The sequence below is a fragment of the Dipodomys spectabilis genome, unplaced genomic scaffold (assembly GCF_019054845.1).
Source record: "Dipodomys spectabilis isolate Male_0828 unplaced genomic scaffold, ASM1905484v1 ptg000173l, whole genome shotgun sequence".
Taxonomy (NCBI): domain Eukaryota; kingdom Metazoa; phylum Chordata; class Mammalia; order Rodentia; family Heteromyidae; genus Dipodomys; species Dipodomys spectabilis.
In genome coordinates, this window is record NW_024870850.1 from 1,694,156 (window position 1) to 1,838,334 (window position 144,179).

A 144,179-nucleotide genomic window follows, 5' to 3' on the forward strand; every position below is an offset into this window, starting at 1 on the left:
AAGACCCAAAAAGAAAGCAAACACACACTTCCGTATCCCCAAAATAAAAATTATAAGAGGAAAAGAAAGTTTCTGGAAAACAATGTTTTTATCAAAAAAGGCAAAGATTAAAGATTGAAAAAAGTTTTAGAAAAGAAAAAAAAAATTTTTTTATATAAGGTACCAAAAATAAAAACTAAAAAAAAAAGAAGACGAAGAAGAAGAGAAAAAAGAAAAAACAAGACAAAACAAAACAAAAAAAAACACTTCTTTGATTTTTTTTTTTGGGAGGAGTGGGAAAAATCCTTTATCTCCCTTGTGTCTTTAACGAGCCTCTTGTTGGAGTCTCTTGTCTGCTTGTGGTCCTGTGGCTTGGTTGGTTTCTTAAGTCAGTTTGTTCGAACAGGCAGTAAAATGCTCTGCTTTCCCCAGGATTTGGTGATCCTCCTCCCAGGCTAGTTCATTGGGAGACAGATCTGCTTTGAGTATCACAAAAGAGAGGGATGCAGTGATGAGGCTAGGTTCTGGTAGCTTTTCTGGGGCTGGTTTGTGAAAACCTCACAGAGCCCAGCCTGGAGCCATTCTCAGGGTTTCTGTTTACTGATTTTCAATTGCTTGTCGAGGCTGCTAGAGAGAGGGGCAGCCTCTGGCTCTGATTACCCAGTGAAGAAACCCACTCCTCGGGCTGGCGCCCTAGCTGGGTGACTTTTCCCTGGGTGAAGCTGAGTCTGGGAGGTCACGCCGCCGTTAAGTTCTTGTGACCTGCTAAATGACTCATTTTATTCCAAGGCCTGAGCTGGAGCTAGCAGATCCTCCGAGCTTTGTCGGTATCCAAGATGGAGATCACCGGTGCTAGGGGGCGGGGGGGGGGGGGGGGGGGGGGGGGGGGAGAGGTGGCCTTCCCTCCTCTGTTCCCTGTGAAGGAGTGAGGACATCAGGCTTCTACTCAAGCCAAGTCTTAGTTCCTGGGTCGTCTCTGATCTGCGAACTGCAGGATGAAGTTGTCCGCTCCTTGTCGGTTCTTGCTGGTGTTGAGTAGAATCCGCTAGCCTGCTGCATCTGGCTCCTTCATCCTGGACTCTCTGTTGCTTAGGTATGGCGCCTGCGCTTGCCCGCCACCACCACAGCTGCCACCGCCATGGCGGCTGCTGGCAAGGGCTCAGAAGTGTCTCCTTGCCTGGGTTTCCTTCTCTGGAGTAACTCTCTGTCCTGTGATGGCACACTTGGTGTAATTCTCTGACTTAGGACTGTTCACTGGCACTCTAAAACTGCTTTCTATGCGAGAGCTTACTTAGACTCCAGCTTCTCCTCTGCCATCTTCCTCTCACTCCCCTATATTTGCTTTTTTTCTTTCACCATCCTCAGGGATAATTGTCATCATTCCAAAACAACCTGTTGTATTCTATTTTATGTTGCACAGAATGTATAACACACAAATGAGAAGTCATAACACAAAAATCAAAACTATACTATTGAACTAACCAAATAAACACTGAAGTCTCTAAAAGGAGAGAACTTATGGCAGAAGCTTCAGTAAACCTGGAGAAAAAGTTACATAATGGCAGTACTAAGAAGGGATCTGCTCATGATGACTGGGAATGAAAATGAAGGAAATTTTACCAATAAGAGTTATAATGGCTGAATGAATGAAACCTGCAGTTCAAATTAAACATGGATTTCAAGAAATTCAATTCACTCTAGAGTTCCAGGAAGATGGCAGAGGAGAAGCTGGAGGCTAAACAAGCTCTGGCATAGAAAGCAGTTTTAGTGTTCCAGTGAACAGTCCTAAGCCAGAGAATCACACCAAGTGTGCCATCACAGTACAGAGAGTTAGGCCAGAGAGGGAAAATCCAGGCAAAGAGACCGCTCTGAGCACTTGCCAGCAGCTGCAGCTGCAGCGGCAGTGGAGCCAAAAAATTATATTAAGTGAAATAAGCCAGGCTCAAAGAGCCATACGTCCCATGGTTTCCCTTATTTGCGATAACTAGTATATGTTGGAGACAAGCAGAAATGGTCAGATAAGTTGGTGTTAGGTGAAATGAACCCAAAGATAAGGATTCAAATGTTTTTTTCTTTCTTGCAGTTGTTTCTAACATTTTTATAAGATGACTTTTTTCTTCTTATGTGTTCTACTTTCAATAACTAATGGTTTTTTTTTTTTGGTAGTTCTCTTTCACTTCCTTGGTTACATTTTTCCTAGGTACTTAAGGTTTTAGGTGCTATTCAGCATTTGATGGTTTCCCTGGCTTCTTCCTCAGTCTGCGGACTTTTCAGCTGAATGGGTTTAATTTGTATTTATGTGTTTTTTTTAAAATCACAGTTCTCAGGCTATTTCTTGGTAGTGACAGTTTTAATCTAGTCACTCTAGAATTGAGTCTATTAACACCCATTTTCCAGCATGGGAGCACAATGCAATCTTCAGTGAAAGATTTAGAGGTCTAAGCCCTTAGCCCCCTACCCTCACACAGTTCTTACCAAGCTTGTATCTTTTACTTCACTCAAGTCAACCATCAATTCACAGTTTATTCTGCTCTTGACCATTGTTTCCTTCCTTGGAAGCTGCTGAGCTGTGATTCCACCCACAGCTAAAAGGAAAGCTTAGAGATATAGCTGGCCCCAATGTCCTGCCCACCTGAGACCTCTCACCTTTGTTTCACTGAACACAATAATGTGTTCATTATTTCTCTGCTGAGATAAAATCTTTTTGTGGAGAAGTGCTGCAGCTTTTTCATCTCTGGGAGTTCAGGAATTCAAGAACTGCCATGGTTGTGTATTTACTCTACCTGAAATCCACTCTGGGGCTATTGATTGATTCCAAACTACTTTGCTTCCAGCCCTCATTTTCATAGCACTTACGCTGTAAATCAAGTGCAAGACTGGCTATTTTACTAGAGGATTCCCACAATGAAGAATAAAGGTATGTCTCTTCCATTCTGTGTTTCAATGTTCTTGTTTTGTTTTATTTTGGGCACTCAAGACCTGTGCACTGTTCTTGAGGTTTTGTACTCAATGCTAGTGATCTACCACTTTGAGCTGTAGTGCTATTTCTAGCTTTTTGGTAGTTAATTGGAGATAAGGGGCTCAAAGGTCTTTCCTGTCCAAACTGGCTTTGGAGCAAAATGCTCAGCTCTCATCTTGCTATACCTAGAATTACAGGCATGAGTCACCAACACCCACTTCACTCTGTATTTTTGTTTTAGGTTCTCACTTGCTATCTGGGCAAACCAATAGACTTGGATCCTTTTTTACATTCCCATAACAACTGTGATTATAGGCTGCTCTGTTGCAACTAACATCTGCATAGGATTGCAGTGGAACTTTCATTTCCTCAATCTTGTCCTCTTACACAGCTGGAATGACAGAAATCTTCCACCTAGTCCAGGTAAGAGATCCCATAACCTTTTTTTTTCCAAGCCTGGATTCAGAGAACAATCTTGTTATTCTCAACTATGATTCTCGGAGTTTGCTATTGATTTTTGGCTTTGTATTAATTTTTCTATTCTTGCAAAAATGCATTGTAACTTCAAGTGGAATAAAAGTAAGGCTATAGTGTGCTTTCAGGGATAGAGCCAAATTCACAATTTCAAATCTGTCAATCTTTGAACACAGGGTGTCTTTCCATTTTCAGGTTCATATCTATTTTTGTTTACTTTATAGTTTTAGTTTTCATCATAGAGGTCTTTTACAGATCTTTTCCTAGGATTTGAGTCTTAGCTATTTGTTTTTGTAAAGCCAACATCTGAAGGTATTTATAAAATCAACTTTGGATTCATCTTAACTTTCTTTTATTTTAATGGATTAACAATTAATTTGGTCCAAATAGACAAAGAGATGTTATTTTAATCAATGAACATGAAATCCCTAATGGTTGGTAGAATATATAAACCATTTTAAAGCAACAAAAAATTAGATAAAACATATGCCATATTATCCCCAATACAACACACACACACACACACACACACACACACACACAAGGAAGATTGGGAAACCATGATTCAAGGTCCAATTCCAGCCTGCTTGTTATGAGTAAAATTTTATTGTAATACAAGGGAAACGTCTTTTATACAGCTACATTTTCCTTCTTCCCTCTGTCCTTCTATCTAACCATCCATGAACTTTCTTTTCTGTGCCATTAACCCTCTCTGTGCCCTCCATCCTTCCACTCTTGCTTTAACACATCAATACACCCATGGTTACATTCTTTTAATTTTTTTCATTTTAAGAGAAAAAACTATTATGTAAGTTTACAGAACTCCTAAGAAGAAATTATCTAAGAATACAAAATATTATGCAAAAGCACTAAAATCATATTATCCCAACAACTTTATATCACAAAATTAGGATTGAGTATTTCACTCAGTATTATAAATTCAAACCTATTAATGAAAGCTCTGAAATAAATCAGGAAGATAGACAAAAACTCAATAGAAACTGGTGAGTCTGATTTTTTTGTTAGTCATGGAGGATGAATTCTGGGCCTGGGTGCTGTCTCTCAGCTCTTCAGCTCAAGGTTAACACCCTACCACTTGAGCCACTGTGCCACTTCTGTTTTTTTTTTCATTTGTTAAACAGCATACCCTCAACAAAGAACATACACACAATATTTTTTGCAATCGATTGCTATATTTTCAACTACAATTTAATTAGTAGAAAATTATAGTCAGTTACATAGTAATTTATTTATTAGAAATGTAAATGTGAGAAAAGTTTTGAATTCAGCCTGGATAGGAAAGTTCATGAGATTCTTATTTCTAATAAAAGACCAAGCAGCAATAAATGGAGGAGCTGTAGTTCAAGTGGTAAAGCAGGCTTGAATGAAAAAAGTAAGGGACAGTCTAGGCCCTGAGTTGAAACATGAACAAATGAATTTAATGAATTTCAGAAGAAACATGTAATGAATGGTAGAAGAGAAAGAATATGAATACAATTGTGTCCATATGCTTTAAATATGTGATTATGTAAAAATAGTATAGAACCCACTAAGTTAACCTATTTTAAATCTATTTGGAGTTTCAAAATGTGACGGATAAACATGTTGATATTTCAATACATTGTTAGAAGAGATAACGTTACAAGAAATAATCTTATATGTATATATTTACTGTTCAAAGTTGTATGTATCAAATTAATAAAGAGCGTTTAAACAACAATAAATTGGGAAGAATATCCAGGCATGGATGAGCAAACTATCATGCATTATAGACTCTAATCTTCAGAAAAAAGGTCACCTACATTTTAATATTAAAGTGAAGAATATTTTTTAGCTTATTCAAGTCATAGTTATATGATGGAAACAGAGCAAGAAGGAAGAGGAAAAGAGAGTGAATGAAATGGAGAGACACAAAGAGAAGAACAGACAGAGACATAGAGAAATACCACACAAAAGAGACTCAGGATTGTTGGAAAGGATGATTGTGTGAGTAGAAATATACAAGTATTGAACAAACAATTTCTGAGATATTAAAAGATGAACATTTGTGAAGAGGAAAATATTAATGAAATATATTATATGATTCTGCAAAATGGTGGTATACAGACCAGAAATTAATATACTTAAAGATTTAGAAAAGTGATTAAGAAAGACAACAGTGAAAAGAAACTGAGAAGAAAGGATACTAAGATTAAATGCAAATTATATAGGATGAACCAAAGTTATAAAAGAAAAATTCAGATTTAAATGGTTATCACCACTACTTGTAATTATCAAAGCTAGAAAAATGATGAATATACCTTTACTCATTACAGTAAATATTCCACAATACAAACTAATATAACAATGGAAAATTACTATAGATTTAGATCAGACCTATATACTAATCAAATATATGAGTTTAATTATAAGAAAGCTAATGTCTCCTACTATGTCTTTTATCCCTAATGCCATGCAAAGGATTACTATTAGGCATTAACAAGATGATGTAACACTTTGGGGCAAAAATACAGCCTAGGAGCCCTGCCCCAGAGGCCAAGATGGAGAAGACCTCCACTGCCACCATGACCTTCCCTTTGGCACTGTGGTAGACAGGCAGGAAGGTGAGCCATACACTGCAGAACACCAGCATGCTGAAGGTCAGGAACTTGGCTTCATTGAAGGTGTCAGGAAGATTCCTGGCAAGAAAAGCTACAGTGAAGCTGGCCATGGCCAGGGAGCCCAGGTATCCCAGGACACAGTAGAAGGCAGTGAGGGAGCCCTTGTTGCACAGGATGATGATGTGGCCATGTTCAGAGTGTGCATCTGTGTCAATGAATGGAGGAGAGGTTCCCAACCAGAGTCCACAGAGGGTCACCTGGATCAAGGTGCAGATGGGTATAATGAATTTAGGAGCTCCAGATACCAGCAGCCACCTCAGCTTTCTCCCTGGAGAAGTGGCCTTGAAGGCCAAAACAACAGTCACTGTTTTGGCCAACACTGTGGAAACAGCCACAGTGAACACAACCCCAAATGTGACCTGCTGTAGGATGCAGGTGACTGTGTTGGTACGTCCAAGAAAGAGCAAGGAACAGAGGAAACAGAAGATGAGGGAGATGAGCAAGATGTAGCTGAGAGTCTGGTTATTGGCCTTGACAATGGCAGTGTCTTGGTGTTTGACAAACATTCCAAGTACAGCCGCTGATAGCAGAGAGAAGCAGAGAGCCATGCAAGCTAGAGCCATTCCCAAGGGATCTCCAAAAGCCAGGAAACTTGCAGCTCTCACGAGGCACTGGTTTCTCTGTGTGTTGGCATACTGATGAACTGCACATTTCACACATTGCTCCATATCTGGTGAGAAGAGTAGGATCCTATTAGTTCTTGTAATGAACTCTTTTTCTTTTAAGAATTTAGAAAATTATTCACTTAGTTATAATCCTAAAATGTCAGGATTTACAATCATAAAAATATTTTTGTTTCTTTTCTCAACCACAATGACCTCCTATTACTATCCTCTTCTTTATTCAAGGTTTTTTTTAAAAAATTCAACTGTTTTCCTTCAGTAAATATCACATGTATTGATAATGTGACAGTTGTGGTATTCTGCTATTCTATCAACAATTTTCTATACTTTTTTTCATTCTTGCCAACAGTTCTGTAATCCTATTGAAAATTGTAATTGCGAGGCTTATATTTTCCTACATGTCTCCATAAAACAATTTTATCACTGTGGATATTATCCTTGCATTCATGTCATTATGTTTGTCTCTCCTTCTCACCTGTGAAACTTCAGGAACAGAGTGTCCACTCTTAGACACTCTATGGTCATGCTCATTCTTAAACTGAATCCACCTTTATGAGCACTTGCTTTGTGCCAAGACCAGTTCTGGGTACTGAGAACTAAAGATGTGCCAGATCCTTAATTTCTGAGTAGGTAAAATGTAACCTTTAAAATGAACACTGTCCTTAATAAGACTTATGCTTAATTTCATGTTAGAGTTTACACTTTCCTAAATTTAACTGATAAGAAGGATTCCTGGAGATAACTTTGCCTGCAATAGACTACAGAACATAACTGAATATGTAATTGAAAGGCATGATCTATCATATTGCAATTAGAAAAACCACCACTTTTCAAAATTAAATTATTAACAGAGAGAAAGAAAACGGGCTATGTAATCCTATTATACAACTTTGGCATTGACTTCTTTGGATTGAGGAAAACTAGGGAGAAGTGGAGAGTTTCTTCATAATTCATGGACTCACCTGTCCTATTAGCAATCTCATTCTCTGGGCAAGGGGTACAATCAAAGCAACAGGCAGCCTTTCCCTCCTGAGGAGATTTCCTGAACCCAAGACCACAACTCTCACTGCACACAGAGTGAGGAGTCTGAGGAATATCAGGGATGTGTCAGTAACTGTTTACTTGTCAAAAAGTCCATTAAAAATTAGATTATTAAACATAATCTAGGTAAGTAAACATAATGTAGGTAAGTGCAGTTGATTAATTGAATTCTGTTATAGATTCCATATTCCACGATTCCCAATGACCTACGTGGTACAACCTTGATTTCTAGGCTGTTCAATTATTGTATGAGATCTTTAAAAGGTGGAAACTAATGTTGAGAACATAATGCCTAGTGTATAGCCCTATGGAATTTCCTTGAATTATATTTTGTCTCCTACTCATCTGTTACATGGAGAAAAGCAAGGAGGAAGACCTCCCCTTTATAGCATTATGTGAACCCCAGGCCTATCATATCTTTCTCTTTGTTTTCCAGCGTCCATGATGTGAAAATCTTCTCACAGGGACCTTCAATGATTCCTTTCACGGTAGATGGTTAAGTAGTAGGTCAATTAATCATTGAATGAATGAATACAGAAGGGAGAAAAAGAAAACTTTGAACCACATAAAGTAACTTATCAAGTACTTTATCATGGTGTTAGAAACCCACTGAGAAAAATATAATTTATATCTCACAACAATATTCTAAATTGAAACTTAGAAACACATTTACTTATTTTGGTTCTTATCTTTGGGTTATAACTCATGGTATGGACACTGGACTTGATTTTTTTGCTCAGGTTATCACTCTACTACTTGAGTCAGACCTCTACGTCCAGATTTTTGGTGGTTAGTTGGAGATAAGTGTCTCATAGGTTTTCCTATGTGAGCTGATTCTAAACTATAATATTCAGATCTCAGCTATTTTAGTAGTGAGGGATTATGGGAGAAAGTTGCTGACACTCAGCCAGGTCTACATTTAAAGGTTGACTTTTGCTGATTTGTGTGTCCTTACAATTATTAGGATTAGATCCAACTCACCTCTGTAGTTCTTATGGCCCACTCTATCAAATCTTCAGATAAAGACAATTGATTGCTATGTGGAGCATATGGAGAAAACTTCCCTATTTTCACTGCAAGTTCAAGGTCTTCTGGAAAATTCCAAATGTTCAGAATGTCATACTCTGGCTTCAATTTCCTTTTCTTGTCCCAAATCACTTGATCTCCAGTAGGACTATACCAGTGGCTGTTCTTCAGAAAAGGGTGCATCTAAAGGGAGACACTTTCTTATGGTGAAGTACATCCCAGATTTAAGACAGAAAACATGAAGTAATAAAAGCTTCTGATTGCCTTCAATATCTGATTCTGAATTCAAGAATAGCACAGACACCTAATGAATTACCCACCTGATCAGTCAGGGAAGGAGTAGAAAGCCCCTTTTCAAAGCAAATCATTTTGCGGCAGCTTGCCCATTAAGAGTATTTTAAATGAATTTCTATAGTTTGAGCTTGCTAAATTTTTAATAGCATAATTTGAATGAAACTAGGTCACCTAATGAAAATTACCTGTTCAGCAGCAGTTCATCATTTTCTATGACTGAAGAAACTTGTAGGAAAAAAGTTGATTTTACAATGCTCAAAACAGTAGTTTTGAACATGCTGAGGTTAATGGTAACTGAAGTAATTTATATACAGGGTGCTGACAGCTCCCATATGCAATCCTAGCTACTCAGGAGGCTCAGATCAGAGGATCATGCTTCAAAGCCAGCCTGAGCAGACCAGTCCATGAGAACCTTTCTCCAATAAACTATTCAGAAAAAGCTGGAAGTAGTGCTCAAGTGGTTAAGCACTAGCTTTGAGCACAAAGAGACTCAGGGACATAGCCCAGGCACTGGTTCAAGCCCATGGACCAGCCAAAATTAACCAATAGAAACATGGAATATATTTTGTCTTTGCTATTTCTCTCCTGTATTCTTGCGAGCATATGCATGCATGATTAGTGTATCACACAGACATTTAAGCATAAAGGATTATCTAGGGTTTGGGGAAAAGACTTGAATATCATTATTGTGATGTTAATCTGCATTTGTTCAATTTTGCATTTACAGTAGTTTCTGTTAATATAAAGTAAAAAGCTTAACATTTGAGCAAATTACTTCAGAAACTGAAATATATATTAATTAATTAATAGCAACCAAGATATGTATGATCTATGAATGCAAACATATATATATATATAAGTATGTATATATGTACACACATGCATACATACAGAAATATTTAATTTCATACCATAAGAAGCCCCTGTAGCATTGTATTTTATCATGATGTGTGTCATCTAACAAAGAAGAAATTACCTGTGCAGGGGAAGGCACTGTCTCTTTTCTATTTCCCATTGTTTGAATTTCCATTTGATGAAGAAGCATCCCATGGAGAGCCTGAGCCACAGCATACACAGCATTGTATATATTGTAACTGTCTCCAGACATAGTCATGTCAAAAGTATGGCCCAGCAAAACCAATCCAAAGAGGCATCATGAAGATAATTGTCCCATGTTACACAGTCAGACTCAGCATCTGAGCAATTAAAAGAGAGAAACCACAGCCTAGCAAGAAATATGTCTTCCAGGTATTTGGAAGGGTTGACTGCCTTGATAAAATCTGTGAATCCAGAAAGATCTACATGATGGTGTGTAAAAATAAGAGGTACATGCAATGAACCTAGCAAGAAATAGCTCCTGTTCAGGGTGAAATCCCAGTGTGAGTTAATGATACAAACCTTACCTTGTGTGAAAATTTGCTCAATACAAACCGTTAAAGCTATCAGTGAATCATTATCAGCATATATGATGAGGACACTTGCTGCATATTTATTTATGTCATGATAAACTGCCATGGTTTTCTGTATATGTGACATGCCTTGGGTTGAAATAACAATCTCATAGTCTACACAAACTCTATTCTTGGCCATCTCTTCTTTCAATTCAGCCAGAAACCAGGAATCATTCTCATCTTGTGAGGTGAACAGTCCCACCCAGTTCCAGCTGAAGTGAAGCAGTAAGGAGACCATGGCAGTGGCTATTGATGTGTCCTTTGGGTCCATCTGATAGAGAGCAGGAAACTTGTTATGATCACTCAGGGCATGATCAAAAGGACCAAAGGTAAACTAAAGAGAAAGAAAATTGGACACTCAATGAATGAGAAGATTGCCGTGCATCACCATCTCATTCTTGAAGTCTGTTAAGAAACAGTTGAGACGTATTCCCTTATAATGTTCTGAATCTTGGTTGTTTCTGTGATCATGTTTCCATTCTCATCTCTGAGTTTATTTATTTGGGTGTGTTCTCTTCTTTTTCTGATAAGATTTACTAAGGGTCTGTCATTATATTAAGTGAAGTAAGCCAGGCCCAAAGAGACATAGGATCCATGGTTTCCCTTATTTGCAATAACTAATATATGTCTGAGAGAAGCAGAAATGGTCAGATAAGTTGACGTTAAGCAAAATGAACCCCAAGATAAGGACTCAAATATTTTTTTCTTTCTTGCGATTGTTTCTAACATATTTATAAGATTTTTTTTTGTTGCTTTGTATGTATCTCCCCCATGGTATAACCCTTGTTTTCACTGTATTTGATGTTGGTATAATTTAAGGAAGAGAAGGGAAAAAACAAATTGTTTAAATAGGAATACAGGTGGACCCATTGCAACAATGAGATGTACAAGAAGTTATGTAGAAAAATGATCTTTACAACTTTGGTGGGGTGGGAGGGATGCGAAGGGGTGGTAAGGGGAGGAGGAGACAGCAATGCTTGATAAGAAATGCACTCTGTATCTTGTCCATGTAATTGTAACCCCTCTGTATGGTATTTTCACAATAAAAATAAACAGTTGAATAAGTGGAAGGTAGGTTTTGTTTTACTTTTTGAAAAAAGTATTGTTTTTGAATAGTTGTACAATGTCAGAGTCATTGACCCGGGTAACCCCATCTGAACTCCTGTGTGCTCCGAAGGTGCATGCTGGCTTGAATTCCTCTGGGGGAAGGGAGGAAGACGTCCCTTCCTCCCTGCAGGGCAAAGGTTTTGTGCCCAGTGCCAGACTCAGGTTATGGTTTGCAGGAAGTGCCATTCATGCTCCTCCTATTTAACCATGTAGAACAATGCCTTGAGACTCCCTTTGTGTACTCACTTATGCTTTACCTACTTTTACAACCACCTTGATTACTGGAACTGCTCCACATTTGTTGACAAGGATTAGCTTTTCCTGCTTACTAACTTAAAGTTAAACTCTCATTGTCTGTGTTCCCGTAAAACTGTTTAAGATTAACTCTCTGCCTCTGACTGAAGATTTACTTTTCCTGTCTGTGTGCTTATATAAGCATGTGATGTTTCAATAAACTTTGTCTATACCCACATGGTATGGTCCCTTTCTGCCTACCAGACAGCACTTTCCTGGATCCTACTCTGTAAACAGTAACAGTACAACATATCAATGTATTTAAAAATGTCTATTCATCCTTGTCACTATTTCCATCAACTTTTTCCATCAATATCAACCTTACCCACCCCCTGATTTTCCTAATTCCATTTTCACACATTTATATTGAATATTATATTTTTCTTCACCCATCCATTCCTTATTACTATACCTATTTCCCTTATCACCTACTTCACTCAGACAATATATGCTGCAGCTTTCTGGTGTTCATATTTTATATTGTCAGTATATCAGAGAAGTTACACCATGGAATTCTACCCATCTATATGCTGTAATTTAGTGAGACTGATCATGTATATATGTACAGGGCTATGTGTATGCCCATATTTAGTTTATATTGTGTTCATATTTTAGATATAACTTTCACATATGAGAGGACACATTTACCCTTTCTCCCTCTGAGCCTGATTTACTTCATTCAAAATAATATCTTGTGTGTGTGTGTGTGTGAGAGAGAGAGAGACAGAGAGAGAGACAGAGAGAGAGAGAGACAGAGAGAGAGAGACAGAGAGAGAGAGAGACAGACAGACAGAGAGAGAGAGACAGAGAGAGAGTGTGTGTGCATGACACTACAGGGACACAAACTCCTGACCTCTTTCAGTTCCTTGGCTTTTCCCATCAAGGGTGGTGCTCTACCACTTTAGCTACACATTCACTTTGTGGTCTTTCCCGGTTAGTTGGAGGTACAAGTCTCCTAATTAGCTTGGATTACAGGTCTGAGCCATCAGAGACCTGTTCAACATATCTTCATACTGCAGTCATTCTCTATTTCCTGACTCATTAAAGAAACTTATTGATAAGGTTTCAAACAATAATTTATCCATTTGTCTAAAAAAAAGTGTTAAAAAAAAGAATTTGCCACAGGTCACTCAGGTGGGCAAGAAGCCAAGGGCGATTCAAGCCCACTAATTCTTAGGCACTTGTTCTTTACCCCCCCCCCCCCCGCCAAAAAAACCTGATTCTATTGATTCAAATCCTTTGTCCAAGCCTTGTTCACTTAAGTATGCTATAAATATTCATTTTCTCCAACTAGTCCCTAGAGAATCTTCTGGTCCAGTATGCCTTCTACAGGACTTTTGCCATGGAGTTATAATATGTCTTGTTTTACTTATCTACAGTGTGAAATTGTATGTTCTCTGACTCCTTCTGGGTAAAAGTAAATAAGAACTAAGTGCTGAATTTAAGATAACTTAAAAATTAGACTCATGATATTACCTCCCCTACTTCCACTTACCATTTTAATGAAAATCCCTTGCTAGAAGAAATAAAAAGAAACTTCGGTATAAACAAGACACCAGCCTAAGATGTAAAATTTATGAAGGCATTAAGGTAAAACAAACAAACAAACAAAAAACAGCAATCGCGATGATTAGTATTTCAAGACATTATTTTGAAAAGGAAAATGCAAAAAGCATTTCACATTTTGGAAGCTAAGGATCTGTGAAAGCTGATCCTTGCCTTTACTTAAAATTTTCATTCAGGGCTGGGAAGGTGGCTCAGTGGGAGAGCCCTTGCCTTGCATGCCTGAGGCCCTGGGTTCGATTCCTCAGCACCACAAAAGCAAATAGAAAAAAGACGGAAGTGGTGCTGTGGTTCAAGTGGTAGAGTGCTAGCCTTGAGCTGAAGAGCTGAGGGACAGTGCCCAGGCCCAGAGTTCAGGCCCCATGACCGGACCCAAAAAAAAAAATTTTTTTTCATTCAACATTTTTGCATTCACGTTGACTTTTCTGAAATACTGCATTAAAATATTATTTACCTTAAAAATTTGTCTGGTCTAACTCTTCCAGGTCCTTTTCCAAATATTGTATATGTATATATATATATATATATATATATATATATACATATATATATAACTATCTTTGATTACTTATGTTTGATATCACAAAGCTTGATAAGTACATAAATCTAGTCTCCTATCATTTTCTGGAAACACCTGAAGTGAAACCAAATCAGATATTTTTAAACAAATTCTATTGTCAAGGTAATGTACACAGGTGATGTACAGTTACATAAGTAAGGTCATGATTACATTTATTGTATAACTTGTTACCCCTTAACTCATTTTTCTCCCTCTAAATCAGACATTTTTATTTCCTTCCACACCTCCCACCCACACCTGTGGAAATCTGTGGAGTCCTAGCAATGTCCCAATCTGGTCAGATGTTATTGCTGATGGTCCTGTAAGCACTGCTATAGACCTGCTGTCTCTCATACAGGAGTAGTTTGGAATCTCATACTTCCCATATAGCCAAATGAAGGGATTCTTAAACATTGTCCAAGTTCTTAATTCAACATTATAGATATCAAATCCCAGAGTCATGTTATGTAAAAGTTCAGGGTTTTTGTTGATCTCCTCAGTAGCAAAGGCCATGGCCAAAACAAGCTGATAGTTCTTGAAGATAAACCTGCAAAATGAGCATAGATATTGAGGAGAAATATTTCAAAACTCATGGCTTTGATGATTTGAATGCTTATTTGTCAATGAATATGTTAAAATATGACCCCAATTTGAATGAAATATGAATGTAGTGTCTTATGATTGTATATAGAATTAATTAAGGACATGGATGGAATTTGTCATGAGTGAGAGGCAGAAAAGTATTCAAGTAGAAAAAGAGGTTGGTTGGTCCCAATTATCATATGCACCACAGCCAAAATTTGTTGCATGTTGACAGCAAATACTTTGTTGCCTTTATTGTAGGACAGCTAGCTCTACCTGTGTGAAAAATAAATCTTGTGTTTTAAGTCACCTGGTTTATGTGATGTGTTTATATGGCAGGGCAGGCTAACTAATGAATGTTCAATTTGAGTTTAACTTTTAGAAGCAAAGTGTTATTTATGGAAGACTCTATAGCAAGCTGTGCTCACAGACACAATATATTGAACAAAAGAGAAGGGATGCATCCAATTCCATGAAACTCATTATTGAAAGAGAAACCACCACCATGTGGGTTGAGAAATTGTAAGCAAGCTTTACATTGAAATCTGAGTTCCAAGGCCACCATGGTAAAATGCAGTGACCACTGTTCTCTTCCCAATATACTTAGATTGAGATACTAAAAAAGAACAAATAAAGAGAAATGAAGAAGACAAAGGACTTTTATTTATTTCTCTGTGTCCTCTCTGTGTGTGCCAGTCTGTTTGTGTGTGAATACATGCACAAATGCATGCATACTATAAAGAAGTTAATAGAATGAAATCAACCTGCATTGTTTAAAAGGAAAAAATGAAGCCACATTGGAAATACTAATGAAAAGATTAACTTATTCAATATATGCTGTAGGTATATGTGAAATAATCTCAATGAAAGTCACCATGTTTGTAAGTTGTCTAAACTGAAGAAAATAGAAAAATTGAATTGAACATACACATATGAAGGATTAAAGTGTAAGTAAGAATGAAGATGTGTGAAAAAGGTTTCTCAAACATTTATAACAATATTTTCAAAAAAGAAAATATAGAGAAGCATACAAAGTAATAGACATAAAGATTAAAGGATAATCAAATATTTGACAATGACATCTATAGCATGCTCTCTTATGATAAAGCACTTACAGTGAAATACATATACAGGAATGATTCTCTAAACTATAATAAAAATGGGATCCATATCCCATGTCCCCATTTCCCTAATAGATTAGTCCTCAGTAGAAAACATAAGTCAGGAGAACATGGCAAGAGATCTTTAGGTACTGAAGATAAAAATTATAAATTATCCACCAATAGTATTGTATCTAGCAAAGATATACTTTAGAAATGATGGAAGGATAAAGATGTTCTGAAAGAAGCACAGTTAAGAGAATGTATCTTCACTAACTGTTTTCTACAAAAAATAATAAAATGAATTTTTCAGTCCAAAAGACAGAAACATTAATGAACAAGAAAACTATATAAGAATATATATCCTGTATCTTGTCAATGCAATAAAAGTTGAGTGCAACAGCAAAACAAATCACAGAAAATGCTCAAAGTCCATTCATCTACTGAGGGGCATCTGGGTTGGTTCCATATCTTAGCTATAGTAAATAATGCTGCAATAAACATAGTCATGCTGCTAGCTTTAGTGTAGTCTTGTTTGTGAACATTTGGGTAAGTGCCCAAAAGTGGGATTGCTGGGTCATAGGGGAGCTCTATGTGGAGTCTTTTGAGGAACCTCCATACTGCTTTCCAAAGTGGTTGAACAACTTTACACTCCCACCAACAATGCAGTAAGGTTATACACAATGGAATTCTATGCCTCCATCAGAAAGAATGACATTGCCCCATTTGTTAGGAAATGGAAAGTCTTGGAAAAAATTATATTAAGTGAAGTAAGCCAGGCCCAAAGAAACATAGGTCCCATGGTTTCCCTTATTTGCAATATCTAGTATATGTCTAACTCAAGCAGAATAGTTCAGATAAGGTGATGTTAGGGAAATGAACCTTAAGATATGTATTCAAACGCTTTTTTTCTTTCATGCAATTGTTTCTAACACATTTATAAGATTATTTTTTTGTTGCTTTGTATGTCCCTTCCCCACAGTATAACCCCTGCTTTCACTGTATTTGATGTTGTTATAATTTGTGGAGGGGAAGGGAAAAAACAAATCATTTAAATAAGGATACAGATGGACCCATTGCAACAACGAGACATACAAGTCGTTATGTCGAAAACGAACTTTACAACTTTGGTGTGAGGTGTTGGGGGGGGGAGGATTGGGTGGAGGGACCAGGGGAGGATGGGAAGGGATGGGAAGGGGAAACAAAGGAGGAGGCTACAATGCTTGATAAGAAATGTACTCATTATTTTTCCCATGTAATTGTAACCCCTCTGTACAGTATTTTCACAATAAAAAAATAAATAAAAATTTAAAAAAATAAAAAATTGCCTAAAAAAAGAAAGAAAATGCTCAAAGTCATGGAAACTAACCATTGCAGAGTTATCAGTAGGTCTCAGAAGAGATAAAGGAAATTTAATCGTATCTGGCATTCCACGTAAATGAACACAGAAAATATCAACTCCTTTGGCACATGAGAAAGGCAGTTCTCAGAGGACAGTTCATGTCTATAAGTGCTTGCATGAACCAGTTAGAAAAATCTCAAGTCAATACTCTAATGATACACATCAAAGACAGAACTGACACTTCCAGGAAGAAAGTGGCATCATTACAAGTAAATTCCCTTGGTGTATGATAAAAGAGAATTTAAGTTTCCAGCCCACACTTCACCACAAGAAAGCCACACCAATCAAACTTTAAACAGATAGACTCATTCTAATACAGAAGAAATCTCACAACAGAAACACAGAGCAGAAACCATCAGGACAGCAGACCCCTGATGAGCAGCTGCACCTTTGGCCCCTGGCCTCCGCAGGCAGTCTATGGATGCCTAGAGGGACATGCCTGAAGTGCAATCAACTTTAACCAGAAGACAAATATCATGCTGAAGAGATCACATGGCATGGCAGTAACCTTTTGAACACAAGGAGAGTAATCAGAGAAGATCTCTAAATTAGCTTGCAGACCCTGACTGAGAGTCTGCAGCCACTGGCACACAAAACAAAGGAGGAGAGAGACACCATGTGAGGGAGAGCAGGAAGAAGAGATTGAGACTGCCACATCCAGATACAGAGGTCTCTCACCAACACTCAGATGGCCAGGCCAGCACAGGCTCCGGAATTTGTGAGTACCTCATTGAGGACCCATCCCTTGGAGGAGCAGCTCCTAGTGGTGACTCCAAGTGTCCTGACCAAGTCCCCGGCCTATGAAGGAGGGGACATATTTGAAGAGGGCAAAGATCCAAACCCTTTTCCCCCACCTTTTGCCACTATCCGGAGAGTCCCCTGGGACACATCTTTGCACCTCTGCCAGTAAAGTAAAACTTCGTACCCGCAGATATCAATGCAGCACAAAGCCAGGAAAGCATTTGGGAAAACAACACTAGGACCTGCACCTGTGCCAGCATACTGCAACTCCAAACTCTCATGAAAGCTCCGGCCAGCAAACAGCAACACTCCTAGAAACCAATGGAGCTCGAACATACCTGGGAAAAGGAGACCAGTACTTGCCACTGCATAGGAAAGAAGGCTGAAAACTATTACACCTCCCATTACATTCCCCACCCAGCATCACTGATAGGAACAGCTGCATATAGTACCAATAGTAACTAGCGTTTAGTTACAACTCAGACCTAAGTATCTTCCTCTAAAGGTGTACTAAGTCGGGCCATTCCCATAGAAACTTCAGTGAGAAACAGCCCTGATTTCTGACGCACTAAAACAAATGTTTATTTAAATATTTTGTTTTTCCCTTCATTTTCTTTTCTTCTCTCTTCTCCTCCTCCTCCTTCTCCCTCATTTATATCCTCCTGCACACTCATTCACTGTTTCTGCCTTCTTTTCTCCTCTAACTCCCCTAAAACATGTAGCCCTCTCAATTAAATACACCCTTAAAACTGCCCCTATCCATTCTAACCTTACACCACAACCTCAATATTGTCTTCTCACAGCACTATTTCATAGCACAACAGAATCATCACAACAGATCACAACAGATCACAACTTAGTGATCCCTATAACCCCTAAACCCACACAAATAAAACCCAACAAAGAGACAGAACACTAGCTGCCTAGTTTATCTAGAAAACAAAAAAGAACTTATTTAAAAGATCACAGATTCCCCAAAGATAAAACCAATAGTGTCTTCAAATGGGCAGAATACACCACAGAAATACCAGAAATATACAAATCCAAGGAAATATAACTGTCACAGAAAATAACCGGTCAACAAAGCAGAGCAACAGTAATCTAGAAGACACTTAAAAAGTTATACTAAAAGCATGGTTGATGAATTTAATGAATGAAAGTTTGAAATTATACACAAGAAAAATTGTGAGCATGATGAGGCTAACCAAAGAATAACGGAAGAATTAATGTAGGCTAAAAAGAAGGTGTTAAATGAACTCCAAGAGATCACAAATGAGTTCAATGAAAAAGCAGCAATCCAGTTAAAGGAGATCAAGCAAAATACAAAGAAATAAAATGAATGATGCGAAGAGGTCTTTAGACATCCTAAAACAAGACTTCAAATAAGAGGTAAAAACCTTAGAAATGAGAAAAACAAAAACAAAAAAAACCAAAGAATTAAATAATCAAGTGGAAAGCCTCTGTGCCCAAATAGATAAAGTAGAAGACAGAGTTTCAGATCAGGGACACAGAACAGATCAAATTAAATGACAGGAGGTTATTATACATATCAAATCCAAGAAGCAATAAAGAAGGAATTAGAAGACCCAATATGTAGATTCAATTTAAGGTTGATAGATACACAGTAAGTGGTAGAGCAGATAGTCAAGGGGATAGAGACCAGAGATCTCAGGATCCTAGCAGAGAGAATTCCAAATACTCCAAAAGAAAGGCCTTTTCACATAAGAAGCATTTACAACACCCAAAAGCCCGGACTGGAACAGAACATCATATTGGCACATTGTAATTCACACACAACCAGAGGTAATCCAGGAAAGGAGCCTGAAATGTGTCAAAGAGAAAAAGTTGATTGCTTATAAAGGGAAACCTATCTAAAAAGAACAGACTTCTGTGCTGAGAACATGAAAACAAGAAGAGCCTGGCATGATGTGTTCCAAACCCTACAATCAAGAAATTATCAACCAAGAATACTTAAACTTAGCAAAGCTCTCTTCCATAACTGAAGAACAAATTGATATATTCAATAATAAAGAAAAAGGGAAAAAATTGTATCCACCAAAGTAACACTCCAAAATAGTTAAAGCTGTCCTTTGTACATAAAATCAACAAGAACAAGATATAGACAAAGAAACTGCACCTTTTCAGAGTACAGAGGAGTCACAGCCCCTAAAGATGGAATTGGTGAACAGGCATTAACAGACACCTCTCAGTCGAAAACTTCAACATCAGTTGGGTTAACTCTCTAATTTAAAGACATAGAGTGGCTACTTGGATCCAAAGGCAAGAACTGTACTTCTGTTGCCTACAAGAGACATATTTGGCTGACAAAAGCAGACACATTCCCAAAGTGAGAGGCTGGAATTAAATTTTTCAAGCAAATGGTCCCAATAAACAGGCCAGTGTAGCAATATTAATATCCTAAAGTAGATTTCAAATTAAAATCAGGAAGACAAACAAGGTCATTACATATTAATAAAGGCAACTATACTCCAGCAAGATATGACAATTCTTAATAACTTCCCACCAAAGGCTTCCCATTCAACTTCACCAAACACATACTACTTGACTTAAAACACACACACATATAAAAGCACAGTTTTAATTGGGGACTTCAACACATCATTGTCAGCTCTGGATAGATCAGCTAGGCAAAAATTCACCAAAGAAACACCTCATATCTGAAAACTACATCAACTACAAAGGAAGAGGCAACAATGCTGGATAAGAAATGTACTAATTACCTTGCTCATGTAACTGTAACCCCTCTGTACAGTACTATCACAATAAAAAATCTTATTTAAAAAACTACATCAACCAATTAGATTTAACAGACATCTAAGACTCTTGTTCTACAGCATCAGAATATACATTCTTCTCAGCAGGCCATGGCAGATTCTCCAAAATAGGTCATATGTGAGGTTGCGAAGCAAACCTGTGCAAATTTTGAAAAAATTGAAATGATTCCTTGCATTCTATCAGACTACAATAGAATAAAATTAGAGCTCAAACCAAATGGCATCACAGTAGACTCTCTAACTAATGTAGACAGAACAACACATCATTTAATAATCCATTTTTGAGATTAGGAGTGAAATTCAAACATTTATGGAGTTTAATAACAGTGAGCACAGAAAATATCATTTCCTCTGGGATACAGCAAAGACAGTATTCAGAGGAACTTTTATAATTCTGAACGCTTACAAAAAGAACTTGGAGAAAACTCAAATCAACACTTTAATGTTGCACTCTACAATCCAGGAAAAGAAGGAACAAGTCATACCCCAAATTAATAGAAACAGATACTAAAAAATAAATCAGAAATCAACAAATTTGACAATAAGAAACTATAGAAAGGATGAACACAGCAAAATGCTGGTCCTTTGAAAACATTAACAAAATTTACAGACCCTTAACAAGTTTGACAAAAAGAGAAGGGAACACACATACAAATTAATAAAATTAGAGATGAAAATGGGAACATCACTACAGAAATATTCAACATTCACAATATTACTAGGGAATACTTCACAAACCTTTATGCCAGTAAATGTGAGAATCTGGGAGAAATGGAAGCATTTCTAAAGAATATTGATATCCCAAAACTGAACCAAGAAGATTTACCTCAAATAAATAGAACCATAACAAATAATGCAGTTGAAATGGCAATAAAGGATTTCCCATCCAAGGCTGGTCTTTGACCAGCAGAAATTTTAAGGTCTGCAAAGGGGAACTCACACTCATACTCCTCATACTCTTCAAAGAAATAGAAAGGGAAAGATCACTATCTAACTCATTCTATGAAGCAAACATAGTGCTCATCCCCAAACCAGATAAGATCTAATTATAAAAGAGATCTATAGATCTGTTTCTTTGATGGACATTGATTCAAAACTTCCCAACAAATTTCTGGCAAACCGAATTCAATAAATAATGAAAAAAAGCATACATTATGATCTAATGGGATTCATTCCAGGACTGCAAACCGGGTACAGTATAAGCAAGTCAATTAATGTAATAAACTACCTCTACAGAAGCAAAGATAAGAACCTCATGATCATTTCAATAGATGTAGAAAAAGATTTGACAAGCCATAGTAATTAAAACAGCTTGGTACTGGCACAAGAACAGACTTCAAGACCAATGGAATAGAATTGAAAACCCAGACATGAACCTACAGACCTATAGCCAACTAATCTTTGATAAGGGAGCTAAAATAATAGAATGGAAGAAAGACAGCCTCTATAGTAAACGATACTGGCAAAATTGGTTAACTACTTGTAGAAAACTAAAGCTAGATCCTTATATATTACCCTGCACCAGAATCAACTCCAAATGATCAAAGACCTTGGAGTCAAAGCAGACACTCTGAAAACGTTACAGGATGGAATAGGAGAAAACCTAGGTCTCCTTGGCTCAGGCAGAAATTTTCTTAATAGAGACCCGGAAACACAACAAATCAGAGAAAGGTTGGACAAATTGGATTGCATGAAGTTGCAGAGCTTCTGCATGGCAAAGGACATAGCTAGCAAGATCAATAGAAAGCCCACGGATTGGGAGAAGATCTTCACTAGCCATACCACGGACAAGGGTCTCATATCTAAATATACTTGGAACTCAAAAAATTAAATCCTCCAACAACAAATCCTCAAAGAAACAACTGCCCAATAAATAAGTGGGCTAAAGACTTGAAGAGAAACCTCTCGGGAGAAGAAAGAAGGATGGCCAATGGACACATGAAGAAATTCTCAACCTCCCTAGGCATAAAACAAATGCAAATCAAAACAACATTGAGATACCACCTCACCCCAGTTAGAATGGCTATAATCAAGAACTCTAACAACAGATGCTGGAGGGGATGTGGACAGAAGGGAACCTTACTTCATTATTGGTGGGAGTATAAACTTGTTCAACCACTTTGGAAAGCAGTATGGAGGTTCCTGAAAAGATTTCACATAGAGCTCCCCTATGACCCAGCAATCCCACTTTTGGGCATTTACCCAAATGTTTACAAACAAGGCCACACTAAAGCTACCAGCACAATAATGTGTATTGCAGCATTATTTACCATAGCTAAGATATGGAACCAACCCAGATGTCCCTCAGTAGATGAATGGGTCAAGAAAATGTGGTATATATACACAATGGAATTCTATGCCTCCATCAGAAAGAATGACATTGCCCCATTTGTTAGGAAATGGAAAAGCTTGGAAAAAATTATATTAAGTGAAGTTAGCCAAGCCCAAAGAAACATAGGTCCCATGGTTTCCCTTATTTGCAATATCTAGTATATGTATGAGTCAAGCAGAAAAGGTCAGATAATGTGATGTTAGGAAAATGAACCCTTAGATATGTATTTAAAAGTTTTTTTCTTTCATGCATTTGTCTCTAACGCATTTATAAGGTTATTTCTTTGTTGCTTTGTATGTCCCTCCCCCATAGTATAACCCCTGCTTTCACTGTATTTGATGTCGGTATAATTTGTGGAGGAGATGGGGAAAAGCAAGTCGTTTAAGGATACAGGTGGACCTGTTGCAACTATGAGAAGTACAAGTTGTCATGTCAAAAACGAACTTTACAACTTTGTTGGGGGGGGGGGGAGGTTGGGAGGGGAACAGGGGGAGGCTGGGAAGGGATGTGAAGGGTAAACAAAGGAGGAGGCTGCAATGCTTGATAAGAAATGTACTCTTTATCTTGCCCATGTAATTGTAACCCCTCTGTACAGTATGTTCACAAAAAATTAAAATTAAATTAAAAAAAAAACAAATTGAAAGCTCCTTGTACAGTTATTTAATGTAACAAAAAATAAGTGTAATAAACTCTTTGCACCACTTGAAGTTTCATTAATTCTGGTGGAAAGAGAGAGTGACCTATTTTCCATCTTCTGCATGTGTAGATCCAGTTTTTAGACTTTTATCCAGTGATTCATCCCCTGCATGTATTTGTGCGTGTGTGTGTGTGTGTGTGTGTGTGTGTGTGTGTATGTGTATGTGTGTGTGTGTGTGTGTGTGTGTGTGTGTGTGTGTGTGTGGTGGGTTCCTTTGTCAAATTCATACTGAGGTCATCTGATTTGTTTTGTTACTCTTCATGTCTGAGATTGGCAAGCACAATACTGAATTTGAGACTAAGGATCTGTAGTACAAATTGAAGTCTTTTGTTGGAATACCTCCTGCATAATTCTTTTTTGCTTAAGATGGCTTTGGTATTAATTTGTTCCTTGATATGTCCCTCCCCCGCGGTATAACCCCTGCTTTCATTGTATTTGGTGTTGCTATAATTTGTGGAGGGGAAGGGAAAAAACAAATAGTTTAAATAGGGATACAGGTGGACCCATTGCAACAATGAGATGTACAAGTCGTTATGTCAAAATTAACTTTACAACTTTGGTGGGAGAGGGAGAGGGAGTAGGATTGGATGAGTGGGCCGGGAAAGGAAGGGAAGGGATGGGAACGGGAAACAAAGGAGGAGGGTACAATGCTTGATAAGAAATGTACTCATTATCTTCCCCATGTAATTGTAACCTCTCTGAACAGTATTTTCACAATAAAAAAGATGGCTTTGGCTTTGGGGATATTTTGTGCTTCTTTATGAGCTTTAGGATGGAATTTTCTGTTTCAATGATGAATGATTTTGAGATGTTTATAAGGATTGCTTTGAAAATATTGATCATTTTGAATGATACAGGTATATTCACAATATTCTTTTTCTCAATCTACGACCAATGAAGTTTATTTTTCTTATGTCTGCTACTTTCTTCAATCACTAATGGTTTTAGGTAGATCTCTTTCTCTTCTTGGTTACATTTATTCCTAGGTATTTAAGATACTTTATGTTAAGTACTATTTGGACTTTGATGGTTTCCCTGGCTTCTTCCTCAGTTTAGTGGTTGCTGTGTTTAGACTACTTTGCTAAATGGATTTAACTTATTTATTTGATTTTAAAGATATCACAATATCTGTCCATTTCTTGGGAGTGACATTTTAATCTAGTATGTGGCATTTGATAAGATGTCACTCTAGCATTCAATCTCTTAGACTCCATTTTCCAGCACAGGTGATCAATGCAATCTTCAATGAAAGTTTTAGAAGTCTGAGCCCTTGACCCCTTGCCTCATACAGTTCTACCAAGCTTGTGGTTTTTCCTTCATCCAAGTCAACCACCAATTCAGTTTATTTTGCATTTAGCCAATATTTTCCGCTGCTGAGCTCTGGTTCCACCCACAGCTAAAAGGAAAGTTTAGAGATGTAGATGGCCCCAATGTCCTGCCCACACGAAACCTTTCACATTTGTTTCACTGACAGATTTTATGTAGGTATGTTCATTGTTTCTCTGCTAAGGTAATGCATTTCCATGGATGTGCGCTCCCTAAATTAAGAAATCCCATCATCTTTTGATTTCCAGCCTGGATTAAAAGAAGACTATTCTGATTCTCAACAAGGGTTATCAGAGTTCACCATTGGTTTTTGGCTTGGTCTTAATTTTTGTATTTCTGCAAACAAGTGTACTGTATTTTTTAGTGGAATTAAATTGAATCTATAGTGTGCTTTTGGGAATATAGTCCCTTCACAGTTTTAGTTCTGCCAAACTGAACACAGGTTAACTTTTCATTTTCTGGTTCCAGCCCAATTTGTTATTTTGTAGCTTTACTTTTACTGTAGATATATTTACAGATCTTTTTTTTTTAATTTAATTTATTTGTGAAAATACTGTACAGCGGAGTTACAGTTACATGGGCAGGATAATGCGTACATTTCTTACCAAGCATTGCAGCCTCCTCCTTTGTTTACCCTTCACATCCCTTCCGAGCCTCCCCCCTCCCCCCCTAATCCCAATCCTTCTCCTTCCCCCCCCCCCCCGCCCCCCCCCCCCCCCGCACCAACGTTGTAAAGCTCGTTTTGGACATGACAACTTGTACATCTCATTGTTGCAACAGGTCCACCTGTATCCTTAAACAACTGGTTTTTCCCCATCTCCTCCACAAGTTATACTGACATCAAATATAGTGAAAGCAGGGGTTATACTGTGGGGGAGGGACATACAAAGCAACAAAGAGATAATCTTATAAATGTGTTAGAAACACACGCATGAAAGAAAAAAACATTAAAATACACATCTAAGGGTTCATTTTCCTGACATCACATTTATTTACAGATCTTTTGATATGTTTTGGGTCCTAGGTATTTGTTTTTGTAAAGCCAACATTTGAAGGTATATATGAAATCAACTTTGGTTTCATTTTTCATTTCTTTTATTTAGTGAATTTAAAATTAATTTGTTCCAAATAGACAAGAGAGATGCCAATTTTCCCATCCTAAATAGATTGATTTTCACATTTTTCTATTATTTTAAATTTGTACTTGTATACATATATTTTTCTTTTTATATACATTTTATTATACAGATTATGTACACATGGGTTACAGTTTAACATGAGTTTCATTATGTTGGTTTTAAATAGGCACATAAACTCTTTTGTCCAAATGATCTTGTGTCCATTATAATTTATTTCCTCTATATATTTAAATTATATCCATTATAATTTATTTCCTCTATGTATTTAAATTATATAACTGACCTCAGATATTTTATTTTCATCCATACATATGAAATCCTTGATAGTTGGTAGAATATATCCAAACCTTTGCAAAGGTACAAAAATAAGATTAAAAAAAAGGCATTTGATTCCCAATACCATACCCAAACATACACGTCCCTCGCCATCACACAGACAAGGAAGATTAGTAAACCATGACCCAAGTGCCAAATCCAGGCTGCTTCTCATGAATAAAGGTTTATTGTAACACAAAAATTCATATGGCTACATGGCCCTTGTTCCCTTCTTACTTACTTCTGACCTTCTATTTATCCATGAATTCCTCCTTTATATGGAATTTACTTTCTTCTTGTACCTTATCCATCCAATCTTGCTTCAACACATCAATCTAACCATGGGTATATTCTTTTTTTTTTTCATTTAAGAGAAAATGTGTTGTGCAAGTTTTTGAAATCCTAAGAAAATTAGCAAGGAGTACAAAATATTGTGCAAAATCACTGAAATTACATGTTCTAGCAACAATTTATTTCAGTTCACACAATGAGGATTCAGTATTTCATTCAATAATATGAACTCAACCTTATTACTGAAATTTCTTCAATAAGTAAGGATGGTAGACAACTCAATAGAAACTGATGAGTATTTTGATTATATTTTCATTATCATACTGAGGAAGTTGGAAATCATTTACATTTTCATTTGTTAAATAGCATGCCTACAACAAAAGTACATGCACATAATATTTTTGGCCTACATATTATTATAATTTCAACTAAAATTTAATTTATGGGAAGCTAGAGAAAGTTACATAGCCATTTATTTATTAGAAATACAAACGTAAGAAAAAGTTCTAAGTCAGCCTGGGCAGGATCACTTACTTCCAATAAGTGAACAAATGGAGACCAATGGAACTATGGTTCAAGAGGTAAAGAAGGCATGAGTGAAAAATTAGCAGGCACTATAGGCCTTGAGTTGAAGCATGCATAAAGGAATTTAATAAATATCAGAAGAAACATGAATGAAAATTCCATAATATAAACTATTACAAGAAGAGATAATTACCATAGATTTAGATCAGATCTTCTGTATACTAATCAAACCTCTGAGTTTAATCATAACAATGCATATTTCTCCTAATATGTCTTTTATCCCTAAAACAATATGGAGAATTTTTAATTGGAATTAGCAAGATGTTGTAGCACTTTGGAACAAATATGCAGCCTAGAAGCCCTACACTAGAGGCCAAGATGGAGAAGACCTCCACTGCCACCATGACTTTCCCCTTGGCACTGTGGTAGACAGGCAGGAAGGTGAGCCACACACTGCAGAACACCAGCATGCTGAAGGTCAGGAACTTGGCTTCATTGAAGGTGTCAGGCAGGTTCTTCGCCAGAAAAGCCACAGTGAAGCTGGCAATGGCCAGGGAACCCAAGTATCCCAGGACACAGTAGAAGGCAGTGATGGAGCCCTTGTTGCACAGAATGATGACATGGCCATGTTCAGAGTATGGATCTGTGTCAATGAAGGGAGGTGAGGTTCCCAGCCAGAGTCCACAGAGGGTCACCTGGATCAAAGTGCAGATGGGGATGATGAAGTTAGGAGCCCCAGATATCAGCAACCACCTCATCCTTCTCCCTGGAGAAGTGGCCTTGAAGGCCAGAACCACAGTCACCGTTTTAGCCAACACTGTGGAAACAGCCACAGTGAACACAACCGCAAATGTGATCTGCTGTAGGATGCAGGTGACTGTGTTGGGATGGCCAAGAAAGAGCAAGGAACAGAGGAAACAGAAAATGAGGGAGATGAGCAAGATGTAGCTGAGAGTCTGGTTATTGGCCTTGACAATGGCACTGTCTTTGTGTTTCACAAACACTCCAAGAACAACAATAGTTAGCATAGAGAAGCAAAGAGCCATGCATGCCAGAGCCATGCCCAAGGGATCTCCAAAAGCCAGGAAACTTGCAGCTTTCAGGACGCACTGGTTTCTCTGTGTGTTGGCATACTGATGATCTGGACACTTCACACAATGCTCCATATCTGGTGAGAAGTGTAAACTACCATTAGTTCTTGTTGTGAGCTTCTTTTTCTTCAAAGAATTTAAGAAATTGTTCATTTCTGTGGTATTCTTAATATAACACCATTTACTCTCATAATAGTATTTTTGTTTCTTTTGAAATCACAACTACTTAGTATTTCCATCTATTTTTATTTAGTTGTTTTTATTCAAGGTTTTTTTCCTTCAAGACTCTCACAAGTATTGAAAAGGTATGCATTGGAGTGTTATAATATTTGAACCAAAATTTTCTGTGTAGTCGAAATATACAACATTTGCATTGATTTGTTTGGGTTGAGGATAACTAGGGTAGGGGGAACAATTTCTTAATAAGTCATAGAATTACCTGTGACATTAGCAATCTCATTCTCTGGGCAAGGAGTACAGTCAAAGCAACAAGATGCCTTTTCCTCGTGACGAGATGTTCTGAATCCAGGACCACAACTCTCACTGCAGATAGAGTGAGGAGTCTGAGGAAAATCATAGACATGTGAGTAACTGTTCAGATTTCTATATAACACTTCACAGAGTTCATTGTTTTAACTAATTAATTACTAAACAAAATGTTTCTATGAATATGAAAGCAGTCAACTAATTGAATTCTGTTATAAAGTCCATATTCCATAATTCACAAATGCTTATGTGCTTCAACCTTGATTTCTAGACTGTGGAATCATTGTGAAGTATGGGATCTTTAAAAGGAGGAAAGTAGTGCTGAGAATGTAATTCCTAATGTACAGCCCTATGGGATTTTTTTGAATTCATGTTATACCTTACCTCCTATTCATCTGTGATATGGAGAATAGAAGAAGGAAGACCTCCTTTATGTAGTGTTATGTGAACCTCAGGCCCATGATATCTTCTTCATTTTCTAGTGTCCATGGCAGGGTAATATTCTCAGAGGTGCCTTTGAAGATTCCTTTTACCAATGATGGTCAATTAGCATGCCAATTAACCATTAAACCAATCTCCACAGAAGGACACAAAAGAAAACTTTCAATCCTGCAAAGCAACTCAGCAGGTACTTGATCACTGTGTTATAAATCAAGATCTTGGTACCAGATTGGAGATTTTTTGCTTAAAGTTACCACTCTGGTACTGGAAACATAGCTAACTTCCAGATTGTTAGTGGTTAAATGCACTTAACAGTCTCACTGATTTTCCTGTTTGGGCTGATATTTAACCATGATATTCAGATCTCCACTATCTGAGTAGCTAGATATGGGGGTAAGTTGCTAAAACTCAGCCAGGTATACACTAAAAGAGAGACTTCTGCTGATTTGTGTGTGCTTAAAAATTATTAGGATTAGATCCAACCCACCTCTGTAGTTCCTATGGCCCACTCTAACAAATCTTCAGATAAAGACAGTTGATTGCCATGTAGAGCATATGGAGAAAACTTTCCTACTTTCACTGCAAGTTCAAGGCCTTCTGGAAAGTTCCAAATATTCAGAACGTCATACTCTGGCTCCAATTTGCTTTTCTCATCCCAAATCACTTGATCTCCAGCCGGATTGTAATATTGGATATTTCTCAGGAAAAAGTGCAGCTAAAATAGAAACACTATATGGTAAATTACATCCCAGAGTTAAGACAGAAAACGTGACGTAAGAAAGCTCCTGAATCAATGTGGTAGCTATTAATATACCAACCATATTCTTCAATGAAATAGGAGAAGCCATTCCAAACTTCACATGGAAGAATAAAGACCTCAAATAGCAAAACAATCCTTAACAGAAAGAACAGTGATGGAGAAATAACAATATCAAATTTCAAACTCTACTACAAAGCCATAGTAATCAAAACAGCTTGGTACTGGTACAAGAACAGACCTGATGACCAATGGCATAGAACTGAACACATAGAAATGAACCCACAGGCCTATAGCCAACTCATTTTCAATGGGGGAGCTAAAAAACTAGAATGAAAGAAAGACGGCCGTCAGTAAATGGTGCTAACAAAATTGGTTAAACATCTGTAGAAAACTAAAGCTAGAACTTTATATATCACTCTGCACTGAGTCATCTCCAAATGGATCAAAGACCTCAAAGCAGACACCCTGAAAACTGTACAGGAGGGAATAGGAGAAACTCTAGGCTTCCTTGGCACATGTCGAAATATTCTTAATGAGAACACAGAAACACAAGAAATCAAACAATGATTGCACAAATGGGATTACCTTAAATTGCAGAGTTTCTGCATGACAAGGGACATAGCTAACAAGATCCATAGGAAGCCCAGAAGAAACTCATATCTAAAGAGTACTTAGAACACAAAATATTAAAACCCCAACAACAAATGGTCAATAGACAAATGAAGAAATCATTAAACTCTCTGTCCATAAAAAAAAAAAAAAAAAAAAAAAAAAAATGCAAATCAAAACAGCATTAAGATTCCACCTCACATTAGTTATAATAGCTATAATCAAGAAATCTAATAACACCAGATGATGGAAGGAATGTGGATAAAAGGGAGTCCTAGTGCATTGTTGGTGGGAGTGTGAACTTGTTCAACCACTTTGGAAGCACTATGGAGTTTCCTTAAATGATTCCACATAGAGCTCCCCTATGACCAAGTAATCCCACTTTTAGGAATTTATGCAAACAATCATAAACAAGACCAAGCTAAAATTATGAGCACAACTATTGCAGCATAATTCACCATAGCTAAGATATGGAACAAACCCAAACAGCCCTCAAGAATGTTATATATATATATAATATAAATATTTTATATTTATTTATATATATTCATTTATATATATACACATCTACATGATGGTGTGTAAAAATAAGAGATACATGCAATGAGCCTAGCATGAAATATCTCGTTTTCATGGTGAAATCCCACTGTAGATTCATGACACAAACTTTGCCTTGCATTAAAATTTGCTCAAGACTTATTATTATAGATATTAGGGAATCTTTATCACCATATATGATGAGGACACTTGCTGAAGAATTATTGATCTTGTTATAAACTGCCATCACTCTGAATAAATGTGACAGGTCTTGGGTTGAGACAACTAGCTCATATATATTTATATAATAAAAAATATATATATGTATATATATATATATGAATTCAATTCTATGCGTCCATCTGAAAGAATTATTAACTGAAGTAAGCCAGGCACAAAGCTACACAGGTCCATGGACTCTTCTATTTGCAATAACTAGTACACACGTAGGATAATCTTAGCAGACCAGCAGAAATGTCAAAAGATATGTACAGATGACCACACAATATAATGCTAAGTGAAATGGTCCCCATGGTAGAGACACAAGAGGTTTTATCCTGGTTGCTGTTGTTTTTAATGTACTAAAAATGTACTATAAGAATTTTTTGTTTATTTTCTAAGTTCTTCCCACATGGTATAACCCCTGTTTTCATTTTAATTGATTCCAGTTACCTGAATCTTATATATACATTTCTCTAATATGGGGAGAGGAAGGAAAGTAATAAAATAATGAAATGAGGATATAGGTTGACTCATTGTAACAATGAGATGTACAAGACACTATGCTGAAAATGAATTTAACATGGGGGTGGAGGAATTGAGAGAAGAGAAGGTGGTGAGGGAAGGGATGGTAGGGCAGAAACAAAGAAGATAATGCTCAATAGGAAATGTAAGCACTCTGGACAGTATTTTTTCAATAAAATCATATATTAACAAAGAAGTCAAAATATGCCTGATGGTTAAAAAACTTTATATAAACATGCGTATATATACATATATAAATACATGGATATATGCAGAAATTTAGAAATTCAAACAGTGAGAATTCTCTCAACAAGAGTTTTTACTAATGTTGTGTGCCATCTAAAGGAGAAATAAGTACCTGTGCAGGGGAAGGCACTGTTCCTTTCCTATTTCCCACTGTGTGAAATTCCGTTTGAAGAAGAAGCATCTCATCGAGAGCCTGGGCTACAGCATACACAGTTTTGTATATATTATAACTGTATCCAGACATAGTCATGTCAAAAATATGCCCATGCAACCAATCCAAAGAGGCGTCATGAGGGCAGTTGTCCCATGTTACACAGTCAGACTCAGCATCTGAGCAATTAAATGACAGAAACCACAGCCTCGCAAGAAAAATGTCTTCTGGGTATTTGGAAGGATTAACTGCCTTGACAAAATCTGTGAATCCAGAAACATCTGCATGATGGTGTGTAAAAATAAGAGGTACATGCAATGAGCCTAGCATGAAATATCTCGTTTTCATGGTGAAATCCCACTGTAGATTCATGACACAAACTTTGCCTTGCATTAAAATTTGCTCAAGACTTATTATTATAGATATTAGGGAATCTTTATCACCATATATGATGAGGACACTTGCTGAAGAATTATTGATCTTGTTATAAACTGCCATCACTCTGAATAAATGTGACAGGTCTTGGGTTGAGACAACTAGCTCATAGGCTACACAAACTCTGTTTTTGGCCATTTCTTCTTTTAATTCAGCCAGAAACCAGGAACCATTCTCATCCTGTGAGGTCAACAGCCCCACCCAGTTCCAGTTGAAGTGCAGCAGTAAAGAGACAATGGCTATGACCATTGATGTGTCTTTTGGGGCCATCTGATAGAGAGCAGGAAACTTGTTATGGTCACTCAGGGTATGATCAAAAGACCCAAAGGTAAACTAAAGGGAAAGAAAATTCATGAATGAGGAGCTTGCCATGCAACACAATCTCAGTCTTGAAGTAGGCTAAAAACAAGTTGAAGTAGGTAGAAGATAGTTTTGTTGTTTTTTAAAGTACAATTTAATGATTTGTAAATGTCTGTTGATCTTTATCAATAACTCTATCAACACATTACGTCTATATCAACCACAACCACTCCCTGACTTTCCAAATTCCATTTCCAAATAGGTACATTGAATATTAAGTTGTTTTTCCCTCCTGTCCATTTTTTATTCATCTGTCTTTTTCCCTTAACATCTATTCCAGTCAGACAAGGTGTAATTCATCTCTCTGGTGTTCTTTTTATACTGTTAGTAGATCAGAAAAGTTAAACCATGGTGTTCCATTCCTATATATACCATGTGTATATGTAAATGGCTATGTGCATGTTCCATATTTCTTTCAAATTACATAATCATATTTTAGATATGACTTTCATCTACAAGAGAACACATTTACCATTTCTTGTTCTGATGCTGACTTTCTTCTTTCAACCTATATATTCCAATGTGTGTATGTGTGTGTATATTTATGCGCATGCCAATACAGGGATACAAACACATGGCCTCTTCCACTTCCTTGGGTTTTTTCCCTCTAGACTGGTGCTCTACCATTTGAGTTACACATCACATTGTGCTCCTTGTTGGTTATTTGAAGATACAAGTTTTCTGAGTAGCCTGGAATATAGGTGTGAACCATGAATACCCTGCTCAACATATCTGCGAACTGCAAAGTCATTTTCCATTTCCTAACTTATTAAAGAACATTATTCATATAGCTTGAAGGAATAAATAAGCATTTGTCTGCTTGAACTCTTTCCAATCTTCTTTTCCAAACAGTGGACTATATGTATCCCACTATCTTTGAGTAGTTATTCTTTCATATCACAAAATGTAATAGTTTTAAAAATTGAGTGTCTTCCTTTCATCCTCTTTTAACACCTGACATCGTACCACGTTAGACATTTTTATAAACTTCCCACCCTCACCTGTGGAAATCTGTAGAGTCCCAACAATGTCCCAATCTGGTTAGATGTTATTCCTGATGGTCCTGTTAGTACTGCTGTAGACCTCCTGTCTCTCATACAAGAGTAGTTTGGAATCTTGTATTTTCCAAAGAGCCAAATGAAGGGATTCTTAAACATTGTCCAAGCTCTGAATTCAACATCATAGATATCAAGTCCCAGAGTCATGTTATGTAAAAGAACAGGATTTTTGTTGATTTCCTCAACAGCAAAAACCAAAGCCAAAACAAACTGATAGTTCTTGAAGATCCTACATGAGCATAGAAATTGAGGAGGAATATTTCAAAACTTGTGATTTTTCTGCGTTGAATGCTTGCTTCTTTGCTACTGAACAAATTATAATATTACCCTTAATTAGGAAGGAATGTAAATGTAGATTCTTATCCTTATATATTGAACTAGGTAAGGACATGAGGGGAATTTGTCATGAATGCGATTCAGAAACTTATTTAAGACGAGAGAGAGAGAGATAGAATGAGAGAAACAGAACTTTCTCCCACTACTACCTCATGGTAGTTGTCTTCATATTAGGTTTTATTGAGATAGCAAATATTCTCTTGCCTTTACCTTAGAACAACTCAGTACATCTTTGTGAAAAATAAGTTTATGTTTTGTGTTGATGTGGCAGGCCAGTCTAACGATCCAATGTTCAATTTAAGGGCAACTTTTATAAACAAAGTTATGAAAGATTGTATAGCAATGTCTTCTCACAGACCCAACATATTGAACAGCTCTTCCTACAATATCAACCCAAACAAGAGCTCAAAAACAGGTGAGGGAAGTTCATTTTTATTTATGTACCAAAACAAAAGGGATGCATCCAACTCCAATGAAATCATTATGGTGAGGGGAACTTCAAATACAGTGGATGAGGAGAGAATTGTAAGGAAGCTTTATATTGAAATCTCACTTCCAAGCCCACCATGGTAAAATGCAGTGATGGCTACTCTCTTGCCAATATATTTATACTGAGATACTTAAAAACAAACAAACCTGTAGAACGAAAGAAAGAAAAACAAAATATTGTAGTTTCTTTCTCTGTGTCCTGTCTGTGTGTGTAAGGCTGTGTTGTGTGTGTGTATATTCTATAGAAATTAATATAATGAAATCAACTGGCATTGTTTTAAAAGGAAACAATGGATTGCATAATGGAAACACAAATGAAAGTATTAACTTGTTCAACATGTTGTATAAATATATGTGAAACTATCGTAATGAAAGTCTTTCGTGTGAGCATAATGTTCTAAACAGAAGAAAATAGTAAGGTTTAAGGAATGTTGATTGTACATACACATATGGAGGAAAAAACTATAAGTAAGAATTGAGATGTGTGAAAATGGTTCAGAAAAGTTGACAAAGCATTTTCCAAAAAGCAAATAATACTGTTTTTCACAATCAGCAAATGGTTGGGAACGCCCAAAAATTTAAATGCCTGTTCAAATAAGCAGTGCCAGAATTTCAAATTCCTAGCATAGACAAGGATAAAATGTAAGTTACATAAATATGAAAGTATCATCAAATCTCTGATCTAAAATCTACATCAAGCTGCCTTATGATCAAGTTCTCACAAATGATATATAAATACAGGGTAGATAGTCTAGAATAGAACAGAATTTGGAGACAACACATAGCTCTGCCCCTGATTCCCAAACTGCTGACTCCTCAGTACAATCTGTAAGAGTCAGTAGAATACAATAGTATTACATGTTTTACAGTATTGACAGTATTTACAGTTTTGATGATAAAAATACTGAATTTATCCACCAGGAACATTTTATGGAAAATAGATCTCCTTTGGTAATGAAGGAAGGATTAAGATGTTCCCAGACAAGCACAGTTAAAGAATGTAACTCCTGAAGACATGTCCTACAAGAACTATTAAAGTAAAATTTTCAGACCATTAAAGAACCATTAAAGAGCAGGAAAATAATCCTGCCAATACAATAAAAGTAGAGTTCAACAGGAAAACCCAACCCAGGAAAGACTCAAACTCGTAGAAAATGATTGATTCAATACTGAGTAATCCATAGCTCTTCAAACATTTAAGAAAAGAAAACTTCAATTTTCTCCAACTTCTTGATGTTCAGAGCTATAAATTTTCCTCTGAGAACTGCCTTTTTTATGTCCCATACTAAACCCAAATATCATTGAATGATGCAACACAGGCTCTGAGAAAAGCAGGACATAGCCAAATCCTAAATTGTCAGAAAGACACAATGAAATAGACAGAATAAAACAAATAAAAAATAAAATAAATAAACAACAAAATAGACAGAAATAGATAATAAAAATAAATCAGAAATCAACTAATTAGGGTAAAAAAGCCACAAAAAGGATGAACACAGCAAAAAGCGGGTCCTTTAAAAAAGTTAACAAAATTGACAGACCCTTAGCAAATTTGACTAAGAAAAGAAGAGAAGACACACAAATTAATAAAATTACAGATTAAAATGGGAATATGACTACAGAGATATGAAAGATTCACATTATTATTAGGTAATATTCCACAAACCTTCATATTAGTAAATTCAAGAATATGGTAAAAAATAGGAAGCATCTTTAGTGTACACTGATAGCCCAAAACTTAGCCAAGGAGATTTACCTTAACTACATTGACCCATAAAAAATAATGCAATTGAAATAGCAATAAAGAATCTCCCATCCAAGGAAAGCTTAGTAACAGATAGATTTAGAGCAGTATGCTATAAGGTCTGCAAAGGGGAACTCACTCTCTTACTCCACAAATGCATCAATGAAATAGAAATGGAAAGATCACTACCAAGCTCATTCTATGAAGCAAACATAATACTCATCAAAAAACCAGATAATATAATATAAAAGAGAACTATACATCCATTAATTTGATAGACGTTGATGCAAAACTTCTCAACAAATTTCTAGCACAGGAAGTTCAGTAACTAACCAAAAACATCATACTTTTTATCAAATGGAATTCATTCCAGGATTGCAAACCTGGTTCAATTTATGCAGGTCAATTAATGTAATTCATCATAGCACCAGAAGAAAGGATAAGAACTACTTGACCATCTCAATAGATGCACAGAAGTAATTTGACAAGGGTCAGTACCACTTTTTAATAAAATCCCTGGGTAAGCTAAGAATCCATAGGAGGTTCCTCAATATAATAAATGATCTATATGGCAACTTAGTGCCTGCATTATATGTAATGGGAAAACCTTTAAACCATTCCCTCTAGAATCAGGAACAAGACAAGGATGCCCACTCTTTCCATTTCTCTTCAGCATAGTTCTGGAATTCTTCCAAGAGAAAAAACAGAAGAGGAACAAATAAAGTGGATCCAAACAGAAGAAAAAGTAAAGCTATACACATTTGCTGATTATATGGTCCTCTATTTAAAGCATCCTATGGATTCCTAAACCAAGTTCTTGAGTTGATTTAAAACTTTGGCAAAGTGGTGGGTTATAAAATCAACCTACAAAAATCAGTCGCCTTCCTGTGTGCCAACAATGTTGAAATCAGAAAGAAACATCATTTGTAATAGCTTCACAAAAAATAGTATATTTGGAATTTACTTCATAAAAGATGAGAAGGATCTGTATTGTGAAAACTTCAAGATTCTGAGTTAGAAATTGAAGCATACTTAACAAAATGGGAAAATATCCTGTGCTCCTGATTTGGAAGATTAATATTTTGAAAATCACAATTGTGCACAGAGGAATCTACAAATTAAATGGAATCCCCATTAAAATTCCAGAAATATTTTTCAAAGAAATAGAGATATCAATCCAAACATTCATATGGAATACGGAAAGACCTAGTACAACAAAATCAATCCATAGTAGGAAGAACCTGGAAGAATATCAGTATCAGTCTTCAAGCTTTAGTTCAAAACCATAGTAAGGAAATAGTTTAGTACTGTCACAAGAATAGGCCTGAGGACAAAAACAATGGAATACAAAACACAGAAACTATCCCACAAACATATAGCCACCTAATATTTGATAAGGGATCCAAAAACATAGCTTGGAAGAAACATACCCTCTTACAGAAATGGTGCTAGACAAATTGAGTATCTATATGCAGAAAACTTAATCTAGCTACATATATATCACCTTGCACCAGAATCAACACTTAAGGGCATGAAAGACCTCAACTTAAATGTGGTTAGGTCGCAAATATTACAGAAAGGGTAGGGGAAATCCTAAGCCCTCCAGAAATGGGGCAAAACTTCCTAAACAAAGATCTCCAAGCACAACAAGTAAAAGGAAGACTGCATAAGTGGGACTGTATCAAGGGAGGAGTTTCTGATTAACAAGGTTCATAGCTAACAAGATAAATAGCCCACAGATTGTGATAAAATCTTCGTTTGCTACATATCAGATAAAAGCCTCGTATCTAAATTTTACATAGAGCTAAAAAATTATCCCCCGCCAAAGAAACCTCCAAACCTCAACTACCTAATCAATAATTGGGCTAAAGATTTAAAGAGAGACCTCTCAAAGGAAGAAAAAAGAATGGCTAACAGACACATGAACAAGTGTTCAACATCTCTGGCCATAAGTGAAGGGCAAATCAAAATAATACTGAGATTCTACCTCACTCCAAATAGAATACCATTTACCAGGACAAATAACAACAAATGTTGACAAATGTGTCCAAAATGGCATCCAATGAAACTGTTGGTGGGAATGTAAACTTATTTAACCACTCTGGAAAGCACTATAGAAGGTCCTTCAAAGATTGCAAATAGAGCTTCCCTATGACCCAATAATTCCACTCTTGGACATTGAGCCAATGGATCACAAACCAGGTCAAACTATAGCCAAAATCACAACCATGTTTATTGCAGCATTGATTACCACAGCCAGGATATGGAAACTATGTAGATGACCCTCAGCGAAAAAATAGAACAAGAAAATGTGGTATATATACACAATGGAATACTACTCATCCAACAAAAAACAAAAATATCATACCATTCATCAGGAAAGGGAAAGACGTCAAAAAATTATATTAAGCCACATAAGCCACAACGAGAGACATACAGACTCCATGTTTCATCTCATTTTCTATAATTAGGATATGTATATAAACCTACAGTTAAACACACTAAATTCAACATATACGTGTATATATATATGTGTGTGTATGTATACACACATACTGGGAGATGATAAATATTATAGCACCGTAGACATTAACATACAGAGGCCAAGGGACTATATGCACTGGAGTGGTACACGAGGACTAAATAGATGTGGACAGATGACCATGTAAAATAATATATTATTAAGTGAACTCTAAGAAAAAGAAACGAAAGACATTTTTATTTGTCATTGTTATAGTTTGTTAATCTCTTTACCTTTTATTTTGTTTGTTTTGGGAGGATAAGAGAAGGTACATAAACAGTGGAACAAGGATGAACAAGTACAACAGTGATACTCTCTAGACACTATGTGGAAAATGAACTGGCCATCGTGTGGGTGAAGACAGGAGGAAAAGAGTAGGAGAGACATGGTATAAAAGAATTGTCCTCCTTACAGATTGCTTAACTCATGTAACTAACCTTCTATATGCTATCTTTACAGTGAGAATAAAAATAAAACCAAATAAATGAAATGAATAAACCGACCCATCACAAACAATGAGATCGAATTGGCAATAACAAACCTCCCTTCCAGGCAAAACTCAGGACATGATGGCTTTACAACTGAATTCTAAAAAAAACTTATAAAGGAGAATTATTAATTATTCTCAAACTCTTCAATAAAATAGAAAGTAAGAAACACTATTCATTCTATGGAAACCAGAGAAGTGCAGGTTGAGAAAAGGAATTTCAGATCCATCTCCCATATGAACATTGAAGTTCTCAAAAAATACTGGCAAATAGAAGTCAATTATTGATGAGAAAATTTAAACACTATGATGAAACTCGATTTGTCCCAGGAATACTAATCTGGTTTAACATATGTCAGTCAGTTAACATATTACAACACATTAACAGAAGCAAGGGAAAGAAACAAATGATCATATTGATAGATGATGAAAAAGCCTTTGATAAGTTCCAAATTTCCTTTGTGATAAAAACTTGGAAGGAGGTAGGAATACTTGGAACATTCCTCAGTATAAAAAAGCTGTATATGACAAACCTACAGCCAGCATTATGCTCAATGTTCAGCAATTAAAGCAATTTTCCCTAAAATCAGTAACATGATAAGGATATCCATTCTCTCTGTTCCTCTTCAACAGAGTATTGGAATTCCCAGCAAGAGTGGTAAGCAAGATAAAAGCACTTAGGGGAACCAAATGCGGAAGCAAGAAGTAAAACTGACCCTTTGGACAGATGACATTATACTGTATTGAAGGGACTCCAAAAAATTCTCCCCCAAGCTATTAGAATTGACCTGGAACATTGGCAACATACCTAGGTATGAAATCAACCCCCAAAATGAATTGCCTTTGTTTATACTGTTGATCAAGGCTGAAATTTGAAAAGGGACCTCATCTGCAATTGCCTCAAAATTATAAATTACCTGGAAATTAAGCAATAGGTGAAGGATATCTGTAGTGAAAACTTTAAATATTTGAAGAAGGAAATTGAAGAAATCTTAAGCAGCTGGAAAGATAGTTTATGGTCCTGGATTAGAAAAATTAGCCTTGTGGAAAATCACAATACTACCTAAAGCAATTTACAAATTCAATGCAATATCAATAAAAATCCCAACAAAGTTCTTCAAATAGAGAGAGAAAACAATCCAAAAATCCATGGATAATAAAAGGACAATGAACACCAAAGCCATACTTAGTCGTCAGTACAGTGGTGGACGAATTGCTTTAACAAACTTCAAACTCTATTACAGAGCCATAGTAATGATGACAGGTTGGTATTGAAGAAATGGTAGACCAGAGAATCAATAGAAGAGAATAGAAGTCCCAGAAAGGAACACAAAGACTTATAGCTCCCTGATATTCAGTAAAAGAGCCAAAATTTTAGGCTGAAAAACTGATGCTGAAAAAACTGTACATCGATGTATAGAAAACTGAAATTACATGTCCATACATCATCTAGTACACACATCAATTCAAAATGGATCAACAATTTCAATGTAAAGCCAGAAATCATGAAACTTATAGGAAAGAGTAGAGGAAGTGTTGGGCTCATAAGAACAACTCAGATTTTCTACAGAAACTACCAGGATCAGAACAAATGAACAACAGAATTGATAAATGAGTGTACATGGCACATAAAAGTTTCTGTCCTGCAAAGGGCATAGGTAACAAGCTTAATAGAAAGAGCACAGAATGGGAGATTTTTGTTCTACCAGCTATCCATCAAGGAAGATCGTCATATCCAAAATACCCCTCAAGCCCTTAAAGAAACAACAATCTGAGAAATTAATGAGCAAATGACTTAAAGAGAGATTTCTCAGAAGAAGAAATAAGAATGGCTGTAGACACATGAAAATTGTGCATCATCCCTGGTCACAAAGGAAATGAAAATCGAGACACCACTTTCATTTCACTTCACCCTAGTTAGATTAACCATTATCAATAAAACTATAAGAAATGCTGGCAAGGATGTGGTTAAAAGTAACTCCACTTATCTGCAAGAAAAATTTAATGGATAAATTTGTTATTTGTAGTCAATAGCATAGATACAATATTACTAAACCAGACCAGACTTTGTTTTGTATCTGTGTGTAGCTAAGAAATGCCCATTTGCTTTAACTATACTACCCAATGTGTCTATATTAGCACCTTAAGACAAATACTCAAACATATTTTGGGAAATTAAGAGAATGAAAATCATGTGTTCCCCAGTGGGAACACAAAGAATAAGGTAAGTCAGGTACTAGTGATTCATTCCTGTAGTCTTAATTTCTGAATAGGCTGAGATCTGAGGATTGTGGTTTGAAGCCAGGTTAGACAGGGATGTTTATGAGACTCTTATCTCCATTTAACTACCAAAAATGCCAGGAGTTGGGCTGTGGCTCAAGTGCTAGAACACTAGCCTTAAGTAGAAATGTTTAGTGACAGACAGCGCCCAAGACCTGACTTCCCAGGATCAGCACAAAAGAAAGAAAGAAAAGCATACCAGTAACATGTAAGATAAAGACATATATCTTATATAGCATGGAAGAGAGTAATTGCTATCCTGGGATCACTGCTTTCAATTGTGGGCAGCTACCCAGTGTATACTTGTCAAACCAACACTTGAAAAACAAGTGCAAATGATAGACACAGTGGCATTTTCAGATAGTTTGCTAGAATTTCTTCACTCTGCACGGTCATTTTCATTTCTTATCTTTTTTAGTATAGCCACTAATTAATTAGACTATGTGTTAAGGACAAAAAGGCAAGAACTTGCATGAGCACAAAGAAAGTAGAATTCATCCTGGGGAGATTAAGTTCTCTTATAAGTAATTTTTAAAATGCTATACTGTCTGTAAAAGCCTGTGTTCTGCAATATATCTGACATAAAACAGAACTAAGGTTTAGTTTGAAACAGTAACTACTTGCCTATGATAAGAAATTGTGTGTGTGTGTATGTGTGTGTGTGTGTGTGAGAGAGAGAGAGAGACAGAGACAGAGAGAGGCAGAGAGACAGAGAGGCAGAGAGAGACAGAGAGAGCCAGAGAGAGAGAGAGAGAGAGAGTCCCTCAGCATGAAACAAGCTCCTGAACAGTATCTTTGAGCTTTTTTGCTCCAGACTAACACTCTGTAACTCATCCACAGCTTCACTTTCAGCTTTTGTGTGGATGATTGCAGATAAAAGTCTCACAGATTTTATAGCCTGGCCTGGCTTCAATCCTCATATATCATGACTATGAGTAGTTAGAATTATCAGCATGAGTCATCAGCCAACCATAAGAAATTTTATCAATGTACTCAAAATACAGGTGTTATTAAAGACAATTTCTCACTAATGGCCTAGGAAGGAAGAAAATGTGGTTTAAGCCTTTTAGTACAGAACTCATGACAGTGACTCAGATTTATTGTAAAAACATCACTTCATTTTCTGCAATGATAGCTGAAAAGGAGGAAATACAGGCATGCTGGAGTAAAATGAAGAATTTACTGACTTGTAAAGGAGAAGCTACATAGAAGGAAAAAGACTTGTTTCCTACTATGGGAAGAAAATCACTCAACAGTTGATGTAAAACAAAATAATGAAACTGAGCTGCTCCAGGTGCAATAGAGTTGGAGGTCAGTCGAAAGGGACAGAGATCAATGATGTGTCCACCCACAGTTCCCTCATCCATTGCCCATCCTCAGAACAAAAGAGAAAATGGGAATAAAATAATGCATTACGTACGGTGTGTGTTCCTCTTGCCTGGAATCTTCACTCTTACTATGATCTTTTCCCAAAGTTTTGAGAGGGAAAAATCCCGCAATTATCACATCTCCATCCATGTGTGCTCGGTGCTTCATAGTAGAGAAGCAGCTAGTGCCAGCCAAAGACCTGACCAGGACGGGAAGCTGGAGAAGAATGAGGGTGAAAATCAAATAGAACATCCTTGAAGCCTCTCCCATTATTCCAAAAAGTGAAGCCCATATGTTAGGCATATATACTCATTTATATTTGAATATATGCATGTGTGCCTTTTTATTGATAGAGATTTACACTGTCGCTCCATTTTAATCAAAACCTCTTGTGAGTTGCCTGAATTAATGTGTAAAACTCTTCCCTGAGGCTCTACATCTGTGGCCTTCATGCAGGAGAAAAACATGAGTTGGAATACATGCATGGATTTGCCTTCTTCACTCCAGGTGCTATGATTCTATTCAAGACCACAGAGAGTGAGGCCCCAGAGATGGAGTTAGCTTGGAAAATTGTTGGTACAACGTCTGGCATGAAGCTATTTCCATGAGAGCCATTTGGGATGATGCAACTTCTTGCTTCAGAGGATGCCATGTCCTGTGCATGCTGAATTATCTACACAAAGTCTTTGCCTGTGAGATGTCTGTGAGATGTTCTGAGAGCATCATACCCAGACAGTTGATTCCCGCACAAAATGTCAATTACAGCCACAGAATGTTGGTGGTAGGATTCCATGTGCAAAGGCCTCCAGAAATACAACGATTTACTATTGCCTGGGGAAGCCATGATATTGCTGAAACAAACAATTGCATGTCAATTAACCCATGGTCAATGCTGAAATTGAGTTCCACTTTTGCATTCTGACATTTTACCTTCAAACATGATGCACTGGGTTGAGAACACTTTGTGGTAGAGGAAATTCTTCTGTATCACAAACATAAATCAATATCAAAAGAACTTCTATGTTTTCTATTTGTCAACATATGTTAGACCCAAATTCCGTGCAGAGAATTTAGTGGCTCTGGAGAATAGTGATCCTTCAGGGAAGTGAACATACTCTACATTGTGCTGCAATATTGGATGTGTATTTTGGTACACTTGTTCACAATCATGCATTAGGTAACAGAAAACATACATCATTTCTTCTTTAACAATGTAGGAGGAGGACTGGAAAGGTGACTCAGGGGTAGAGTGCTTGCCTTGCATGCATGATGTCCTAGGTGCATTTCCTCAGCACCACATAAGCAGAAAAAGGCATAAGTGGCACTGTGGCTCAAGTGGTAGAGCACTAGCCTGAGGTGAAGAGCTCAGGGAAAGCACGCAGATCGAGATTTTAGTCCCCACGACTGACAAAAAATGTAGGAGGAAAGAAAAATCTTTCTATGAGATTGCTACTGATCTTTTACAATATATACCACTTATTTTGTAAATTCTTACTACCATGTTTTAGCTGGACAGAGGATTTTTATATATTTTTATTTTTTTGGTTTGTTTCAAATTTTTATGGTCAAGATTATGTGAAAAGGGGTGACAGTTTCATAAATAAGATAGTGAGTACATTTCTTTTTTAAATTTTATTTTATTGAACATGCTGTACAGAGGGCTTAGTTACATGAGTAAGGCAATGAGTACATTGCTTGTTGATAATTATTGCCCCAGTCTTGTTGTTCTCCCACTATCTCTTCCCTCCCCCTCCCACATTGCTCCCCACCCCACTGTATTCCCCAGCCCAAAGTTGTAAAGTTTGTTTCCAGTATATTGTCCTGTGGGTATGGATGTTGAAATGGGTCATCCTATGTCATGTTTCAGCCTTTTGTTATTCCCCTTCCCCAACCCAGATTAGACAAACGTAAATACAAGATGCAGGGTACCAAAATCAAATACAGTCACATCAGGGGATATATCATAACAGGAAGAACATACAAAAGAAACAAACAAATATCATAGTATATTTGGAACAATAGCAAGGAAATGAGACCTCTTGTATTAATAAATTGGGTTACTTTTACTTAGGATCATTTTATATGGACATATATACATAGCTTTTGAGCTTTTCAGCTCATCTGATAAGATTACCCTATATACATGTATATATGTGTGTGTGTGTGTGTGTGTGTGTGTGCATGTGTGTATATATACTAATGCATTTCTTTACAAATGAGGAGGAATCACTTTTTTCTGATAGAAGTATAGTATTCCAATATATATTTAAATGTATATACATATTATATACATATATATATATATATATATATATATATATATAACATTTCCTTGATCCATTCATCAATTGAGGGGAATCTGGGTTGGTTCCAAACCTTACATATGGTAAATAATACTGTGATTAATATAGTTGTGCTGGTACCTTTAGTATGGCCTTGTTTGTGGTCATTTGGGTAAATGCCCATTATTGGGAATGCTATGTCATAGGGGAGCTCCGTTTAGTATTTTGAGGTACCTCCATACTGCTTTCAATGCAATGCCCATCAATATTCCAACCTCATTCTTTAGTGAAATAGAAGAAGCTATCCATAACTCAAATGCAATAAAAAGACTGAATAGGAAAAAACCCCTAGCAGAAAGAACAGTGCTGAAAGAAAATCAATACAAGCTTTAAACTCTATTACAAAGCCATAGTAATCAGAACAGCTTGTTACTGGCACAGGAACAGACCAAGGACCAGTAGAATAGAAGTGAATACCTAGAAATGAACCAGCAGACCTATAATCACCCAATTTTGATAAGGGAGCCAGTAAAATAGAATAAAAGAAAGACAGCTTCTTCAGTACATGATACCAACAAAATTGATCCTTTTATACACCCTGCACCAGAATCAACTCCAAATGTATCAACAAACTCAAAGTAAAAGCAGACACACTGAAATTATTAAAAGAAGGAATAGAAGAAACAATAGGGTTCCTTAGCACATGTCAGAATCAAAAAAATAAATCCCGCAAAAACAAATCCTCATAGAAACAACTGCCCCATTAATAAGTGGGCTAAAGACATAAAGGGGACTTCTCTTCAGAGGAAACAAGAATGGCCAATAGACATAGGAAGAATAGCTCAACTTCTCTGGCCATAAAAAGGGCAAATGAAAATAACATTGGGATTCCATCTCACCCCAGTTAGAATGGCTATAATCAAGAAATGTAATAACAACAGATATTGGATAAGATGTGGCCAAAAGGGCAACTACTATTTATGAATAAGGTTTTATTGTTACATGAAAGAAAAATAATTTCATATGGGTACATTTTCCTTTCTTCTTACTTCTGTCCTTCTATTTATCTAAGAACTTTTCTTATATGTGCCAATACCTTTCTTCATGCCTGACATCCATACTCTAGCTTCAACACATCAATTCATCCAAACATCGTCTTCAATCCTTTACTGAGGAAAAAAGAGGGTTGTGTAAGTTAACTGAAATTCCAACCAAGAAGAAAATAGCAAAGAATGCACAATATTTTGCACAAGCTCTAAAATCAAATATTCTCCCAATAAATTCCCAACAAAAAATGAGGATTCAGTGTTTTACACAATTTTATAAACTTAGGTCTATTAATTGCATTTAAAAATAAATAAAAAAGATAAATAATGTAAATAGAACCTGGTACGTATTTTGAGGATATCTTAATTACCATACTGAGGGAGTTGTACTATCATCATTTGTTAAACAGCATGCCCTCCAAGGAAGATCATCCACAAAATATTTTTGCCAATACATTGTGACATTGCAACTTAAATATTTATTAATATTAATCAATGATCAGTTCCACTGTCGTTTATTTACTAGAAATGTAAATGTGAGAAGAGTTTTGAAGTTTCCTGAGCAAGAAAATCCATGAGACTCTTATTTCCAGTTAAAGACACAAAAGCTAGAAATTGAGGTGCAGTTGAAGTGGAAAAAGAGCCTTGAGTGAAAATCCTAGGCAGAGTCTAGGCCCTGCGTTCAAGCATGCCTAAATACATTTAATTGATTTCAGAAGACACATGTAATGAACACTGGAGCAGATAATAATGAGGGAAATTGTGCCTATATGTCTATAAAAATAATATAGAACACACTGTCACCTGATTTGAAAAAATAAGTAATGATTTCCTTATCATATTAAGTATTTTGACATGTGACAGATTAAAATGTTCATGTTTCAACAGATTGTAAGAAGTGGTAACATTCAAAGAAATAAACTTTTTTTTTAATTGTGAAAACATTGTATAGAGGGGTTACAATTACACGGACAATATAATGAGTAGATTTCTTTTTTTATTGTGAAAATACTGTACAGAAGGGTTACAATTACATGGGCAGGATAATGAGTACATTTCTTATCAAGTATTGTTGCCTCCTCCTTCATTTCCCCTTCCCATCCATTCCCATCTCCTCTCCTCTCCGCCTCCCCACCCCCACAAAAGTTGTAAAGTTCATTTTTCGACATAATGACTTGTACATCTCATTGTTGAAATGGGTCCACCTGTATGCCTACTTAAATGATTTGTTAAGAAATAATCTTTTATATACTTAGTGCACTAATTTCTATGTACCAAGTAAACAAAATGTGATTAACAAACATAAATCAAAAGTTTATGACTAGCCATGGGGAAGTGAGCTATGATGCATTACAGACTTTCATCTTAAGGGAAGAGTCAAAAAGTCCTCAACATTGTAATCTTAAATTGAAGAACATTTATGCAGTATTTACAAGACATTTCTAACACCATATCAGGGAAGCAGGGTGAAAGGGAAAAGGAACTGAGAGAAGTAGTGGAGAGTTGCAAAGAGAGAGACAGAGACAGACACAGGGAGAAAGGCCCCACAAAAGAGACTCAAGATTATTGCAAAAGGCAAAGGTGTGAGTAGAAATATACAAGCATTGAACTAAACAGTCTCTAAGATCATGTTCAAAGGTGAAACTTTGTGAAGAGGAAAACATAAATGAGATGGATTTGAGGACTAAGGAACATGATAGTGTGCAGATAGGAAGTTAGTATACTTGAAAATTTAGAAAAATGAGTAAAAAAAAAAAGCAGTGAAAAGAAACTGAGAAGAAAGGGAATATGATGAATTGTAGATTATATAGGGGGAAGGAAAATTATACAAAAAAATGGAGACTCAAATACTTATCACCACTAAATGTAATTACCACTACTAGAAAAATGAGCAATACATTCTCATTCATTAAAGTAAAAATTCCACAGTACATACTAATATAACTGGAGCATTAATATACGTGTAGATAGGATCTAAATACTAAGCACCCATATGAAAAATTCATAAGAAATCTAATTTCTCCTACTGTGTCATTTATGCCTGATGCCATGCAGAGAATTTCTTTTGGGCATTAACAATATAATGTAACACATTGGAGCAAATATAAAGCCAGGGAGCACTGCACCAGTGACCAAGATGAGAAGACTTCCACTGCCACAATAACTTTCCCCTTAGCAGTTGGTAGACAGGCAGGAAAGTGAGCCACACACTGCAGAACAGCAACATGCTGAAGGTCAGGAACTTGGCTTCAATGAAGGTGTTAGGCAGGTTCTTGGCCAGAAAAGGCACAGTGAAGCTGGCCATGGCCAGGAAGTCCAGGTATCCCAACACACATTAGAAGGCAATGTAGAAGCCCTTGTTGCACAGGATGATGATGTGGCCATGTTCAGAGTGTGCATCTGCGTCAATGTAGGGAGGAGAGTTTGCCAACCAGAGTCTACAAGAGAGTCAGCTGGATGAGAGTGCAGATAGGGATGATGAAGTTAGGAACCCTGGATTCCAGGAGCCATCTCATCCTTTTCTCTGAAGAAGTGGCCTTTAAGGCCAGAACCACAGTCACCATTTTGGTTAACACTGTGGAAACAGCCACAGGGAACACAACCCCAAATGTGATCTGCTGTAGAATGCAGGTGACTGTGTTAAGACAGCCAATAAAGAGCAAGGAACAGAGGAAACAGAGGATGAGGGAGATGAACAAGAGGTAGCTGAGAGTCTGGTTACGGGCTTTGACAATAGCAGTGTCTTGGTGTTTCACAAACATCCCAAGTAGAGCAGCAGTTAGTATAGAGAAACAGAGGCATGCAGGCCAGAACCATGTCCAGGAGATCTCTAAAGACCAGGAAACTTGCGTCTCTCAGGAGGCACTGATTTTTCTATATGTTAGCATAGTAATGTTCTGGACATTTCACACACTGATCTAAGTCTGGTGAAAAGAGTATACTCCTATTAGTTCTTGTTATGAATTCTGTTTCTTCAAAGAATTTAGGAAATTGAGGAAATTTACTATCATAAAAGTATTTTTGTTTCTTTTCTCAGCTACAAAGGCCTCCCATTTCCATCTTTTTCTTTATACAGGGCATTTTTTTTAAAACTTTTTCCTTCAGTGGCTATCACATGTATTGATAATGTGACAGTTGGGCTACCGTAATATACCAACAAAAATTATATATACTTTTTCTCATTCTGATGGACAGTTCTGGGATCCTATTGAAAATTGTAATTATACAGCTTGTACTTTCCTACATGTCTCCATAAAACATATTTTCATCACTGTGGGATATTATCCTTTCATTCATGTCATTATGTTTATCTCGCCTGATCACCTGTGAAACTGCAGGAACAGTGTCCACTCTTGGACACTCTGTGGTCATCCTCACTCTTAAACTGAATCCACCTTTATGAGCACTTGCTTTGTGTAAAGACCCGTTCTGGGCTCTGAGAAATAAAGATTATGTCATATCCTTGACTTCTGTGTGGGTAAAATGTAACCTTTAAAATGAACACTGTCCTTTAAATTCATGCTAGAGTTTACAATTTGTCCTAATGGTTAGTGATAAGAAGGGTACCTGGAGATAATTTTTCCTGCAATAGACTAGAAAACATAACTGAATATCCAATTCAAAATCATGCTCTATCATATTGCAAATAGAAAACCCCTACTTCTCCAAAGTATATTATGAAAAAAGGATAGGAAAACGGGCTCTTTAATCCAAATACACAACCTTTGCATTAACTTCTTTGGAAAGAGGAAAACTAGTGAAAAATGGAGAATTTCTTCATAATTCATGGACTTACCTGTCCTACTAGCAATCTCATTCTGTGCACAAGGCTAACAATGAAAGCAAAAGACAGGCTTTCACTCCTGAGTAGATTTCCTGAATCTAGGAACACAACTGTCACTGCAAACAGAATGAGGAGTCTGAGGAGATTCAAGGATGTGTCAGTAACTGTTGGCTTATGAAAAAGTCCATTGTTTAAAGACTCAGATTATTAAACATACCGATTCTATGTAGGTAAGTGCAGTTTATTAATTGAATAATTTTATAATTTCTTATTCCAAAAGGCTTACATGCTACAACCTTGATTTTAGCCTGTTGAATTGTTGCAAAGTATGGGATCCTTAAAAGGCAGAAGCTAGTGGTCAGAAAGTAATTCCTAGCGTAAAGCCCTATGGGATTTCCTTGAATTCATGTCATTATATGTTGTATTTTACTCATCTGTTTCATGGGGAAGAACAAGGAGGAAGACCTCCCTTTAACAGGGTTATGTAAACCCCAGAGCTACCGTAATTATGTCTTTGCTCCAAGTGTCCATAACATGAGCATGTTCTCACAGGTGCCTTGAACGATTCATTTCACCAAAAATGGTTAAATAGCCAGTCAATGAAGCACTGAGTGAATCTTCATTTAAGGAGAAAAAGAAACCTTGCAACCACATAAAACAACTCGTCATATACTTTATCACAGTGTTAGAAACACTGATAAAATTATAATTTATTGCTCCTCAATGAAAAGAACACTGCTGGAGGAATATCAATACCAAATTTCAGACTCTACTAAAAAACAATAGTAATCAAAACAGCTTGGTACTGGCAAAATAACAGACCTCAGGACCAATGGAATAGAATTGAAAACCCAAATATGAACTTACCGACCGATAGCCATCTAATCTTCCATAAGGGAGCTAAAAAAATAGAATGGAAGAAACAGAGCCTCTTCAGTAAATGATGCTGGCAAAATTGGTTAACAATGTCTAGAAAACTAAAGCTAGATCCTTACATATCATGCTGCACCAGAATCAACTCCAAATGGATCAAAGACCTCAGAGTCAAAGCAGACACACTGAAAACATTACAGGATGGAATATGAGAAACACTAGGTCTCCTTGGCGCAGGCCGAAATTTTCTTAATAGAGACCCGGAAACACAACAAATCAAAGAAAGGTTGGGCAAATGGGATTGCATGAAGTTGCAGAGCTTCTGCATGGCAAAGGACATACCTAGCAAGATCAATAGAAAGCAAACTGATTTGGAGAAGATCTTCACGAGCCATACAACGGAGAAGGGTCTCATATCTAAAATATACATGGAACTCAAAAAATTAAATCCCCCAACAACAAATCCTCAAAGAAACAATTGCCCAATAAATAAGTGGGCTAAAACTTAAAGAGAAACTTCTCTGAAGAAGAAAGAAGGATGGCCAATAGACACATGAAGAAATGCTCAACCTCCCTAGCCATAAAGGAAATGCAAATCAAAACAACATTGAGATACCACCTCACCGCAGTTAGAATGGGAAAAATCAAGAACTCTAACAACAACAGATGCTGGAGGGGATGTGGACAGAAGGGAACCTTACTTCATTGTTGGTGGGAGTGTAAACTTGTTCAACCATTTTGGAAAGCAGTATGGAGGTTCCTCAAAAGACTTCAAATAGAGCTCTCCTATGACCCAGCAATCCCACTTTTGGGCATTTACCCAAATGTTTACAAACAAGACCACACTAAAGCTACCAGCACAATGACGTTTACTGCAGCAATATTTACCATAGCTAAGATATGGAACCAACCCAGATGTCCCTCAGTAGATGAATGGATCAAGAAAATGTGGTGTACATACACAGTGGAATTCTATGCCTCCCTCAGAAAGAATAACATTGCCCCATTTGTTAGGAAATGGAAAGGCTTGGAAAAAATTATATTAAGTGAAGTAAGCCAAGCCCAAAGAAAGATATGTCCCATGGTTTGCCTTATTTGCAATATCTAGTATATGAATGAGTCAAGCAGAAAAGGTCTGATAAGGTGTTGTTAGGAAAATGAACCCTTAGATATGTATTTTAATGTTTTTTTCTTTCATTCATTTGTTTCTAATGCATTTATAAGATTATTTCTTTGTTGCTTTGTATGTCCCTCCCCCACAGTATAACCCCTGCTTTCACTATATTTGATGTCGGTATAAATTATGGAGGAGATGGGGAAAAACAGTTCGTGTAAGGATACAGGGGGACCCCTTGCAACAATGAGAAGTACAAGTTGTCATGAGAAAAATGAATTTTACAACTTTGTGTGGGGGGTGTGAGGGAAGAATTGGGGGGTAGGAGGGAGGATGGGAAGGAATGTGAAGAGTAAACAAAAGAGGAGGCTGCAATGCTTGATAAGAAATGTACTCATTATGTTGCCCATGTAATTGTAACCCCTCTGTACAGTATGTTCACAAAAAATAAAAAAAAAAAAAGATACCACCTCACCCCAGTTAGAATGACAAAAATCAAGAACTCTAATAACAACAGATGCTGGAGGGGATGTGGACAGAAGGGAATCTTACTGCATTGTTGGTGGGAGTGTAAACTTGTTCAACCATTTTGGTAAGTAGTATGGAGGTTCCTGAAAAGACTCCACATACAGCTCCCCTATGACCCAACAATCCCACTTTTGGGCATTTACCCAAATGGTTACAAACAAGACCACACTAAAGCTACCAGCACAACTATGTTTATTGCAGCATCATTTACTATAGCTAAGATATGCAACCAACCCAGATGCCCCTCAGTAGAAGAATGGATCAAGAAAATGTGGCATATATACAAAATGGAATTCTATGCCTCCATCAGAAAGAATGACATTGCCCCATTTGTTAGGAAATGGAAAGCCTTGGAAAAAATTTATCCAAGAAACACTACTTTCCCAAATATCCCACACAGATCTAAAGACATTAATTGTTGGGGATTTTAACAAACCATTCTCCCCAGTAGATAGATCAACTCGGCAAAAACTCAACAGAGAACCCGAAGATCTAAACGGGTGCATAGATCAACTACATTTCACAGACATATACCAAAGATTTCACCCAGCAGAATCAGAATACACGTTTTTCTCAGCAGCACATGGAACATTTTCTAAAATAGACCACATTTTAGGCCACAAAGCAAACTTGTCCAAATTCAGAAACATTGAAGTTATACCTTACATTCTCTCTGACAACAAAGAAATAAAATTAGAACTTAACACCAAAAGCCACCAAAGAGAATCCGGTAACACATGGAGGCTGAAAAACACACTGCTGAAGCACGAGTGACTCATGGAAGACATTAGATCAAATGTTCATGCTATTCAACAAAAATGAGCACACAAATTACCAGCTCCTCTGGGACACAGCAAAGGCAGTATTCAGAGGCAAGTTTATAGCTCTGAGTTCCTACATCAACAAATTGGAGAGATCTGAAACCAACAATTTAATTAGACATCTGAACCTCCTTGAAAAAGAGCAGCAAATATACCCCAATCCAGTAGATGGAAAGAAATAATTAAAATTAAATCAGAATTAAATTAATTAGAATCAAAAAAAACTATAGAAATAATCAACAAAACAAAGAATTGATTCTTTGAAAAAATTAACAAAATTGACAGACCATCAGCAAATCTTATCAGAAAAAGAAGAGAACACACCCAAATAAATAAACTCACAAATGAGAATGGAAACATCACCACAGAAACAACCAAGATTCTGAACATTATAAGGGAATACTTCTCAAAACGTTATGCTAATACGTTTGAGAACTTGGCAGAAATGAACCTTTTCCTAGCAAATATTGACATGCCACAACTAAACCAAGATGAGTTAAACCATCTTAACAGGCCCATATCAAGCACTGAAATAGAAACAGCAATAAGAGACCTCCAAGCTAAGAAAAGTCCATGACCTTATGGTTTTACAGATTAATTCTACAAGGCCTTCAAAGCAGAGCTCACACCAATACTCCTTCAACTCTTCAATGAAACTGAAAGAGAAAGTTCACTACTGAACACATTCTATGAAGCCATCATAACCCTCATCCAAAAACCAGGCAGGGACTCATCAAAGAAAGACAACTATAGATCCATTTCTTTGATGAACATTGATGCAATACTTCTCAACAAAATTTTGGCCAATAGACTTCAACAATTCATCCAAAAAAATCATACACCCTAATCAAACAGGGTTCTTTTCAGGAATGCAAAGCTGGTTCAATATACGCAAATGAATTAATATTATTCATCACATCAAGAGGAGCAAGGATAAGAACCATATAGTTATCTCAACAGATGCAGAACAAGCATTTGACAAGATCCAACACCCCTTTATGATGAAGGTTTTGGAAAAATTAGGAATGGCCAATAGACACATGAAGAAATGCTCAACATCCCTAGCCATAATAGAATGTAAATCAAAACAACATTGAGATACCACCTCACCGCAGTTAGAATGGGAAAAATCAAGAACTCTAACAAGAACAGATGCTGGAGGGGATGTGGACAGAAGGGAACCTTACTTCATTGTTGGTGGGAGTGTAAAATTGTTCAACCACTTTGAAAAGCAATGTGGAGGTTCCTCAAAAGACTCCACATAGAGCTCCCATATGACCCAGCAATCCCACTTTTGGGCATTTACCCAAATGTTTACAAACAAGACCACACTAAAGCTACCAGCACAACTGTTTATTGAAGCATTATTTACCATAATTAAGATATGGAACCAACCCAGATGCCCCTCAGTAGACGAATGGATCAAGAAAATGTGGTATGTATACACAATGGAATTCTATGCCTCCATCAGAAAGAATGACATTGCCCCATTTGTTAGGAAATGGAAAGGCTTGGAAAAAATTATATTAGGTGAAGTAAGCAAAGCCCAAAGAAATATATGTCCCATGGTTTCCCTTATTTGCAATATCTAGTATTTGAATGAGTCAGGCTGAAAAGGTCAGATAATGTGCTGTTAGGAAAATGAACCCTTAGATATGTATTTATATTTTTTTTTCCTTCATGCATTTGTTTCTAACACATTTATAAGATTATTTCTTTGTTGCTTTGTATGTCCCTCCCCCACAATATAACCCCTGCTTTCCCTATATTTGATGTCAGTATAATTGTGGAGGGGAAGGGTAAAAACAAGTCGTTTAAATAAGAATACATGTGGACCCCTTGCAACAATGAGAAGTACAAGTTGTCATGTCGAAAACGAACTTTACAATTTGGAGGGGGGCATTGGGTGGGGGGGGGCACGGGGAGGCTAGGAAGAGATGTGAAGGGTAAACAAAGGAGGAGGCTGCAATGCTTGATAAGAAATGTACTCATTATCTTGCCCATGTATTTGTAACCCCTCTGTATAGTATATTCACAATAAAAAATAAAAAAAGAATTTTATCCATTACTTTCAAGCATTTTACTAGCATATATTAGTTTTAGTAGAAGCTATTGTTTGGATTTACATATGTGTGTTAATTTGTCGCTATCAGATTCCCACTCTCCATAATGCTCATCCATTTACCTCCTTCCCAAAACAATTTCTAGAGGTTTCTTGGCTCTATTTCCCCTATGTGTAGAAAGCATTTTGTCCTTGGTCAGTCACCTTCCACATCTACATTCATCGTCCTACCTCCATCAATTACTTCCAAGTGACAGCTACTCAGTTACACCCATATCAGTCTTTTGAAATGTACAATAGCTCTACATAGAGGTCTACCTGTGATAATGTCATTCCTGCATATGTTATACTTTTACTAGACTCATATGTTAGTCTCTTTCCTCATCTCTCCTACCCTCCTGCTCTCACAGAATTATCCCATATCCACGCACATATATGATGTAGATGGATATTATTTTTCTCTGTCTTTCCCATATCTCCTTCAAATTGTCCAACGATTACAAGCAAGTTCTGTGTATGCACAGTATGTACTTATGTTTATGTTTAGGTCTAGCTATACAATATTACCAAAACCTTGTGTCCTTTGTCCTCCTGAGCTTGCACCTCACTGGAAATGAGGCTTTGTGGGTCTATTCATTGTCCTTCAAATGACACAATTTCATTCTAACTGCCAGCTAACTGTAAGGGGTTGACCTGATCAGGTTATACATAAATAGACAAATCAAATTGAAAGCTCCTTGTACAGTTATTTAATGTAACAAAAATAGGTGTAATAAACTTTGCTACACTTGAAGTTTCATTAATTCAGGTGGGAAGAGAGAGTGAGCTATTTTCTATCTTTGGCATGTATAGATCCAGTTCTTAGACTATTATCCAGTGATTAATCCTGTGTGTGTGTGTGTGTGTGTGTGTGCGTGTGTGTGTGTGTGTGTGTGTGTGTGTGTGTGTGGTGGGCTTCTTTGTCAAATTCATTCTGAGGTCATCTGATTTATTTTGTGGCTCTTCATGTCTGAGATTGGCAAGCACAATACTGGCTTTGTGACTAGGGCTCTGAAGTCTGGTATTGTAATAACTCCTGTATTATTCTTTTTGCTTAAGATGGTTTTGAATTTGGGCTTCTCTATGAGCTTTAGGATGGAATTTTCGATTTCAATGATGAATGACTTCGAGATGTTTATAAGGATTGCATTGAATATATTGATCATTTTGAATGATATGGGTATATTCACAATATTCTTTTTCTCAATCTATGACCAATAGAGATTTTTTTTCTTCTTATGTCTGCTATTTTCTTCAGTCACTAATGGTTTTAGGTAGATCTTTTTCTCTTCTTGGTTACATTTATTCCTAGGTATTTAAGATACTTTCTGTTAGGTACTATTTGGACCTCGATAGTTTCCCTGGATTCTTCCTCAGTTTAGTGGTTGCTGGTTTTAGATTACTTTGCTGAATGTACTTAACTTATTTATTTGATTTTAAAATATCACAGTTCTGTCCATTTCTTGGGAGTGACATTTTAATCTAGTATGTGGCATTTGATAAGATGTCACTCTAGCATTCAATCTCTTAGACCCCATTTTCCAGCACAGGTGATCAATGCAATCTTCAATGAAAGTTTTAGAAGTCTGAGCCCTTGACCCCTTGCCTCATACAGTTCTACCAAACTTCTGGTTTTTCCTTCATCCAAGCCAACCACCAATTCAGTTTATTTTGCTTTTAGCCAATATTTTCCTACTTTGAAGCTGCTGAGCTCTGGTTCCACCCACAGCTAAAGGGAAGGTTTAGAGATGTAGCTGGCCCACATGAAACCTTTCACATTTGTTTCACTGACAGATTTTATGTAGGTGTGTTCATTGTTTCTCTGCTAAGGTAATGCATTTCCATGGGTTTGTGCTCCAGCTCGGTTAAGAAATCCCATCTTTTGATTTCCAGCCTGGATTAAAAGAAGACTATTCTAATTCTCATCAAGGGTTATCAGAGTACACCACTGGTTTTTGGCTTGCTCTTAATTTTTTATATCTGAAAACAAGTGTACTGTATTTTTCAGTGGAATAACATTGAATCTATAGTGTGCTTTTGGGAATATAGCCCCTTCACAGTTTTAATTCTGTCAAACTGAACATAGGTTAACTTTCATTTTCTGGTTCTAGCCCAATTTGTTATTTTGTAGCTTTACTTTCACTGTATATGTCCTTACAGATCTTTAGATATGTTTTGAGTCCTAGGTATTTGTTTTGTAAAACCAGCGTTTGAAGGTATAGATGAAATCAATTTTGGGTCATGTTTCATTTCTTTTATTCAGTGAATTTAAAATTAATTTGTTCCAAATAGACAAGAGAGATGCTAATTTTCCCATCCTAAATAGATTGATTTTCACATTTTTCTCTTATTTTAAATTTGTACTAGTATACATATATTTCCTTTTTTATATACATTTTATTATATAGATTATCTACACAGGGGTTACAGTATAACATGGGTTTCATTATGTTAGTTTTAAGTGGGCACATAAATTCATTTGTCCAAATGCTCTTGTGCCCATTATAATGTATTTCCTCTATATATTTAAATTATATTAATGACCTCAGATATTTTATTTTCATCCATACATATGAAATCCTTAATAGTTGGTAGAATATATCCATACCTTTACAAAGGTACAAAAATAAGATAAAAACATAAGGCATTTGATTCCCAATACCATACCCAAACATACACCACCCCCGCCCTCACACAGACAAGGAAGATTAGTAAACCATGACGAAGTGACAAATCCAGGCTGCTTCTCATGAATAAAGGTTTGTTGTAACACACAAATTCATATGGCTACATGGTCCTTGTTCCCTTATTACTTACTTCTGACCTTCTATTTATCCATGAACTCCTCCTTTATATGGCATTTACTTTCTTCTTGTACCTTATCCACCCAATTTTGCTTCAACACATCAATCTAACCATGGATATATTCTTTTCATTTTTTTCATTTAAGAGAAAATGTGTTGTGCAAGTTTTCTGAAATTCTAAGAAAAATTAGCAAGGAGTACAAAATATTGTGCAAAATCACTGAGATTACATATACGACCAACAATTTCACTTTACATATTGAGGATTCAGTATTTCATTCAATAATATAAACGCTACCATATTACTGAAATTTCTTCAATAAATAAGGATGGTAGACAACTCAATAGAAACTGATGAGTATTTTGATTATATTTTCATTATCATACTGAGGAAGTTGGAAATTATTTACATTTTCATTTGTTAAATAGCATGCCTACATCAAAAGTACATGCACACAATATTTTTGGTCTACCCATTGTTATATTTTCAACTAAATTTAATTTATAGAAAGTTACGTAGCCATTTATTTATTAGAAATACAAACATGAGAAAAAGTTCTAAGTCGGCGTGGGCAGGATCACTTACTTCCAATAAGTGAACAAATGGAGACCAATGGAACTATGGTTCAAGAGGTAAAAAGGCAAGAGTGAAAAATTAGCGGGCATTATAGGCCTTGAGTTGAATCATGCATAAAGAATTTAATTAATATCAGAAGAAACATGTAACCAACACTAGAATAGAAAAGAAATGAGTGCAATTGTGTCCACATGTTTTAAATATGTGATTCTGTAAAAGTAGTTTAGAACCCATTAAGTCAATATATTAAAAACTGTAAGTAATGCGTCCTCATCAAATTAAGTCTTGAAATGTGACAGATGAAATTGTTCAATTTAAGAGATTTTCAGAAGTGATAAAATTACAATAAATAACTTCATATATATTGAATATTCCAAAATCTGTGTGAAATTAATAAAGCGTGATCAATCAATGATAAAATAAAAAGAATATCCATGCCCTAAGGGAATAACTTTTATGCATTACAGACTTTAATCTCAGAGAAAATAAAAAATCTTGTACATTCTAATCATAAATCAAAGTGTGTTTCCTGTAACATACACAAGTCATTGCTAAGTTATATGAGGGAAGTAGTGTGAGACAGAAGAGAAAGACACAGAAGGAGATGGAGAGAGAAAAGAAAAAGAAAGACCAGAACAGAGGGAAAGGTCCCACAAAAGAGACTCAGGATAATTTCAAAAGGAGAATGTGTGAGTAGATATAAGCAAGAATTGAACAAAACAATCTCTAAGAATAATATTAAAATATGCAAATTTGTGAGGAGAAATACATTAATGCAATGGGTTGGAGTACTCTGAAACATGGTGATGGGCAGCCTGGAAGGTAATATGCATAAAAATGAGAAAAGGTATTGAAAAGGACAGTAGTGAAAAGACATTAATGAGATGATAGGATTAATCGCAGATTAAATAGGAGGAACTAAAAATATCGAAGCTAATTTTTCTTTTAAATGGTGATCACCATCACCTGTGTCTACCAGTACAAGGAAAATGCACAAAAGATCCTTATTCTTTGAAATAAAATTTCCATAATATAAACTATTACAAGAAGAGATAATTACTGTAGAATTAGATCAGATCTTCTGTACACTAATCAAATCTCTGAGTTTAATCATAAGTTTACATATTTCTACTATGTCTTTTATCCGTAAAACCATATGGAGAAATTTTATTTGGCATTAACAAGATGTTGTAGCACTTTGGAACAAATATACAGCCTAGAAGTCCTGCACTAGAGGCCAAGATGGAGAAGACCTCCACTGCCACCATGACTTTCCCCTTGGCACTGTGGTAAACAGGCAGGAAGGTGAGCCACACACTGCAGAACACCAGCATGCTGAAGGTCAGGAACTTGGCTTCATTGAAGGTGTTAGGGAGATGCCTGGCCAGAAAAGCCACAGTGAAGCTGGCCATGGCCAGGGAACCCAAGTATCCCAGGACACAGTAGAAGGCAGTGAGGGAGCCCTTGTTGCACAGAATGATGATATGGCCATGTTCAGATTGTGCATCTGTGTCCACAAAGGGAGGAGAGGTTCCCAGCCAGAGTCCACAGAGGGTCACCTGGATCAAAGTGCAGATAGGGATGATGAAGTTAGGAGTCCCAGATACCAGCAGCCACCTTATCCTTCTCCCTGGAGAAGTGGCCTTGAAGGCCAGAACCACAGTCACCGTTTTAGCCAACACTGTGGAAACAGCCACAGTGAACACAACCGCAAATGTGATCTGCTGTAGGATGCAGGTGACTGTGTTGGGATGGCCAAGAAAGAGCAAGGAACCGAGGAAACAGAAAATGAGGGAGATGAGCAAGATGTAGCTGAGAGTCCGGTTATTGGCCTTGACAATGGCACTGTCTTTGTGTTTCACAAACACTCCAAGAACAACAACAGTTAGAATAGAGAAGCAAAGAGCCATGCATGCCAGAGCCATGCCCAAGGGATCTCCAAAAGCCAGGAAACTTGCAGCTTTCAGGAGGCACTGGTTTCTCTGTGTGTTGGCATACTGAAGATCTGGACACTTCATGCAATGCTCCATATCTGGTGAGAAGTGTAAACTACCATTAGGTCTTGTTGTGAACTTCTTCTTCAAAGAATTTAAGAAATTGTTCACATCTGTGTTGTTCTTAATATAACACCGTTTACTCTCATAACAGCATTTTTGTTTCTTTTGAAATCACAACCACATAGTATTTCCATCTATTTTTATTTAGCTATTTTTATTCAAATTTTTTTTTCCTTCAATGATTCTCACACGTATTGAAAAGGTATGCATTGGAGTGTTATAATATTTGAACCAAAATTTTCTGTGTATACCAAGTATACAATATTTGCCATGATTTGTTTAGGTTGAGGACAACTAGGGTAAGAGGAACAATTTCTTATAAGTCATAGAATTACCTGTGACATTAGCAATCTCATTCTCTGGGCAAGGAGTACAATCAAAGCAACAGGTTGCTTTTTCCTCGTGACGAGATGTTCTGAATCCAGGACCACAACTCTCACTGCAGATAGAGTGAGGAGTCTGAGGAAAATCATGGATGTGTCAGTAACTGTTCAGCTTTCTCTCTAACACTTCACAGAGTGAATTGTTTAATTAATTGATTACTAAACAAAATGTTTCTATGAATATAAAAGCAGTCAACTAATTGAATTCTGTTATAAAGTCCATATTCCATAATTCACAAAGGCTTATGTGCTTCAACCTTGATATCTAGACTGTGGAATCATTGTGAAGTATGGGATCTTTAAAAGGTGCAAAGTAGTGCTGAGAAAGTAATTCCTAATGTACAGTCCTATGGGCTTTCTTTGAATTCATGCCATACCTTTCCTCCTATTCATCTAACATATGGAGAATAGAAGAAGGAAGACCTCTTTATGTAGTGTTATGTGAACCTCAGGCCCATGGTATCTTCTTCATTTTCTAGTGTCCATGGCTGGGTAAAATTCTCAGAGGTGCCTTTGAGGACTCCTTTCACCAATGTTGGTTAAGTAGCATGCCAATTAACCATTAAATCCATCTCCACAGAAGGGAACAAAAGAAAAAAGCACCTCCACAGGTACTTGATCACTGTGTTATAAATCAAGATCTTGGTACCAGATTTGAGCCTTTATGCTCAAAGTTACCACTCTGGTACTGGAAACATAGCTAACTTCCAGATTGTTAGTGGTTAAATGGACTTAACAGTCTCACTGATTTTCGTGTTTGGGTTGATATTTAACCATGATATTCAGATCTCCACTATCTGAGTAGCTAGAGTTATGTGGGTAAGTTGCTAAAACTCAGCCAGGTATACACTAAAAGAGAGACTAATGCTGATTTGTGTGTGCTTAAAAATTATTAGGATTAGATCCAACCCACCTCTGTAGTTCCTATGGCCCACTCTAACAAATCTTCAGATAAAGACAGTTGATTACCATGTAGAGCATATGGAGAAAACTTTCCTACTTTCACTGCAAGTTCAAGGCCTTCTGGAAAGTTCCAAATATTCAGAATGTCATACTCTGGCTCCAATTTGCTTTTCTCATCCCAAATCACTTGATCTCCAGCAGGATTGTAATACTGGATGTTTTTCAGGAAAAGGTGCAGCTAAAATAGCAACACTATACGGTGAATGACATCCCAGAGTTAAGACAGAAAACATGCAGTAAAAAAGCTCCTGATTCAATGTGGTAGCTATTAATATCACAATCTCATTTTTCTATGAAATAGACGAATAAATCCAAAAATTCACATCAAGCAATAAAGACAACAAATAGCAAAACAATCCTTAACAGAAAGAACAGTGATGGAGAAATATCAATATCAAATTTCAAACTCTACTACAAAGTAATAGCCATCAAAAGAGCTTGGTACTGGCACAAGAACAGATTTGATGACCAATGGCATAGAACTGAACACATAGAAATGAACCCACAGACCTAAAGCCACCTCATTTTCAATGAGGGAGCTAAAAAAACTAGAATGGAAGAAATATGACCCTTCAGTAAATGGTGCTGACAAAATTGGTTAAACATCTGTAGAAAACTAAAGCTAGATCTTTGTATATCACCCTGCACTGAGTCATCTCCAAATGGAACAAATACCTCAAAGTAAAGCAGACACCCTGAAAACTTTACAGGAGGGAATAGGAGAAACTCTAGGCTTCCATGGCACATGCCAAAATTTTCTTAATGAGGACACAGAAACACAAGAAATCAAACAATGATTGGACAAATGGGATTACCTTAAATTGCAGAGTTTCTGCATGACATGGGACATAGCTAACAAGATCAATAGGATGCCCACAAGAAATTCATATGTAAAGAATACTTAGAACACAAAATATTAAATCCCCCAACAACAAATGGTCAATAGACAAATGAAGAAATCATTAAACTCTCTGGCCATAAAAAATGCAACTCAAAACAGCATTGAGATGCCACCTCACCCTAGTTATAATAACTATAATCAAGAAATCTAATAACACCAGATGATGAAAGGGATGTGGATAAAAGGGAGTCCTAGTGCATTGTTGGTGGGATTGTGAACTTGTTCAACCACTTTGGAAGCACTATGGAGTTTACTCAAATGATTACACATAGAGCACCCCTATGACCCAGTAATCCCACTTTTAGACATTTATGCAAACAATCATAAACAAGGCCAAACTAAAATTGTGAGCATAACTATCGCAGCATAATTCACCATAGCTAAGATATGGAACAAACCCAAACAGCCCTCAAGAAAGTTACATATATATATATATATAATATATATTATATATATATATATATATATGAATTCAATTCTATGCATCCATCTGAAAGAATTATTAACTGAAGTAAGCCAGGAACAAAGACACATAAGTCCATGGACTCTTTTATTCGAAGTAACTAGTATACACGTAGGATAATCTTAGCAGACAAGCAGAAATGTCAAAAGATATGTACAGATGACCTTACAATATAATGCTAAGCGAAATGGACCCCACGGTAGAGACACAGAGGTTTTATCTTTGTTGCTGTTGTTTTTAATGTACTAATAATGTACTATGTGAATTTTTGTTTATTTTCTAAGTTCTTCACCCATGGTATAACCCCTGTTTTCATTTTAATTGATTCCAGTGACCTGAATCCTCTATATACATTTCTCTAATATGGGGAGAGGAAGGAAAATAATAAAATAATGAAATGAGCATACAGGTTGACTCATTGTAACAATGAGATGTACAAGACACTATGCTGAAAATGAACTTAACATGGAGGTGGAGGAATTGAGAGAAGGGAAGGTGGGGAGGGAAGGGATGGTAGGGCAGAAACAAAGAAGATAACAATGCTCAATAGAAAATGTAAGCACTCTGTACAGTATGTTTTCCATAAAATCACATATTAACAAAGAAACCAAAATATGTATGCCTGATTATTAAAAACCTTGATTTAAACGTGTGTATATATACATATATAAATACATGGATATATGCAGAACTTTAGAAATTCATACAGTAAGAATTCTCTCAACAAGAGTCTTTGCTAATGGTGTGTGCCCTCCAAAGAAGAAATAAGTACCTGTGCAGGGGAAGGCACTGTTCCTTTCCTATTTCCCACTGTGTGAAATTCCGTTTGAAGAAGAAGCATCTCATGGAGAGCCTGGGCCACACTATATACAGTTTTGTATATATTATAACTGTATCCAGACATAGTCATGTCAAAAATATGTCTAGGCAACCAATCCAAAGAGGTGTCAGGAGGACAGTTGTCCCATATTACACAGTCAGACTCAGCATCTGAGCAATTAAATGACAGAAACCACAGTCTAGCAAGGAAAATGTCTTCTGGGTATTTGGAAGGATTAACTGCCTTGACAAAATCTGTGAATCCAGAAACATCTACATGATGCTGTGTAAAAACAAGAGGTACATGCAATGAGCCTAGCATGAAATATCTCGTTTTCATGGTGAAATCCCACTGTAGATTCATGACACAGACTTTGCCTTGTATTAAAATTTGCTCAAGACTCATTATTATAGATATTAGGGAATCTTTATCACCATATATGATGAGGACACTTGCTGAAGAATTATTGATCTTGTTATAAACTGCCATCACTCTGAATAAATGTGATAGGTCTTGGGTTGAGACAAGTAGCTCATAGGCTACACAAACTCTGTTCTTGGCCATCTCTTCTTTCAATTCAGCCAGAAACCATGAACCATTCTCATCCTGTGAGGTCAACAGCCCCACCCAGTTCCAGTTGAAGTGAAGCAGTAAGGAGACAATGGCTATGGACATTGATGTGTCCTTTGTGGCCATCTGATAGAGAGCAGGAAACTTGTTATGATCACTCAGGGCATGATCAAAAGGTCCAAAGCTAAACTAAAGGGAAAGAAAATTCATGAATGAGGAGATTTCCATGCAACACAATCGTAGTCTTGAAGTAGGCTAAGAACAAGTTGAAGTAGGCAGACGATGGTTTTGTTGTTTTTTAAAGTACAATTTAATGATTTGTAAATGTCTGTTGATCTTTATCAATAACTCTATCAACACATTACGTCTATATCAACCCCAACCACTCCCTGACTTTCCAAATTCCATTTCCAAATAGGTACATTGACTATTAAGTTGTTTTTCCCACCTGTCCATTTTTTATTCATCTGTCTTTTTCCCTTAATATCTATTCCAGTCAGACAAGGGGTAAAGGTGTAATTCATCTCTCTGGTGTTCTTTTTTATATTGTTAGTAGATCAGAAAAGTTAAACCATGGTGTTCCATTCCTATATATACCATGTGTGTATGTAAATGGCTATGTGTATGTTCCATATTTCTTTCCCATTACACATTCATACTTTAGATATAACTTTCATCTACAAGAGAACACATTTACCATTTCTTGTTCTGATGCTGACTTTCTTCTTTCAACCTATATATTCCAATGTGTGTATGTGTGTGTTTATATTTATGTGCAAGCCAATACAGGGATACAAACACATGGCCTCTTCCACTTCCTTGGCTTTTTTTCCCTCTAGACTGGTACTCTTCCATTTGAGTTACACATCACATCGTGCTCCCTGTTGGTTATTTGAAGATACAAGTTCCCTGAGTAGCCTGGAATATAGGTGTGAACCATGAATACGCTGCTCAACATATCTGCAAACTGCAAAGTCATTTTCCATTTCCTAACTTATTAAAGAACATTATTCATATAGCTTGAAGGAATAAATAAGCATTTGTCTGCTTGAACTCTTTCCAATCTTCTTTTCCAAACAGTGGACTATATGTATCCCACTATCTTTGAGTAGTTATTCTTTCATATCACAAAATGTAATAGTTTTAAAAATTGAGTGTCTTCCTTTCATCCTCTTTTAACACCTGACATCGTACCACGTTAGACATTTTTATAAACTTCCCACCCTCACCTGTGGAAATCTGTAGAGTCCCAACAATGTCCCAATCTGGTTAGATGTTATTCCTGATGGTCCTGTTAGTACTGCTGTAGACCTCCTGTCTCTCATACAAGAGTAGTTTGGAATCTTGTATTTTCCAAAGAGCCAAATGAAGGGATTCTTAAACATTGTCCAAGCTCTGAATTCAACATCATAGATATCAAGTCCCAGAGTCATGTTATGTAAAAGAACAGGATTTTTGTTGATTTCCTCAACAGCAAAAACCAAAGCCAAAACAAACTGATAGTTCTTGAAGATCCTACATGAGCATAGAAATTGAGGAGGAATATTTCAAAACTTGTGATTTTTCTGCGTTGAATGCTTGCTTCTTTGCTACTGAACAAATCATAATATTAACCTTAATTAGGAAGGAATGTAAATGTAGATTCTTATGCTTATATATTGAACTAGGTAAGGACATGAGGGGAATTTGTCATGAATGCTATTCAGAAACTTATTTAAGAAGAGAGAGAGAGATGGAATGAGAGAAACAGCACTTTCTCCCCCTACTACCTCATTGTCGTTGACTTCATATTAGGTTTCCTTGAGACAGCAATATTCTCTTGCCTTTATCTTAGAACAACTCAGTACATCTTTGTGAAAAATAAGTTTATGTTTTGTGTTGATGTGGCAGGCCAGTCTAACGATCCAATGTTCAATTTAAGGGCAACTTTTATAAACAAAGTTATGAAAGATTCTATAGCACTGTCTTCTCACAGACCCAACATATTGAACAGCTCTTCCTACAATATCAACCCAAACAAGAGCTCAAATACAGGTAAGGGAGTTTATTATTATTTATGTACCAAAACAAAAGGGATGCATCCAACTCCAATGAAATCATTATTGTGAGGGAACCTCAAATACAGTAGATGAGGAGAGAATTGTAAGGAAGCTTTATATTCAAATCACACTTCCAAGCCCACCATGGTAAAATGCAGTGATGGCTACCCTCTTGCCAATATATTTATACTGAGATACTTAAAAACAAACAAACCTGTAGAACGAAAGAAAGAAAAACAAAATATTGTAGTTTCTTTCTCTGGGAGATGATATATTTTATAGCACCCTAGACATTAACATACAGAGGCCAAGGGAGGATATGCACTGCAGTGGTAGATGAGGACTCAATAGATGTGGACAGATGACCATGTAAAATAATATATTATGAAGTGAACTCCAAGAAAAAGAAACGAAAGACATTTTTATTTGTCATTGTTATGGTTTGTTAATCTCTTTACCTTTTATTTTGTTTGTTTTGGGAGGATAGGAAAGGGTACATAAATGGTGGTTCAAGGACGAACAAGTACAACAGTGATACTCTCTAGACACTATGTGGAAAATGAACTGGCCATCGTGTGGGTGAAGACAGGAGGAAAAGAGTAGGAGAGACATGGTATAAAAGAATTGTCCTCCTTACAGATTACTTAACTCATGTAACTAACCTTCTATATGCTATCTTTACAGTGAGAATAAAAATAAAACCAAATAAATAAAATGAAATGAATAAACCGACCCATCACAAACAATGAGATCGAATTGGCAATAACAAACCTCCCTTCCAGGCAAAACTCAGGACATGATGGCTTTACAACTGAATTCTAAAAAAAACTTATAAAGGAGAATTATTAATTATTCTCAAACTCTTCAATAAAATAGAAAGTAAGAAACACTATTCATTCTATGGAAACCAGAGAAGTGCAGGTTGAGAAAAGGAATTTCAGATCCATCTCCCATATGAACATTGAAGTTCTCAAAAAATACTGGCAAATAGAAGTCAATCATTGATGAGAAAATTTAAACACTATGATGAAACTCGATTTGTCCCAGGAATACTAATCTGGTTTAACATATGTCAGTCAGTTAACATATTACAACACATTAACAGAAGCAAGGGAAAGAAACAAATGATCATATTGATAGATGATGAAAAAGCCTTTGATAAGTTCCAAATTTCCTTTGTGATAAAAACTTGGAAGGAGGTAGGAATACTTGGAACATTCCTCAGTATAAAAAAGCTGTATATGACAAACCTACAGCCAGCATTATGCTCAATGTTCAGCAATTAAAGCAATTTTCCCTAAAATCAGTAACATGATAAGGATATCCATTCTCTCTGTTCCTCTTCAACAGAGTATTGGAATTCCCAGCAAGAGTGGTAAGCAAGATAAAAGCACTTAGGGGAACCAAATGCGGAAGCAAGAAGTAAAACTGACCCTTTGGACAGATGACATTATACTGTATTGAAGGGACTCCAAAAAATTCTCCCCCAAGCTATTAGAATTGACCTGGAACATTGGCAACATACCTAGGTATGAAATCAACCCCCAAAATGAATTGCCTTTGTTTATACTGTTGATCAAGGCTGAAATTTGAAAAGGGACCTCATCTGCAATTGCCTCAAAATTATAAATTACCTGGAAATTAAGCAATAGGTGAAGGATATCTGTAGTGAAAACTTTAAATATTTGAAGAAGGAAATTGAAGAAATCTTAAGCAGCTGGAAAGATAGTTTATGGTCCTGGATTAGAAAAATTAGCCTTGTGGAAAATCACAATACTACCTAAAGCAATTTACAAATTCAATGCAATATCAATAAAAATCCCAACAAAGTTCTTCAAATAGAGAGAGAAAACAATCCAAAAATCCATGGATAATAAAAGGACAATGAACACCAAAGCCATACTTAGTCGTCAGTACAGTGGTGGACGAATTGCTTTAACAAACTTCAAACTCTATTACAGAGCCATAGTAATGATGACAGGTTGGTATTGAAGAAATGGTAGACCAGAGAATCAATAGAAGAGAATAGAAGTCCCAGAAAGGAACACAAAGACTTATAGCTCCCTGATATTCAGTAAAAGAGCCAAAATTTTAGGCTGAAAAACTGATGCTGAAAAAACTGTACATCGATGTATAGAAAACTGAAATTACATGTCCATACATCATCTAGTACACACATCAATTCAAAATGGATCAACAATTTCAATGTAAAGCCAGAAATCATGAAACTTATAGGAAAGAGTAGAGGAAGTGTTGGGCTCATAAGAACAACTCAGATTTTCTACAGAAACTACCAGGATCAGAACAAATGAACAACAGAATTGATAAATGAGTGTACATGGCACATAAAAGTTTCTGTCCTGCAAAGGGCATAGGTAACAAGCTTAATAGAAAGAGCACAGAATGGGAGATTTTTGTTCTACCAGCTATCCATCAAGGAAGATCGTCATATCCAAAATACCCCTCAAGCCCTTAAAGAAACAACAATCTGAGAAATTAATGAGCAAATGACTTAAAGAGAGATTTCTCAGAAGAAGAAATAAGAATGGCTGTAGACACATGAAAATTGTGCATCATCCCTGGTCACAAAGGAAATGAAAATCGAGACACCACTTTCATTTCACTTCACCCTAGTTAGATTAACCATTATCAATAAAACTATAAGAAATGCTGGGAAGGATGTGGTTAAAAGTAACTCCACTTATCTGCAAGAAAAATTTAATGGATAAATTTGTTATTTGTAGTCAATAGCATAGATACAATATTACTAAACCAGACCAGACTATGTTTTGTATCTGTGTGTAGCTAAGAAATGCCCATTTGCTTTAACTATACTACCTAATGTGTCTATATTAGCACCTTAAGACAAATACTCAAACATATTTTGGGAAATTAAGAGAATGAAAATCATCTGTGTTCCCCAGTGGAAACACAAAGAATAAAGTAAGCCAGGTACTAGTGATTCATTCCTGTAGTCTTAATTTCTGAATAGGCTGAGATCTGAGGATTGTGGTTTGAAGCCAGGTTAGACAGGGATGTTTATGAGACTCTTATCTCCATTTAACTACCAAAAATGCCAGGAGTTGGGCTGTGGCTCAAGTGCTAGAACACTAGCCTTAAGTAGAAATGTTTAGTGACAGACAGCGCCCAAGACCTGACTTCCCAGGATCAGCACAAAAAAAAAGAAAGAAAAACATACCAATGACATATAAGATAAAGACATATATCTTATATAGCATGGAAGAGAGTAATTGCTATCCTGGGATCACTGCTCTCAATTGTGGGCAGCTACCCCAGTGTATACTTGTCACACCAACACTTGAAAAACAAGTGCAAATGATAGACACAGTGGCATTTTCAGATAGTTTGCTAGAATTTCTTCACTCTGCATGGTCATTTTCTTTTCTTATCTTTTTTAGTATAGTTATTTATTAATTAAATTATGTGTTATGGACAAAAAGGCAAGAACTTGCATGAGCACAAAGAAAGTAGAATTCATCCTGGGGAGATTAAATTCTCTTATAAGTGATCTTTAAAATGCTATCCTATCTGTTACAGCATGTGTTCTGCAATATATCTGACATAAAACAGAAACAATGTTTAGTTTGAAACAGTAACTACTTGCCTATAATAAGAACTTGTGTCTGTGTATGTGTGTGTGTATATGTGTGTGTGAGAGAGAAAGGGAGTGAGAGAGACAGAGAGACAGAGAGGCAGAGAGAGACAGAGCAAGCAAGAGAGAGAGAGAGAGAGAGAGAGAGAGAGAGAGAGAGAGAGAGAGAGAGAGAGAGTCCCACAGCATGAAATGAGCTTCTGAACAGTATCTTTGAGCTTTTTTGCTCCAGGCTAACACTGTAACTCAGCCACAGCTTCACTTTCAGCTTTTGTGCGGTTGATTGCAGATAAAAGTCTCACAGATTTTCCAACCTGGCCTGGCTTCAAACCTAAATCTGCAGATATCATGACTATGAGTAGTTAGAATTATCAGCATGAGTCATCAGCAGGCCATAAGAAATTTTATCAATGTACTCAAAATACAGGTGTTATTAAAGACAATTTCTCACTAATGGCCTAGGAAGGAAGAAAATGTGGTTTAAGCCTTTTAGTACAGAACTCATGACAGTGACTCAGGTTTATTGTAAAAACACCACTTCATTTTCTGCAATGACAGCTGAAAAGCAGGAAATTCAGGCATGCTGGAGTAAAATGAAGAATTTACTGACTTTTAAAGAGAATCTACATAGAAGGAAAAAGACTTGTTTCCTACTACGAGAAGAAAATCAACCAACAGTTGATGTAAAAAAAATAATGAGACTGAGCTCCTCCAGGTGCAATAGAGTTGGAGGTCAGTCGAAAGGGACAGAGATCAATGACGTGTCCACCCACAGTTCCCTCATCCATTGCCCATCCTCAGAACAAAAGAGAAAATGGGAATAAAATGATGCGTTACTTACGGTGTATGCTCCTCTTGCCTGGAATCTTCACTCTTACTATGATCTTTTCCCAAAGTGTTGAGAGGGAAAAATCCCGCAATTATCACATCTCCATCCATGTGTGCTCGGTGCTTCATAGTAGAGAAGCAGCTAGTGCCAGCCAAAGACATGACCAGGACGGGAAGCTGGAGAAGAATGAGGGTGAAAATCAAATAGAGCGTCCTTGAAGCTTCTCCCATTATTCCAAAAAGTGAAGCCCATATGTTAGGCATGTATACTCATTTGTATTTTAATGTATACATGTGAGCCTTTAAAGAAAGAGATTTACACTGTTGCTCCATTATAATCAAAACCTCTTGTGAGTTCCCTGACTTAATGTGTAAAACTCTTCCCTGAGGCTCTACATCTGTTGCCTTCATGCAGGAGAAAAACATGGGTTGGAATACATGCGTGGATTTGCCTTCTTCACTCCAGGTGCTATGATTCTATCCAAGACCACAGAGAATGAGGCCCCAGAGATGGAGTTAGCCTAGAAAATTTTGGGTACAACGTCTGCAATGAAAGTATTTCCATGGAAGCCATTTGGGATGATGCAACTGATTGCCTCAGAGGATGCCATGTCCTGTGCATGCTGAATTATCTACACAAAGTCTTTGCCTGTGAGATGTCTGTGAGATGTTCTGAGAGCATCATACCCAGACGGTTGTTTCCCACACACAATGTCAATTACAGCCACAGAATGTTGGTGGTAGAATTCCATGTGCAAAGGCCTTCAGAAATACAACCATTTACTATTGCCTGGGGAAGCCATGATATTGCTGAAACAAACAATTGCATGTCAATAACCCATGGTCAATGCTGAAATTGAGTTCCACTTTTGCATTCTGACATTTTACCTTCAAACATGATGCATTGGGTTGAGAACATTTGGTAGTAGAGGAAATTTTTCTGTACCACAAACATAAATCAATATCAAAAGAAACTCTATGTTTTCTACTTGTCAACATATGTTAGACCCAAATTCTGTGCAGAGACTTTAGTGGCTCTGGAGAATAGTGATCGTTCAGGGAAGTGAACATATTCTACATGGTGCTGCAGTGTTGGATATGTATTTTGGTACACTTGTTCACAATCATGCACTAGGTATCAGAAAACATACATCATTTCTTCTTTAACAATGTAGGAGGAGGACTGGAAAGGTGACTCAGGGGTAGAGTGCATGCGTGATGCCCTGGGTGCACTTCCTCAGCACCACATACGCAGAAAAAGGCATAAGTGGCACTGTGGCTCAAGTTGTAGAGCACTAACCTGAGCTGAAGAGCTCAGGGAGAGCAACCAGACTGAGATTTCAGTCCCCACGACTGACAAAAAATGTAGGAGGAAAGAAAAATCTTTCTATAAGATTGCCACTGATCTTTTACAGTTGTACATTCATTACAATATATATCACTTATTTTGTAAATTCTTACTACCATGTTTTAGCTGGACAGAGGATTTTTATATATTTTTATTTTTTTGGTTTGTTTCAAATTTTTATGGTCAAGATTATGTGAAAAGGGGTGACAGTTTCATAAATAAGATAGTGAGTACATTTCTTTTTTAAATTTTATTTTATTGAACATGCTGTACAGAATGCTTAGTTACATGAGTAAGGCAATGAGTACATTGCTTGTTGATAATTATTGCCCCTACTCTTGTTGTTCTCCCACTATCCCTTCCCTCCCCCTCCCACATTGCTCCCCACCCCACTGTATTCCCCAGCCCAAAGTTGTAAAGTTTGTTTCCAGTATATTGTCCTGTGGGTATGGATGTTGCAATGGGTCATCCTATGTCATGTTTCAGCCTTTTGTTATTCCCCTCCCCAACCCAGATTAGACAAATGTAAATACAAGATGCAAGGTACCAAAATCAATATAGTCACATCAGGGGATATACCATAACAGGAAGAACATACAAAAGAAACAAACAAATATCATAGTATATTTGGAACAATAACAAGGAAATGAGACCTCTTGTATTAATAAATTGGGGTAAATTTTACTTAGCATCATTTTATATGGATATATGTACATAACTTTTGAGGTTTTCAACTCATCTGAGAAGATAACCCTATATACATGTATATATGTGTGTGTGTGTGTGTGTGTGTGTGTGTGTGTGTGTGTGTGTGTAGGCATGTGTGTATATACACTAATGCATTTCTTTACAAATGAGGAGGAATCAATTTTTTCTGATAGAAGCATAGTATTCCTATATATATATGTAAATGTATATACATGTTATATATATATATAACATTTCCTTGATCAATTCATCAATTGAGGGGAATCTGGTTTGGTTCCAAACCTTACATATGGTAAATAATACAGTAGTTAATATAGCTATGCTGGTACCTTTAGTATGGCCTTGTTTGTCGTCATTTGGGTAAATGCCCAGAATTGGAAATGCTATGTCATAGGGGAGCTCTGTTTAGTCTTTTGAGGTACCTCCATACTGCTTTCAATATTCCAACCTCATTCTTTAGTGAAATAGAAGAAGCTATCCAAAACTCAAATGCAATAAAAAGACTGAATAGGAAAAAAACCCCTAGCAGAAAGAACAGTGCTGAAAGAAGATGAATACAAACTTTAAACTCTATTACAAAGCCATAGTAATCAGAACAGCTTGTTACTGGCACAAGAACAGACTAAGGACCAATAGAATAGAAGTGAAACCCAGAAATGAACCAGCAGACCTATAATCACCCAATTTTGATAAGGGAGCCAGTAAAATAGAATAAAAGAAAGACAGCTTTTTCAGTACATGGTACCAACAAAATCGATCGTTTTATACACCTTGCACCAGAATCAACTCCAAGTGTATCAACAAACTCAAAGCAAAAGCAGACACACTGAAATTATAGAAGGAAGGAATAGAAGAAACACTAAGGTTCGGTTCCTTAGCACATGACAAAATCATAAAATTAAATCCAGCAAAAACAAATCCTCAAAGAAACAACTGCCCCATTAATAAGTGGGCTAAAGACATAAAGGGGACTTCTCTTCAGAGGAAACAAGAATGGCCAATAGACATAGGAAGAATAGCTCAACTTCTCTGACCATATAAAGGGCAAATGAAAATAACATTGGGATTCCATCTCACCCCGGTTAGAACGGCTATAATCAAGAAATGTAATAATAACAGATATTGGATAAGATGTGGCCAAAAGGGCGACTACTATTTATGAATAAGGTTTTATTGTTACATGAAAGAAAAATAATTTCATATGGGTACATTTTCCTTTCTTCTTACTTCTGTCCTTCTATTTATCTATGATCTTTTCTTATATGTGCCAAGACCTTTCTTCATGCCTGGCATTCATACTCTAGCTTCAACACATCAATCCATCCAAAAATGGTCTTCAATCCTTTACTGAGGAAAAAAGAGGGTTGGGTAAGTTTAATGAAATTCTAACTAAGAAGAAAATAGCAAGGAGTACACAATATTTTGCACAAGCTCAAATATCAAATATTCTCCCAACAAATCCCCAACACAAAATGAATATTCAGTGTTTTACACAATTTTATAAAGTTAGTTCTAATAATTGCATTTTAAAATAAATAAAAAGATAAAAAATCTATATAGAATCGGTACGTATTTTGAGGATATCTTAATTACCATATTGAGGGAGATGTACTATCATCAATTGTTAAACAGCATGCCCTCCAAGGAAGATCATCCACAGAATATTTTTGCCAATACACTGTGACATTGCAAGTAAAATATTAATCAATAGTCAGTTTTACTGTCATTTATTTACTAGAAGTATAACTGTGAGAAGAGTTTTGAAGTTTCCTGAGCAAGAAAATCCATGAGACTCTTATTTCCAGTTAAAGACACAAAAGCTAGAAATTGAGGTGCAGTTGAAGTGGAAAAAGAGCCTTGAGTGAAAATCCTAGGCAGAGTCTGGGCCCTGCATTCAAGCATGCCTAAATACATGCCTAAATACATTTAATTGATTTCAGAAGACCCATGTAAAGAACACTGGAGCAGAAAATAATGAGGGAAATTGTGCCTATATGTCTATAAAAATATTATAGAACATACTGTCACCTGATTTGAAAAAATAAGTAATGATTTCTTTATCATATTAAGTATTTTGACATGTGACAGATAAAAATATTCATGTTTCAACAGATTGTAAGAAGTGGTAACATTCCAAGAAATAATCATTTTTTTAATAGTGAAAATATAGTATAGAGGAGTTACAATTACACCGGCAATATAATGAGTAGATTTCTTTTATTATTGTGAAAATACTGTACAGAAGGGTTACAATTACATGGGCAGGATAATGAGTACATTTCTTATCAAGCATTGTTGCCTCTTCCTTCATTTCCCCTTCCCCTCCATTCCCATCTCCTCCCCTCTCTGCCTCCCCGCCCCCACAAAAGTTGTAAAGTTCATTTTTCGACATAATGACTTGTACATCTCATTGTTGAAATGGGTCCACCTGTATGCCTACTTAAATGATTTGTTAAGAAATAATCTTTTATATACTTAGTGCACTAATTTCTATGTACCAAGTAAACAAAGTGTGATTAACAAACATAAATAAAAAGTTTATGACTAGCCATGGGGGAGTGAGCTATGATGCATTACAGACTTTCATCTTAAGGGAAGAGTCAAAAAGTCCTCTACATTGTAATCTTAAATTGAAGAACATTTATGCAGTATTTACAAGACATTTCTAACACCATATCAGGGAAGCAGGGTGAAAGGGAAAAGGAAATGAGAGAAGTAGTGGAGAGTTGCAAAGAGAGAGACAGAGACAGACACAGGGAGAAAGGCCCCACAAAAGAGACTCAAGATTATTGCAAAAGGCAAAGGTGTGAGTAGAAATATGCAAGCATTGAACTAAACAGTCTCTAAGATCATGTTCAAAGGTGAAACTTTGTGAAGAGGAAAACATAAATGAGATGGATTTGAGGACTAAGGAACATGATAGTGTGCAGATAGGAAGTTAGTATACTTGAAAATTTAGAAAAATGAGTAAAAAAAAAAAGCAGTGAAAAGAAACTGAGAAGAAAGCGAATATGAAGAATTGTAGATTCTATAGGGGGAAACAAAATTATACAAAAAATGCAGACTCAAATACTTATCACCACTAAATGTAATTACCACTACTAGAAAAATGAGCAATACATTCTCATTCATTAAAGTAAAAATTCCACAGTACATACTAATATAACTGGAGCATTAATATACGTGTAGATAGGATCTAAATACTAAGCACCCATATGAAAAATTCATAAGAAATCTAATTTCTCCTACTGTGTCATTTATGCCTGATGCCATGCAGAGAATTTCTTTTGGGCATTAACAATATGATGTAACACATTGGAGCAAATATAAAGCCAGGGAGCACTGCACCAGTGACCAAGATGAGAAGACTTCCACTGCCACAATAACTTTCCCCTTAGCAGTTGGTAGACAGGCAGGAAAGTGAGCCACACACTGCAGAACAGCAACATGCTGAAGGTCAGGAACTTGGCTTCAATGAAGGTGTTAGGCAGGTTCTTGGCCAGAAAAGGCACAGTGAAGCTGGCCATGGCCAGGAAGTCCAGGTATCCCAACACACATTAGAAGGCATTGTAGAAGCCCTTGTTGCACAGGATGATGATGTGGCCATGTTCAGAGTGTGCATCTGCGTCAATGTAGGGAGGAGAGTTTGCCAACCAGAATCTACAAGAGAGTCAGCTGGATGAGAATGCAGATAGGGATGATGAAGTTAGGAACCCCGGATTCCAGCAGCCATCTCATCCTTTTCTTTGAAGAAGTGGCCTTTAAGGCCAGAACCACATTCACCATTTTGGTTAACACTGTGGAAACAGCCACAGGGAACACAACCCCAAATGTGATCTGCTGTAGAATGCAGGTGACTGTGTTGGGACAGCCAATAAAGAGCAAGGAACAGAGGAAACAGAGGATGAGGGAGATGAACAAGAGGTAACTGAGAGTCTGGTTACGGGCTTTGACAATAGCAGTGTCTTGGTGTTTCACAAACATCCCAAGTAGAGCAGCAGTTAGTATAGAGAAACAGACAGGCATGCAGGCCAGAACCATGTCCAGGAGATCTCTAGAGGCCAGGAAACTTGCATCTCTCAGGAGGCACTGATTTTTCTATGTGTTAGCATACTAATGATCTGGACATTTCACACACTGATCCAAATCTGGTGAGAAGAGTATACTCCTATTAGTTCTTGTTATGAATTCTGTTACTTCAAAAAATTTAGGAAATTGAGGAAATTTACTCTCATAAAAGTATTTTTGTTTCTTTTCTCAGCCACAATGGCCTCCCATTTCCATGCTCTTCTTTATTCATGGCCTTTTTTTTAAAACTGTTTTTCCTTCAGTTGCTATCACATGTATTGATAATGTGACAGTTGGGCTACCGTAATATACCAACAAAAATTATATATACTTTTTCTCATTCTGATGGACAGTCTGGGATCCTAATGAAAATTGTAATTATACAGCTTGTACTTTCCTACATGTCTCCATAAAACATAATTTCATCACTGTGTGATATTATCCTTTCATTCATGTCATTATGTTTATCTCACCTGATCACCTGTGAAACTGCAGGAACAGTGTCCACTCTTGGACACTCTATGATCATGCTCATTCTTAAACTGAATCCACCTTTATGAGCACTTGCTTTGTGTAAAGACCCGTTCTGGGCACTGAGAAATAAAGATTATATCAGATCCTTGATTTCTGTGTGGGTAAAATGTAATCTTTAAAATGAACACTGTCCTTTAAATTCATGCTAGAGTTTACAATTTGTCCTAATGGTTAGTGATAAGAAGGGTACCTGGAGATAATTTTTCCTGCAATAGACTAGAAAACATAACTGAATATCCAATTCAAAATCATGCTCTATCATATTGCAAATAGAAAACCCCTACTTCTCCAAAGTATATTATGAAAAAAGGAAAGGAAAACGGGCTCTTTAATCCAAATACACAACCTTTGCATTAACTTCTTTGGAAAGAGGAAAACTAGTGAAAAATGGAGAATTTCTTCATAATTCATGGACTTACCTGTCCTACTAGCAATCTCATTCTGTGCACAAGGCTAACAATGAAAGCAAAAGACAGGCTTTCACTCCTGAGTAGATTTCCTGAATCTAGGAACACAACTGTCACTGCAAACAGAATGAGGAGTCTGAGGAGATTCAAGGATGTGTCAGTAACTGTTGGCTTATGAAAAAGTCCATTGTTTAAAGACTCAGATTATTAAACATACCGATTCTATGTAGGTAAGTGCAGTTTATTAATTGAATAATTTTATAATTTCTTATTCCAAAAGGCTTACATGCTACAACCTTGATTTTAGCCTGTTGAATTGTTGCAAAGTATGGGATCTTTAAAAGGCAGAAGCTAGTGGTCAGAAAGTAATTCCTAGCGTAGAGCCCTTTGGGATTTCCTTGAATTCATGTCATTATATGTTGTATTTTACTCATCTGTTTCATGGGGAAGAACAAGGAGGAAGACCTCCCTTTAACAGGGTTATATAAACCCCAGAGCTACCGTAACTTTGTCTTTGCTTCAAGTGTCCATAACATGAGCATGTTCTCACAGGTGCCTTGAACGATTCATTTCACCAAAAATGGTTAAATAGCCAGTCAATGAAGCACTGAGTACATCTTCATGTAAGGAGAAAAAGAAACCTTGCAAACAATTAAAGCAACTCGTCATTTACTTTATCACAGTGTTAGACACCCACTGATGAAATTATAATTTATCTCTCCTCAAAGGAAAGAACACTGCTGGAGGAATATCAATACCAAATTTCAAACTCTACCATAAAGCCATAGTAATCAAAACAGCTTGGTACTGGCAAAATAACAGACCTCAGGACCAATGGAATAGAATTCAAAACACAGAAATGAACCTACAGACTGACAGCCATCTAATCTTCAATAAGGGAGCTAAAAAAATAGAATGGAAGAAAGACAGCCTCTACAGTAAACGATGCTGGCAAAATTGGTTAACAACTTGTAGAAAACTAAAGTTAGATCATTACGTATCATGCTGCACCAGAATCAACTCCAAACAGATCAAAGGCTCAGAGTAAAAGCAGACACTCTGAAAACATTACAGGATGGAATATGAGAAACCCTAGGTCTCCTTGGCTCAGAGGGAAATTTTCTTAATAGGGACCAGGAAACACAACAAATCAAAGAAAGGTTGGACAAATGGGATTGCATGAAGTTGCAGAGCTTCTGCATGGCAAAGGACATACCTAGCAAGATCAATAGAAAGCCCACGGATTGGGAGAAGATCTTCACAAGCTATAAAACGGACAACGGTGTCATATCTAAAATATACTTGGAACTCAAAAAATTAAATTCCCCAACAACAAATCCTCAAAGAAACAACTGCCCAATAAATAAGTGGGTTAAAGACTTAAAGTGAAACTTCTCTGAAGAATAAAGAAGGATGGCCAATACACATATGAAGAAATGCTCAACCTCCCTAGGCATAAAAAAAATGCAAATCAAAATATCATTGAGATACCACCTCTCCGCAGTTAGAATGGCAAAAATCAAGAACTCTAACAAGAACAGATGCTGGAGGGGATGTGGACAGAAGGGAACCTTACTTCATTGTTGGTGGGAGTGTAAACTTGTTCAACCACTTTGGAAAGCAGTATGGAGGTTCCTGAAAAGACTTCACATAGAGCTCCCCTATGACCCAGCAATCTCACTTTTGGGCATTTGCCCAAATGTTTACAAACAAGACCACACTAAAGCTACCAGCACTATGTTTATTGCAGCATTATTTACCATAGCTAAGATATGGAACCAACCCAGATGCCCCTCAGTAGATGAATGGATGAAGAAAATGTGGCATATATACACAATGGAATTCTATGCCTCCATCAGAAATAATGCCATTGCCCCATTAGTTAGGAAATGGAAAAGCTTGGACAAAATTATATTAAGTGAAGTAAGCCAAACCCAAAGAAACATAGGTTCCATGGTTTCCCTTATCTGCAATATCTAGTATAAGTATGAGTCAAGCAGAAAAGGTCAGATAATGTGTTTTTCGGTAAATGAACCCTTAAATATGTATTTAATTGGTTTTTTTCTTTCTTGTATTTGTTTCTAACGCATTTATAAGATTATTTCTTTGTTGCTTTGTATGTCCCTCCCCAGCATTATAACCCCGTGCTTTCACTATATTTGATGTCGGTATAATCTGTGGAGGAGAAGGGGAAAAACAAGTCGTTTAAGAATTCAGGTGGACCTATTGCAACAATGAGAAGTACAAGTTGTTATGTCAAAAACGAACTTTACAACTTTCGTGTGCGGGGTGTGGGGGAAGAATTGGGAGGGGGCCTGAGAGAAGCTTGGAAGGGATGTGAAGGGTAAACAAAGGAGGAGGCTGTAATGCTTGATAAGAAATGTACTGATTATGTTGCCCATGTAATTGTAACCCCTCTGTAAAGTATGTTAAAAAAAATAAAATAAAAAAGATACCACCTCAACCCAGTTAGAATGGGAAAAATCAACAATTCTAATAACAACAGATGATGGAGGGGATGTGGACAGAAGGAAACTGTACTGCATTGTTGGTGGGAGTGTAAAATGTTCAACCACTTTGGTAAGTAGTATGGAGATTCCTCAAAAGACTCCACATACAGCGCCCCTATGACCCAACAATCCCACTTTTAGGCATTTACCCAAATGTTTTCAAACAAGACCACACTAAAGCTACCAGCACAACTATGTTTATTGTAGCATTATTTACTATAGCTAAGATATGGAACCAACCCAGATGCCCCTCCGTAGATGAATGGATCAAGAAAATGTGGTATATATACACAATGGAATTCTATGCCTCCATCAGAAAGAATGACATTGCCCCATTTGTTAGGAAATGGAAAGCCTTGGAAAAAATTTATCCAAGAAACACTACTTTCCCTCAAATCCCACATAGATCTAAAGACATTAATTGTTTGGGATTTCAACACACCACTCTCCCCACTAGATAGGTCAACTCTGGAAAAACTCAACAGAGAAACCGCAGATCTAAACAGCTGCATAGATCAACTACATTTAACAGACATATACCAAATATTTCCACCCAGCATCATCAGAATACACGTTTTTCTCAGCAGCACATGGAACATTTTCGAAAATAGACCACATTCTAGGCCACAATGCAAACTTGTCCCAATTCAGAAAAATTGAAGTTATACCTTCCAATCTCTGTGACCACAAGGGAATAAAATTAGAACTCAACACCAAAAGCCACCAAAGAGAGTCCGGTAACATATGGAGGCTGAAAAACACACGGCTGAATGACGAGTGGCTCATGGAAGCCATTAGAAAGGAAATTCAAATGTTCATGCTATTCAACAAAAATGAGCACACAAATTACCAGTTCCTCTGGGACACAGCAAAGGCAGTATTCAGAGGCAATTTTATAGCTCTTAGTTCGTATATCAACAAATTGGAGAGATCTGAAACCAACAATTTAATGAGACTTCTGAACCTCCTTGTAAAAGAGGAGCAAATAAACCCCTATCCAGTAGAGGGAAAGAAGTAATTAAAATTAAATCAGAATTAAATGAATTAGAATAAAAAAACTATAGAAAGAATCGACAAAACAAAGAATTGGTTCTTTGAAAAAAATTAACAAAATTGACAGATCCTTAGCAAATCTTATCCGAAAAAGGAGAGAACACACACAAATAAATAAACTCAGAGATGAAAAAGAAATATCACCACAGAAACAACCAAGATTCAGAACATTATAAGGGAATACTTCTCAAAACTTTATGCTAATATGTTTGAGAACTTGGCAGAAATAAACCTTATTAAAGCAAATATTGACATGCCAAAACTAAACCAAGATGAGGCCCATATCAAGCACTGAAATAGAAACAGCAATAAGAGACCTCCAAGCTAAGAAAAGTCCAGGACCAGATGGTTTTACATAGGAATTCTACAAGGCTTTCAAAGAAGAGCTCACATCAATACTCCTTCAACTCTTCAATGAAATTGAAAGAGAAAGTTCACTACCGAACACATTCTATGAAGCCATCATATCCCTCATCCTAAAACCAGGCAGGGACTCATCAAAGAAAGAGAACTACAGACCCATTTCTTTGATAAACATTGATGCAAAACTTCTCAACAAAATTTTGGCCAATCAACTTCAACAATTCATCCAAAAAATCATACATCCCGATCAAACAGGATTCATTTCAGGGATGCAAAGCTGTTTCAATATACCCAAATCAATAAATGTTATTCATCACATCAAAAGGAGCAAGGATAAGAACCAAATGGTTATCTCAATAGATGCAGAAAAAGCATTCGACAAGATCCAACACCCCTTTATGAAAAATTAGGAATCCATGGAACATTCCTCAACACAATAAAGGCTGTATATGACAAACCTACAGCCAGCATTATACTTAATGGTGAAAAACTAAAGCCATTTCCTCTTAACTCAGGAACAAGACAAGGATGTCCACTCTCTCCACTTCTCTTCGATCTGGTATTAGAATGCCTAGCTACAGCAATAAGACAAGATGCAAATATAATGAGGATCCATATAGGGAAAGAAGAAATAAAACTCTCCCTCTTTGCAGATGACATGAGCTTGTATATAAGAATCCCATAGACTCCACTCCCAAATTACTCAAGCTGATTCAAAACTTTGGCAAAGTAGCAGGTTATAAAATTAACCCCCCAAAATCAATGGCTTTTCTGTATGCCAACAATGAGAAAAGTGTGGCTGAAATTAGGAAAGTAACTCCATTTGTAATAGCCCCACAAAAAATAAAATCCCTGGGAATTAATTGAACCAAAGAAGTGAAGGACATCTATGATGTAAACTTTAAAAACTTGAAAAAGGAAATCAAAACAAAACTTAGAAAATGGCAAAATGCTCCCGGATTGGAAAGATTAACCTCGTGAAAATGGCCATACTTCCCAAAGCTATCTACAAATTCAAAGTGATACCTATCAAAATAATAACCTCATTCTTCAAGGAAATAGAAGAGGCAATCCAAAAATTCATATGGAACAATAAAAGACAACAAATAGCAAAAATGATCCTCAACGGAAAGAACACTGCTAGAGAAATATCAATACCAAATTTCAAACTCTACTATAAAATCATAGGAATCAAAACAGCTTGGTACTGGCACAAGAACAGACCTCAGGACCAATGGAATAGAATTGAAACCCAGAAATGAACCTACAGACCTATGGCCATCTAATCTTCGATAAGGGAGCTAAAAAAAAAAAAAAATAGAATGGAAGTAAGACAGCCTCTTCAGTAAATGGGTCTGGCAAAATTGGTTAACTACTTGTAGAAAACTAAAGCTAGATCCTTATATATCATCTTGCACAAGAATCAACTCCAAATGGATCAAAGACCTCGGAGTCAAAGCAGACACTCTGAAAACATTGCAGGATGGAATAGGAGAAACTCTAGGTCTCCTTGGCGCAGGTCGAAATTTTCTTATTAGAGACCCGGAAACACAATAAATCAAAGAAAGTTTAGACAAATGGGATTGCATGAAGTTGCAGAGCTTCTGCATGGCAAAGGACATACCTAGCAAGATCAATAGAAAGTCTACAGATTGAGAGAAGATCTTCACTAGCCATACAACAGAAAAGGGTCTCATATCTAAAATATACTTGGAACTCAAAAAATTAAATTCCCCAACAACAAATCCTCAAAGAAACAACTGCACAATAAATAAATGGGCTAAAGACTTGAAGAGAAACATCTCTGAAGAAGAAAGAAGGATAGCCAATAGACACATGAGGAAATGCTAAACCTCCCTAGCCATAAAAGAAATGCAAATCAAAACAACATTGAGATACAACCTCACTGCAGTTAGAATGGCAAAAATCAAGAAATCTAACAACAACAGATGCTGGAGGGGATTTGGACAGAAGGGAACTTTACTTCATTGTTGGTGGGAGTGTAAACTTGTTCAACCACTTTGGAAAGCAGTATGGAGGTTCCTGAAAAGACTTCACATAAAGCTCCCCTATGACCCAGCAATCTCACTTTTGGGTATTTTCCCAAATGTTTACAAACAAGACCACACTAAAGCTACCAGCACAACTATGTTAATTGCAGCATCATTTACCATAGCTAAGATATGGAACCAAACCAGATGCCCCTCAGTAGATGAATGGATCAAGAAAATGTGGTATATATACACAAAGGAATTCTATGCCTCCATCAGAAAGAATGCCATTGCCCCATTTGTTAGGAAATGCAAAGGCTTGGAAAAAATTATATTAAGTAAAGTAAGCCAAGCCCAAAGAAAAATATGTCCCATGGTTTCCCTTTTTTGCAATATCTAGTGTATGAATGAGTCAAGCCGAAAAGGTCAGATATTGTGCTGTTAGGAAAATGAACCCCTAGATATGTATTTAAATGTTTTTTTCCTTCATGCATTTGTTTCTAATGCATTTATAAGATTCTTTCTTTGTTGCTTTGTATGTCCCTCCCCAACAGTATAACCCCTGCTTTCACTATATTTGATGTCGGTATAAATTTTGGAAGGGAAGGGGAAAAAAAAGTCGTTTAAATAAGGATACAGGTGGACCCGTTACAACGATGAGAAGTTCAAGTTGTCATGTCCAAAACGAACTTTAGAACTTTGGTGGGGGGGGGAGAGGATTGGGTAGGGGAGCGAGTGGAAGCTGGGAAGAGATGTGAAGGGTAAACAAAGGAGGAGACTGCAATGATTGATAAGAAATTTACTCCTTATCTTGCCTATGTAATTGTAACCCCTCTGAACAGTATGTTCACAATAAAAAATAAAAAAAAATTTCATCCATTACTTTCAAGCATTTTAATAGCATACATTAGTTTTATTAGAAGCTATTGTTGGAGATTTACATATGTGTGTGAATTTGTCCCAATCTGACTCCCACTCTCCATAATGCTCATCCATTTTCCTCCTTCCCAAAATAATTTCAAGAGGTTTCTTGGCTCTATTTCCCCTATGTGTAGAAAGCATTTTGTCCTTGGTCAGTCACCTTCCACATCTACATTCATCGTCCTACCTCCATCTATTACTTCCAAATGACAGCTCCTCAGTTACACCCATATCAGTCATTTGAAACGTACAATAGCTCTACATAGAGGTCTATCTGTGATAATGTCATTCATGCATATGTTATATTTTTACTAGACTCATATGTTAGTCTCTTTCCTCATCTCTCCTACCCTCCTGCTCTCACAGAATTATCCCATATCCATGCACATATATGATGTAGATGGATATTATTTTTCTCTGTCTTTCCCATATCTCCTTCAAATTGTCCAACGATTACAAGCAAGTTCTGTGTATGCACAGTATGTACTTATGTTTATGTTTAGGTCTAGCTATACAATATTACCAAAACCTTGTGTCCTTTGTCCTCCTGAGCTTTCACCTCACTGGAAATGAGGCTTTGTGGGTCTATTCATTGTCATTCAAATGAAACAATTTCATTCTTACTGCCAGCTAACTGTAAGGGGGTGACCTGATCAGGTTATACATAAATAGACAAATCAAATTGAAAGCTCCTTGTACAGTTATTTAATGTAACAAAAATAGGTGTAACAAACTCTTTGCTACACTTGAAGTTTCATTAACTCAGATGGAAAGAGAGAGTGACCTATTTTCCATCTTCGGCATGTATAGATCCAGTTCTTAGACTATTATCCAGTGATTAACCCCGTATGTGTGTGTGTGTGTGTGTGTGTGTGTGTGTTTGTGGTGGGCTTCGTTGTCAAATTCATTCTGAGATCATCTGATTTATTTTGTAGCTCTTCATGTCTGAGATTGGCAAGCACAATACTGGCTTTGTGACTAGGAATCTGTAGTATAAACTGAAGTCTGCTATTGTAATAACTCCTGCATTATTCTTTTTGCTTAAGATGGTTTTGACTTTGGGCTTCTCTATGAGCTTTAGGATGGAATTTTCTATTTCAATGATGAATGACGTTGAGATGTTTATAAGGATTGCATTGAATATATTGATCATTTTGAATGATATGGGTATATTCACATTATTCTTTTTCTCAATCTATGACCAATAGAGATTTTTTTTCTTCTTATGTCTGCTACTTTCTTCAATCACTAATGGTTTTAGGTAGATCTTTTTCTCTTCCTTTGTTACATTTATTCCTAGGTATTTAAGATACATTCTGTTAGGTACTATTGGGACCTTGATAGTTTCCCTAGCTTCTTCCTCAGTTTAGTGGTTGCTGTGTTTAGATTACTTTGCTGAATGGACTTAACTTATTTATTTGATTTTAAAGATATCACAGTTCTGTCCATTTCTTGGGAGTGACATTTTAATCTAGTATTTGGCATTTGATAAGATGTCACTCTAGCATTCTATCTCTTATACCCCATTTTCCAGCACAGGTGATCAATGCAATCTTCAATGAAAGTCTTAGAAGTCTTAGCCCTTGACCTCTTGCCTCATACAGTTCTACCAAGCTTGTGGTTTTTCCTTCATCCAAGCCAACCACCAATTCAGTTTATTTTGCTTTTAGCCAATATTTTCCTACTTTGAAGCTGCTGAGCTCTGGTTCCACCCACAGCTAAAGGGAAGGTTTAGAGATGTAGCTGGCCCCAATGTCCTGCCCACATGAAACCTTTCACATTTGTTTCACTGACAGATTTTATGCAGGTGTGTTCATTGTTTCTCTGCTAAGGTAAAGCATTTCCATGGGTTTGTGCTCCAGCTCGGTTAAGAAATCCCAACATCTTTTGATTTCCAGCCTGGATTAAAAGAAGACTATTCTGATTCTCAACAAGGGTTATCAGAGTTCACCATTGGTTTTTGGCTTGGTCTTAATTTTTTTATATCTGCAAACAAGTGTACTGTAGTTTTCAGTGCAATAACATTGAATCTATAGTGTGCTTTTGGGAATATAGCCCCTTCACAGTTTTAATTCTGCCAAACTGAACATAGTTTAACTTTTCATTTTCTGGTTCCAGCCCAATTTGTTATTTTGTAGCTTTACTTTCACTGTAGATGTCTTTACAGATCTTTAGATATGTTTTGAGTCCTAGGTATTTGTTTTTGTAAAACCAGCATTTGAAGGTATAGATGAAATCAATTTTGGGTCATCTTTCATTTCTTTTATTTAGTGAATTTAAAATTAATTTGTTCCAAATAGACAAGAGAGATGCTAATTTTCCCATCCTAAATAGATTGATTTTCACATTTTTCTCTTATTTTAAATTTGTACTAGAATACATATATTTTTCTTTTTTATATACATTTTATTATATAGATTATCTACACAGCAGTTACAGTATAACATGAGTTTCATTATGTTAGTTTTAAGTCGGCACATATACTCTTTTGTCCAAATGCTCTTGTGCCATTATAATGTATTTCCTCTATATATTTAAATTATAATAATGACCTCAGATATTTTATTTTCATCGATAAATATGAAATCCTTAATAGTTGGTAGAATATATCCATACCTTTGCAAAGGTACAAAAATAAGATAAAAACATAAGGCATTTGGTTCCCAATACCATACCCAAACATACACCTCTCCTGCCCTCACACAGACAAGGAAGATTAGTAAACCATGACCCAAGTGACAAATCCAGGCTGCTTCTCATGAATAAAGGTTTATTGTAACACAGAAATTCATATGGCTACATGTTCCTTGATCCCTTCTTACTTACTTCTGACCTTCTATTTATCCATGAACTCCTTTATATGGCATTTACTTTCTTCTTGTACCTTATCCATCCAATCTTGCTTCAACACATCAATCTAACCATGGATATATTCTTTTCATTTTTTTCATTTAAGAGAAAATGTGTTGTGCAAGTTTTCTGAAATCCTAAGAAAAATTAGCAAGGAGTACAAAATATTGTGCAAAATCACTGAGATTACATATACTACCAACAATTTCACTTTACGCAATGAGGATTCAGTATTCCATTCAATAATATAAACTGTACCTTATTACTGAAATTTCTTCAATAAATAAGAATGGTAGACAACTCAATAGAAACTGATGAGTATTTTGATTATATTTTCATTATCATACTGAGGAAGTTGGAAATTAATTACATTTTCATTTGTTAAATAGCATGCCTACATCAAAAGTACATGCACACAATATTTTTGGCCTACCCATTGTTATATTTTCAACTAAAATTTAATTTATGGGAAGCTAGAGAAAGTTACATAGCCATTTTTATTAGAAATACAAACGTTAGAAGAAGCTCTAAGTCAGCCTGGGCAGGATCACTTACTTCCAATAAGTGAACAAATGGAGACCAATAGAACTATGGTTCAGGAGGTAAAGAAGGCATGAGTGAAAAATTAGCAGGCACTATAGGCCTTGAGTTGAATCATGCATAAATGAATTCAATTAATATCAGAAGAAAGATGTAATCAACATTAGAAGAGAAAATAAATAAGTGCAATTGTTTCCATATGTTTTAAATATGTGATTCTGTAAAAGTAGTTTAGAACCCATTAAATCAATGTATTAAAAACAATAAGTAATGCTTCCTCATCAAATTAAGTCTTGAAATGTGACAGATGAAATTGTTCAATTTAAGAGATTTTCAGAAGTGATAAAATTACAATAAATAACTTTATATATATTGAATATTCCAAAATCTGTGTGAAATTAATAAAGCGTGATTAATCAATGATAAAATAAAAAGAATATCCATGCTTTAAGGGAATAATTTTATGCATTACAGACTTTAATCTCAGAGAAAATAAAAAATCTTATGCATTCTAATCATAAATCAAAGTGTGTTTCCTGTAACATATACAAGTCATTGCTAAGTTATATGAGGGAAGTAGTGTGAGAAGGAAGAGAAAGACACAGAAGGAGATGGAGAGAGAAAAGAAAAAGAAAGACCAGAACAGAGGGAAAGGTCCCACAAAAGAGACTCAGGATAATTTCAAAAGAAGAATGTGTGAGTAGAAATAAACAAGTAATGAACAAAACAATCTCTAAGAATGATATTAAAATATGCAAATTTGTGAGGAGAAAAATATTAATGCAATGGTTTGGAGTATTCTGAAACATGGTGATGGGAAGCCTGGAAGGTAATATGCATAAAAATGAAAAAAGTTATTGAAAAAGGTAGTAGTGAAAAGACATTAATGAGATGATAGGATTAATCGCAGATTAAATAGGAGGAACTAAAAATGTCGAAGCACATTTTTATTTTAAATGGTGATCACCATCACCTGTGTCTACCAGTACAAGGAAAATGCACAAAAGATCCTTATTCTTTGAGGAGTTCCGGGAAGATGGCGGAGGAGAAGCTGGAATCTGAACAAGCTCTCACATAGAAAGCAGTTTTAGAGTTCCAGTGAACAGTCCTAAGCCAGAGAATCACACCAAGTGTGCCATCACAGGACAGAGAGTTAGACAAGAGAGGGGAAGCCAAGACAAGGAGACACATCTTAGCGCCTGCCAGCAGCCGCCGCGGCGGCGGCAGGGTCGCAGCGGCGACCGCAGCCGCGACCATACCTGACCGCTCACACAGAGAGTCCGGGACGAAGGAGCCAGATGCAGTGGGGGAGAGGATTCTACTCAACACCAGCAAGAACCAACAAGGAGCGGACATCTTCATCCTGCAGTTTGCAGACCAGAGACGACCCAGGATCCAAGACTCGGTGTGAGTAGAAGTCCGACGTCCTCACTCCTTCTCAGGGAGCAGAGGAGGGAAGGCCACCCCCCCCCCCCCCCCCAGCACCGGTGATCTCCATCTTGGATACCGACAAAGCTCGGAGGAGCGGCTAGGTCCAGCTCAGGCCTTGGAATAAAACCAGTCATTTAACAGGTCACAAGAACTTAACGGCGAAGTGACCTGCCAGACTCAGCTCCATCCAGGGAAAAGTCACCCAGCTCAGGCACCAGCCATTGGAGTGGCTTTCCTCACTGGGTAACCAGAGCCAGAGGCTGCCCCTCCCTCTAGCAGCCTCCACAATCAATTGAAAAACAGAAACCCTGAGAATGGCTCCAGGGTGGGCTCTGTGAATTTTTCACAAAATAGCCCCAGGGAAAAGCTACTGTTTGTTGAAAGGCCTCAACTCTACCAGAATCTAGCCTCATCACCCCTCTTTTGTGATTCTCAAAGCAGATCACCCTCCCAGTAAACTAACCTGGGAGGGGGATCTCAAAATCTTGGGTAAAGCAGAGCATTTTTCTGCCTGTTCGAACAAACTGACTTAAGAAACCAATCAAGCCACAGGACCTCAAGCTGACCAGAGACTCCAACAAGAGGCTGGTTACAGACAAAAGGGAGATACAGGATTCTTCCCACCCCTCCCAAAAAAATCAAAAAAAAAAAAAAATCAAAGAACTTTTTTTTCTTCTTTTCTTTTTTCTTTTTTTTTTTTGGTACCTTATATATATAAAATTTTTTTTCCTTTTCTAAAACTTTTATTAATCTTTAATTTTTGCCTTTTTTGAAAAACTAATTGTTTTCCAGTAACTTTTTTTTCCCTCTTATAATTTTTATTTTAGGAATACGTGAATGTACATTTTCCTTTCTTTTCTTGTCTTCTCTCTCTTTTTCTTTCTTTCTTAATTATCTTTTTGTTTTTTGTCTAACTCTACTGAACTTCTGATCTTTTTTTTTCTCCCTTTCTTATCCTTTTCACCTTTTCCTTCTTTTTGTTCTTCTGTATGTGACTTAACTCTTGTCCTGCACATCCTCAGATAAACCCATAGTTAACTAGTAGACCCTATCCCTCATTGTGTACACACTTAATCCACAAATTTATTACTCAATCCAAAACTTCTGAGTCTTAAATTCCTTAATAGCAGTACTACCTGTTTATACCTATATAATATTTTAAGCATTTTTTAAGTTTTTCACATCTCCTCTATCTCCCTCCTGTTTTCTCATTATATTCACATTCCTCTCTAAATAGATGGTCTTTCAATCTCCATAACTATATTAATTTTTACATTTCTAATTTTTTTTCTAGTCTTTTTTCATTTCCCTTTCTTCTTTTTCTCTCCCTCTCTACTTGCATCCTACCCAACCTATTTCCTGCATTGAGATTAGGACATAGTTAACTCTCCCTGTGCCTCCCCACACCAATCTATTCCTAATTTTTACCCACATCTCTCCCTAACCCTAAAAATTTCTGGTTTTCCAAATTCTTCTCTGCGGTTCGAAGCCCATTAACATATAGTTGTTTGATGTTGAATAGAGGTATCTGTTGAACTAGATTGTATCTGTAGACTATTGACTGTATAAATGCAAACGTTCGTTGATGGTTGCCTTAAGATAGTGTTCTAGCACAAAACTGGTGCTATTTTCATCTCAAATGGGCAGAGTAAGCCGAAAACACACAAGAAAAATGGCAAATCCGGGTATCTCAATTCCCAATCTTGATAATCAGGGGTCAGATCAGATAATGAACAATCCAGAAGAGAGTTCCCAAATAGCTCTACAAACACTGGTGGCAAACATGATAAATGAGAAGTTTGACAACTTACAAAGGACTCTGTATGAGCGTGATAGGGAGAGAGAGGAGGCATCCCAAAAGTTTATACAGGAATATCATAAGCGTGAGGAAGCTACTCAATAACTGATACAGGATTTGTGTGAACAACTTGAGAATACTCAAAGAGAAAGGGAGGAATGGCATGAGCAGGCTGAGAACACTCAAAGAGAACTGCAGGAATCCCACGAACGGGAGGAAAGAGAACTGCAGGAATCCCACAAACGGGAGGAAGCTAATCAAAGAGTAATTCAGGAATTGAGAGACCAGGTAGAGAACACACAAAGATCACTAAAGGCATTCATGGAATCCATTAACAAAGAGCTGAAGGAAGTCAGGGAGACCACAAAGGGAATGCTAAATGGAACCCAACAGAAGGAATGGGAGTCCAAAGAAACCATAACCAATCAACTAAGTGATTTGAGAACAAACACTGAACACCAAATTAAGGAAGTAAAGAAATTCATACAAGACCTAAAACAGAGCTTCAACAAAGAACTTGAAGCCATCAAAGCTGACCAACTAGAAGGAAAAGAGATAAAAAACAAAGTAGAGAGTCTTGACAGCAGGTTAGACCATGCAGAAGATCGAATCTCAGGGATTGAAGACAGCCTAGATATTATAGAGAAAGAACATACAACCATTCAAGACAAGTCCAAGAAGTATGATAGATCTATCCAACACCTGGAAGACACCATCAGAAGGCCTAATCTAAGGATAATGGGTGTAGAGGAGCACCTAGAATCAGAAGTTAATGGTCTAGGAAATTTGTTTAACAGGATCCTAGCAGAGAACTTCCCAAACATACAAAAAGATAGGCCTATTCAGAAACAAGAAGCTTTTAGAACCCCAAATAGACCAGACCAGAATAGGACATCCCACCGTCACATTATAATCCACACAGGATCAACTCAGAACACGGAAAAGATCCTTAAAGCTGTCAAGGAGAAAAGGTTAATCACCTATAAAGGGAAACCAATTAGAATCACCTCAGATTTCTCAGCAGAGACAATCAAAGCAAGAAGAGCCTGGAATGATGTATGCCATGCCCTAAAAACAAACAACTATCAACCAAGAATACTGTACCCAGCTAAACTCTCCTTCATAACTGAAGGCCAAATAAAAACCTTCCATAGCAAAGAAAAATTGAAACAATACATCTCCACCAAACCAGCCCTACAAAAGATTCTTAAAGATGTCCTACACATAGAAAACCAACAAGACCGCAACAAAGGCCAAGAAACTGCACCCAAACTGAGAATCCAAGAACCATAGGAAGAACCCAATTTTCGCAGCCCCCAAGAAGGTGGATAACATGGCAGGAACTCCCAAATACCTCTCAGTCCTATCTCTTAATGTTAACGGACTGAACTCTCCAATTAAGCGACATAGACTGTCTAGTTGGATTAAAAAACAAGACCCTTCTATCTGCTGCCTGCAGGAGTCACATCTTGCCCATAAAAACAAACACATTTTCAATGTTAAAGGCTGGAACAAAATCTGCCAAGCAAACGGCCCCCATAAACAGGCGGGAGTTGCAATCTTAATATCAGATAAAATAGACTTCAAATTAAAATTCGTGAGAAGAGATAAAGAAGGTCGCAACATACTAATTAAAGGATCTCTCCTTCAGGAGGATATTATAATTCTAAATATCTATTCGCCAAACAATGGAGCACCCAAATTTATCAAAAAACACTACTTTCCCTCAAATCCCATATAGATCCAAAGAAATTAATTGTTGGGGATTTTAACACACCACTCTCCCCACTAGATAGATCAACTCGGCAAAAACTCAACAGAGAAACCGCAGATCTAAACAGCTGCATAGATCAACTACACTTAACAGACATCTACCGAACACTTCACCCAGCAGCATCAGAATACACGTTTTTCTCAGCAGCACATGGAACGTTTTCTAAATTAGACCACATTTTAGGCCACAAAGTAAACTTGTCTAAATTCAGAAACATTGCAGTTATACCTTGCATTCTCTCTGACCACAAGGGAATAAAATTAGAACTCAACACCAAAAGCCACCAAAGAAAGTCCGGTATCATATGGAGGCTGAACAACACACTGCTGAATCAAGAGTGGGTCATGGAAGAGATTAGAAAGGAAATTCAATGTTCATGCTATTCAACAAAAATGAACACACAAATTACCAGCTCCTCTAGGACACAGAAAAGGCAGTACTCAGAGGCAAGTTTATAGCTCTGAGCTCCTACATCAACAAATTGGAGAGATCTGAAACTAGCAATTTAATGACACATCTAAACCTCCCTGAAAAAGAGCAGCAAGATAAACCCCAATCCAGTGGACGGAAAGAAATAATCAAAATTAAATCAGAATTAAATGAATTAGAATCCAAAAAAACTATAGAAAGAATCAACAAAACAAAGAATTGGTTCTTCGAAAAAATTAAGAAAATTGACAGACCCTTAGCAAATCTTATCAGAAAAAGAAGAGAACACACCCAAATTAATAAACTCAGAGATGAGAATGGAAACATCACCACGGAAACAACCAAGATTCAGAACATTATAAGGGAATACTTCTCAAAACTTTATGCTAATAAGTTTGAGAACTTGACAGAAATGGACCTTTTCCTAGCAAATATTGACATGCCACAACTAAACCAAGATGAGTTAAACCAGCTTAACAGGCCCATATCAAGCATTGAAATAGAAACAGCAATAAGAGACCTCCAAGCTAAGAAAAGTCCAGGACCAGATGGTTTTACAGCGGAATTTTACAAGGCCTTCAAAGCAGAGCTCACACCAATACTCCTCCAATTCTTCAATGAAATTGAAAGAGAAAGCTCACTACCAAACACATTCTATGAAGCCATCATAACCCTCATCCCAAAACCAGGCAGGGACTCATCAAAGAAAGAGAACTATAGACCCATTTCTTTGATGAACATTGATGCAAAACTTCTCAACAAAATTTTGGCCAATCGACTTCAACAATTCATCCAAAAAATCATACACCATGATCAAACAGGATTCATTTCAGGGATGCAAAGCTGGTTCAATATACGCAAATCAATTAATATTATTCATCTCATTAACAGGAGCAAGAATAAGAACCACATGGTTATCTCAATAGATGCAGAAAAAGCATTCGACAAGATCCAACACCCCTTCCTGATGAAGGTTTTGGAAAAATTAGGAATCCATGGAACATTCCTCAATACAATAAAGGCTGTATATGACAAACCTACAGCCAGCATTATACTCAATGGTGAAAAACTAAAGCCATTTCCTCTTAACTCAGGAACAAGACAAGGATGCCCACTCTCTCCACTTCTCTTCAATCTAGTATTAGAATGCCTAGGTACAGCAATAAGACAAGATGCAGACATAAAGGGAATCCAAATAGGGAAAGAAGAAATAAAACTCTCCCTCTTTGCAGATGACATGATCTTGTATTTAAAGAATCCCATAGACTCCACTCCCAAATTACTCAAGCTGATTCATAACTTTGGCAAAGTAGCAGGTTATAAAATTAACCCCCCAAAATCAATGGTTTTTCTGTATGCCAACAATGAGAAAAGTGTGGCTGAAATTAGGAAAGCAACTCCATTTGTAATAGCCCCACAAAAAATAAAATACCTAGGAATTAACTTAACTAAAGAAGTGAAGGACCTCTATGATGAAAACTTTAAAATCTTGAAAAAGGAAATCAACACAGAACTTAAAAAATGGCAAAACCTCCCATGCTCCTGGATTGGAAAGATTAACATCGTGAAAATGGCAATACTTCCCAAGGCTATCTACAAATTCAGCGCAATACCTATCCAAATTCCAACTTCATTCTTCAAGGAAATAGAAGAGGCAATCCAAAAATTCATATGGAACAATAAAAGACCCCGAATAGCAAAAATGCTCCTGAATGGAAAGAACACTGCTGGAGGAATATCAATACCAAATTTCAAACTCTACTATAAAGCCATAGTAATCAAAACAGCTTGGTATTGGCATAAGAACAGACCTCAGGACCAATGGAATAGAATTGAAAACCCAGAAATGAACCTACAGACCTATAGCCATCTAATCTTCGATAAGGGAGCTAAAACAATAGAATGGAAGAAAGACAACCTCTTCATTAAATGGTGTTGGCAACACCCTGCACCAGAATCAACTCCAAATGGATCAAAGACCTTGAACTCAAAGCAGACACGCTGAAAATATTACAGGATGGAATAAGAGAAACCCTGGGTCTCCTTGGCTCAGGCCGAAATTTTCTGAATAGAGATCCGGAAACACAACAAATCAAAGAAAGGTTGGACAAATGGGAATGCATAAAGTTGCAGAGCTTCTGCAGGGCAAATGACATAGCTAGCAAGAGCAATAGAAAGCCCACGGATTGGGAGAAGATCTTTACCAGCCATACAACGGACAAGAGTCTCATATCTAAAATATACTTGGAACTCAAAAAATTAAACCCCCCAACAACAAATCCTCTAAGAAACAACTGCCCAATAAATAAGTGGGCGAAACTTAAAGAGAAACTTCTCTGAAGAAGAAAGAAGGATGGCCAATAGACACATGAAGAAATGTTCAACATCCCTAGCCATAAAAGAAATGCAAATCAAAACAACATTGAGATATCACCTCATTCCAGTTAGAACGGCAAAAATCAAGAACTCTAACAAAAACAGATACTGGAGGGGATGTGGACAGAAAGGAACCTTACTTCATTGTTGGTGGGAATGTAAACTTGTTCAACCACTTTGGAAAGCAGTATGGAGGTTCCTCAAAAGACTTCACATAGAGCTCCCCTATGACCCAGCAATCCCACTTTTGGGCATTTACCCTAATGTTTACAAACAAGACCACACTAAAGCTACCAGCACATCTATGTTTATTGCAGCATTATTTACCATAGCTAAGATATGGAACCAACCCAGATGCCCTTCAGTAGATGAATGGATCAAGAAAATGTGGTATATATACACAATGGAATTCTATGCCTCCATCAGAAAGAATGACATTGCCCCATTTGTTAGGAAATGGAAAAACTTGGAAAAAATTATATTAAGTGAAGTAAGCCAGGCCCAAAGAAACGTAGGTCCCATGGTTTCCCTTATTTGTAATATCTAGTATATGTATGAGTCAAGCGGAAAAGGTCAGATAATGTGATGTCAGGAAAATGAACCCTTAGATGTGTATTTTAATGTTTTTTTCTTTCATGCATGTGTTTCTAACACATTTATAAGATTATCTCTTTGTTGCTTTGTATGTGCCTCCCCCACAGTATAACCCCTGCTTTCACTATATTTGATGTCAGTATAACTTGTGGAGGAGATGGGGGAAAACCAGTTGTTTAAGGATACACGCGGACCTGTTGCAACAATGAGAAGTACAAGTTGTCATGTCCAAAACGAGCTTTACAGTGTTGGTGCGGGGGGGGGGGGGCGGGGAGGGGGAAGGAGAAGGATTGGGATTAGGGGTGGAGGGGGGAGGCTGGGAAGGGATGTGAAGGGTATTCAAAGGAGGAGGCTGCAATGCTTGGTAAGAAATGTACGCATTATCCTGCTCATGTAACTGTAACTCCTCTGTACAGTATGTTCACAAATGAAATTAAATTAAATTTAAAAAAAAGATCCTTATTCTTTGAAATAAAAATTCCATAATATAAACTATTACAAGAAGAGATAATTACCGTAGATTTAGATCAGATCTTCTGTACACTTATCAAACCTCTGAGTTTACTCATAAGATTGCATATTTCTCCTACTATGTCTTTTATCCCTAAAACCATATGGAGAAATTTTATTTGGCACTATCAAGATGTTGTAGCAATTTGGAACAAATATACAGCCTAGAAGCCCTGTACTAGAGGCCAAGATGGAGAAGATCTCCACTGCTACCATGACTTTCCCCTTGGCACTGTGGTAAACAGGCAGGAAGGTGAGCCACACACTGCAGAACACCAGCATGCTGAAGGTCAGGAACTTGGCTTCATTGAAGGTGTTAGGGAGGTGCCTGGCCAGAAAAGCCACAGTGAAGCTGACCATGGCCAGGGAGCCCAGGTATCCCAGGACACAGTAGAAGGCAGTGAGGGAGCCCTTGTTGCACAGAATGATGATATGGCCATGTTCATAGTGTGCATCTGTGTCAATGAAGGGAGGAGAGGTTCCCAGCCAGAGTCCACAGAGGGTCACCTGGATCAAAGTGCAGATAGGGATGATGAAGTTAGGAGCCTCAGATACCAGCAGCCACGTCATACTTGTCCCTGGAGAAGTGGCCTTGAAGGCCAGAACCACAGTAACTGTTTTAGCCAACACTGTGGAAACAGCCACAGTGAACACAACCGCAAATGTGATCTGCCGTAGGATGCAGGTGACTGTGTTGGGATGGCCAAGAAAGAGCAAGGAATAGAGGAAACAGAAAATGAGGGAGATGAGCAAGATGTAGCTGAGAGTCCGGTTATTGGCCTTGACAATGGCACTGTCTTTGTGTTTCACAAACACTCCAAGAACAACAACAGTTAGCATAGAGAAGCAAAGAGCCATGCATGCCAGAGCCATGCCCAAGGGATCTCCAAAAGCCAGGAAACTTGCAGCTTTCAGGAGGCACTGGTATCTCTGTGTGTTGGCATACTGATGATCTGGACACTTCATACAATGCTCCACATCTGGTGAGAAGTGTAAACTACCATTAGTTCTTGTTGTGAACTTCTTCTTCAAAGAATTTAAGAAATTGTTCACATCTGTGGTGTTCTTAATGTAACACTGTTTACTCTCATAATAGCATTTTTGTTTCTTTTGAAATCACAACCAGCTAGTATTTCCATCTCTTTTTTATTTAGCTATTTTTATTTAACTTTTTTTTCCTTCAATGATTCTCACACGTATTGAAAAGGTATGCATTGGAGTGTTATAATATTTGAACCAAAATTTTTGCTGTAGTCCAAATATATAATTTTGCATTGATTTGTTTGGGTTGAGGACAACTAGGGTAGGAGGAACAATTTTTTAATAAGTCATAAAATTACCTGTGACATTAGCAATCTCATTCTCTGGGCAAGGAGTACTATCAAAGCAACAGGTTGCTTTTTCCTCTTGACGAGATGTTCTGAATCCAGGACCACAATTCTCACTGCAGATAGAGTGAGGAGTCTGAGAGAAATCATGGATGTGTCAGTAACTGTTCAACTTTCTCACTAACACTTCACAGAGTGCATTGTTTTAACAAATTGATTACTAAACAAAATGTTTCTATGAATATAAAAGCAGTCAACTAATTGAATTCTGTTATAAAATCCATATTCCATAATTCACAAAGGTTTATGTGCTTCAACCTTGATTTCTAGACTGTGGAATCAATGTGAAGTATCGGATCTTTAAAAGGAGGAAAGTAGTACTGAGAAAATAATTCCTAATGTACAGTCCTATGGGATTTCTTTGAATTCATGCCATACCTTGCCTCCTATTCATCAGAGATATGGAGAATAGAAGAAGGAAGACCTCCTTTATGTAGTGCTTTGTGAAACTCAGGCCCATGGTATCTTCTTCATTTTCTACAGTCCATGGTGAGGTAATATTCTCAGAGGTGCCTTCAAGGACTCCTTTCACCAATGTTGGTTAAGTAGCATGCCAATTAACCATTAGCTCAATCTCCACAGAAGGGAACAAAAGAAAACTTTCAACCCTGCAAAGCAACTCCACAGGTACTTGATCACTGTGTTATAAATCAAGATCTTGGTACCAGATTTGAGCCTTTATGCTCAAAGTTACCACTCTGGTACTGGAAACATAGCTAACTTCCAGATTGTTAGTGGTTAAATGGACTTAACAGTCTCACTGATTTTCCTGTTTGGGTTGATATTTAACCATGATATTCAGATCTCCACTATCTGAGTAGCTAGAGTTATGTGGGTAAGTTGCTAAAACTCAGCCAGGTATACACTAAAAGAGAGACTTTTGGTGATTCGTGTGTGCTTAAAAATTATTAGGATTAGATCCAACCCACCTCTGTAGTTCCTATGGCCCACTCTAACAAATCTTCAGATAAAGACAGTTGATTGCCATGTAGAGCGTATGGAGAAAACTTTCCTACTTTCACTGCAAGTTCAAGGCCTTCTGGAAAGTTCCAAATATTCAGAATGTCATACTCTGGCTCCAATTTGCTTTTCTCATCCCAAATCACTTGATCTCCAGCAGGATTGTAATACTGGATGTTTTTCAGGAAAAGGTGCAGCTAAAATAGCAACACTATACGGTGAATTACATCCCAGAGTTACGACAGAAAACTTGCAGTAAAAATTCTCCTGATTCAATGTGGTAGCTATTAATATCCCAACCTCATTTTTCTATGAAATAAACGAATCAACCCAAAAATTCACATCAAGCAATAAAGGCACCAAATAGCAAAACAATCCTTAACAGAAAGAACAGTGATGGAGAAATATCAATATCAAATTTCAAACTCAACTACAAAGTAATAGTTATCAAAAGAGCTTGGTACTGGCACAAGAACAGATTTGATGACCAATGGCATAGAACTGAACACATAGAAACGAACCCACAGACCTAAAGCCATCTCATTTTCAATGAGGGAGCTAAAAAACTAGAATGGAAGAAATATGACCCTTCAGTAAATGGTGCTGACAAAATTGGTTAAACATCTGTAGAAAACTAAAGATAGATCTTTGTATATCACCCTGCACTGAGTCATCTCCAAATGGAACAAATACCTCAAAGTAAAGCAGACACCCTGAAAACTTTACAGGAGGGAATAGGAGAAACTCTAGGCTTCCATGGCACATGCCAAAATTTTCTTAATGAGGACACAGAAACACAAGAAATCAAACAACGATTGGACAAATGGGATTACCTTAAATTGCAGAGTTTCTGCATGACATGGGACATAGCTAACAAGATCAATAGGATGCCCACAAGAAACTCATATCTAAAGAATACTTAGAACACAAAATATTAAATCCCCCAACAACAAATGGTCAATAGACAAATGAAGAAATCATTAAACTCTCTGGCCATAAAAAATGCAACTCAAAACAGCATTGAGATGCCACCTCACCCTAGTTATAATAACTATAATCAAGAAATCTAATAACACCAGATGATGAAAGGGATGTGGATAAAAGGGAGTCCTAGTGCATTGTTGGTGGGATTGTGAACTTGTTCAACCACTTTGGAAGCACTATGGAGTTTACTCAAATGACTACACATAGAGCATCCCTATGACCCAGTAATCCCACTTTTTGACATTTATGCAAACAATCATAAACAAGGCCAAACTAAAATTGTGAGCATAACTATCGCAGCATAATTCACCATAGCTATGATATGGAACAAACCCAAACAGCCCTCAAGAAAGTTACATATATATATATATATATATAATATATAAATTATATATATATATATGAATTCAATTCTATGCATCCATCTGAAAGAATTATTAACTGAAGTAAGCCAGGAACAAAGACACATAAGTCCATGGACTCTTTTATTCGAAGTAACTAGTATACACGTAGGATAATCTTAGCAGACAAGCAGAAATGTCAAAAGATATGTACAGATGACCTTACAATATAATGCTAAGCGAAATGGACCCCACGGTAGAGACACAGAGGTTTTATCTTTGTTGCTGTTGTTTTTAATGTACTAATAATGTACTATATGAATTTTTGTTTATTTTCTAAGTTCTTCACCCATGGTATAACCCCTGTTTTCATTTTAATTGATTCCAGTGACCTGAATCCTCTATATACATTTCTCTAATATGGGGAGAGGAAGGAAAATAATAAAATAATGAAATGAGCATACAGGTTGACTCATTGTAACAATGAGATGTACAAGACACTATGCTGAAAATGAACTTAACATGGAGGTGGAGGAATTGAGAGAAGGGAAGGTGGGGAGGGAAGGGATGGTAGGGCAGAAACAAAGAAGATAACAATGCTCAATAGAAAATGTAAGCACTCTGTACAGTATGTTTTCCATAAAATCACATATTAACAAAGAAACCAAAATATGTATGCCTGATTATTAAAAACCTTGATTTAAATGTGTGTATATATACATATATAAATACATGGATATATGCAGAACTTTAGAAATTCATACAGTAAGAATTCTCTCAACAAGAGTCTTTGCTAATGGTGTGTGCCCTCCAAAGGAGAAATAAGTACCTGTGCAGGGGAAGGCACTGTTCCTTTCCTATTTCCTGTTGTGTGAACTTCCGTTTGAAGAAGAAGCATCTCATGGAGAGCCTGGGCCACACTATATACAGTTTTGTATATATTATAACTGTATCCAGACATAGTCATGTCAAAAATATGTCCAGGCAACCAATCCAAAGAGGTGTCAGGAGGACAGTTGTCCCATATTACACAGTCAGACTCAGCATCTGAGCAATTAAATGACAGAAACCACAGTCTAGCAAGGAAAATGTCTTCTGGGTATTTGGAAGGATTAACTGCCTTGACAAAATCTGTGAATCCAGAAACATCTACATGATGCTGTGTAAAAACAAGAGGTACATGCAATGAGCCTAGCATGAAATATCTCGTTTTCATGCTGAAATCCCACTGTAGATTCATGACACAGACTTTGCCTTGTATTAAAATTTGCTCAAGACTCATTATTATAGATATTAGGGAATCTTTATCACCATATATGATGAGGACACTTGCTGAAGAATTATTGATCTTGTTATAAACTGCCATCACTCTGAATAAATGTGATAGGTCTTGGGTTGAGACAAGTAGCTCATAGGCTACACAAACTCTGTTCTTGGCCATCTCTTCTTTCAATTCAGCCAGAAACCATGAACCATTCTCATCCTGTGAGGTCAACAGCCCCACCCAGTTCCAGTTGAAGTGAAGCAGTAAGGAGACAATGGCTATTGACATTGATGTGTCCTTTGTGGCCATCTGATAGAGAGCAGGAAACTTGTTATGATCACTCAGGGCATGATCAAAAGGTCCAAAGCTAAACTAAAGGGAAAGAAAATTCATGAATGAGGAGATTTCCATGCAACACAATCTTAGTCTTGAAGTAGGCTAAGAACAAGTTGAAGTAGGCAGACGATGGTTTTGTTGTTTTTTAAAGTACAATTTAATGATTTGTAAATGTCTGTTGATCTTTATCAATAACTCTATCAACACATTACGTCTATATCAACCCCAACCACTCCCTGACTTTCCAAATTCCATTTCCAAATAGGTACATTGACTATTAAGTTGTTTTTCCCACCTGTCCATTTTTTATTCATCTGTCTTTTTCCCTTAATATCTATTCCAGTCAGACAAGGGGTAAAGGTGTAATTCATCTCTCTGGTGTTCTTTTTTATATTGTTAGTAGATCAGAAAAGTTAAACCATGGTGTTCCATTCCTATATATACCATGTGTGTATGTAAATGGCTATGTGTATGTTCCATATTTCTTTCCCATTACACATTCATACTTTAGATATAACTTTCATCTACAAGAGAACACATTTACCATTTCTTGTTCTGATGCTGACTTTCTTCTTTCAACCTATATATTCCAATGTGTGTATGTGTGTGTTTATATTTATGTGCAAGCCAATACAGGGATACAAACACATGGCCTCTTCCACTTCCTTGGCTTTTTTTCCCTCTAGACTGGTACTCTACTATTTGAGTTACACATCACATCGTGCTCCCTGTTGGTTATTTGAAGATACAAGTTCCCTGAGTAGCCTGGAATATAGGTGTGAACCATGAATACGCTGCTCAACATATCTGCAAACTGCAAAGTCATTTTCCATTTCCTAACTTATTAAAGAACATTATTCATATAGCTTGAAGGAATAAATAAGCATTTGTCTGCTTGAACTCTTTCCAATCTTCTTTTCCAAACAGTGGACTATATGTATCCCACTATCTTTGAGTAGTTATTCTTTCATATCACAAAATGTAATAGTTTTAAAAATTGAGTGTCTTCCTTTCATCCTCTTTTAACACCTGACATCGTACCACATTAGACCTTTTTATAAACTTCCCACCCTCACCTGTGGAAATCTGTAGAGTCCCAACAATGTCCCAATCTGATTAGATGTTATTCCTGATGGTCCTGTTAGTACTGCTGTAGACCTCCTGTCTCTCATACAAGAGTAGTTTGGAATCTTGTATTTTCCAAAGAGCCAAATGAAGGGATTCTTAAACATTGTCCAAGCTCTGAATTCAACATCATAGATATCAAGTCCCAGAGTCATGTTATGTAAAAGAACAGGATTTTTGTTGATTTCCTCAACAGCAAAAACCAAAGCCAAAACAAACTGATAGTTCTTGAAGATCCTACATGAGCATAGAAATTGAGGAGGAATATTTCAAAACTTGTGATTTTTCTGCGTTGAATGCTTGCTTCTTTGCTACTGAACAAATCATAATATTAACCTTAATTAGGAAGGAATATAAATGTAGAGTCTTATGCTTATATATTGAACTAGGTAAGGACATGAGGGGAATTTGTCATGAATGCTATTCAGAAACTTATTTAAGATGAGAGAGAGAGATGGAATGAGAGAAACAGCACTTTCTCCCCCTACTACCTCATTGTCGTTGACTTCATATTAGGTTTCCTTGAGACAGCAATATTCTCTTGCCTTTATCTTAGAACAACTCAGTACATCTTTGTGAAAAATAAGTTTATGTTTTGTGTTGATGTGGCAGGCCAGTCTAACAATCCAATGTTCAATTTAAGGGCAACTTTTATAAACAAAGTTATGAAAGTTTCTATAGCACTGTCTTCTCACAGACCCAACATATTGAACAGCTCTTCCTACAATATCAACCCAAACAAGAGCTCAAATACAGGTAAGAGAGTTTATTATTATTTATGTACCAAAACAAAAGGGATGCATCCAACTCCAATGAAATCATTATTGTGAGGGAACCTCAAATACAGTAGATGAGGAGAGAATTGTAAGGAAGCTTTATATTCAAATCACACTTCCAAGCCCACCATGGTAAAATGCAGTGATGGCTACTCTCTTGCCAATATATTTATACTGAGATACTTAAAAACAAACAAACCTGTAGAACGAAAGAAAGAAAAACAAAATATTGTAGTTTCTTTCTCTGGGAGATGATATATTTTATAGCACCCTAGACATTAACATACAGAGGCCAAAATTAGCCTTGTGGAAAATCACAATACTACCTAAAGCAATTTACAAATTCAATGCAATATCAATAAAAATCCCAACAAAGTTCTTCAAATAGAGAGAGAAAACAATCCAAAAATCCATGGATAATAAAAGGACAATGAACACAAAAGCCATACTTAGCCGTCAGTACAGTGGTGGACGAATTGCTTTAACAAACTTCAAACTCTATTACAGAGCCATAGTAATGATGACAGGTTGGTATTGAAGAAATGGTAGACCAGAGAATCAATAGAAGAGAATAGAAGTCCCAGAAAGGAACACAAAGACTTATAGCTCCCTGATATTCAGTAAAAGAGCCAAAATTTTAGGCTGAAAAACTGATGCTGAAAAAACTGTACATCGATGTATAGAAAACTGAAATTACATGTCCATACATCATCTAGTACACACATCAATTCAAAATGGATCAACAATTTCAATGTAAAGCCAGAAATCATGAAACTTATAGGAAAGAGTAGAGGAAGTGTTGGGCTCATAAGAACAACTCAGATTTTCTACAGAAACTACCAGGATCAGAACAAATGAACAACAGAATTGATAAATGAGTGTACATGGCACATAAAAGTTTCTGTCCTGCAAAGGGCATAGGTAACAAGCTTAATAGAAAGAGCACAGAATGGGAGATTTTTGTTCTACCAGCTATCCATCAAGGAAGATCGTCATATCCGAAATATCCCTCAAGCCCTTAAAGAAACAACAATCTGAGAAATTAATGAGCAAATGACTTAAAGAGAGATTTCTCAGAAGAAGAAATAAGAATGGCTGTAGACACATGAAAATTGTGCATCATCCCTGGTCACAAAGGAAATGAAAATCGAGACACCACTTTCATTTCACTTCACCCTAGTTAGATTAACCATTATCAATAAAACTATAAGAAATGCTGGCAAGGATGTGGTTAAAAGTAACTCCACTTATCTGCAAGAAAAATTTAATGGATAAATTTGTTATTTGTAGTCAATAGCATAGATACAATATTACTAAACCAGACCAGACTATGTTTTGTATCTGTGTGTAGCTAAGAAATGCCCATTTGCTTTAACTATACTACCTAATGTGTCTATATTAGCACCTTAAGACAAATACTCAAACATATTTTGGGAAATTAAGAGAATGAAAATCATCTGTGTTCCCCAGTGGAAACACAAAGAATAAAGTAAGCCAGGTACTAGTGATTCATTCCTGTAGTCTTAATTTCTGAATAGGCTGAGATCTGAGGATTGTGGTTTGAAGCCAGGTTAGACAGGGATGTTTATGAGACTCTTATCTCCATTTAACTACCAAAAATGCCAGGAGTTGGGCTGTGGCTCAAGTGCTAGAACACTAGCCTTAAGTAGAAATGTTTAGTGACAGACAGCGCCCAAGACCTGACTTCCCAGGATCAGCACAAAAAAAAGAAAGAAAAACATACCAATGACATATAAGATAAAGACATATATCTTATATAGCATGGAAGAGAGTAATTGCTATCCTGGGATCACTGCTCTCAATTGTGGGCAGCTACCCCAGTGTATACTTGTCACACCAACACTTGAAAAACAAGTGCAAATGATAGACACAGTGGCATTTTCAGATAGTTTGCTAGAATTTCTTCACTCTGCATGGTCATTTTCTTTTCTTATCTTTTTTAGTATAGTTATTTATTAATTAAATTATGTGTTATGGACAAAAAGGCAAGAACTTGCATGAGCACAAAGAAAGTAGAATTCATCCTGGGGAGATTAAATTCTCTTATAAGTGATCTTTAAAATGCTATCCTATCTGTTACAGCATGTGTTCTGCAATATATCTGACATAAAACAGAAACAATGTTTAGTTTGAAACAGTAACTACTTGCCTATAATAAGAACTTGTGTCTGTGTATGTGTGTGTGTATATGTGTGTGAGAGAGAGAAAGGGAGTGAGAGAGACAGAGAGACAGAGAGGCAGAGAGAGACAGAGCAAGCAAGAGAGAGAGAGAGAGAGAGAGAGAAAGAGAGAGAGAGAGAGAGAGAGAGAGAGTCCCACAGCATGAAATGAGCTCCTGAACAGTATCTTTGAGCTTTTTTGCTCCAGGCTAACACTGTAACTCAGCCACAGCTTCACTTTCAGCTTTTGTGCGGTTGATTGCAGATAAAAGTCTCACAGATTTTCCAACCTGGCCTGGCTTCAAACCTAAATCCGCAGATATCATGACTATGAGTAGTTAGAATTATCAGCATGAGTCATCAGCAGGCCATAAGAAATTTTATCAATGTACTCAAAATACAGGTGTTATTAAAGACAATTTCTCACTAATGGCCTAGGAAGGAAGAAAATGTGGTTTAAGCCTTTTAGTACAGAACTCATGACAGTGACTCAGGTTTATTGTAAAAACATCACGTCATTTTCTGCAATGACAGCTGAAAAGCAGGAAATTCAGGCATGCTGGATTAAAATGAAGAATTTACTGACTTTTAAAGAGAATCGACATAGAAGGAAAAAGACTTGTTTCCTACTACGAGAAGAAAATCAACCAACAGTTGATGTAAAAAAAATAATGAGACTGAGCTCCTCCAGGTGCAATAGAGTTGGAGGTCAGTCGAAAGGGACAGAGATCAATGACGTGTCCACCCACAGTTCCCTCATCCATTGCCCATCCTCAGAACAAAAGAGAAAATGGGAATAAAATGATGCGTTACTTACGGTGTATGCTCCTCTTGCCTGGAATCTTCACTCTTACTATGATCTTTTCCCAAAGTGTTGAGAGGGAAAAATCCCGCAATTATCACATCTCCATCCATGTGTGCTCGGTGCTTCATAGTAGAGAAGCAGCTAGTGCCAGCCAAAGACATGACCAGGACGGGAAGCTGGAGAAGAATGAGGGTGAAAATCAAATAGAGCGTCCTTGAAGCTTCTCCCATTATTCCAAAAAGTGAAGCCCATATGTTAGGCATGTATACTCATTTGTATTTTAATGTATACATGTGAGCCTTTAAAGAAAGAGATTTACACTGTTGCTCCATTATAATCAAAACCTCTTGTGAGTTCCCTGACTTAATGTGTAAAACTCTTCCCTGAGGCTCTACATCTGTTGCCTTCATGCAGGAGAAAAACATGGGTTGGAATACATGCGTGGATTTGCCTTCTTCACTCCAGGTGCTATGATTCTATCCAAGACCACAGAGAATGAGGCCCCAGAGATGGTGTTAGCCTAGAAAATTTTGGGTACAACGTCTGCAATGAAAGTATTTCCATGGAAGCCATTTGGGATGATGCAACTGATTGCCTCAGAGGATGCCATGTCCTGTGCATGCTGAATTATCTACACAAAGTCTTTGCCTGTGAGATGTCTGTGAGATGTTCTGAGAGCATCATACCCAGACGGTTGTTTCCCACACACAATGTCAATTACAGCCACAGAATGTTGGTGGTAGAATTCCATGTGCAAAGGCCTCCAGGATTACAACCATTTACTATTGCCTGGGGAAGCCATGATATTGTTGAAACAAACAATTGCATGTCAATAACCCATGGTCAATGCTGAAATTGAGTTCCACTTTTGCATTCTGACATTTTACCTTCAAACATGATGCATTGGGTTGAGAACATTTGGTAGTAGAGGAAATTTTTCTGTACCACAAACATAAATCAATATCAAAAGAAACTCTATGTTTTCTACTTGTCAACATATGTTAGACCCAAATTCTGTGCAGAGACTTTAGTGGCTCTGGAGAATAGTGATCGTTCAGGGAAGTGAACATACTCTACATGGTGCTGCAGTGTTGGATGTGTATTTTGGTACACTTGTTCACAATTATGCACTAGGTATCAGAAAACATACATCATTTCTTCTTTAACAATGTAGGAGGAGGACTGGAAAGGTGACTCAGGGGTAGAGTGCATGCGTGATGCCCTGGGTGCACTTCCTCAGCACCACATACGCAGAAAAAGGCATAAGTGGCACTGTGGCTCAAGTTGTAGAGCACTAACCTGAGCTGAAGAGCTCAGGGAGAGCAACCAGACTGAGATTTCAGTCCCCACGACTGACAAAAAAAGTAGGAGGAAAGAAAAATCTTTCTATAAGATTGCCACTGATCTTTTACAGTTGTACATTCATTACAATATATATCACTTATTTTGTAAATTCTTACTACCATGTTTTAGCTGGACAGAGGATTTTTATATATTTTTATTTTTTTGGTTTGTTTCAAATTTTTATGGTCAAGATTATGTGAAAAGGGGTGACAGTTTCATAAATAAGATAGTGAGTACATTTCTTTTTTAAATTTTATTTTATTGAACATGCTGTACAGAGGGCTTAGTTACATGAGTAAGGCAATGAGTACATTGCTTGTCGATAATTATTGCCTCTACGCTTGTTGTTCTCCCACTATCCCTTCCCTCCCCCTCCCACATTGCTCCCCACCCCACTGTATTCCCCAGCCCAAAGTTGTAAAGTTTGTTTCCAGTATACTGTCCTGTGGGTATGGATGTTGAAATGGGTCATCCTATGTCATGTTTCAGCCTTTTGTTATTCCCTTTCCCCAACCCAGATTAGACAAATGTAAATACAAGATGCAAGGTACCAAAATCAATATAGTCACATCAGGGGATATACCATAACAGGAAGAACATACAAAAGAAACAAACAAATATCATAGTATATTTGGAACAATAACAAGGAAATGAGACCTCTTGTATTAATATCTTGGGGTACATTTTACTTAGCATCATTTTATATGGACATATGTACATAGCTTTTGAGCTTTTCAGCTCATCTGATAAGATTACCCTATATACATGTATATATATATATATGTGTGTGTGTGTGTGTGTGTGTGTGTGTGTGTGTGTGTATGTGTGTATATACATTAATGCATTTCTTTACAAATGAGAAGGAATCACTTTTTTCTACTAGAAGCATAGTATTCCTATATATATGTAAATGTATATACATGTTATATATATATATATATATATAATATTTCCTTGATCAATTCATCAATTGAGGGGAATCTGGGTTGGTTCCAAACCTTACATATGGTAAATAATACAGTAGTTAATATAGCTATGCTGGTACCTTTAGTATGGCCTTGTTTGTCATCATTTGGGTAAATGCCCAGAATTGGGAATGCTATGTCATAAGGGAGCTCTGTTTAGTCTTTTGAGGTACCTCCATACTGCTTTCAATGCAATGCCCATCAATATTCCAACCTCATTCTTTAGTGAAATAGAAGAAGCTATCCAAAACTCAAATGCAATAAAAAGACTGAATAGGAAAAAAACCCCTAGCAGAAAGAACAGTGCTGAAAGAAGATGAATACAAACTTTAAACTCTATTACAAAGCCATAGTAATCAGAACAGCTTGTTACTGGCACAAGAACAGACCAAGGACCAATAGAATAGAAGTGAATACCCAGAAATGAACCAGCAGACCTATAATCACCCAATTTTGATAAGGGAGCCAATAAAATAGAATAAAAGAAAAACAGCTTCTTCAGTACATGGTACCAACAAAATTGATCCTTTTATACACCCTGCACCACAATCAACTCCAAATGTATCAACATCCTCAAAGTAAAAGCAGACACACTGAAATTATTAAAGGAAGGAATAGAAGAAACACTAGGGTTCCTTAGCACATGTCAAAATCAAAAAAATAAATCCCTCAAAAACAAATCCTCAAAGAAACAACTGCCTCATTAATAAATGGGCTAAAGACTTAAAGGAGACTTCTCTTCAGAGGAAACAAGAATGGCCAATAGACATAGGAAGAATAGCTCACCTTCTCTGGCCATAAAAAGGGCAAATGAAAATAACATTGGGATTCCATCTCACCCCAGTTAGAATGGCTATAATCAAGAAATGTAATAACAACAGATATTGGAACAGATGTGGCCAAAAGGGCGACTACTGCTTGGTAAGAAATGTATGCATTATCCTGCCCATGTAATTGTAACCCCTCTGTACAGTATGTTCTCAAATAAAATAAAATAAAATTAAAAAAAAGGAATATAATAACAACAGCTATTGGATAACATGTGGCCAAGAGGGCGACTACTATTTATGAATAAGGTTTTATTGTTACATGAAAGAAAAAATAATTTCATAGGGGTACAATTTCCTTTCTTCTTACTTCTGTCCTTCTATTTTTTATGAACTTTTCTTATATGTGCCAATACCTTTCTTCTGCCTGGCATCCATACTCTAGCTTCAACACATCAATCCATCCAAACATCATCTTAAATCCTTTACTGAGGGAAAAAGGGTTGGGTAAGTTTACTGAAATTCTAATCAAGAAGAAAATAGCAAGGAATACACAATATTTTGCACAAGCTCTGAAATCAAATATTCTCCCAACAAATTCCCAACAAAAAATGAGGATTCAGTGTTTTACACAATTTTATAAACTTAGGTCTAGTAATTGCATTTTAAAATAAAAAAAAGATAAAAAATCTAAATAGAACCTGGTACGTATTTTGAGGATACCTTAATTACCATACTGAGGGAGTTGTACTATCATCATTTGTTAAACAGCATGCCCTCCAAGGAAGACCATCCACAAAATATTTTTGCCAATACATTGTGACATTGCAACTAAAATATTAATTAATATTAATCAATAGTCAGTTTAACTGTCATTTATTTACTAGATGTGTAAATGTGAGAAGAGTTTTGAAGTTTCCTGAGCAAGAAAATCCATGAGACTCTTATTTCCAGTTAAAGACACAAAAGCTAGAAATTGAGGTGCGGTTGAAGTAGAAAAAGAGCCTTGAGAGAAAATCCTAGGCAGAGTCTAGGCCCTGCTTTCAAGCATGCCTAAATATATTTAATTGATTTCAGAAGACACATGTAATGAACACTGGAGCAGAAAATAATGAGGGAAATTGTGCCTATATATCTATAACATAATGTAGAACACACTGTCACCTGATTTGAAAAAATAAGTAATGATTTCCTTATCATATTAAGTATTTTGACATGTGACAGATAAAAATGTTCATTTTTCAACAGATTGTAAGAAGTGGTAACGTTCCAAGAAATAATCTTCTTTTTAATTATGAAAATATTGTATAGAGGAGTTACAATTACATGGGAAATATAATGAGTAGATTTCTTTTTTTATTGTGAAAATACTGTAAAGAAGTTTTACAATTACATGGACAAGATAATGAGTACATTTCTTATCAAGCATTGTTGACTCCTCCTTCATTTCCCTTTCCCATCCATTCCCATCTCCTCCCCTCTCCGCTTCCCTGCCCCTACAAAAGTTGTAAAGTTCATTTTTCGACATAATGACTTGTACATCTCATTGTTGAAATGGGTCCACCTGTATGCCTATTTAAATGATTTGTTAAGAAATAATCTTTTATATACTTAGTGCACTAATTTCTATGTACCAAGTAAACAAAGTGTGATTAACAAAAATAAATAAAAAGTTTATGATTAGCCATGGGGGAGTGAGCTATGATGCATTACAGACTTTCATCTTAAGGGAAGAGTCAAAAAGTCCTCTACATTGTAATCTTAAATTGAAGAGCATTTATGCAGTATATACAAGACATTTCTAACACCATACGAGGGAAGCAGGGTGAAAGAGAAAAGGAAATGAGAGAAGTAGTGGAGAGTTGCAAAGAGAGAGACAGAGACAGACACAGGGAGAAAGGCCCCACAAAAGAGACTCAAGATTATTGCAAAAGGCAAAGGTGTGAGTAGAAATATGCAAGCATTGAACTAAACAGTCTCTAAGATCATGTTCAAAGGTGAAACTTTGTGAAGAGAAAAACATAAATTAGATGGATTTGAGGACTAAGGAACATGATAGTGTGCAGATAGGAAGTTACTATACTTGAAAATTTAGAAAAATTAATAAGAAAGACAGCAGTGAAAAGAAACTGAGAAGAAAGGGAATATGATGAATTGCAGATTATATAGGGGGAAGCAAAATTATACAAAAAAAATGCAGACTCAAATACTTATCACCACTAAATGTAATTACCACTACTAGAAAAATGAGCAATACATTCTCATTCATTAAAGTAAAAATTCCACAGTACATGCTAATATAACTGGAAAATTAATATAGAGTTAGATAGGATCTAAATACTAAGCACCCATATGAAAAATTCATAAGAAACCTAATTTCTCCAACTATGTCTTTTATGCCTGATGCCATGCAGAGAATTTCTTTTGGGCATTAACAAGATGATGTAACAAATTGGAGCAAACATAAAGCCAAGGAGCCCTGCTCCAGTGACCAAGATGAGAAGACTTCCACTGCCACAATAACTTTCCCCTTGGCAGTTGGTAGACAGGCAGGAATGTGAGCCAAACACTGCAGAACAGCAACATGCTGAAGGTCAGGAACTTGGCTTCAATGAAGGTGTTAGGCAGGTTCCTGGCCAGAAAAGCCACAGTGAAGCTGGCCATGGCCAGGAAGTCCAGGTATCCTAACACACAATAGAAGGCATTGTAGAAGCCCTTGTTGCACAGGATGATGATGTGGCCATGTTCACAGTGTGCATCTGCGTCAATGTAAGGAGGAGAGTTTGCCAACCAGAGTTTACAAGAGAGTCAGCTGGATGAGAGTGCAGATAGGGATGACGAAGTTAGGAACCCTGGATTCCAGCAGCCATCTCATCCTTTTCTCTGAAGTTGTGTCCTTTAAGGCCAGAACCTCAGTCACCATTTTGGTTAACACTGTGGAAACAGCCACAGGGAACACAACCCCAAATGGGATCTGCTGTAGAATGCAGGTGACTGTGTTGGGACAGCCAGTAAAGAGCAAGGAACAGAGGAAACAGAGGATGAGGGAGATGAACAAGAGGTAACTGAGAGTCGGTTATGGACTTTGACAATCGCAGTGTCTTGGTGTTTTACAAAAATCCCAAGTACAGCAGCAGTTAATATAGAGAAACAGACAGGCATGCAGGCCAGAACCATGTCCAGGAGATCTGTAAAGGCCAGGAAAATTGCACCTCTCAGGAGTCACTGATTTTTCTATGTGTTAGCATACTAATGTGCTGGACATTTCACACACTGATCCAAATCTGGTGAGAAGAGTATACTCCTATTAGTTCTTGTTATGAATTCTGTTACTTCAAAAAATTTAGGAAATTGAGGAAATTTACTATCATAAAAGTATTTTTGTTTCTTTTCTCAGCCACAATGGCCTCTCATTTCCATTCTCTTCTTTATACAGGGCCTTTTTTTAAACTGTTTTTCCTTCAGTGGCTATCACATGTATTGATAATGTGACAGTTGGGCTACCGTAATATACCAATAAAAATTATATATACTTTTTCTCATTCTGATGGACAGTTCTGGGATCCTATTGTAAATTGTAATTATACAGCTTGTACTTTCCTACATGTCTCCATAAAACATAATTTCATCACTGTGTGATATTATCCTTTCATTCATGTCATTATGTTTATCTCGCCTGATCACCTGTGAAACTGCAGGAACAGTGTCCACTCTTGGACACTCTATGGTCATGCTCATTCTTAAACTGAATCCACCTTTATGAGCACTTGCTTTGTGTAAAGACCCGTTCTGGGCATTGAGAAATGAAGATTATGTAAGATCCTTGATTTCTGTGTGGGTAAAATGTAACCTTTAAAATGAACACTGTCCTTTAAATTCATGCTAGAGTTTACAATTTGTCCTAATGGTTAGTGATAAGAAGGGTACCTGGAGATAATTTTTCCTGCAATAGACTAGAAAACATAACTGAATATCCAATTCAAAGTCATGCTCTATCATATTGCAAATAGAAAACCCCTACTTCTCCAAAGTAAATCATGAAAAAAGGAAAGGAAAACGGGCTCTTTAATCCAAATACACAACCTTTGCATTAACTTCTTTGGAAGGAGGAAAACTAGTGAAAAATGGAGAATTTCTTCATAATTCATGGACTTACCTATCCTACTAGCAATCTCATTCTGTGCACAAGGCTAACAATGAAAGCAAAAGACAGGCTTTCCCTCCTGAGTAGATTTCCTGAATCCAGGAACACAGCTGTCACTGCAAACAGAATGAGGAGTCTGATGAGATTCAAGGATGTGTCAGTAACTGTTGGCATATGAAAAAGTCCATTGTTTAAAGACTCAGATTATTAAACATACCGATTCTATGTAGGTAAGTGCAGTTTATATTGAATTATTTTATAAGTTCCTATTCCAAAAAGCTTACATGCTACAACCTTGATTTTAGCCTGTTGAGTTGTTGCAAAGTATGGGATCTTTAAAAGGCAGAAATTAGTGGTCAGAAAGTAATTCCTAGCGTAGAGCCCTTTGGGATTTCCTTGAATTCATGTCATTATATGTTGTATTTTACTCATCTGTTTCATGGGGAAGAACAAGGAGGAAGACCTCCCTTTAACAGGGTTATGTAAACCCCAGAGCTACCGTAACTTTGTCTTTGCTTCAAGTGTCCATAACATGAGCATGTTCTCACAGGTGCCTTGAACGATTCATTTCACCAAAAATGGTTAAATAGCCAGTCAATGAAGCACTGAATGCATCTTCATGTAAGGAGAAAAAGAAACCTTGCAAACAATTAAAGCAATTCGTCATTTACTTTATCACAGTGTTAGACACCTACTGATGAAATTATAATTTATCTCTCCTCAATGGAAAGAACACTGCTGGAGGAATATCAATACCAAATTTCAAACCCTACCATAAAGCCATAGTAATCAAAACAGCTTGGTACTGCCACAAGAACAGACCTCAGGACCAATGGAATAGAATTGAAAACCCAGAAATGAACCAACAGACCGATAGCCATCTAATCTTCAATAAGGGAGCTAAAAAAATAGAATGGAAGAAAGAGAGCCTCTTTTGTAAATGCTGTTGGCAAAATTGGTTAAAAATGTGTAAAAAACTAAAAGCTAGATCCTTACATATCATGCTGCACCAGAATCAATTCCAAATGGATCAAAGGCTCGGAGTCAAAGCAGACACTCTGAAAACATTACAGGATGGAATAGGAGAAACCCTAGGTCTCCTTGGCTCAGGCCAAAATTTTCTTAATAGAGACCTGGAAACACAAGAAATCAAAGAGAGGTTGGATGAATGGGTTTGCCACAAGTTGCAGAGCTTCTGCATGGCAAAGAACATAGCTAGCAAGATCCATAGAAAGCCCATGGATTGGAAGAAGATCTTCACAAGCCATACAACAGACAAGGGTGTCATATCTAAAATATACGTGGAACTCAAAAAATTAAGTCCCCCAACAGCAAATCCTCAAAGAAACAACTACCCAATAAATAAGTGGGCTAAAGTCTTAAAGAGAAACTTCTCTGAAGAAGAAAGAAGTATGGCCAACAGACACATGAAGAAATGCTCAACCTCCCTAGCCATAAAAGAAATGCAAATCAAAACAACATTGAGATACCACCTCACCGCAGTTACAACAGATGCTTGAGGGGATGTGGACAGAAGGGAACCTTACTTCATTGTTGTTGGGAGTGTAAACTTGTTCAACCACTTTGGAAAGCCTTATGGAGGTTCCTGAAAAGACTTCCCATATAGCTCCGTATGACCCAGCAATCCCACTTTTGAGCATTTACCCAAATGTTTACAAACAAGACCACACTAAAGTTACGAGCCCAACTATGTTTATTGCAGCATTGTTTACCATAGCTAAGATATGGAACCAACCCAGATGCCCCTCAGTAGATGAATGGATCAAGAAAATGTGGTATATATACACAATGGAATTCTATGCCTCCATCAGAAAGAATGACATTCCCCCATTTGTTAGGAAATGGAAAGGCTTGGAAAAATTATATTAAGTGAAGTAAACCAAGCCCAAAGAAAGATAGCTCCCATGGTTTCCCTTATTTGCAATATCTAGTATATGAATGAGTCAAGCAGAAAAGGTCGGATAATGTGTTGTTAGGAAAATGAACCCTTAGATATGTATTTAAATGTTTTTTTTCTTTCATGCATTTGCTTCTAACGCATTTACAAGATTATTTCTTTGTTGCTTTGTATGTCCCTCCCCCACAGTATAACCCCTGCTTTCACTATATTTGATGTCGGTATAATTTATGACTGAGATGGGGAAAAACAAGTCTTGTAAGGATACAGGTGGACCCTTTGCAACAATGAGAAGTACAAGTTGTCATGTGGAAAACGAAGAGATGTGAAGGGTAAACAAAGGAGGAGGCTGCAATGCTTGATAAGAAATGTACTCATTATCTTGCCCATGTATTTGTAACCCCTCCGTACAGTATGTTCACAATAAAAAATAAGAAAAAGATTTTTATCCATTACTTTCACATTTTACTAGCATATATTAGTTTTACTAAAAGCTATTATTTGGAGATTTACATATGTGTGTTAATTTGTCCCAATCAGATTCCCACTATCCATAATGCTCATCCATTTTCCTCCTTCCCAAAACAATTTCTAGAGGTTTCTTGGCTCTATTTCCCCTATGTGTAGAAAGCATTTTGTCCTTGGTCAGTAACCCTCCACATCTACATTCATCGTCTTACCTCCATCTATTACTTCCAAGTGACAGCTCCTCAGTTACACCCATATCAGTCCTTTGAAATGTACAATAACTGTGCAAAGAGGTCTACCTGTGATAATGTCATTCATGCATATGTTATACTTTTACTAGACTCATGTTAGTTTCTTTCCTCATCTCTCCTACCCTCCTGCTCTCACAGAGTTATCCCATATCCATGCACATATATGATGTAGATGGATTTTATTTTTCTCTGTCTTTCCCATATCTCCTTCAAATTGTCCAACGATTACAAGCAAGTTCTGTGTATGCACAGTATGTACTTATGTTTATGTTTAGGTCTAGCTATACAATATTACCAAAACCTTGTGTCCTTTGTCCTCCTGAGATTGCACCTCATTGGAAATGAGGTTTTGTGTGTCTATTCATTGTCCTTCAAATGACACAATTACATTCTAACTGCCAGCTAACTGTAAGGGGGTGACCTGATCAGGTTATACATAAATAGACAAATCAAATTGAAAGCTCCTTGTACAGTTATTTAATGTAACAAAAATAGGTGTAATAAACACTTTGCTACACTTGAAGTTTCATTAATTCAGGTGGAAAGAGAGAGTGAGCTATTTTCCATCTTCAGCATGTATAGATCCAGTTCTTAGACTATTATCCAGTGATTAATCCCGTGTGTGTGTGTGTGTGTGTGTGTGTGTGTGTGTGTGTGTGTGTGTGTGTGGTGGGCTTCTTTGTCAGATTCATTCTGAGGTCATCTGATTTGTTTTGTGGCTCTTCATGTCTGAGATTGGCAAGCACAATACTGGCTCTGTGACTAGGGCTCTGTAGTATGAATTGAAGTCTGGTATTGTAATAATTCCTGCATTATTCTTTTTGCTTAAGATAGTTTTGACTTACGCTTCTCTATGAGCTTTAGGATGGAATTTTCTATTTCAATGATGAATGACTTTCAGATGTTTATAAGCATTGCATTGAATATATTGATCATTTTGAATGATATGGGTATATTCACATTATTCTTTTTCTCAATCTATGACCAATAGAGATTTTTTTCTTCTTATGTCTGCTACTTTCTTCAGTCACTAATGGTTTTAGGTAGATCTTTTTCTCTTCCTTGGTTACATTTATTCCTAGGTATTTAAGATACTTTCTGTTAGGTACTATTTGGACCTCGATAGTTTCCCTGGCTTCTTCCTCATTTTAGTGGTTGCTGTGTTTAGATTACTTTGCTGAATGGACTTAACTTATTTATTTGATTTTAAAGATATCACAGTTCTGTCCATTTCTTGGGAGTGACATTTTAATCTAGTATTTGGCATTTGATAAGATGTCACTCTAGCATTCAATCTCTTAGACCCCATTTTCCAGCACAGGTGATCAATGCAATCTTCAATGAAAGTCTTAGAAGTCTTAGCCCTTGACCTCTTGCCTCATACAGTTCTACCAAGCTTGTGGTTTTTCCTTCATCCAAGCCAACCACCAATTCAGTTTATTTTGTTTTTAGCCTATATTTTCCTACTTTGAAGCTGCTGAGCTCTGGTTCCACCCACAGCTAAAGGGAAGGTTTAGAGATGTAGCTGGCCCCAATGTCCTGCCCACATGAAACCTTTCACATTTGTTTCACTGACAGATTTTATGTAGGTGTGTTCGTTGTTTCTCTGCTAATGTAATGCATTTCCATGGGTTTGTGCTCCAGCTCGGTTAAGAAATCCCAACATCTTTTGATTTCCAGCCTGGATTAAAAAAGACTATTCTGATTCTCAACAAGGGTTATCAGAGTTCACCATTGGTTTTTGGCTTGGTCTTAATTTTTTTATATCTACAAACAAGTGTACTGTATTTTTTCAGTGCAATAACATTGAATCTATAGTGTGCTTTTGAGAATATAGCCCATTCAGTTTTAATTCTGCCAAACTGAACATAGGTTAACTTTTCATTTTCTGGTTCCAGCCCAATTTGTTATTTTGTAGCTTTACTTTCACTGTAGATGTCTTTACAGATCTTTAGATATGTTTTGAGTCCTAGGTATTTGTTTTCGTAAGACCAGCATTTGAAGGTTTAGATGAAATCATTTCTTTTATTTAGTGAATTTAAAATTAATTTTTCCCAAATAGACAAGAGAGATGCCAATTTTCCCATCCTAAATAGATTGATTTTCACATTTTTCTATTATTTTAAATTTGTACTATTATACATATATTTTTCTTTTTATACACATTTTATTATACAGATTATCTACACAGGGGTTACAGAATAACATGAGTTTTCTTATGTTAGTTTTAAGTGGGCACATAAACTCTTTTCTCCAAATGCTCTTGTGTCCATTATAATTTATTTCTTCTATATATTTAAATTATATAAATGACCTCAGATATTTTATTTTCATTGATAAATATGAAATCATTATAGTTGGTAGAATATATCCAAACTTTTGCAAAGGTACAAAAATAAGACAAAAACATAAGGCATTTGATTCCCAATACCATACCGAAACATACACCTCCCCCGCCCTCAAACAGACAAGGAAGATTAGTAAACCATGACCCAAGTGCCAAATCCAGGCTGCTTCTCATGAATAAAGGTTTATTGTAACACACAAATTCATATGGCTACATGGTCCTTGTTCCCTTATTACTTACTTCTGACCTTCTATTTATCCATGAACTCCTCCTTTATATGGCATTTACTTTCTTCTTGTACCTTATCCACCCAATTTTGCTTCAACACATCAATCTAACCATGGATATATTCTTTTCATTTTTTTCATTTAAGAGAAAATGTGTTGTGCAAGTTTTCTGAAATCCTAAGAAAAATTAGCAAAGAGTACAAAATATTGTGCAAAATCACTGAGATTACATATACTACCAACAATTTCACTTTACGCAATGAGGATTCAGTATTTCATTCAATAATATAATCTCTACCTTATTACTGAAATTTCTTCAATAAATAAGGATGGTAGACAACTCAATAGAAACTGATGAGTATTTTGATTATATTTTCATTATCATACTGAGGAAGTTGGAAATTAATTACATTTTCATTTGTTAAATAGCATGCCTACATCAAAAATACGTACACACAATATTTTTGGCCTACCCATTGTTATATTTTCAACTAAAATTTAATTTATAGAAAGCTGTAGAAAGTTACATAGCCATTTATTTATTAGAAATACAAATTTGAGAAAAAGGTCTAAGTCAGCCTGGGCAGGATCACTTACTTCCAATAACTGAACAAATGGAGACCAATGGAACAATGGTTCAAGAGGTAAAGAAGGCATGAGTGAAAAATTAGCAGGCACTATAGGCCTTGAGTTGAAACATGCATAAATGAATTTAATTAATATCAGAAGAAACATGTAATCAACACTAGAAGAGAAAAGAAATGAGTGCAATTGTGTCCATATGTTTTAAATATGTGATTCTGTAAAAGTAGTTTAGAACCCATTAAATCAGTGTATTAAAAACTCTAAGTAATGCTTCCTTATCAAATTAAGTCTTGAAATGTGACAGATGAATTTGTTCAATTTAAGAGATTTTCAGAAGTGATAACATTAAAATAAATAACTTTATATATATTGAATATTCCAAAATCTGTGTGAAATTAATAAAGCGTGATTAATCAATGATAAAATAAAAAGAATATCCATGCTTTAAGGGAATAACTTTTATGCATTACAGACTTTAATCTCAGAGAAAATAAAAAATCTTATGCATTCTAATCATAAATCAAAGTGTGTTTCCTGTAACATATACAAGTCATTGCTAAGTTATATGAGGGAAGTAGTGTGAGAAAGAAGAGAAAGACACAGAAGGAGATGGAGAGAGAAAAGAAAAAGAAAGACCAGAACAGAGGGAAAGGTCCCACAAAAGAGACTCAGGATAATTTCAAAAGTAGAACGTGTGAGTAGAAATAAACAAGTAATGAACAAAACAATCTCTAAAAATGATATTAAAATATGTAAATTTGTGAGGAGAAAAATATTAATGCAACGGATTGGCGTACTCTGAAACATGGTGATGTGCAGCCTGGAAGGTAATATGCATAAAAATGAGAAAAGTTAATGAAAAATGCAGTAGTGAAAGACATTAAGGAGATGATAGGATTAATCGCAGATTAGATAGGAGGAACTAAAAATATCGAAGCAAAATTTTATTTTCAATGGTGATCACCATCACCTGTTTCTACTAGTACAACGAAAATGCACAAAAGATCCTTATTCTTTGAAATAAAAATTCCATAATATAAACTATTGCAAGAAGAGATAATTACCATAGATTTATATCAGATCTTCTGTACACTAATCAAAACTCTGAGTTTAATCATAAGATTGCATATTTCTACTATGTCTTTTATCCTTAAAACCATATGGAGAAATTTTATTTGGCACTAACAAGATGTTGTAGTACTTTGGAACAAATATACAGCCTAGAAGCCCTGCACTAGAGCCCAAGATGGAGAAGACCTCCACTGCCACCATGACCTTCCCCTTGGCACTGTGGTAGACAGGCAGAAAGGTGAGCCACACACTGCAGAACACCAGCATGCTGAAGGTCAGGAACTTGGCTTCATTGAAGGTGTTAGGGAGATGCCTGGCCAGAAAAGCCACAGTGAAGCTGGCCATGGCCAGGGAACCCAGGTATCCCAGGACACAGTAGAAGGCAGTGAGGGAGCCCTTGTCGCACAGAATGATGATATGGCCATATTCAGAGTGTGCATCTGTGTCAATGAATGGAGGAGAGGTTTCCAGCCAGAGTCCACAGAGGGTCACCTGGATCAAAGTGCAGATAGGGATGATGAAGTTAGGAGCCCCAGATACCAGCAGCCACCTTATCCTTCTCCCTGGAGAAGTGGCCTTGAAGGCCAGAACCACAGTCACCGTTTTAGCCAACACTGTGGAAACAGGCACAGTGAACACAACCCCAAATGTGATCTGCTGTAGGATGCAGGTGACTGTGTTGGGATGGCCAAGAAAGAGCAAGGAACAGAGGAAACAGAAAATGAGGGAGATGAGCAAGATGTAGCTGAGAGTCCAGTTATTGGCCTTGACAATGGCACTGTCTTTGTGTTTCACAAACACTCCAAGAACAACAACAGTTAGCATAAAGAAGCAAAGAGCTGTGCATGCCAGAGTCATGCCCAAGGGATCTCCAAAAGCCAGGAAACTTGCAGCTTTTAAGAGGCACTGTTTTCTCTCTGTGTTGGCATACTGAAGATCTGGACACTTCACACATTGCTCCATATCTGGTGAGAAGTGTAAACTATCATTAATTCTTGTTGTGACCTTTTTTTCTTCAAAGAATTTAAGAAATTGTTCACTTGGGTGTTATTCCTAAGATAAAACCGTTTACTCTAATAATAGTATTTTTATTTCTTTTTGAAATCACAACCACCTAGTATTTCCCTCTTTTATGTTTAGGTTTTTAATTCATGTTTTTTTCCTTCAATGACTCTCACAAGTATTTATAAGGTATGCATTGGGGTATTATAATATTTGAACCAAAATTTTCTCTGTTATCCAAACGTACAACTTTTGCATTGATTTGGGTTGAGAACAACTAGGGTAGGAGGAACAATTTCTTAAAAAGTCAAAGAATTACCTGTGACATTAGCAATCTCATTCTCTGGGCAAGGAATACAATCAAAGCAACAGGTTGCTTTTTCCTCGTGACGAGATGTTCTGAATCCAGGACCACAACTCTCACTGCAGATAGAGTGAGGAGTCTGAGGAAAATCAGGGATGTGTCAGCAATTGTTCTACCTAACACTTCACAGAGTCCATTTTTTTAATTAATGGATTAATAAACAAAATGTTTCTATGAATGTAAGAGCAGTCAACTAATTGAATTCTGTTATAGAGTCCATATTCCACGATTCACAAATGCTTATGTGCTACAGCCTTGATTCCAAGCCTGGTGAATTATTGTGAAGTATGGGATCTTTAAAAGGTGGAAAGTAGTGGTGAGAAAGTAATTCCTACTGTACAGCCCTATGGGATTTCCTTGAATTCATGTCATACCTTGCCTCCTATTCATCTAAGATATGGAGAATAGAAAAAGGAATACCTCCTTTATGTAGTGTTATGTGAACCTCAGGCCCATAGTTTCTTCTTCATTTTCCAGTGGCAATGGGGTGGCAATATTCTCAGAGGTGCCTTTTATGACTCCTTTCACCAATGATGGTTAAGTAGCATGCCAATTAACCATTAAATCAATCTCCACAGAAGGGAACAAAAGAAACCTTTCAACCATGGAAAAGAACTCAACAGGTACTTGATCACTGTGCTTTAACTGAAGATCTTGGTACTAGATTTCAGCTTTTTTGCTCAAGGTTAGCACTCTAGTACTGGAAACAGAGCTAACTTCCAGATTGTTAGTGGTTAAATGGAGTTAACAGTCTCATTGATTTTCCTGTTTGGGCTCATTTTAAACCATGATATTCAGATCTCCACTACCTGAGTAGCTAGGACTATGGGAGCAAGTTGCTAAAACTCAGCTAGGTGGACATTTAAAGAGAGACTTTCGCTGATTTGTGTGTCCTTAAAGATTATTAAGATTAGATCCAATCCACCTCTGTAGTTCCTATGGCCCACTCTAACAAATCTTCAGATAAAGATACTTGGTTGCCATGTAGAGCATATGGAGAAAACTTTCTTACTTTCACTGCAAGTTCAAGGCCTTCTGGAAAGTTCCAGATATTCAGAATGTCATACTCTGACTCCAATTTGCTTTTCTCATCCCAAATTACTTGATCTCCAGCAACATTGTAAAACTGCATGTTTTTCAGAAAAAGGTGCAGCTAAAATTGGAACACTATATGGTGAATTACATCCCAGAGTTAAGACAGAAAACATGAAGTAAGAAAGCTCCTGAATCAATATGGTAGCTATTAATATACCAACCAGATTCTTCAATGAAATAGGAGAAGCAATTCCAAACTTGACATGGAAGAATAAAGACCTCAAATAGCAAAACAATTCTTAACAGAAAGAACAGTGATGGAAAAATATCAATATCAAATTTCAAACTCTACTACAAAGCCATAGCAATCAAAACAGCTTGGTACTGGCACAGGAACAGACCTGATGACCAAGGAAATAGAACAGAGCACACAGAAATGAGCCCACACATCTATAGCCTCCTAATTTTCAATAAGGGAGCTAAAAAAGTAGAATTGAAGAAATATGGCCCTTCAGTAAATGGTGCTGACAAAATTGGTTAAAATCTGTAGAAAACTAAAGCTAGATCCTTATATCTCACCCTGCACCGAGTCATCTGCAAATGAACAGGTACCTCAAAGTAAAGTAGACAACCTTAAAACTTTATAGGAGAGAATAGGAGAAACTCTAGGCTTCCTTGGCACAGGCCGAAATTTTCTTAATAAGGACCCAGAAAGGCTGGACAAAACGGATTACCTTAAAGTGCAGAGCTTCTGCATGGTAAGGGACATAGCTAGCAAAGTCAATTGAAAGCCCACAAGAACCTCATATCTAAAAAAATACTTAGAAAACAAATATTAAATCCCCCAACAACAAATCCTCAAAGAAACAACTGCCTCATTAATAAATGGCCCAAAGGCTTAAAGAGGGACTTCTTTGTAGAGGAAATAAGAATGGTCAATAGGCACATGAAGAAATTATCAAATTCCCTGGCTATAAAAATGCAAATCAAAACAGCATTGAGATTCCACCTCACTCCAGTTATAATAGCTATAATCAAGAAATCTAATAACACCAGATGATGGAGGGAATGTGGCCAAAAGGGAACCCTAGTGCATTGTTGGTGGGAGTGTAAACGTGTTCAACCACTTTGGAAAGCACTATGGAGTTTCCTCAAATGATACCACATAGAGCTCCCCTATGACCCAGTAATTCCACTTTTAGGCATTTATGCAAACAATCATAAACAACGCCATACTAAAATTACGAGCACAGCTATTGCAGTATTGTTCACCTTAGCTAAGATATGGAACAAACCCAGAAACCCCGCATGAAAATATGATATATATATATATATATATATACATACATACATACATACATACACATGATAGAATTCTATTCTATGCCTCCATCAGAAAGAATGACATTGCCCAGTTTGTTAGAAAATGGAAAACTTGGAAAAAATTATTAACTGAAGTAAGCTAGGCACAAAAAACATAGGTCCCATGGTTTCTTTTATTTGCAATAACTAGTATACACCCAGGATAATCTTAGCAGACAAGCAGAAATGTCAAAGGATATGTACATATGAATATAGAATATAATGCCAAGCGAAATGGACCCCACAGTAGAGACACAAGAGGTATTATGTTTGTTGCTGTTGTTTTTAATGTACTTATAATGTACTATGTGATTTTTTTGTTTTTTTTCTATGTTCCTCCAACCTGGTATAACTCCTGTTTTCATTGTAATTGATTCCAGTGCCCTGCATCTTTTATATACATTTTTGTAATTTGAGGAGGGAAAGGGAAATAAGGAAATAAGGAAACAAGGATACAGGTTGACTAATTGTAACAATGACGTGTACAAGAAACTATGTAGAAAAAGAACTTAACTTGGGGGTGGAGGGACTTAGGAGTAGGGAAGGTGGGGAGTGAAGAGATGGTAGGGCAGAAACAAAGAAGGTAACAATGTTTGAAAGGAAATGTAACCACCCTGTATAATATCTTTGCAATAAAAACATATATTAAGAAAGAAACCAAGACATGTATGCCTTATGATTAAAAACACTTACATAAATGTGTGTATATATAAATATATAAATACATGGATATATGCAGAAATTTAGAAATTCATACAGTGAGAATTCTCTCAACAAGGGTCTTTGCTAATGTTGTGTGCCCTCCAAAGGAGAAGAAATTACCTGTGCAGGGGAAGGCACTCTTCCTTTCCTATTTTCCATTGTGTGAACTTCCGTTTGAAGAAGAAGCATTTCATGGATAGCCTGGGCCACAGCATACACAGCATTGTATATATTATGACTATATCCAGACATAGTCATGTCAAAAATATGCCAGGCAACCAATCCAAAGAGGCATCATGAGGACAGTTGTCCCATTTTACACAGTCAGACTCAGATCTGAGCAATTAAATGACAGAAACCACAGCCTAGGAAGGAAAATGTCTTCTGGGTGTTTGGAAGGATTAACTGCCTTGACAAAATCTGTGAATCCAGAAACATCTACATGATGGTGTGTAAAAATAAGAGGTACATGCAATGAGCCTACCATGAAATATCTCGTTTTAATGGTGAAATCCCACTGTAAATTCATGACACAAACTTTGCCTTGTATAAGACTCAATACTATAATTATTAGGGAATCTTTATCACCATATATGATGAGGACACTTGCTGAAGAATTATTGATCTTGTTATAAACTGCCATGACTCCTAAAAAATGTGTCAGGTGTTGAGTTGAGATGACTAGATCATAGGCTACACAAACTCTGTTTTTGGCCATCTCTTCTTTCAATTCAGCCAGAAACCATGAACCATTCTCATCCTGTGATGTCAACAGCCCTACCCAGTTCCAGTTGAAGTGAAGCAGTAAGGAGACAATGGCCACGGCCATTGATGTGTCCTTTGTGGCCATCTGATAGAGAGCAGGAAACTTGTTATGGTCACTCAGGGCATGATCAAAAGGTCCAAAGCTAAACTAAAGGGAAAGAAAATTCATGAATGAGGAGATTGCCATGCAACACAATCTCAGTCTTGAAGTATGGTAAGAACAATTTGAAGTAGGTAGAAGACAGTTTTGTTGTTTTTTAAAGTATAATTTAATTATTTGTAAAATGTCTGTTGATCTTTATCAATAACTCTATCAACACATTCCATCTATATCAACCCCAACCACACCCTGACTTTCTTAATTCCATTTCCAAATAGGTACATTGAATATTAAGTTGTTTTTCCCACCTGTCCATTTTTTATTCATCTGTCTTTTTCCCTTAACATCTATTCCAGTCAGACAAGGTGTAATTCATCTCTCTGGTGTTCTTTTTTATACTGCTATTAGATCATAAAAGTTAAACCATGGTGTACCATTCTTACATATACCATGTGTATATGTAAATGGCTATGTGCATGTTCATATTTATTTCACATTATGTATTCATATTTTAGAAGCTTTTTTACCCTTTCTTGTTCTGATGCTGACTTTCTTCATGCAACCTATATATTCTCATGTATGTATGAGTGTGTGTATGTTTATGTGCATGCCAATACAGGGATACAAACACATGGCCTCTTGCACTTCCTTGGCTTTTTTCCCCTCTAGACTGGTGCTCTACCATTTGAGTTACACATCACTTTGTGCTCCTTGTTGGTTAAGTGAAGATACAAGTTTTCTGAGTAGCCTGGAATATAGGTGTGAACCATGAAAACCCTGCTCAACATATCTGCAAACTGCAGTCATTCTCCATTTCCTAACTTATTAAAGAACATTATTAATATAGCTTGCAATAAATTAGCATTTGTATGCTTGAACTCTTCCAATCTTCTTTTCCAAAGAGTGGACTATGTATATCCCACTATTTTTGAGTAGTTATTCTTTGATATCATAAAATTTAATAGTTTTATAAATTGAGTGTCTTCCTTTCATCCTCTTTAACACCTGAAATAGCACCACATTAGACATTTTTATAAACTTCCCACCCTCACCTGTGGAAATCTGTAGAATCCCAGCAATGTCCCAATCTGGTCAGATGTTATTCCTGATGGACCTGTAAGTACTGCTGTAGACCTCCTGTCTCTCATACAAGAGTAGTTTCGAATCTTGTATTTTCCAAAGAGCCAAATGAAGGGATTCTTAAACATTGTCCAAGCTCTGAATTCAACATCATAGATATCAAGTCCCAGAGTCATGTTATGTAAAAGAACAGGATTTTTGTTGATTTCCTCAACAGCAAAAACCAAAGCCAAAACGAACTGATAGCTCTTGAAGATCCTACATAATGAGCATAGAAATTGAGGAGGAGTATTTCAAAACTTGTGACTTTGCTGGATTGAATGCTTGGTTCTTTGCTAATGAACATATTATAATATTACCCTTAATTAGGAAGGAATGTGAATGTAGAGTCTTATGCTTGCATATTGAACTAGGTAAGGACATGAGGGGAATATGTCATGAATGATAATCAGAAACTTATTTAAGATGAGCGAGAAATAGAGTGAGAGAAACAGCACTTTCCCCCACTCCCCCACTACCACAGGTATTACTGGAAAAAGCAGTTGTCCTTCATATTTGGTTTTCTTGAGATAGTAAATATTCTCTTGCCTTTATCTTAGAACAACTCAGCCTATCTTTGTGAAAAATAAGTTTATGTTTTGTGTTGACATGGCAGGCCAGTCTAACTATCCACTGTTCAATTTAAGAGCAACTTTTATAAACAAAGTGTTAGTTATGAAAGATTCTATAGCAATGTCTTCTCACATACCCAACATATGGAACAGCCCTTCCTGCAATATCAACCCGAACAAGAGCTCAAATACAGGAGAGGGAAGTTTATTTTTATTTATGTACTAAAACAAAAGGGATGCAACCAAACCCAATGAAATCATTATCATAAAGGGAACCTCAAATACAGTGGATGATGAGAGAATTGTAAGGAAGTTTTACATTGAACTCTCACTTCCAGGCCCACCATGGTAAAATGCAGTGATGACTACTCTCTTGCCAATATATTTATATTAAGATACTAAAAAAAAAAAAAAAAACAAGCCTCTAGAACAGAAGAAATAGGATCAAAATATTTTAGTTTCTTTCTCTTTGTCCTGTCTGTGTGTGTGTAAGGGTGTGTGTGTGTGTGTGTGTGTGTGTGTGTGTGTGTGTGCATATTCTATAGAAATTAATGAGATCAACTGGCATTCTTTTAAAAGGAAACAATGGAGGCATGATGGAAACACAAATGAAAGTATTAACTTGTTCAACATGTAGTATAAATATATGTGAAACTACCACAACGAAAGCCTTTCATGTGAGCATAATCTTCTAAACAGAAGAAAATAGTGAACTTGAAGAAAAGTTGATTATACATAGACATATGGAGGAATAAACTGTAAGTAAGAATGAAGATTGTGAAAATGGTTCCTAAAAGCTGACAAAGTATTTTCTAAAAAGCAAATAATACTGTTTTTCTCCTTCAGCAAATGGTTGGGAATGCCCAAAGTTTTAAATGCCTGTTCTAATAAGTAATGACAAAATTTCAAATTCCTAGCATAGACAAGGATATAATGTAAGAAATATAAATATGAAAAGGATCATCAAATCTCTGATCTAAAATCTACACCAAGCTGTCTTATGATCTAGTTCTCACAAGTGAAATATAAATACAGGGTAGATACTCTAGAATAGAACAGAATTTCAAAACATAACACATAGCTCTGCCCCTGTTTTCCAAACTGCTGACTCCTCAGTAGATTCTATAAGAGTCAGGATAATATGTTAGTATTACATGTTTTACAGTATTGACAGTATTTACAGTATTGATGATAAAAAATACTGAATTTATCCATCAGGAATATGTTATGGAAAATAGATACCCTTTGGTAATGAAGGAAGGATTAAGATGTACCCAGACAAGCACAGTTAAATAATGTAACTCCTGAAGACATGTCCTACAAGAACTATTAAAGTAAAATTTTCAGTCAAAAAGACAAACCATTAGTGAGCAAGAAAATGATCAAAGAATACATACCCTGTATCCTGCCAGTACAATAAAAGTAGAGTTCAACAGGAAAACATATCACAAGACAGAACTCACTCTCTTACTCCACCAATGCTTCAATGAAATAGAAAGGGAAAGATCACTACCAAGATCATTCTATGAAGCAAACATAATACTCATCAAAAAAACAGATAAGAACCCATAATATAAAAGAGAACTATACATCCATTAATTTGATAGACATTGATGCAAAACTTCTCAACAAATTTCTAGCAAAGCAAATTCAGTAACTAATGAAAAAAATCATACTTCATTATCAAATGGGATTCATTCCAGGATTGCAAACCTGGTTCAATTTATGCAAGTCAATTAATGTAATTCATCACATCACCAGAAGCAAGGATAAGAATCACTTGATCATCTCAATAGATGCAGAGAAGTCATTTCACAAGGGTCAGCACCACTTTTTAATAAAACCTCTGGGGAAGCTAAGAATCCATGGGAGGTTCCTCAATATAATAAATGCTCTATATGACAAATTAGTGCCAGCATTATATGTAATGGGAAAACCTTTAAAAAATTTCCTCTAGAATCAGGAACCAGACAAGGATGCCCACTCTTTCCATTTTTCTTCAGCATAGTTCTGGAATTGCTTCCAAGAGAAAAGACAGAAAAGGAACAAATAAAGGGGATCCAAATAGAAGAAAAAGTAAAGCTATCCCCATTTGCCAATGATATGATCCTCTATTTAAAGAATCCTATAGATTCTTATCCCAAGGTACTTGAGTTGATTTAAAACTTTGGCAAAGTAGTGGGTTATAAAATCAACCTACAAAAATTAGTCGCCTTCCAATGTTGAAATTGGCAACAATGTTGAAATCAGAAAGAAACATCATTTGTAATAACTTCACAATAAATAATATACTTTGGAATTTCTCCATCAAAATGGGAAGGATCTGTATTGTGAAAACTTCAAGACTTTGAATTAGAAATTGAAGCATATTTAACAAAATGGGAAAACATCCTGTGCTCCTATTTTGAAAATCGCAATTGTGCACAGAGGAATCTACAAATTAAATGCAATACACTTTAAAATCCCAACAACTTTCTTCAAAGAAATAGAGATATCAATCCAAACATTCATATGGAATATGGAAAGACCCAGGACAACAAAATCAATCCATAGTAGGAAGAACCTGGAAGAATACCAGTATCAATCTTCAAGCTTTATTTCAAAACCATAGTAAGAAAAATAGTTTAATATTTTCACAAGAATAGGTCTGGAGACAAAAACAATGGAATACAAAACACAGAAACTTTCTCACAAACGTATAGCCACCTAATATTTGATTAGGGAGCCAAAAACACAGCTTGGAAGAAAGATACACTCTTACACAAATGGTTCTAGAAAAATTGAGTATCTATATTCAGGAAACTTAAGCTAGCTACATATATATCATCTTGCACCAGAATCAACTCTTAAGTGGATGAAAGACCTCATCCACTTAAGGTGGTTAGGTTGCAAATACTACAGAAAGGGTAGGGGAAATCCTAAGTCCTCCAGAAATGGGGCAAAACTTCCTAAACAAAGATCTCCAAGCACAACAAATCAAAGAAAGACTGGATAAATGGGATTGCACCAAGGGAGTAGTTTCTAATTAGAAAGAGTCACACCTAACAAAGAAATAGCCCACAGATTGGTAGAAAATCTTCATTTGCTAAACACCAGATAAAAGCCTAATATCTAAATTACACATAGAGCTAAAAAATTAACCCCCGTCAATGAAACCTCCAAAACTCAACTACTTAATCAACAATTCGGCTAGAGACTTAAAGAGAGACCTCTCAAAGGAAGAAAAAAGAATAGCCAACAGACACATGAACAAGTGGCCAACATCTCTGGCCATAAGAGAAGGGCAAATCAAAATAATACTGAGATTCTACCTCACTCCAATTAGAATAGCCTTTATCAGGAAAACTAACAACAAATGTTGGCAAAAGTGTCCAAAATGGCATCCAATAAAAATGTTGGTGGGAATGTAAACTCATTCAACTACTCTGGAAAGCAGTATGGAGGGTCCGTAAAAGATTGAAAATAGAGCTTCCCTATGACCCAATAATTTCACTCCTGGACTTTGAGCCAATGGATCACAACCCAGGTCACACTAATGCCATAATCACAACCATGTTTATTGCAGCATTGTTTACCACAGCCAAGATATGGAATAAATGTAGATGTCCCTCAGTGGAAAAATAGAACAAGAAAATATGGTATATATACACAATGTTATACTACTCATCCAACAGAAAAAAATAATAATATACCATTCCTTAGGAAAGGGAAATACTTCAAAAAATTATATTAAGCCACATAAACCACAGCCAAAAAAATACAAGCTACAAGTTTTCTCTCATTTTCTGTAATTAAGATATGTCTATAAATCTACAAGTAAACACACTGTATAAATTAAACATATATATGTATATATATATGTGTATGTATATATGTGTATGTATGTATACACACACATACTGGGAGATGATAAATTATATAGCACCCTAGATTTAACATACAGAGTCAAGGGAGGATATGCACTGGAGTAGTAGACAAGGACTCAATAGATGTGTACAGATGACCATAAAAAATAATATATTATGAAGTGAACTCCAAGGAAAAGAAACGAAAGACATTTTTATTTGTCATTGTTATGGGTTGTTAATCTCTTTACCTTTTGTTTTGTGTGTTTGTATTTGGGAGGATAAGGGAAGGCACATAAATGGTGGAACAAAGATGAATAAGTACAACAGTGATACTTTCTAGACACTATGTGGAAAATGAACTGGCTATCTTGTGGGTGAAGACAGGAGAAAAAGAGTAGGAGAGAGTGAGGGAAGGGGAGACATGGTATAAAAGAATTGTCCACATTACAGATTACTTAACTCATGTAACTAACCTTCTGTATGGTATCTTTACAGTAACAATAAAAATAAAACCAAATAAATAAAATAAAGTGAATAAACAGACCATCATAAACAATGAGATTGAATTGGCAATAACAAACCTCCCTTCCAGGAAAAACTCAGGACCAGATGGCTTTACAACTGAATTCTAAAAAACTTACAAAGAAGAATTATCAATTATTCTCAAACTCTTCAATGAAATAGAAAGTAAGGGAACACTATTCATTCTATGGAAACCAGAGAAGTGCACGTTGAGAAAAGGAATTTCAGATCCATCTCGCATATGAACATGGAAGTTCGCAACAAAATACTGACAAATAGAAGTCAAACATTGATGAGAAAATTTATACACTATGATGAAACTCGATTTGTCCCAGGAATATTAGTCTGGTTTAACATATGTCAGTCAGTTAACATATTACAACACATTAACCGAAGCAAGGGAAAGAACCAAATGATCATCTTGATAGATGCAGAAAAAGCCTTTTATAAGATCCAAAATTCCTTTGTGATAAAAACTTGGAAGGAGGTAGGAATACTTGGAATATTCCTCAGTATAAAAAAGCTGTATATGACAAACTTAGAGCCAGCATTATGCTCAATGGTCAGCAAGTAAAGCCATTTTTCCTAAAATCAGTAACACGATATGGATATCCATTCCCTCTGGTACTCTTCAACGGAGTATTGGAATGCCCAACAAGAGTGCTAAGTAAGATAAAAGCAATTAGGGGAATTAAATGGGGAAGCAAGAAGTAAAACTAACCCTCTGCACAGATGACGTTATACTGTATTGAAGGGACTCCAAAAACTCCTCCACCAAGCTACTAGAATTGACCTGGAACATTGACAACATACCTAGGTATGAAATCAACCCCCAAAATGAATTGCCTTTGTTTATGCTGTCGATCAAGGCTGAAATTAGAAAAGAGAACTCATTTGCAATTGCCTCAAAATTATAAATTACCTGGAAATTAGCAATAGGTGAAGGAACTCCATAGTGAAAACTTTTAATATTTGAAAAAGGAAATTGAAGAAACCTTAAGCAGATGGAAAGATAATGTATGCTCCTGGATTAGAAAAATTAAACTTGTGGGAAATCACAATACTACCTAAAGCAATTTACAAATTCAATGGAATATCAATAAAAATCCCAACAAAATTCTTCAAATAGAGAGAGAAAACAATCCAAAAATCCATGGGGAAAAAAAGGAAAATGAACACCAAAGCCACACTTAGCAGTCAGAACAATGTTGGATGAATAGCTTTATTAAACTTCAAACTCTATTACAGAGCCATAGTAATTATGACAGGTTAGTATTGAATAAATGGTAGGCCAGAGAATCAATAAAACATAATAGAAGTCCCAGAAAGGAACACAAAGACATATAGCTACCTGATATTCAGTAAAAGAGCCAAAATTATAGGCTGAAAAACTGATGCTAATAAAACTGGACATCGATTTATAGAAAACTGACACTAGATGTCCACACATAATCTTGCACCCACATCAATTCAAAATGGATCAACGATTTCAATGTAAAGCCAGAAATCATGAAACTTATAGGAAAGAGTAGAGGAAATTGTGGGCTCATAAGAACAAATCAGAATTTTCTACAGAAACTTCCAGGATCAGAACAAATGAACGACAGAATTGATAAATGAGTGTACATCACTCATAAAAGTTTCTGCCCCGAAAAATAGGTAACAATCTTAATAGAAAGATCACAGAACAGGAGATTTTTGTTTTACCAGCTATCCATCAGAGAAGAGCCTCATATCCAAAATATACTTCAAGCTCCAAATATCCTTAAAGATCCATAAATATACTTAGCCCTTAAAGAAACAACAAGCCGAGCAATAAATGAGCTAATGACTTAAAGAGAGATTTCTCAGAAGAAGAAATAAGAATGTTCAATACACTCATGAAAACATGTTCATTATTTCTGGTCATAAAGGAAATGAAAACCAAAACAACACTTTCATTTCACTTCACCCTAGTTAGATTGTCCATTATCAAGAAAATCATAAGAAATGCCGACAAGGATGTGGCCAAAAGAACTCTACTTATCTGCAAGAATAATGTAGTGGATAAAGTTGTTATTTATAGTCAAAAGAATAGATACAATGTCATTAAACCAGAACAGACTTTGTTTTGTATCTGTGTGCAGCTAAGAAATGCCTATATGCTTTAACTATACTCCCCAATGTGTCTATATTAGCACCTTAAGACAAATACTCAAATATATTTTGGGAAATTAAGAGAATGAAAATCATCTGAATGTGGGTAAATAGTGAGAAACACAAAGAATAAGGTAAGCCAGGTACTAGCGATTCATTCATGTAGTCTTAATTGCTGAAGAGATTGGGATCTGAGGATTGTGGTTTGAAGCCAGGTTGGGCAGGGATGTTTGTGAGACTCTTATCTCCATTTAACTACCAAAAAGTGACATTAGTGGAGCTGTGGCTCAAGTGCTAGAACACTAGCCTTAAGTTGAAATGTTCAGGGACAGACAGCGCCCAAGACCTGAGTTCCCAGGATCAGCATAAAAGAAAGAAAGAAAACATACCAATGACATATAAGATAAAGACATATATCTTATATAGTATGGAAGAGAGTAATTGCTATTCTGGGATCACTGCTCTCAATTGTGGGCAGCTACCCCAGTGTATACTTGTCACACCAGCACTTGAAAAACAAGTGCAAATGATATACACAATGAGATTTTCAGATAGTTTGCTAGAATTTCTTGACTCTGTACAGTCATTTTCTTTTCTTATCTTTTTTAGTATAGCCACTTATTAATGAGACTGTGTTATGAACAAAAAGGCAAGAACATACAGGAGCACATGAGCACAAAGAAAGTAGAATTCATCCAGGGGAGATTAAATTCTCTTATAAGTGATCTTTAAAATGCTTTCCTGGGAGGGGGGACCTACTGCGACGGGGCAGTAGGGAAACGCCACAGCTCTCCCCAACCAAAAAGAGAGTTTGAGTTCCAATGCTTAATCTCCCCAAGAGACCAACAAAAACAAAAAGATGAACACTCAGAGAAAAACAGGAGGTGGAAAATAACAAAAAAGAAAGAGAGAAAAGAATTTCCGAACAGAGAAGAGCGAAGACCCCTCCCCCAACCTTTACTGGCCGTGCAGCACCGGCCTGGCGGGGGCTGTTGGAGCCCCAGAGACACAGGGGGCCGACTGCAGATCACCCGCCAGAAGCCACCTGAGGTACCGGTTTGCAGACCAGCTGATTGCCACAAACAGAGAAACCTACCAGCCAGGAGTCTCCACGAGGATCCCACCCCCACCCCTCACTCTCCACCCGAGCAGAGAGGCTCCTTCTCACCAAAGCCGCCCAGCACTGGCAGCATGACAAAGGGAGCAGTTTGCAGACCACCCGTACAGAAGCCGCTTGAAGCACCAGACCCGCCCGATCACGATTGTGACGACCCAGCAGGGACCGCCCAGGTCCCAGAGGCACAGGGGGCTGCCTGAAGATCACCCACGCAGAAGCCGCCTGAGCGTAGACACTGTGGACCCGACAGCTTTGATAGGGGCAGAGACATAAAAGAATCACACAGAGCCACCACCGCCCAGCCCAGCCCGCAACCACCCCAACTGAACTCGGATTGCAACAGCAACTGACGACCTACACCACACAGAAACAACTAGCTCCAGGGTGAGTACCCCACAGGGGACAGTGTATCCCTCAAGGGAGACCAGAGCTGGAGGGAATCCCCAGACCCTGACCTAGACTCCCTACCCCAACACCCAGACCACAGGACCCACTAAAACTGGGAACTGTTCGAGAGCTCCACCAGCCCGTGGAGCACACTCCGCTGGCCAGGCTAGAGCAAGAGCACCCCTGGAAGGGAGCTTAAATGCCCAAGCCAGGAACAGTGCCCCTGGGTCAAGACTACCAACAGTAGAAGAAATTTGAACTGTGTACCCCAGGCTGCATATCCTAGGTGGTATACACATCAGCACAGGCCTAATGAGTGTGTTCCAGGCGGGGGCCAGAACCAGGCCTGGGGATCCGGCGCCTGAACAACACAACCAACTCCTCCCAACTGAAGTCAAAAGCTGAGCATACGCCTCAACAGAGGAGAGAAAAACATGGAACAGCACTCCCCGGGAAGCACGCCTGTGACAACAAATGACCTGGAAGCTCAGGACAAGAGAAGCCCAAACCCCACCAAAACTCCACCCATATACTCTAGGCTGGGAATTGGGCAACACAGGCTGCTGGCACCTGATAGTAAGCAGGAGCTCAGCCTGATAAGGCGGCTCAGCAGTAGAGTGATAGTCTTGGATGTATGAGGTCCTAGATCTGATTCCTCAGCATCACAAAAGCAAAAAGGGTCAGAAGTGGTGCTGTGGCTCAAATGGTAGAGTGCCAGCCTTGAGCTGAAGAGCTGAGGGACAGCATCCAAACCTAGAGTTCAAGCCTACAACCAGCCCAAAACAAACAAACAAACAAAAACACATTAGGAGCCCATAGCAGACTCCATTATCTAGGAGAATGCATCCAGAGCATCTGATCTTCCCAAGAGCACCCGTAGGAGCAAACACAAGCAGTCTAGGCTGCTCAATCCTTCCAAAGGTGGGAATTGCCAGCAATCTACAGCAGAGAGCTGAGAATCCTAAGTAGGTCAGAACAGCAGCTGGAAATAGGCTCCCAACAGAACCCAGATCAGGCACAGACTCTCTCTACCAATACAGAATCAGCAACCAAGCAAAGATAGACACACCAAAACAAAATTGCAGATCAGTTTCCTGAACCCCCATGCGAAAATCACAGAGAAAAATTACAAAGTTTACCACCACCCAGGACAGCAAGCTAACCTCAATAGCCAGCAGCCACGCAGGGGAGAGCCCCAGTGGGAGCAAAGCAGGAATGGAAGACAAAAGCTACATCCAAGGGTTGCTGGAGGCAATGACTCAAGAATATAAAGAGAGAAATTGATCAGAAATTGAAAGAGCACAAGGATGAACTATCAAAAGAGATACAGGATATCAAACAAGAGATGCATGAAAAATAGAAGCTGCACAAACCTCAGTAAGAAGTGAGATAAACTCCAAATTAGAGGTAATGCATACTGAGATCAGTACTATGAGAACCAATATTGAATCCATAAAGGAATCCATTTCCTCCATGCAAAACACAATAGAAGCCACGGTCAACAGAGTGAATGAAATGGAAGGTAGAGTGTCAGATACAGAAGACAGAATACACCAACTGGACCAAAAAGTGACAGATATGGAAAAATCACTCAAATTCAACCAAAGGGAAATTCAAGAGCAAGCAGATAATGCCAAGAAATTTAACCTTCGTATAATTGGAGTGGACTAAGGTGAGGAATTCCAGAGCAAGGGAATGCAACAGCTATTCAACAAGATAATCAGTGAAAATTTTCCCCACCTCAAAAAGGAGCATCTTACCTACAACCTATAACAGAAGCATATAGAACACCCAACAAGCAAGATCCCAGGAGAAACACTTCTAGACACATTATAGTAAAAATGATAGACCTAAATAATAAGGAAGCAATCCTGCATGCAGCAAAAATGAAGAAGGAGCTATACTACAACGGGAAAAATATTAGAATCACTGCAGATCTCTCCACACAAACAATGAATGCAAGAAAAGCCTGGGAAAGCACCATACGAGCCCTGAAAGCCAATAACTGCCAACCCAGATTGATATACCCGGCAAATCTAGCATTCACATTCGATGGAGAACTGAAAACTTTTAATAGCAAAGAAAAACTAAATGAATACATAAACATTAAGTCAGCATTACAAAGAATTCTAAGAGGGGGGACACAACCTGAAGAAAGCAACCAGGAACTGGGACCTGCCCCAGACAGGCATTACTCAAAGTCTAACTGAGCAAGCACATGAGGAAAGGAAAGAAGAAAAACTTAGGAAAATGGAATGGCAGGGACAACAATGCATCTCTCTATACTTTCTCTTAATGTAAATGGGCTGAATTCACCAATTAAAAGAAAACGAACTGAGGACTGGATCAGAAAACAAGACCCATCCATCTGTTGCCTTCAGGAGACCCACCTCTCAGCCAAATATACAAACAAATTCAGAGTGAAGGGTTGGAAAAGGATCTACCAATCAAATGCCCCCAGTAAGAAAGCAGGTGTAGCTATCCTGATATCTGACTAAATAAACTTTTCATTAAAATCATTACAGAAAGACAAGGACGGACACTACATATTAATACAGGGAACAATCCAAGAGGAGGATATTACCATTATCAACTTATATGCCCCAAATATTGGTGCACCCAGATATGTTAAACAAACGCTCTCAAACTTACAGAATAAAATAGATCCCAATACGATAATACTAGGTGACTTTAACACACCACTGTCACCAAAAGACAGGTCTACCAACCAGAGGATTGGCAAAGAAGCTACCAAATTAAGTGAGGTCATACTTCAAGTGGAATTAACTGACATCTACAGAGTATTTCACCCTAAAACAACACAGTACACATTCTTCTCAGCAGCTCATGGAACTTTCTCCAAAATACACCATATCATAGTTCATGCAAATACAAAGGGGTCGACATAATCCCCTGTATCTTATCTGACCGCAGTGGAATCAAGCTAGCACTCAATAACACAGCATACCGCAGAAATTTCTCTAATACATGGAAATAGAACAGCACACTCCTTTGCAATGCCTTGGTAATGGAAGAGATCAGAGAGGAAATAAAGCATTTCCTACAACTCAATGAAAATGAAAACACCTCACAAAGAAACTTGTGGGACACAGCAAAAGCAGTCCTGAGAGGCAAATTTATTGCCCTCAGTGCCCACATCAAGAGAATGGAGACAGACCAAGTAAATAATCTCATGTTCCAATTAAAACAACTAGAAAAACAAGAAAAAATGGAACCTAAAGTTACTAGACGAAGCCAGATAACCAAATTAAGAGCAGAGATTAACCAATTAGAAAATCAGAAAATTATAACCAAAATAAACCAAACAAAAAGCTTGTTCTTTGAAAAAATAAACAAAATTGATGGACCGTTGGCAAGATTAATTAAAAAAAGAAGAGAGGAAACCCATATTAACAGGATTAGGGATGCCACGGGAAACATCACAACAGGTACCCAAGATATCCAAACAATTCTAACAGACTACTTTCAAAAGTTATACTCTCTAAAGGAAGAAAATCTGGCAGAAATGGATGCATTTTTAGAGAAATACAAGTTGCCCAAACTGAGCAAAGAAGAAGTAAACCAATTAAATAAGCCAATATCCTACAAGGAGACACAGGAAGCTATCAAAAGTCTTCCAACAAAAAAAAGCCCAGGACCAGATGGATTCACAGCAGAATTCTATAAGACCTTTAAAGAAGAACTAATACCCATTCTCCTCAAGCTCTTCAGAGAAACAGTGAAGGAGGGAGCTATCCCAAAGTCATTCTACGAAGCCAATATCAAACTCATCCACAAACCAGGCAAAGACCCAACCAAAAAGGAGAATTACAGGCCAATTTCCTTGATGAACACAGATGCAAAGATCCTTAACAAGATTCTAGCTAACAGAATCCAGAAACACATAAAAAAATTGTACACTATGACCAGGTAGGCTTCATCCCAGAGATGCAGGGATGGTTTAACATACATAAGTCAATAAATGTAATCCAACATATCAACAGAGCCAAGGTCAAGAATCACATGATTATCGCCACAGATGCAGAAAAGGCCTTTGATAAAATTCAACATTCATTCATATTAAAAGCTCTGGAGAAAATAGGAATAGAAGGAACATTTCTAAAAACAATAAAAGCCATTTATGACAGACCAATAGCCAATATTATACTTAATGGGGAAAAGCTACAACCAATTCTCCTAAAATCAAGAACAAGGCAAGGATGCCCACTGTCTCCATTGCTCTTCAATATAGTCCTGGAACCTTAGCCAGGACAATAAGGCAAGAAAAAGACATTAAAGGGATCTGCATAGGGATAGAAGTTAAACTATCCCTTTTTGCAGATGACATGATACTATACCTTCACGGTCCCAAAAACTCCATCCTCAAACTCTTAGAAATCATAAATCACTTCGGCAAAATAGCAGGATACAAAATAAACCCACGAAAATCAGTTGCCTTCCTGTACACTGACAATGGACAAGAATAGAGGGAAATAAAGGGAGCAACCCCATTCACAATAACCTCCCAAAAAATAGAATATATAGAAATTAACCTAACCAAAGATGTAAAAGAACTATTTAATGAAAACTATAAAAAGTTAGAGAAAGAAATTGCAGAAGACACTAGGAAATGGAAAGACCTCCCATGCTCTTGGATAGGCAGACTTAATATATTAAAGATGGTAATACTTCCAAAACTAATATACAAATTCAATGCAATTCCTATTAAAATCCCAATGACGTACATCACTGAAATACAGAAAACAGTCCAAAAATTCATATGGAACAACAAAATACCTAGAATAGCCAAAACAATTCTAGGGGATAAAGACAATATGGGACGGCTATCCATGCCGAACTTCAAACTCTACGACAGAGCTATAATAACAAAGACAGCGTGGTACTGGCACAAAAACAGACCTAAAGACCAATGGAACAGAATAGAAGATACAGAAATAAATCCACAGGCCTACAGCCAGCTGATATTCGACAAAGGAGCCAAAGACATGCGATGGAAGAAACACAGCCTCACATGTATAACATGTGAACACCGTTATATGTTATAGACTGTGATAGACAATTTGCTCCAGGAAAGTTAGAATGAACATGTGACTTTAAATGAGCATCATTATTCCACAATACTGTGAAATTCCGGAAATTATGTAATCACTTAATCACAATTAAAAAAAAAAAAAAAAAAGAACCTCGGGGAAGTTAGGGAGTGAAGGGATTGTAGGGGGAAAACAATGGAGGGAGTAACAATGTTCAAGAAGAAGTGTACTCATTACCTCACTCATGTAACTGTAACCCTCTGTATAGTATCTTTACAATAAAAAAAAGCTCAATAAAAACGAAAGAAGAAACAAAATGGAAATAAACTAGAAAAAAAACAAATCTCCCATCTTTCTTGTAGTATGCTGTGCATCCCAGCCCTGTGCTCCCCTGGTTCATGGACCCAGGTGTTAGTCTGTGTTTCCTAAATAACTCCCTGGACCTCCTGCCAGTCTTGTACTGGGCAAATGTACCTAGAACTTTTTACAGGGATAATTGTCCTGCAGATACTTGGAAAACTACCTAGTTTCTAGGAAAAAGAATTTACTCAGGCTCAAGTGGGTCTGCATTTGTAATCACTCCCAACAACTCCCCTCAAAATAAAATAAAATAAAATGCTTTCCTGTCTAGTAAGGCATGTGTTATGCAATATATCTGACATAAACAGAACCAAGGCTTAGTTTGACACAGTAACTACTTGCGTACAGTAAGAACTTATGTGTGTGTGTGTGTGTGTGTGTGAGAGAGAGAGAGAGAGAGAGAGAGAGAAGAGAGAGAGAGAGAGAGAGAGGAGAGAGAGAGAGAGAGAGAGAGAGAGAGAGAGCGAGAGAGAGAGCCCCACAGCATGAAATGAGCTCCTGAACAGTATCTTTGAGCTTCCTTGATCCAGGATAACACGATGTCACTCAGCCACAGCTTCACTTTCAGCTTTTGGCTGATTGATTGCAGATAAAAGCCTGGCAGATTTTCCAGCCTGGGATGGCTTAAAAACTCTATCCTCAGATACCATAACTATGAGTAGTTAGAATTATGTTCAGGAGCCATCAACCTACCATAAGAAATTTTATCAATGTACTCAAAATACAGGTGTTATTAAAGACAATTTCTCACATCACTGGCCTGGGAAGGAAGACAATGTGGTTTAAGCCTTTTAGTACAGAACTCATGACAGTGACTCAGGTTTATTGTAATAACATCACTTCATTTTCTGCAATGACAGCTGAAAAGCAGGAAATTCAGGCATGCTGGAGAAAAGGGAAGAATTTACTGACTTGTAAAGGAGAAGCTACATAGAAGGAAATAGAGTTGTTTCCTAATACTGGGGAAAAAAAATCACTCAACAGTTGATGTAAAACAAATAATGAAACTAAGCTGCTCCAGGTGCAATAGGGATGGATGTCAGTGGAAAGGGGCAGAGATCATTGATGTGGTCACCCAGAGTTTCCTCATCCATTGCCCATCCTCAGAACAAAAGAGAAAATGGGAATAAAATGATGCCTTACTTACCGTGTGTGCTCCTCTTGCCTGTAATCTTCACTCTTACTATGATCTTTTCCCAAAGTGTTGAGAGGGAAAAACCCCGCAATTATCAATCTCCATCCATGTGGGCTCGTTGCTTCATAGTAGAGAAGCAGCTAGTGCCAGCTATGGACCTGACCAG

The 144,179-nt window shown here is 36.9% G+C and overlaps 2 protein-coding genes and 2 pseudogenes across 2 annotated transcripts; all 4 read right to left on the reverse strand.

Annotated features, from left to right (window-relative positions):
- Positions 1 to 5,828: 5,828 nt before the first annotated feature.
- On the reverse strand, positions 5,829 to 18,191 carry LOC122119867 (annotated as a pseudogene).
- A 9,323-nt stretch (positions 18,192 to 27,514) lies between these two features.
- Positions 27,515 to 49,146, reverse strand: LOC122119868 (vomeronasal type-2 receptor 116-like). The gene is made up of 7 exons (XM_042693935.1): positions 49,081 to 49,146; positions 43,471 to 43,634; positions 34,137 to 34,422; positions 32,302 to 33,108; positions 29,781 to 30,008; positions 28,806 to 28,929; positions 27,515 to 28,443 (listed from the first exon to the last, which is right to left on the reverse strand). Exons 1-7 carry the CDS (start codon positions 49,144 to 49,146, stop codon positions 27,515 to 27,517), a joined length of 2,604 nt encoding a protein of 867 aa, XP_042549869.1.
- A 38-nt stretch (positions 49,147 to 49,184) lies between these two features.
- On the reverse strand, positions 49,185 to 72,216 carry LOC122119869 (annotated as a pseudogene).
- Positions 72,217 to 98,241: 26,025 nt separating this feature from the next.
- On the reverse strand, positions 98,242 to 108,579 carry LOC122119870 (vomeronasal type-2 receptor 116-like). The gene is made up of 6 exons (XM_042693937.1): positions 108,362 to 108,579; positions 104,540 to 104,825; positions 102,693 to 103,499; positions 100,508 to 100,735; positions 99,531 to 99,654; positions 98,242 to 99,170 (listed from the first exon to the last, which is right to left on the reverse strand). The coding sequence occupies exons 1-6, from the start codon at positions 108,577 to 108,579 to the stop codon at positions 98,242 to 98,244; spliced, it is 2,592 nt and encodes an 863-aa protein (XP_042549871.1).
- Positions 108,580 to 144,179: the final 35,600 nt, after the last annotated feature.

What these genes read in the sequence shown, in the direction of transcription:
- LOC122119868 (XM_042693935.1), bottom strand. Translation starts at nt 49,146, where the DNA reads ATGCACACTCTGAACATGGCCACATCATCATCCTGTGCAACAAGGGCT. An exon ending in CAGTGCCTTCCCCTGCACAG is followed by an intron (nt 30,009 to 32,301) that starts GTACTTATTTCT and finishes TTTCTATTTTAG; the next exon opens with CTGCACTTTTTCCTGAGAAA. An exon ending in TGAGATTGCTAATGTCACAG is followed by an intron (nt 28,444 to 28,805) that starts GTAATTCTATGA and finishes ACTTCTCACCAG; the next exon opens with ATATGGAGCATTGTGTGAAG.
- LOC122119870 (XM_042693937.1), bottom strand. Translation starts at nt 108,579, where the DNA reads ATGGGAGAAGCTTCAAGGACGCTCTATTTGATTTTCACCCTCATTCTT. An exon ending in CAGTGCCTTCCCCTGCACAG is followed by an intron (nt 100,736 to 102,692) that starts GTACTTATTTCT and finishes TTGCTATTTTAG; the next exon opens with CTGCACCTTTTCCTGAAAAA. An exon ending in TGAGATTGCTAATGTCACAG is followed by an intron (nt 99,171 to 99,530) that starts GTAATTTTATGA and finishes ACTTCTCACCAG; the next exon opens with ATGTGGAGCATTGTATGAAG.